The 144,179-nt window shown below is 43.9% G+C and overlaps 1 long non-coding RNA gene across 1 annotated transcript; it reads right to left on the reverse strand.

The window, feature by feature from the left end:
- Positions 1-14,098: 14,098 nt before the first annotated feature.
- Positions 14,099-83,852, reverse strand: LOC137376493 (uncharacterized). The gene is made up of 4 exons (XR_010976255.1): positions 83,794-83,852; positions 63,921-63,973; positions 30,257-30,346; positions 14,099-15,173 (listed from the first exon to the last, which is right to left on the reverse strand). It is a non-coding gene; the product is annotated as an uncharacterized lncRNA (long non-coding RNA).
- Positions 83,853-144,179: the final 60,327 nt, after the last annotated feature.

Genomic DNA, 144,179 nt, shown 5'->3' on the forward strand with positions numbered 1-144,179 from the left:
GTGCAGGGCCTGCAGCATTGCCATCTTGGCAGCCAGGCCTCTGTGGCAGCACTTGTGGCCACAATCAGACTTCATCACAACATAACAGATCTCCTTGCTTCAAGTAAACCTACGCCGCTGCCCCTTTCACTCTAACACTCTGGCCCATCATCTTCATTGAGCTCAAATCCATTTAGATCCTCCTGGTCAATGTACAATTGGACACTAAGAACTACATGACACTTAGGTGGCCAAGACAAACGGTTTCATTGCAATAAAGTTATGCATCATAGCACTGACATCAATGAAGGCACCCAAATGTATTCCGTTGTGCAACTAGAACCATTTCCACGTTCTCTTCCTCGTACTTCTACATGGTGCTACCCCACTCTGGCTGGAGCAGATGTGGAGGCAGTTTGCACATTTCTCTGCTCCGGTGAATCATATGTCCATGAGGGCACCGCCACAGTCTGCCCCACCTGCATCTTTGCAGGGCCGCCTCAGCCATGGGGCAGGCAGGACTCAGTGTTATGGCTCTGTCAGAGAATACTATGGGTTAAAAGAGACCAGGGGTTGCCTTTGAGGAAATTTCCCATTGCCATCACCCCTCCCTCCCTCTGTCCTTTCAGGGCCCTAACCATGGGCAGAAGAACTTGGCTGGGTTTAAGAACAAAAGAACAAAGAACAGTACAGCACAGGAACAGGCCATTCGGCCCTCCAAGCCTGCAACGATCTTGATGCCTGCCTAAACTAAAACCTTCTGCACTTCCGGGGACCGTAACCCTCTATTCCCATCCTATTCATGTATTTGTCAATGTGCCTCTTAAACGTCATTATCGTACCTGCTTCCACCACCTCCCCCGACAACAAGTTCCAGGCACACCACCCTCTGTGTAAAGAACTTGCCTCGCACATCCCCTCTAAACTTTGCCCCTCTCACCTTAAACCTATGTCCTCTAGTAACTGACTCTTCCACCCTGGGAAAAAGCTTCTGACTATCCACTCTGTCCATGCCGCTCATAACCTTGTAAACCTCTATCATGTCACCCCTCCACCTCCGTCATTCCAGTGAAAACAATGCCGAGTTTATCCAACCTCTCCTCATAGCTAATGCCCTCCAGACCAGGCAACATCCTGGTAAACATCTTCTGTACCCTCTCCATGTCCTTCTGGTAGTGTGGCGACCAGAATTGCACGCAATATTCTAAGTGTGGCCTAACTAAAGTTCTGTACAGCTGCAGCATGACTTGCCAATTTTTATACTCTATGCCCCGACCGATGAAGGCAAGCATGCCGTATGCCTTCTTGACTACCTTATCCACCTGCGTTGCCACTTTGAGTGACCTGTGGACCTGTATGCCCAGATCTCTCTGCCTGCCAATACTCCTAAGGGTTCTGCCATTTATTGTATACTTCCCACCTGCATTAGATCTTCCAAAATGCATTACCTCACATTTGTCCGGATTAAACTCCATCTGCCCTTTCTCCGCCCAAGTCTCCAACCGATCTATATCCTGCTGTATCCTCTGACAATCCTCATCACTATCCGCAACTCCACCAACCTTTGTGTCGTCCTCAAACTTACTAATCAGACCAGCTACATTTTCTTCCAAATCATTTATATAAACTACAAACAGCAAAGGTCCCAGCACTGATCCCCACCACTAGTCACATCCCTCCATTCAGAAAAGCCATCCACTGCTACCCTCTGTCTTCTATGACAGAGCCAGTTCTGTATCCATCTTGCCAGCTCACCTCTGATCCCGTGTGACTTCACCTTTTGTACCAGTCTGCCATGAGGGACCTTGTCAAAGGCTTTACTGAAGTCCATATAGATAACATCCACTGCCCTTCCTTCATCAATCATCTTTGTCACTTCCTCAAAAAACTCAATCAAATTAGTTTCCGTGCAGTTCTGAGCCATTACTGGTACCGACTGATCAATGCTACTTGAGGTTGCCGACATTGTGTGGAGGCCATTACTCTGATCCTGCATCCACTCATTGGCCTGCTGCATATGACTCTCCATGAGGGTGGCCAGGAGGAGGTCATGCACTCATATGCTGAGTCAGCATGCCACTAATAATGTGGATGGACACCTCCATCTTCTGCCTCAGGAAACACCGACAGATGCCCACACAGCGGCAATGGAAAGCCTGCAGCATTCACCAAGAAGACTTGAATTGGCTGATGAGGCCATCAGCAGAAGAGTGGTGAAGAGGAACTGGGTCCAGTGCAGGAAATGTTTCAATGACCTTGTTAGGTCTGACAATGTGAGTCCAAAGAAAGACCCAGATTGTATGTCTCCTGGTCAGCAGTCACCAGAGTGCAAAAGAGAGAGGCATCCTGAGGGCACAGAGAGTTCTCCTGTCCATGGGAGAGATGTGTGCTTAGCAGACTTGATGACCCATAAGCAGAGATCAGAACCCTAGTGCTGTTGGACAGGAAGCTGGAGTGCAGATTGTAATATCTTATGTGAATGAAAAGCGGTGAGGGAGAGAGGCATTATCCTAATGGCATCTTTCTTCACCTTGTAAGCCAAACGGGAGATGAACATCAGGGAGAGCGAGAGGATAGGTCTGGATGGTGGGGTGCTCCAGCTCATGTTACTGACACATTTTGAGGAGCTGGCCCTTGATTTGGCCAGACTGGCAAGCCACCAGGACATTGGCGATGGAGAAATGGGAATCCAACATAGAAAGGATGAAAAGATTTCAACATCTCCAGCTTCTGGGGGTGCATGGCAATCCCCATGCAACGAGCTGTCAATGCATTAGCTGTCATCTCATTATTTTAAGTAGCGGAAGCATCTGTTGACTGTCCCAATTTCTCACCATTTTTTATGTCTCCCACAGGGCCAGCTCAGCGGGGCAGGAATCCACACAACACCAAGAAATTCCCGTGGTGTCAGAGGAGGAAGGCACCTTGGAGGCTGCACTATCACATCTTTCTTATGCACCCTCCACCAACACAGATACTTGCATCTCGGCGGGTCATCGTGTGTTATTAGAGATGACGGCACAGGGTTAAGTGCATATCACATCAGAGCAGGAGGATACGGGGATGGCAGAGTTGTCTGTGGCCAGTCCTCCTTGGAGGATGGAGGACAGGTGCTGCTCTACGTAGCAGGGTGGGGATGAAGAGCCCAGGGAGTCATGAAACAGGCAGCTCTACATGCAGAACCAACAGAAGGTGTGTGTCCACATATTGGAGTTACCTGAGGCACTGCGGAGTCAAGGAATGCGGGCTAGGCCAGCATTTATTGTCCATCCCTAATTGCCCTTGAGAAGGTGGTGGTGAGCTGCCTTCTTGAACCACTACAGTCCTTGGGGTGTAGGTACACCAACAGTGCTGTTAAGAAGGCAGTTCCAGGATTTTGACCCAACGACAGTGAAGGAACAGTGATATAGTTCCAAGTCAGAATGGTGTGTGGCTTGGAGGGGAACTTGCAAGTGGTGGCGTCCCCATGCATCTGCTGCCCTTGTCCATCAGTTGGTAGAGGTTGCGGGTTTGGAAGGTGCTGTCAAAGGAGCCTTGGTGAGTTGCTGCAATGTATCTTGTAGATGGTACACACTGCTGCCACTGTGTGTCAGTGGTGAAGGGAGTGAATGTTGAAGGTGATGGGGTGCCAATCAAGCAGCTGCTTTGTCCTGGATGGTGTCAAGCTTCTTGAGTATTGTCGGAGCTGCACCCATTCAGGCAAGTGGAGAATATTGCATCACATTCCTGTGCCTTGTAGATGATGGACAGGCATTGGGGAGTCAGGAGGTGAGTTACTCACCGCAGAATTCTCAGTCTCTGACCTGCTCTAGTAGCCACAGTATTTATGTGACTGGTCCAGTTCAGTTTCTGGTAAATGGTAACTCCCAGCCTGTTGATAGTGGGGGATTCAGCGATGGTTATGCCATTGAACATTAAGGGGAGATGGTTAGATTCTCTCTTGTCTGAGATGGTCATTGCTTGGCACTTCTGTGGCGCGAATGTTACTTGCCACTTATCAGCTCAAGCCTGGATGTTGTCCAGATCTTTCTGCATAAGAACATGGGCTGCTTCAGTATCTGAGGAGTCGTGAATGGTGTTGAACATTGTGCAATCATCAGCGAACATTCCCACTTCTGACCTTATGATGGAGGGAAGGTCACTAATGAAGCAGCTGAAGATGGTGAGGCCTAGGACACTACGCTGAGAAACTCCTGCACTGATGGCCTGGGACTGAGATGATTGACCTCCAACAATCACAACCATCTTCCTTTCTGCTAGTTATGACTCCAACCAGCAGAGAGTTTTCCTCCTGATTCCCATTGACTCCAGTTTTGCGAGGGCTCCTTGATGCCATATTCGGTCAAATGCTGCCTTGATGTCAAGGGTGGTCACTCTCACCTCACCGCTGGAGTTCAACGCTTTTTTCCACTTTTGGACTCTGGCTGCTGAGTAGCCCTGGCAGAACCCAAACTGAGCGTCAGTTATTGCTGAGCAAGTGCCGTTTGATAGGGCTGTCGACAACCCCTTCCATCACTTTTCTGATGATCGAGACGAGACTGATAGGGCGGTAATTGTCCGAGTTCAATTTGTCCTGCATTTTTTGTACAGGACATACCTGGGCAATTTTTTGCATTGCTGGGTAAATGCCCTTGTTGTAGCTGTACTGGAACAGCTTGGCTAGGGGCGCGGCAAGTTCTGGAGCACAGGTCTACAGTACTATTGCCGGAATGTTGTCAGGGCCCATAGCCTTTGCAGTATCCTGTGCCTTCAGCCGTTTCTTGATATCACATGGAGTGAATCGGATTGGCTGAAGACTGGCATTTGTGATGCTAGAGACTGAGATAGATCATCCACTTGGCACTTCTGGCTGAAGATGGCTGCAAATGCTTCAACCTTATCTTTTGCACTGATGTACTGGGCTCTCCCATCGTTGTGGATGGGAATATTTGTGGAGCATCCTTCTCCTCTTAGTTGTTTAATTGTCCGCCATCATTCACGACTGGATGTGGCAGGACTGCAGAGCTTAAATCTGATCTGTTGGTTGTGGGATCGCTTAGCCCTGTCTCATGCTGCTTCCGCTATTTGGCATGCAAGTAGTCCTGTGTTGTAGATTCACCAGACTGACACCTCATTTTTAGGTATGCCTGGTGCTGCTCCTGGTATGCCCTCCTGCACTCTTCATTGAACTAGGGCTGGTCCCCTGGCTTGATGGTAATGGTAGATATAACCAGGCTATGAGGTTACAGATTGTGGTTGAGTACAATTCTGCTGCTGCTGATAGCCCACAGCGCCTCATGGATGCCCAGTTTTGAGTTGCTAGATCTGTTTGAAATCTATCCCATTTAGCATGGTGGTAGTGTCACACAACAGATGGTGGGTATCCTCAATGTGAAAACAGGACTTCGTCTCCACAAGGACTGTGCTCTGGTCACCCCTACCAATACTGTCATGGACAGATGCATCTGTGATAGGTAGATTGGTGAGGATGAGGTCAAGTATGTTTTTCCCTCTTGTTGCTTCCCTCACCACCTGACACAGACACAGTCTAGCAGTTATGACCTTTAGGACTCGGCCAGCAGTGGTGCTACCAGGCCACTCTTGGTGATGGACATTGAAGTGCCCCACCCAGAGTACATTCTGTGCCCTTGCTACCCTCAATGCCTCTTCCAATTGGTGTTCAACAACTGATTCATCAGCTGAGGGGGGGCAGTAAATGGTAATCAGCAGGAGGTTTCCCTGCCCATGCTTGACCTGATGCCATGAGACTTCATGGAGTCTGGAGTCAATGTTGAGGACTCCCGGGGAAACTCCCTTCTGACTGTATATGTCATCGTGGTAGGCTGCATCAGTGTAGCCATTTTGTGGGTCACTTGGGTATGTTTGTTGTAAATGATATGACACTATAATTCGATAAAGCATTGGGCATGTTTTTGCACAAAGGCAGACTTGTGTGTCCTCATTTCATGGTGAAAGGCAGGGGGAGCAATGAAGTGTGTTGGGGAAAAGTGTGTCTGGTGGAGACACTGGAGCCTTGCAATGTTTGTGCCATTGGAAAGATTGCTGACTTTTGTTCTTAATGGATGCTTGCACTCTGATGAAGGAGAATTTTATCTCCAAACGTCCTGTAGTCTGAGTATTGCTCAGGTGAAACCTGTTTGGATCAGAGCGGCCCTAGCATCCCTGCCATCCTGATGAGTGCTCCACCTCCTGAGCCTACCATGGTGACATCCCTGCAAGGCATGGGAGTGTTCTCCAGTTCTCCGTCAGCCTCCTCCTTGTCCCTGTTGTCTTCCTCCTCTTCCCCATTGTCTCATCCTCTTCCTCCTCCGAAGAGCTGTGCTGTTCCAGCGTTTCTCCCTCCTCAAGGTCCACACCTCTCTGGAGGGCCATCTTATGAAATGCACAGCAGACCACCACAATGCATGACACCCTTGAGGGTATGTACAGGAGGGCGCCACCTAACCGGTCAAAGCACCTGAACCTCATCTTCAGAAGGCCGATGGCCTGCTCAGTGATAGCCCTTGTGCTCAGGTGGCATCGGTTGCAGTGTCTATCAGCGGCGGGATAACGCACTGGAACCATCAGCCATTTCCTCACGGGATAAGCCTTAGCCGCTAACTGCCATCCACGGAATTCCGATGGCTCCATGCAGAGCTGCGGCACCTGCGATTGCTGAAGGATGAAGCTGTCATGGCAGCTTCCAGGATAGTGTGCACACTCCTGCATAAAGCACTTGCTGTGGTTGCAGACCAGCTGAACATTTAGCGAATGGAATCCCTTCCTGGTGAGGAATCTTCCTGACTGGTCAATCAGCTCTTGATGGCCACATGGGTGCAATCGATGATTCCCTGCATCTGAGGGAATCCAACGATGGAGGGAAATCCCACTGCCCTCTGAACTTGAGTGCCACTCTCCACCTTGAATTCAATGTAACCCCCTGCCCTCTCGAACAGAGCATCTATTACCTCCATGATACATTGATGTGCTGCTGCCTGCGAGATGCCACCAATGTCAGCTGCCACTACTTGGAAGACAAGGCCACTGTGAGTTTTACAGCTACGGGAAGGCCATGGTGATGGTTCCTGCGAACCCTCAGATGACCCTCAACGAGGCCACACAAATCAGCAACAATTTATCTGGAAATGCGCAGCCTTCTGCGGCACTGACACTTCAACATGCCCAGGTAGCTTCTCCTTTGGTGGTACACTCTCTGCTGAGGGTCTCACCTTCATTGCCTTCCTGCCCCTTGCTCCTTACCCCTGCCCCCCTCTTGCCGAAGGGTCTGCCTCTGCATCCGCAAATGCTGGTCCTTATCACTAGGCTATCCTATCCCAGAGTAGCTTAACCCCATTGCCTGTTATGTCCTTCCTTTATATTGGAATGTGCAGTCTTCCTGAACTCTCTCTCATGAACCTGTGAGGCCCATAAGCAGAGGGACCTGCACTCCACCCCACTAAAATGCCCTTGTCATGAGTGAGGAGATATGACAGATACTTCTCCTGACTCTGCACTACGAGTTGCCTGTGATTGAGGGCCTTTTCTGAGCCTTCCCTTTTTCATGGAGCTTCTTGCTGCTGTCCTGCCGTTCTGACTGATTTCCCACCTGTGCCTCCTCCTCCCTGTCGTGGTTCAGACCCTGCATGGATCTCGTGCCTCAGAAAGAAAATTCAAAACTGGCCCTTAATAAGATGATAATAAGCTTGTTAATTGGCTTAACTGGTCATTTAGAGGTCTCAGGTGGGTTGGCTCTTCTGACTGTCAGCAGAATCTTTTAAACTTTGAGCTTGCCAGTTTTGCCTTGGGAAACCGACATGCTGACCCCCAGGGGTACGTTTAAGTGACTGCCCATCCCCCTTCCCACCCTCGCATTGAAAGGAAAATCCTGCCCAGTAAGTAGGAAAAACTATGATAGATGGAGTTCAACTGTGGGGAAGAGTGAGGTCACACACTTTGGATCCAAGAAAGAAAACTCGGAAGATTTTGTTAACAGTGAGAAACAAAGAAGCTGTAGAGCAGCAAAATGACTCAGATTTTGATGAGCACAAAGCATTTTGTGTCCTGCTCTGCTGAATCTTTATTATTTCATGGGTTCTGCCGGATAACATTACTTGAGGTCCTGGTTTGGAGAGTTTATTGATTCCCTCAGTGAACTGACATCACTTAGCAGCATCATTGAGCTCCAGTTATAGTTGGGTGTGTGCTAAATTGGTTATCCACTCAATCTGTAAATCTCCCGAGTCATTCCTCTGACAATACATTCAGCAGTCACTTTGAAACAAAGAAATTATTAAAGGAATCAATGGGAAATGTGATAATCGATTCAAGTGCTTTCTGACTCCCTTTTTAAGCAGAAAATGTATTTAGCATACGCTGAGAGAGAACTGTACAGGAATTTGTTTGAAGACTTTAGTTGTATGCACTTGAGCCATATGTACTTCAGAGGAGGAGGGGATTGAATCGCCCTGCAGCTTCTCAAACAGGATATGCGGTGTGTGGAAAGAAAGCTTTCAAATTTTAATAGCGCATATAGCCCACTTAGCCATCTGGGATCATATGTCATGTGATTTTACCCACAATGCAATTTCTTACAATTCAATTTGTGACAGAATGCTATTGTGCAACAGTGGGCAAAAATTTCAAAATAGAGCCCTAATTTGTATAAGAAATATCAACAAATCACCTAATGGTATTAGGTATATCTTATCAAAGTACCCATTCATTCAAAGATACTCATAACTTATGAATTCATAAAGCATAGACTTAAAGAGAGAACCTCACAGACACCTCCCCCAACTCTGCTCCTGTTAGTTACAAAGAATTACAATGAACACTACCCACACCCCCCAACACAATATTTCAGTCGGTTGCTTGATCATCCATCTTTCGGACAAGATGTTAGGTAAAGGTTCGGTCTGCTCTCTCAGGTGAGGATGAAATATCTCATAGCATTATTTTGAAGAAGTACAGGAGAGTTCTCCCTGGTGTCCTGTCCAATATTTAATTCTCAATCAACATCACTGGAAAAGAGATTATCTGGTCAGTATCATGCTACAGCTTGTGGGAGCTTGCTGTACACAACATTAGCTGCTGTGTTTCTAACATTACAACATTGACTGCACTTCAAAAGAACTTCATTGGCTGTAAAGCACTTTGAGACATCCTAAGTTTGTAAAAGGTGCTATATAAATGCAAGTTTTTTTGATGTGGTATGAAGATCAGAAATTGAACACGGAAGCTATGATTCCACCATCCTGCATTTCTAGTGAGAAGTAACATTAACAGGGAGTGGGGACAGATAATTGTGACTATGGAATTGTAGCCTTCTTTCAGACCTATACACCCAGCAAGTGCATCTGCCCACTGAGAACATGTGATCACAGAATGACCTGTTTACTGGATAGTGAGTTTGCTGATTTCAACAGATATTGCAATGGAGGAAGCAATCAGCCCTGGTGTGTCTAGGCAAGAGATGGAAAAATTGAACAAGTTTCACCCCTGCTGATCATTATTTATTGACCGTGGCTGGAAGTGTATGCATCTCCATGCCTGAAAAGAATTGGATCGGGTTGGTTTTAATGGTTCCTGTATCCACATAGAGTGTAGATGCTCACTGGCCACGCTCAAATAAAACAGAAAATAGTGAAAATACTTAACAGTATACTTAACAGGTCGCTGATCTTTCGCCAGAATATGGAGAGTGTGAGTGACTAGTTGGTGATGTTCGCTCGATTTCTGATGCTCGTAATACCATACCATCTCATGATTTACCCATTTCAGGAGAGAGGAGATAATTAGAGAAGGAAACTAAAACCTCAAACCTTTTTTTTCCTGTCTGTCCCTTGATTCCTTTTTTGGAAAATGATGGATCGGAGAGTCCTTGTGTCATTATTTGGAATGGATGTTTTAGAATCATGGAAAGTTTATGGCACAGAAAGAGGCCACTTGGCCCATTATGTCTGCGTGTTTACTTATTTTAGCAGTAAAAAGGACCTGAATTAAATCATTTGGTACAGATAGCCAGGCATTTCAGTGATCCAGGGTACTTCAGCTTTAACTGGGTAAATGCTAATTCAATTGTTCCCCTTAGATTGTAACCCCTTTACGCTTGAAAGTGTCATCAGCACTTATGGCTTAAACAAAACAAATAGCAATGTGATATGTGAAAATCGATGCTGGTTCTTTCTGACTCCCTCTTTAAGCAGAACATGTATTTAGGGAGATTTGAGGGAAAACAGAGAATGTGAGACTATACAGGAATTTGTTTGAAGACTTTAATTTTATGCATTTAAGCCATATACACTTCAGAGGAGGAGATTGAATTGCCCTTCAGCTTCTCAAACAGGATATGCAGTGTGAGAAAAAAAGCTTTCAAATCTGTATCCGTGGCTTCATCACTAAAGCTGTGGTAAAGAGGATTATCAAACAAGAATGGATCTGGTTGATTCATCAATACCTGAATGGATGCACTACTTAAAGGCACTTTTATGTTGATAGAGTGTCTTCGATGGCAAGTGCAAAGTTCTCCCACTGTGACAACACTCTGTTATATAAAGTGGGAAAAGTCCAGAGAGCTAATTGCAGCAGAGACCCATCTTTTTTGTAGTTGTCATGAACTACTGTAGTGGCTGTACTTGAATCTAAATACATGAGGCTAGATTCACATCTTTCTATTCATTAACTGTGAGTGACCACCTTCCATGCAGCCTTTAATTGCCAGCTGTGGCAGGAAGAAAGACAAACAAGAACAGCACACAGAAATCATGGGTATTATAATGTAACGGTGCCTTAACGGTAAGCACAGAAAGTAATGAATGGAGATTTAGCCTTTCTTTTTCCAGCATACAGAAGTAAAGTATCTGGCACATGGTCTTATTTTCTGGGGGAAAATTTCAAAATTAAATCTTCAAGATTTTGTGCTTCCTTGTGTTAATTTGTGAGTCAATTTCTTCTGTCTGAGTATAATGCAGCAGTATGTTGTAAGTTATCTAGCCTTCTTCAGTTGTCTTTCTACATAACAAGAGGCAATTGAGGCAATCTGTGGCTTTCCTTTTCTCCAGTAGTTCTGATTTTATGCTCACATGTATTGGCTGTGGTAGTGCAATTCTTTCTTTCTTTTTTCTTTTGGGCCTCCTTATCTCGAGAGACAATGGATACGCGCCTGGAGGTGGTCAGTGCAATAGTAATGGCTTTAGACTAGCAGCCAAGAGGTGGTGAAGTTATCTCTTACCATAGCGATGTTGTGAAACGGAATGTGGCAAAACTGCTGGGTGTCTACGGACCCAACTAGTTCACTAATGTCCTTCAGGAAAGGAGATCTGCTGCATCCTATCTGGTCAACTCTCAGGCATGCTGTACCTGTGACTGCCTCTAGCACCAGCTGGCAATCCACTCTGTAGTAAAAATAATTCAAGAAGAAGGGCCCCCCTATTTTCTTATGGAAACTAGGGATATGTAATAAATACAACGTTGCTAGTTCAGATTGAGAAAACAATGATCTTCAATCATAACTGGGGCTCAGTATTTGATGTCAGTTCACAGAATCACAGAATCTCAGAGTTGTTACAGTGCAGAAGGAGGCCATTCGGCCCATCGTGTCTGAATCGGCTCTCTGAATGAGCGTTTCATCTAGTGCCACTCCCCCGCCTTCTCCCCGTAACCCTGCATAATCTTCCTTTTCATATAACAGTCGAATTCCCTTTTGAATGCTTCAATTGAACCTGTCTCCACCACACTCTCAAGTGCATTCCAGACATTAACCACTCGCTGTGTGAAAAAGTTTTTCCTCATTTCGCTTTTGCTTCTTTTACCAATTACTTTAAATCTGTGCCCTCTTGGTCTCGATCCTTTCACATGTGGGAACAGTTTCTCTCTAACTACTCTGTCCAGACCCCTCATAATTTTGAATACCTCTATCAAATCACCTCTCAGCCTTCTCTTCTCTAAGGTAAACAATCCTAACTTCTTCAATCTATCTTCATAACTGAAGTTCAAAACTCACCCATTGCAGCAAAGATGAGCCTCGTGGTATTTTAACTCCTGAGCCTCATGAAATGTCGCAGGCCGACTCCCCGTCCATTTGGGGCGTGAAGTCGATGGGAAGTGCCGCAAATTTGCACAGCCCAGAGTGCACCGCCTGTCAAGAACAAGTAAGTCTGCGGGATTGGCTGTCACGTGGGGATCCCACAATCGGGGGTGGGGCATGATTGTAGAAAGTGAGGCCTATGATTTCCTTGTGGGGCCTGCTCCTCCTGGCCCCACACAGAAATAAGTCAAAAATTAAATTAACCTCTGCTTGTCCCCATCTGGTTCCTTGCTGGTTTGGCCTAGCAGAAAGCTCACTGCCATTTCCTGCTGAGGCCTACTAGTAAAAATTGCAGCCAAGTCCCACTAATGTCATCAGGATCCAATGAGCATATGCTCAACAAAGCCCCACTGGCTTTGGATGGGTATCCTTGCTGCCTGTGATAAAATCCTGGCAGGTCAGCTCTAAGAGGCTCCACGGTGGGTAATTGACCCAGGTGGTGGGGGGAGGAGTTGTGGGTGGGGATGGCGGTGATGGTGGGCGGGGGGGGACAGGTCACTTTAACTGCCCACCAAGTTGGGTTAAAATCACCCTCAACATTTGCTCCTCTTGAATTCACCCACACATTTCTAGGAGTAATATTAAGTTATTTTATATTACTCCTCACTGTGATGCCACATTTCCTAATGTCGAACTGTTATCACTGGTTAAATGTGCCTCTGGTCATCTTTTTTTTGTAATGTCATAATAATATTCACAGTTACAAGAAATTATGAAAGTATAAGTTACCCTTTACTTCACCAGTGTGATATATCCATTTCCCATAACTGCCATCCCTATTGCCGCTGAGTGAAATTGCCTACTTAAAGGAGAATTATAGGCATTTCAGTGCTGTGAGCTCACTGTTATTATAAACTAGATTTAGCCAGTCCGAATTTTTCTTTTTAGTTTCACTTTGAACACTTAACAACCCACTGGAGAAATGACCTACAATCCCTTCATTTTGGATTTGAACTCATGACAAAATTGAAAGGATGGTGGCCTTATCCACTCGAACCCTGAGTAATAATTATATTCAGAACTAAATCTGGGGATTACTTTATTCTTTCCAGATAAGCAAATACTTTTGTCCCTGGCATCAATCTTTTTCTCACACTCCTCATGAAATGCTAATAGCATAGATTGTCAATAATGATTGAAGTAGTTTCTATTCATAAATGTTCACCTAGAGTGTAAAACCATAAGATACAGAAACTACAGAGCACACTTTAAATGGACAAGTGTTCTTCAAGATGATTTTAACTGTCTTGAGTGCTGAAAATTATTCCTGCCTGGTATTTTTATTGTTGAAAACTACAAATAAGTCTGTAATTCTGACTTGCAGTAGGCGCTACAGCAGAACAGACCTTAACAGGAAGCATTATTTATTAACAGAATAATGTTCATCCTCTGCTAAAAATTAAAAAATCTGATGTGAGCAATATAAAAGGAGAGGTAATTGGATGCTTTAAGTACTGCAGTTGTTTTCTGGTGGCTGGAGGCAAGTTGGCTTAGTTCTGAGTTGAAAATAAAAAGGCCCTTAGAGCTTTTTATGTACACAAAAGAGAATCATTTTGTTTGGCATATTCTTTGCACATTCCACGGCACTGGCAAACATAGCCATACCATCATTTAGCTGCCACAGCATAGAGCCAGTGACGAAGTTCAGGAGTGCATCACTATTCATGATTGTCAAATACTTTCTGTGTACCTTTAGACAACACCGTTTACAGTATCCTTTGTGATTTTCTCATAGTGTTTTAAATCTTTTAGCTTTTCTTTATAAAGCATCAGCAAAATTTGCAAGCTGCCTCCCGTCCTCCCTGCTGTTCAAAGTTTAGCTTTTGCTTGGAATACTGATAGACTTTGCCTCAGGGTAGATTTTCTTTTTAGCCTAAAGTAAGAAGGATATTTCCAAGATGACTTAGCATTCTAGTGGCACATTGCTTCAGGAGGTTATTCAAACTTTTAAGAAAATGAAAGCTTTTTTGATTCAAATCAGAATGTTCAAAGCCAATTATTAACACTTCCCCCGCCCCCACCCCATCACCCTTTACACTAAACGGGAATGTTGCAGGGAGAGAGGAGCATCTGTGGCACTGTTCCACATCTCCACCATTTTAACTGAATTGTTTGTGGCTGCATGTCAGGCACCAGCCCCAGGCAAGTGGGGTCCTAATTCAAAGGTCAAAGTGCCGCCCTCAAAAGCAGCTGCAGCAGTCGTCGTCAAATGAGGAATACCTGGGGGATGGAGAGGAAGCAGCAGAGAAAGGAGGGGGCACATAAGTGCTTTGCAGCGAGAGATGTCAGGGATCAGCTCACAGCTCAGCGATTCTGTGGAACTTCTCACACCTGCCCTGAAAACCTACAGAAAGCCCCTCTGCAGAACAGTCCTTGACAAATTCTTCTCCACTCTCTTCAACCTGTTTTGAAGAACAGTCAAACCATTCTGACAATGTCTTTATTAATTATGTGGAGCGACTAGAGAAGCTTGGATTCTTTTCAGAGTAGAGGTTAAACGGAGATTTACCAGAATATGTTCAAAATTATGACTGGTTTTGGAGAGTAGATAGGGAGAAACACTGGCGGAAGGACACAGATTTAAGATAATTGGCAAAAACATCAGAGGGGAAATGAGGAGAAATAGTTTTACTCAACAAATTGTTTTGACCCAGAATTCATTGCCTGAAAGGGTGGTGGAAGCTGATTTAATGGTAACATTCAAAACGGAATTGGATATATACTTGTAAAGGAGAAATTTGCAGGGCTATGGGTAAGGGCAGGGGAGTGGAACAAATTGGATAGCTCTACCCAAAGCACCAGCATAGGCACTATGGGCTGAATGGCTTTTTTCTGTGTTGTATCATTTTATGATCCTAAGTCAGCTGGGTCAGACTGCTCTGGCAGTAGCCAACTTGCTGGCACCATGCCAGGTATTGGTTGAGGGGGACGCCGATGTGTGGATATACTAAATTCCTACTGATTGCTGGGTGTTTCTCCACATGCGGACCCCTTTATCTTGCAATGTATCCCATGTAGAGTTCCAATGTCTGAGCTAGGAGTGGTGAAATGCCTAATGGAACATCCTCAAAGACATTATCCTCTTCCAATGTCTGTTATTCTGCAGGATCCTCTTTTTGTTGAGAAGGCCCTAGGAATAAAAGAAAGGAGAAGGAGTTAGAATGTGAGAGAGAAGCTGGGCACAATAAAGTAACCATTTGGAGAATGCAAGTTGAAGTTGCTAAGTTTGTTGCCTCTGTGTTGGGTTGAATGATGGAATAAAATAATATGCAGATACACTGCCTGGGTACGCCACCAGCCTCTCCTGGCCCAACCCTTGTGACACTGCCTGGGACAGGGATCTCCAGTGCTTACTGCTTTGTCTGTATGAGGGCAATGATGTTGGGGGCCCCTGCCTGTGCCCTGTTTTTCTTCTTCGTTTTATTGTCAAAGTCTTGTTATGCAGAAAAAACAGGTGAGAGTTAGTGAGTGTGAGTTGAGTAGGAGATGTAAGGGGCTTGTGAACATGGTGCCTGTATTGAGAGCTGGAAAAGAAACAAGATGGAATAGGGAGGTGATCAATGTAAATTGAAGTGTGTGTAATGTGAAGTGAGGCAAGGGTGCTGGGAGGAGTTGGTTGTAAAAGTGTTAGGATGTGAGAAGAGAATGGTGTTAGTATGTGGTGTGAAGAGAGCAAAGGAACAGGTGAGTGTGTTTGTAATGAGCAAGGGATTTGTCTTAGTGTGCCCTTTGCATGCTCAAAATGTGATAGAGGGGAGGTCAAAGTTGAGAGTGGTAGGGGCGGAGGTGAGAGGTATATTGTTAGGTGATGTTGAGAGAGATGGAGAGGTAAAGGGGTGTACTTGCAGCTCTTATGAGGCCATTGAACATCTTTCTACATTGAATCCAGGTCTTGGGGGTGATGTTGTTGGCACCAACCCTCTCACCCTGCTTTACAGTGTCCTTAAGGATGCTCTTGCTCTTCCCCCCAGCCCTCTCCTTTCTCTACTAGGGCCTCCATGGATGCACTTGGAAAGCAAGTCAGCACTCTGACTCATGTCTGCTGCCAGAAAACATTCCAGGGCTGTGGATTATAAAATGTTAAGGAAAAATATTGAGGCTTATGTGGGTAGATTGCCTGATTCTGTAGGCAAAGGGGTCAACAGCCCATCTTTCAAATATTAATGAGGCCCTAAAGTTACAATAGACCAGGCCTCAAGCCAACAACATTGTGGCAGCCTGCCACTTACCTCATATCCAGCACTCAAATACCGGTCCCAATACTTTCCTAAGCCTCTTGAAGTGATTATACCTTACTATGGTCCAAGATAGTGTATAATATATTAGGTTAACTGCTTGGCATAAGCAAAGAACATCATAGAATGGCACAGAGGGCTAGAGTGAAGGAACAAATCACTTTGGAAGTGGGAATTTGGACTTTATACAGAAAAGAGAATAAAAACAAAAATTCATCTGGCCACTGGTTCATGGTGACAGAATAAGCCAAACTCCAGCTTTAAATGTGGGATTTCAAGTACTTTAAGCAGTATTTTGGGGATTACATCTGTTTTATCATGAAAAATTAGAATCTTGTTCATCAGTATGGTTTAATGATTATTGAGTTAATAAGATTTAAGTAAAATGGTTAAACAAAAGAGCTGGTTTGGTGAATAAATGCACTACGCAATGTGATTCTGAGCCATACAAGACCAAGAAAGCCCTAGGTTTAATCCCTGGTCCATGCCCAGTTAGTCAGTCTCATGCCTGTTTATATTAAAGAGCTGCTTCTGTCCAAGAGTGGTTCTGAAATTTAGACCATGGCTGCTGATTCTGTGCACTCACTCACTCTCTTTATGTTGTAGGGTGGATATCACAGAACTGTAGCAACAGCTTCCCCATGCAGTTATTTAAAAAACACATTTTGTTTTGTGGTCATGGGACCTGCCTCAGAAGCCTGTATAGGCGAGCAACTTTTAAAATAAGCCTATATCTGGCTTCAGATCACATATAAGGTGCTGGGGAGGATACAGGGACAATTTGAGGCTTGGCGAAGGGAGAGGAGGACATAGCTTATGCCAAAAATATTAAAAGAGGTCTGCATTTCCTCGTCAGTGCTTACATGTATGATCGACCTATAAAGGCAAGCTGACTGCTCAGTGCATCCATGGACATAGAAAGATGGCAGCATCTCCTACTTATGACAATGTTTATCTTTGGTACCAAGGGCATGGCTAACTGTGTACATGCCAGCAAAATGGTAATCTCTTTTGGTGGGTCTCAGAGTTGCCTTGAACAGGGGCAATTCATTTAATATTTATTTAACTTCTTTAATATTTAAACAAAAATGTTCCAATGCTAGAGAAATACACCCAGCTGCTTTGAATGATGCAACAGATTTATGCTTTTCCAGCTTTTTTTCCCTTCCTGTCCTGAACATAGTAACAGGAATAAGCCATTCAACGCCTCAAACCTGTGAAGATACTGACTTTTGCTTGAGTAGTTTGCAGGTGTCAGAAGCCAAAGCCTAAGAGGTTTTTCTCCAAGTGTGAGCCTGGACAGAGAGCACCAACAAGCCAACTTACTGTTGAACACATCACATCTGAGGTCTGGTCCTGTTCTTACTTAACATCCAAATGTGTACTTTTAAGGAAAATGACACTGCATAACAACCAGGAGCAGAGAACTTCCAACCCTCTCGACTGCCCTGTTGTGATCAACTAGTTCAGCCCAGATTGAACATTCAACCCGGAACCATCTGGTCTGTGCCGCATAGAGCAGTCCTTTCACCAATTAGGCCAGCAGAAGCCATGCAGCAGCAAATTCCAAAGTAGCCCAAAGTATCTCCTACATAGCTTATATTTTTGTATCCATTGATACTGCTTCTCTTCGCAAATTTAAGAGTTAAGGGAGGCTTTTGGACTAGCTAAACCCTCCATGGAAACCTACAGTCCCCCTATCACAACATTCAACTGCATTTTTAATGATTCCAAAGTTTTTGCATCCACCACCCAAGCTGGAAATCCATTCCAGGCATTAATGGTTCCATGTGTCAACAAGTCTATCTGATTTTAGTCCTGAACTTGCCTTTTTGCCATTAAAGCTGTTGCGTTGATGTAGTTAAGGTACTATGCCCTCTGATAGTTATTTCCTTTCATTTATTACTATTTGTTGATTTTAAATATGCTTCTCCCAGAGTTCTCCTAGTGACTCAATAGGTAAATGCATCTCCCAGTAGGTCAATGAGTTATATATTTCCAGGAAAGGCCTCAGGTCTTTGTTGAGTTGCCTGATCTTAGCCAGGATGATGTTAGTGGGTGGGGTTGGTGGGGGTCTACAATTGGCTTTTCATGTGCTTGGTGTGGAGAGGGAAAAATAGTGTTCCTGCACCTATGTGCCAATTCTGAGGACTGCACTTTAGGAGGATGTCAAGGCCTTGGAGAGGCTGCAGAAGAGATTGACCAGAATGGTACCAGGGATGCAGGAGTTCAGTTATGTGGAGAGACTAGAGATGCGAGGATTGTTCTCTTTGGAGCAAAGCAAGCTGAGGGAAATTTAATAGATGCGTTTAAAATTAAGAGGGGTTTCGATAGAGTAAACAGGGAGAAACTGTTTCCATTGGCAAGAAGGTTGGCAACCAGAAGACACAGATTTTAAGATGATCAGCAAAAAAAAGGGCTATGGGGAAAGAGTAGGAGAGTGGGACTAATTGGATAGCTCTTTCACAATGCCAGCACAGGCACGAGGCACCAAATAGCCTCCTACACTGCTGTATGATTCTATGATATAGTCCAGTCGGTGCATTAGGTTGCTCCTCAGATCCTGCTGACGGTCATTGTTCCAGCTTATGGGAAACAAAGATGCAATAGGAACAGTAGAACTGCCAACATCTTTGAAACTGTATGCCAGCATAAGTCAGAACACCAAAAATAAGATGACGAAGGCAGTTTTTCTCAGAGGCTGCTGACAGTCTGAACCAAATTGCACACAATTGGCCCTCTCCAGCAGGAAATCTCAGTTCTGCCTGACGTTTGATTGAAACCTAATGTTAAATGATGCTGCACAATGGTAAAGTGCAAGTAAATCTAAATCAAAACATTGCCCACTGGTGCAATGAGAAGATTCAGTTAGAATGGCACTAATCTTATTGACATGTATGAAAAAAACTTAATTTCTCGTGGCTAATGAGTGCCAAAATTAGGAGGAAGCAAAACTGAAAATGACTCATTCCATGTTATTTAAGTTCCTCATTGAAACCACGAGGAACATCAGGACAAAGTACATAAATAACTCCTTTGCTCTCTTGTATTGCTTTAAGAAAGAAATGAATACTCAGCTTTTGTAGTCCTTCATCTAAAATTATTCTGTAGATTTCTGAAGATAAGAGGAAGGATTTGAAATGCAGCAAATGTATTTCAGATTTCAGTTTAAGCTAAAGCCTGATTTTAACTTTTGGTGGGTATGGGGTGAGTGGGTAGGTGATGAGGTGAGCTGGAAACTCAACCACTGCTCCAGGAATGAGGTCTGGGCTAATTTAGCACTTTTCAATCTCACCAGCTGATTTCCTGTCCATGGGTATAGTATGTATAAATAGTATGACATGCACTTTGTTGTTTAAGCTTATAAAGAAAATAGAAAGACTTTACTTGTATTAATTTGGAAGCAAAAGGCATTTATATAGTGCCTTTCACAGAGTGAGGAGGAAAGCCTTACAGGACAATATAGATGGGCTGGTAAGATGGGCAGAGCAGTGACAAATGGAATTTAATCCTGAGAAGTGTGAGGTGATGCATTTTGGGAGGACTAGCAAGTCAAAGGAATAGACAATGGATGGTAGTATCATAGGAAGTACAGAGGGTCAGAGGGACCTTGGTGTACTTGTCCATAGGTCACTGAGGGCAGCAGCATAGGTAGATAAGGTGGTTAGGAAGGCATATGGGATACTTGCCTTTACTAGCCGAGGAATAGAATGTAAGAGCAGGGAAGTTATGACGAAGCTGTACAAAACACTAGTTAAGCCACAGTTGGAGTACTGTGTACAGTTCTGGGCACCACACAATAGGAATGATGTGATTGCACTAGAAAGGGTGCAGAGGAGATTCACCAGGATCCTGGGCTGGAGCATTTCAGCTATGAAGAGAAACTGGATAGGCTAGGGTTGTTTTCCTTAGAGCAGAGAAGGCTGAAGGGGGACCTGATTGAGGAATACAAAATTATGAGGGGCATTGATAGGTTAGATAGGAAGAAACGTTTTCCCTTAACGGAGGTGTCAAAACCAGGGGGCATAGATTTAAGGTAAGGGGCAGGAGGTTTAGAGGGGATTTGAGGAAAAAAATGTTCACCCAGAGGGTGGTTGGAATCTGGAACGCACTGCCTGAAGGGGTGGTAAAGGCAGGAACCCTCACAACGTTGAAGAAGTATTTAGATGAGCACTTGAAACACCATTGCATACAAGGTTACGAGCCAGGTGCTGGGAAATGGGATTAGAATAGATAGGCTTGATGGCCGGCACGGACACGGTGGGCCGAAGGACCTGTTTCGGTGCTGTATAACTCTATGACCCAGGATGCCCCTATACAGCCAATGAAGTACGTTGTTGTCGAGTTGCTGTATTAATGTATGAAATGCAACAGCCAATTTGCACTCAACAAGATCCAATAAACAGCAATGAAATAAATGACCAGATAATCTGTTTGAGATCTTTGTTGATGGATAAATATTGGCCAGGACACTACACCACCATAGGATCTTGTATGCCCACCGAGAGTGAAGACGGGACGTTGGTTTAACATCTCACCCAAAAGATGGCACCTCTCATGGTGCACTATTCCCACAGTACTGGACCAAACCAGAACATGTGCTCAAATCTATGGAATAAGGCTTGAACCCACTATCTTCTGACTCAAAAACAAGAGTGCTACCACTGAGCTTATGGCAAGTAGGGTATCCTTTGATGGGTCTGAATAGAAATTTTTGTAAATACTTTGGACATTTGGTAAAACTTTGATTTCATTTATGAAGTTATGATGCAGAACAAAAATGTGACTGTTATATTTTCCCATTGGCATAGATGGCAGTATTTACTATTGAATGCATGGCTGCCAGTGGTGGAGCAATTAAAATCAAGGATGCACAAGAGGCCAGAATTGGAGGAGTGCAGATATCTCAGAGGGTGTGAAATGGTTTCTGAGATATTTAAATCTCCCAGGTTTATTTGCGCTGCAGGAGAATTGCAGAATAGTTATCTTGGCCCGTCAGGATTCCTGGAAGGCAATTTTAGCAAAGGGAAGAAAAATAAAAATATCCCCATCACCACAGGAGTGAGTGGAGTATCTGGCTTACACTATTGGGCACAAATGTTAACTTTTGTGGTTGCTGGTATCATAAAATTGTATGATGGTTTTCTAACATACTGAATTGTTGTAAAACTGGTAGACCACTTTAATATATTTTTTTTTATTGCACCATTATTCACCATGTGATATCACATCCTCATGTCCTCAGTACCTTGCTCTACGGCAGCGAGGCATGGACAATGTATGTCAGCCAAGAGTGACGTCTCAATTCATTCCATCTTCGCTGTCTCCAGAGAATCCTTAGCATCAGGTGGCAGGACCGTATCTCCAACACAGAAGTCCTCGAGGCGGCCAACATCCCCAGCATATACACCTACTGAGCCAGTGGCACTTGAGATGGCTTGGCCATGTGAGCCGCATGGAAGATGACAGGATCCCCAAGGACACATTGTACAGCGAGCTCGTCACTGGTATCAGACCCACCGGCCGTCCATGTCTCCCCTATAAAGACGTCTGCAAACGCGACATGAAGTCCTGTGACACTGATCACAAGTCGTGGGAGTCAGTTGCCAGTGATCGCCAGAGTTGGCGGACAGCCATAAAGGTGGGGCTAAAGTTTGGCGAGTCGAAGAGACTTAGCAGTTGGCAGGAAAAAAGACAGAAGCGCAAGGCGAGAGCCAACTGTGAAACAGCCCTGACAACCAATTTTATCTGCAGCACCTGTGGAAGAGCCTGTCACTCTAGAATTGGCCTTTATAGCCACTCCAGGCGCTGCTTCACAAACCACTGACCACCTCTAGTTGCTTACCCATTGTCTCTCGAGACAAGGAGGCCAAAGAAGAAGAAGAAGAACAAGATTCACCATGTGATGTCATATACCTTCATGGCAAATTTTTTTCACCTATGGTGCGTTGCCTCCGTTTTGTCATCACCTTCAGCAATTCCTCACCATCATAGTAAGAAAATATAAATGTACCATATACAAAGTTATGTAAAATAACATACCTGGATATGAGATAAAGGCTGCAATTCAGTTGTGGTAGATTTATGGAAGGTGTCTGTTAACATCTTAGATCAATTAAATCACAAGTTTGTAACTCACACCCATATCCTGAGTCCCTTAATGTAATTACAGCTTTATAACTGACTCTCACCAGCTATTATTCTTAATTTCATAATTGCGCCCTACTACCTAACATTTCCAACTAAACTCTAGAACTCGAGCTAAGGAGAATGTCGGAAGTCAACTGTATGCATTGGCCCTCCTTTCCAATTTATCTTAATTCTTGGGAAAATCACTCCTTCTCTGCTCGATCGTTCCTCATTGGCCTGACAGTGATCCAAAGCCATTGTGGGGTAACTTTAACCTAACTAACCGAGTGGGAAAGTCACAATATTGTGTGGATTGCTGGATTTACACCAGGCTAACATTGCTCTATAATGGATTCAGTGAAAATTTTCCCAGTGAATCAAAAGTACATTGTTTGTCTGCTCTTGGCCGGAATTTTACGTGCTGATGGTAATCCTGCCCACCAGCTGAAAAGCTGCGACGAGCCCGACTCTGCTGGGCGTGGAAGCCATGCTGCTATTTTGACTGGCTCAGGCACTTAAGTACCTGCAGTTATGGATTCCTCCCCTCTGAGGCTGGATGTCCCGTCTCCAAGAGCTGCCGGCCAATCAGGGGGCCAGCAGCTCTTCAATTCCAGAACGCCACCGAGGGAGGTGGCCACTGCTGGTTCTGCACCCAGTCCGGGGAACCACGATGGACACTGGCCTCAGAACAGGTAAGTGGGATTGGGTCTCGCCAGGGACAATCCACTGGGCCCCGGCAGGGGTGGGGGGCAGTCAAACAATAGGGTAGGGGGAGTTGTTTCAGCAAGCCAGTCCATGTTGCTGGGCAGGGGCCGCTTGGTGCGGCACAGGGTGCCCAATCAGGAGGACCGCCCCCACCTCCCAGGCCCGCAAGAATGCCGCTAGGTGTTACTGGGTAGGTGCCAAAGTGCTCATATGCTGCTGGTAAAATAGCTGTGGCGGCAGGAAGAAGCCCTTAAGTGGCGATTAATTGGCCACTTAAGGTCCTCAATTGGTCTAAGGGCTGCCTGCCATCTCCCCCGCCACTGGTAAGATAGCACTCCCAACATTCTGTACAATTTTATGCCCCCCCACTGCCTCGAAGCTTCCTCCCGGGGTGGGGGGCATTGAATTCTGGTCCTTGTGCGGAGGTTTTCTTGCACTGGACAGCATTGCTGCTGTGTTTTCTTTGCTACAGGATTCCATTGAATGCTCGTCAGCCATGGGAAGTTATGCCAGTGTTTATGCTCCACACAAGCCTCCTCTTACTATTTACATCCTCTAACCCTATCAGCATTTCTTTCATGTACTCATCTAGTTTCCGCATTAGTGAAGCTATGTTATTCGCCTCAGCCACTTCATTGGTAGCGAATTTCATATTCACAGCACTCTCTGAGTAAAGCAGTTTCTCCTGAATTCCTTACATTTATTAATGACTATTTATATGTACAGGCCCTAGTTTTGAACTCCACCATGAATGGAAACAGGGTATTTTTAACTCCCCCCCACCCCCCACCCGCACTCCCCCAGGTTGGATGGGGGTTTAAAAATAAAAAGATGGACAACCCGACCCCAACCCACCTCCAAACATCCCACTTCTGATTTTAATGGAGGTGGGTTGAAGGAGGATGGGATGACAAATCAGCTCTCAGGTCAGGGGTCGGTCAATAAAATCTTTTGTGGAGGCTATGTGCCTCCAATTTAGCTGAACTTCTAGTTTTGAAACCTACAGGTCGAGTTTCCTGGGCCTTAGGAAACCCGACAGTTGAAGGGAGATGTGAAGGGCATATCCATCAGTTAAGTGTCTTTACTGCACTGCTTGTGGGCAAGGAAAGGAAGGAGTGTTTCCCCCTGCACCCAGAAGCTAACCTGTAAAGCCCCCCATGACATGCTCAACCCTGCTGCGAACTGTCTGACTACTCAGTCTCTGACACCCCATGATCTGTCTGAAACCACCACCACCCCCCAGCCCCCGCCTACGCCCCTAACCGGGTGATTTATCTGACCACCAGAAAGACAGATCCGCAGCTGTGGCCTGGTGCCACAGGCCAAATTGCCTGACCGCCAGTCTACTTCCAATTTCCCAGCCGTTAAATCTCCCCACTGCTGCCTTTTTGCCTCCCTGTTATCAGGGCCACCTTTTCTCCATTTATCCTATCATACCCCTTCATAAGTTTAAGGACCTCTTTTCAATCGCTTTACAGTTTCCTCTTTTCTAGAAAAAAGAGCACCTACACCAATCAAAATGTTACAGCATCCTTTTCGCTTGGACTGCAAATAAACATTTACTTCATTCACCTATAACATATTGAACTAACAAAGTTCTACATAATAGAAAACATACTCTATGTATTCTCTAAAGTTTCTGAAGCAGTCTGGTAATTCAATCTTTCATTGTATGGAAATATATAGGTTCTTTTCACTCCCACTTGGGATAGAAATTGGACCTTGTTGTGTCTATGTTTATGGCTATAAAATGAGGGTCAATTTCAAGAACCAACATCCGACAGCCAAAATACACTTGAAAGATGTCTGTCCCAATATTGGTTTGGGCCATTTTTCAGGCATTCCTCACGGCTGCCTGAAAGAGGTATTAGATATATAAATGAGAGGATTAACACCTTGTCTTCAGCCCCCCCTGGGAAATTGGATAACGATAAGAGGAGCCAGAGCTGGCGTCTAGCCTGCTTCCCTCAGGAATCTTAGAAGCCTCTGAGGCCTAAACAGTCGCTGCCATCAGAGAGTAGGTTTTTATTTCAAAACTTCAAAAATCATCCCTGTGGAGCCAGGGGGAGCAGAAGTGTTCCCCTGACTTCACAGTACTCCTGACTGGCCCCCCATTCAGGACTTACCTTTGGACCACTGCCAGCAAAGGAAGAAGCTTGATATCTTCTTAAACATTATGAGGCCTGAGGCCCAATTACATGCCGGTTTTGGGTGTCTTAGTTGGGATGCATGTTCTGCCTGCTGTCCCCATTACAGGCCTGAAAACGGGCCTAAAGAAATTTCCACTCCCTTGCTTTTTCCTCTTTCCACTCCTGAAGGTGCTGATATAGTGCACCTATCACACCCCTCACAGGGATCAGTTAACTCAACACAGGTTGGGGTCTAACCTGGGATCTTCTTGGTCTATATGACTGAGTACCACACTAGCACACAGGGCAGTACACTCAACGATGAAACCCTAAGGGAAGTAAGGCCTTTCTTTTATTTGTGAGGGTACATCAAGCTGAGGGATGTACTGTACTGGCAGCAGCTTTCCCAATGAAGGTGGGCAACATATAGAATTTGCTACATCTTAATTGCTGGAGTAAGATACTGGAAGGACAGCATTTTACAACACTGCCCTTTCCCCTGCCCACACCCCTGCCATTCCCAAATCCTCATGAAACTGCTATATTTAACTTTTCTTACTGGCATTTTCTGAACAGACAAAAGGTTGTAGAATTGGTACATCTCTTGATTTGCCACAGAAATGCTGTTGCAGCCCTCACAAGTGTAAACCATTTTGGAATGTGTTAGTACTGTAGATTCCTGTTCAGTGAATAATTTGCTCACCACAAGACATTGTTCAGCAATATTTGTTTCACAGTGACCATTCATCCACACTTACTGGAACAGCTGTTTTAGCATGGTTATAATTTTGGTTGCTCTGATGGAAACAGGAAAGGTTCCAGTTAATCACAGTACAAAATGAGGCAGGAATTTGTGCAATCTGGACACAAATGGACACTTTATAATTCCTTAGGGAACTTTTTCCATTGACCGTAGCAAAAACAGTTGGGGAATGGATAGAAAAATGACTGTGGGCTTTCTGTCACTTTAGAGTGTTGTGATGTATTTCAATACAACCTGGGTGTTATGTAGCTACTTAATGAGTACAATGCAATGGTCTTAACTGAAACGTTGTCACCACCCCCATCCCCAAGGCGAACAAAACATTCTCTTTGTCCAATTGTTCACCTCAGGCAAACATTCTATTTTGTATAGGGATTAGTGCAGCCCCATGGTGTGGTACATTAGCTCCTTATCAAGGAGCAGTAGGGCACAGGTAGTTTCCTGCAGCTCCCCGCCCAGTCAATTCCTGATAGCAGCTGAACCATCTGCTAGCCCCTTCATATTGCAAAATGGCTGGTGCTGTTGAATCCTTTCCATTTACATTACACTGGAAGGAGCAAGCAGCCATCGTGAAACAGGAACTGGTCAAGTGGGAGCAGCGCTCCCTCTTCATTGCAGGTCAGAATCTGGTCATCAGGTGCGAGGCGCTCTCGGTGTTGCTGTACATGGTGTAGGTCTGGCCCATACCCCATTCCTGCGCCATGGTAGTCACGCAAGTCACCTTCCGCTTTGTCTGGAGATCGAAAAAGGACTGTGTCCACAGGGACACGATGTTCAAACCTCCAGATAAAGAGGGGTAAAACGTACTCAACATCACGCTCATCCTGATGGCCACCTTTGTCTATGGCTGTATCAAGCTGTGCGTAGACCCCCGGTATGCAAACATCAAGTGTCACTACGTACTGAGGTTTTATCTGTCCCCGGTCTTGCGAAGGATGGGTCTAGCCATGTTACCGCAGAACGTTCCATCCAGTTGGACCGAGCCATACCACCTATTCCTCCTGGAAAAGTTTGTGCAGAAAAACACCTTTGACCACAAGTACATCAGGCAGTGGTCTGCACGGAACGGCCTCAAGGCCTTGCGGGAAAAGGAGATGGTGGATCCTGTCAGATGTTTCCCCAAATACACTGTCAAACTCATTTGGCAGAATGCCTCATCACGAGAACTTTCAAACAAGCACCAAGACCTAGCTTGGCTGGCGGTGAGAAGGGCCCTCCCCATCAGATCCTTCCTGCACGCCTGCTACCCTCGAGATGGCTGCAGTGGGTAAGAGACCATCGTCCACCTCCTTCTGGAATGTGCCTTTGCAAAGCAGGCCTGGGAAGAGATGCAGTGGTTTTTGTCGAGGTTCATCCTGAGCAGCTCCATAACACAAGACTTTGTACTCCACCGGCTGTTCTCGGGGAAGCACACCAAGATAAACATCAACTGCTGCTGAAGGACCATCAGCTCAGTGAAAGACTTTGGTCTGCCAGAAACTTGGTGGTCTTCCAGTGCAAAGAGCTGTCCATGACAAAGTGTTGTAGATTGGCACATTCCAAGGTCCAGGACTACGTGCTGAGAGACGCACTAAAGCTTGGGGCAGCCGCCACAAAGGCTGAATGGGGAAAGGTGACTGTGTAAGGTCCTCCCACCATAGTGAACCGAGGGCCTGAAACCAAGTAAAACCCCTTAGGCTGTATGCACCAGAGAATGTTTTTGGTATGTAATGCAAATGTACATTGCATATAAAATGAAATGGCAAGAGCAGTGAGGCAGCTCATGTTCTATATCGAAAGAAACTGATCTTCTTTGCACTTTCTGAAATGTCCACTTTGAATTGTTTTGTAATGTACATTTTTTTTTACAAATTTTATGAATAAAGTATATTTTTGGGAAAAAAATTACATTAGACTGGCAGCAACAGACCAACAATTGTACATCTGCAATAGTTTGAAAGTCTTGAATCTAGACCAGTGCCTCCGACTTTTGCTAATGAGTTGGGGAATGCCACAGAAAACAAAAAGCGTTGATATTTGCTCCCGATGGTAACAGAAATTTCCAGATATATCATTATCATATATCTTTTCACCAGTTCTCTGTCAATTCCTTTCTATGTACAGTTCCACCGGTGTTGGTTATCTCTAGTACTTCAGCCAAGTGGTTTTTTACATGTGTGTCTTGACAGTGAGTGCTGGCAGGCTATATGACTGCAAGAGACAGCAGAATCAACACTGATCCTAGCCACTGGGAGTGGAAGTCATGATTTTTTTCCACTCTTTGATTCAGAGAGTCTGAAACAAATTGGAGTGCCCCTATTATCAGAAAATGCTGGAAATACTCAGCAGGTCAGGCAGCATCTGCAGAGACAGAAAAACAAAGTCAATGTTTCAGGTCTGTGACCTTTCATCAGAACTGAAACGTCATCCAACTGAAACATTAACGCTGTTTCTCTCTCCACAGATGCTGCCTGACCTGCTGAGTATTTCCAGCATTTTCTGTTTTTGCTTCAGATTTCCAGTATCTGCAGTATTTTGCTTTTGCCCCCTCATCACCCTGGTTAAATTGAACCAACTGCTTAGATAAGAAAACCATGTCTTGAGCTACTTTCCTGCTTTATTTAAATTACAGCCAGCAAAGTGGTGCAGGGGAAGGGGGCTTCCATTAGCAACAATATATGCATCGGCAAGGGATTCCATTGGCAGCGGTTGAAGAACAAGTCATCTGCCTGCTTTGGTGATCAGGAAATGGTGTTTGATGTGGAAACTGGAAAAATAACCTGCAAAATAAAGGAAGTAGGAAATGCCATTGATCTGGGCAGCACTCAGCCTTCTGCTGTTGGCACAATGTAAACGCTCAATGTAAAAGCACCATCGTGGGCTGCATGAGTGTTATGACCAGGTGAGAAATGTGTCTAGGGGTCTTTTGCTGTCTTTACCTGGTCTTATTGTAACAGGGTTTTATTTTTAAACACACTGTGTTTTGAGCTCCCCCCTTTTTGTGAATCCTTGTTCACAGCTTTCCAATTATAAGGCAAAGAAACCAACATACAAGGTTTTCTCGGGTTTAAAGGAGAAAAGTGAAGTTTATTAAAACTTAAACTTAAACTCTAATACAGTTCACACCTACGGATATATGATGCACCCACGCTAGCAAGCACACATAATATACACATGCAGATAGGGACAGAAAAGAGAAGAGGAAATTATAGTAGAGAGGAGTTTGAGGCAATATCAGAAGAGTTTCTTGTTTCCTGTGCTTCGAGCTCACTTGATTGCAAGTAGTCTTGCTGTTCGTCAGGGCCCAGTGTTCTTCTCAAACCTTGTTCACGTAGGAGACTTTTCTCTCTTTGAGGTTCACGTGCTTTCACAAGATTCAGTTCTGTGGGAAAGAGATGGAGTTGGGCAGGACTGGAGACATTCTGCTTCAGTCCCAGGAGCACACAGCTTTCTGCATTCAAATCCTTGTTGGAAGTTCAAATTCCAATGGCCAGCTAGTCTAAAACTAGTCTGACCACTTCTTTTGTGTTTGTGAATTCTGCTATTTTAGCAGTCAACCTGGAATGCTAGCTCCCCCCACCTTCAATGTCTGGTAATCAAAAGTCCATTGTTGGTTGAATGGGTCAGAGCAGGGTCTTTTGCCCCTTGTTCCAACACTGTCTGTTACTATGCAAATGTCTTTCCAGTCAGAGGTTTGTAATTTTAAGTTTTAATGCTCATGTGGCATAATAATTTGTGCCTCAGTCTTGGCAGGTGGGGGGTTTGCCTGACAATGAGTGATTGGTGTTGGAAATGTCACACCGCTCAGTAGTGATCATTTCATTTGATGTGTTGTAATTTAGAGGAAGCTTCATTTTGTTCTAAACTATGACTGTTTAAAATTAATATATTGCCCTTATCAATATTAAAAAGGAAACATTTATGATAAACAAATTACTTTCTTAAGTGTGTCCTATCATACTACGACACAGTAAATGCTTTCCCCATCTACAAACAATGACAGGTTTTCCATGGCCGTGCCCTTTAACTGATATGTACTATGTTCACATGGGTGAAAAACCCTGAACCTGAAACAAAAACTGTGGTGATAAAATGAGATTTTGTTCTTTTGCAGCAACCTCGGCCACCAACAATGCTCTACATTACTAGAATCGAGTCTGTAGGTAGCACGAGCAGAACTTTACAGCTGCCAAATTCTCACATTGAAATAATTGCTTGCATCACATGCGATGAGCCTCAGTTGCACTTTTAGCCACAGAAAAATATTACTCACATTTCCTTCAACCAGCTCATTCAGCTATTTGTTACAGCACCATCATAGGCTGCAGTAAAAACAGCAAACACTCAGCAGATCTGGCAGCACCTGTGGAGAGAGGAACAGAGTTAGGTTTCAGGTGATGAACTTTAAGTTCAGACAAAAGGTTTTTCTGTTTTCCTCTCGCCACAGATGCGACCAGATCTGCTATTTCCAGCATTTTCTGTTTTTATTTCAAATTTCCAGCATCTGCAATATTTTGTTGATGATCATAGTTTGCACCTTTGATGCAACAATTCTGTTGTCGGGCAACAAACAAAAATCCCTACATTTTCTCTCCTTTCGGTAACACTTATCTCAATGAGGGGAAGTTCAATTAAAACCCCTAGAATTTGCACCTTTTTGCATTAATACTACATTCAAGATAAATGTTAATTTGGTAGTGGTTGCACGCATTTGCACTCCAAGTGCTGTCAAGTCCAGTTTAATGATGAGTCTCCCTTTCTTTTATTTCAAATGTTTAAACAGAAATTCTTGCACACAAACAACAGCCATGTTTAAGAGTCTCAAAGATGGGCATTTCAATTTGGGGACAGAATGTTTTACAATAAAATGCTTCTGGATAATTTCTATGCTTGATTGCGAAGAGTTTGGAAGCCATACAGTAACATGCTTATCTTCTAGTTTCCAGGTCAGACAAACAGTCCACACACAAAAGCAATCTTTTCTCTTCACAAATGTCGATGGGCATTTTCTGTTTTTATTGCTCATATTTATTCACCTGGCTTTTTATGCTCTCCCAGTCTGACTCAATTTTAAGGATACACTGTATACCAACTTCTGTAACTGCAATGTACAATTGTATTTCTCTCCATCTCCACCGGGTCCTTTGGGCTGTGGACCTTTCTATGGTCCCTCTACCAAACTTGTTGCACAGTTGGCTTAATCTGAGTCAATCAGGTAAATGACATCTATTTTGTTTTCTCTCTCAGAATATCTTATTTCCTCAGAGTTCCATCCAACAATTTATGTGAGCCCTGACTAAAGCTCCTATAGCTGACATCTGTGGTGGGCAAGTTGCTGGAGTCTATAATCAAGGATAGGGTGACTGAACACCTAGAAAAATTTCAGTTAATCAGGGACAGCCAGCATGGATTCATGACGGGAAGGTCATGCCTGACAAGTCTCATTGAATTTTTTGAAGAGGTGGCTAAGGTAGTGGTCAGGGGAATGTCTATGGACGTTATTTATTTATATGGATTTCCAGAAGGCATTTGATAAAGTCCCACATAAGAGACTGTTAACTAAGGTAGAAGCCTATGGAGTTGAGGGCAAATTATTGACATGGTTAGGAAGTTGGTTGAGTGGTAGGCGACAGAGAGTGGGGATAATGGGTAAGTACTCCGATTGGCAGGATGTAACTAGTGGTGTCCCACAGGGATCTGTGTTGTGGCCTCAATTATTCACATTATTCATTAACAACTTGGATGATGGCATAGTAAGTCATATTTCCAAATTTGCTGATGATACAAAGTTAGGCGGCATTGTAGACAGTCTAGATGATAGCATAAAATTGCAAAGAGATATTGACAGACTAGGTGAGTGGGCTAAACTGTGGCAGATGGATTTCAATGTGGGCAGGTGTGAGATTATCCATTTTGGACCAAAAAAGGATAGAGCAGGGTACTTTCTAAATGGGAAGAGGTTAAGTACAGTGGATGTCCAAAGAGACTTGGGGGTTCAGGTGCATAGATCTTTAAAACGCCACGAGCAACTGCAGAAAATAATCAAAAAGGATAATGGAATGCTAGCCTTTATATCTAGAGGATTGGAGTATAAAGACACAGAGGTTATGCTGCAGCTGTACAAAACCCTGGTTAGACCCCACTTGGAGTACTGTGAGCAGTTCTGGGCACCACACCTTAGGAAAGATATATTGGGCTTGGAGAGAGTGCAACGTAGGTTTACAAGAATGATACCTGGACTACAGGGGTTAAGTTACAAGGAGAGATTACACAAATTAGGCCTGTTTTCACTAGAATTTATAAGGTTAAAGAGTGATCTGATTGAAGTCTTCAAGATATTAACAGGAAAAGACAGGCTAGATAAAGATAAACTATTTCCACTGGTTGGAGATTCTAAAACTAGGGGGCATAGTCTAAAAATTAGGACCAGACCGTTCAGGAGAGATGTTAGGAAGCACTTCTTCACGCAAAGGGTGGTAGAGGTTTGGAACTCTCTCCCACAAACAGCAGTTGAAGCTAGAACAGTTGTTAATTTTAAATCTGAGATAGATAGATTTTTGTTAAGCAAAGATATTAAGGGATATGGGCCAAAGGCAGATATATGGAGTTAGGCCGTGGATCAGCCATGATCTTATTGAATGGTGGGACAGGCTCGAGGGGCTGAATGGCCTACTCCTGTTCCTATGTTCCTATGTTCCTAAAGCTGGCAGGAACAAATTGTAGCAGGCAACTTTTGACTGAAAACTTGGTAGAGGCCTAAAAACAAATCGCCCAACTTGTTCAGTCTGTCAGGAGAAGGTGTTTGATGAAGAGGATATTGTGGAAATGGAATAAATTCCTATCAAATGGAGGGCGAGGAATGTGGCATCGGTTCTGGAAATACCGCTTAATTAGTTAGAAATCAAATGCTTAACACTGTTAAGCTGCTTTTATACTGAGACATGTTTTTGTCAGATTCAGGAGACTGACATCTGTTAGTTAGCTCCTGGTATTTACATTACAAAATCTGGCTTCTTTATCTCAGTGGCAGAATCAGAGACTCAATTTTACATGGATCTACAGTTGGGTTGCAGGGATATTTTGTGAGATACAAACCAACTGTGCCAAACCAAGCGTATTCAACATTTCTGACCATTGCCTCAATGCTACTTATTACAAGAAATTCTATCTGTATGAATGAACATGTGTAAGTAGTTTCTCCTGGCTTTCTGACTTGTCCGTATTATTCATGTGATATTATATGTCACATGCCTGGCAAGAACCAATCAGATACCAGAACCATGCAAAAAAAAAGTTAGCATTGCTAGCCCCTCACCACTTCTGAGCAATGCTTACATAATATTATGTTTGGAAACATTTTAAAAGACGCATTTGAGCGAAATAACTGTCAGTTGATTGACAAAAGATCGTTGACCAAAAACATTAACATTGTTTCTCTCTCCACAGAAGCTCCCTGACCTGCTGAGTATTTCCAGCATTTTCTGTTTTTATTTCAGATTTCCAACAGCTGTGGTAGTTTGGTTTTGATTTCTACTCTTTTGGATCCATTGAATTTATGATAGTGTTTTTAGCCATACCAGCTGGCAGAAACTAGGCAGATGGGCAATTAAATTCATTCAGATCACTTATTTATCCTGGAAAGACTGGGAGCTGATGTCCTGTGATTTTTCTGCTGCTCAACTGAAGCAGCAAGGACACCCACCCAAAACCTGATAGTGAAGCAGCATTGAGCTGTCAGGATATCCAGCATCAAAGAGGATCAAGGCCAGAAGAGGCCCACAAAGTTAAGTTGTTAACTCACCTGCTGAAAACTGACCCGGAGTTAAAAGCCATTATCATGTGCCTTTAACCGCATCACTGTTATAACTTGCACTGCCCAGCATAAATTACACGATTTCAGCAGGGAATAGAATATTTTATAATTTGTAGTTAAAGAGTGCAGAAGCATCATTATCATGGAACTATTTAGCACCCTTTTAATTTCTTTCTTTGCTCCTATGAAGAACTCAATCTTAGCACATGCATTATTTCTCAATTTACCATGTTTTTTCTTTCACTCTTTTTTACCTCAGTGTTTCCTACACTTCGGGCCTTGCTTCTTGAACTTGTTTCCAATGAAAACAAGGAAAAAATACAAGCCTGCCTGCATTCCACCTGACTCAGCCTTTCTGCTCTCTGTGTTAATTTGTAGAAGATTTAGAAATGCACAAGCACATTGCATGCATTATGAAGCAATAATGTATTAGCACATACTTTCCTGCTCCCTATACACATATATGCTCGCATTTGCTATATGGTTATATTTTAGTAATTCAGATTTAGTGGGTTCAGATTACAAACAGATATTCTGTTGTAGCTTAGCTAGGGCATTATTGATAAAGTCTCAGAGTCTGGATAAGGCCAACTAATAACTCTTTTATTATTTACACATCTCTATTTACACTCTCCACAAGCCTCTCGAGCTAGCATCCTTCGTGCTGCTACTCTCTTCCTCCAAAGCCCATTACCATGTGACTGTTACATCATCATCACTACAGTGGGAGGGGTTGTTCTCACTGTCTTGAACATTAACTCTTTCAGGTCCTTATACTACATCTCCCCCAAGTTTTTATCCATACATTTTCTTTAGGCTGCATTTGCTGACAACACTACCACAAGGTGGTGCTGCAGTGGCACATGCGCAAATGCAGCCTGTGCCACTAAAACGTCACAGTCTGCGATGTCAGCAGCTGCCAGGACTAAAGATGGCGCTGCTCAAATAATCACGCGAAGGCTACCTAAACACATGGCAGCACACAATGACAGGAGGGAGAGAGCGAGCGAGCGAACGAGCGAGCAGGACGGCCGGGGGGAGAGAGCGAGCGGGCGGGCCGGGGCTGGGGGAGGAGGAGAGCGCACCCGCCACCACCAAGGTCTTTGGCTGTGCTCTCTCCGCTTCCCCCACCCCCGCTCTCTGCACGCGTTACTCGATGACGTAATCTGCACATGTGCCAACCAGTCCTGGCAATGCGGAATGCAGCGCATGTGCAGAGAGTAGGAGCCAATCTGCGCATGTGCTGCGTTGTCAATAATCACTTTGTTTTCTTTAACATATATAGATTCTTGACTTTACCTACTACCCTTTCTCCAAGTCCCTGACCTCACAGATTTAGTCTGTTAGGAGGTTTCACAACTCTTACTGATCTTGTTCTAGTTTGAGTGGAATGATCAATAGTCTTCCTTGCAAGTCTTGATTGCTAACTTGGTTGATTTTTACGAAGGATTGTTTACTCTCGGTTCCTTCTTCATCATCTGGTTCTTCCAAATAACTGATTGCCTGTTGCTTCTGGGGAATAGGGATGGTGTTTCTCCTATTTTTGCATATATTCCCTTCTGTTGTGTGTACCACATACAATCTCTGAAAGCTTTCATATCTGTGAATTACAGTACCTTCCCTTTCTAGGTCTTGTATCCATACTCTTTGGCCTTCATTTAGTTTCAGTAAATCTCTGGCACAAAATCTTTTCTTGTAATTTTGAGTTTGTTGCCTTCTAAAAGCGTTTTCCCGGTCTCTTACTCTTTCATAGTCCTGAACATCCAATCCTGGAAGCAATTTTTTAGGCAACATAGGAAGTTGCGTTCTTATCTTTCTCAGGTGATAGTCCACACATCAATGGTGTAGATTGATAAATTAGAAGTGAGGTTGGAAGGTCTTAATTCTTCTTCAATAAGGACTTTGTGGTTCTTACATCACTTCCTGCTTCATTATTCAACTGTGGATAATGTAGTGAACTTGTGACATGTTGAAATCCCATTCTTGTCTCAAACTGTGTGAAATATTTATTTGCAAACTGTGGTCCGTTGTCTGACAGCACTCTGTCAGGGATACCATGTGTCGCAAAGATGTCTTGTAGAATTCTTATAACTGCTTCTGTTGTTGAATCCAACCTTCTTGCTTCTATCCACCTTGAGAAGTAATCATTGATAAGTATGTCAGACTTTCCATTGAACATGAATAAATCCATACCCAGACGTTCCCATGATCTGGTCAGAAATTGAGTCGGCATCAGAGGTCTAAGCTGTTCTGGTCTTTGTATTGCACAGATCTGAATCACATTTTCTATGTCTTTGGATATTCCTGGCCACCGCACTGATGATTGTACCCTTGCTCTTCCCTCTGTTATTTCCATGTGGCCTTGATATCTGATCTAAGTGAGGGAATGACTAGAACATTGAACATAGAACATAGAACAGTACAGCACAGTACAGGCCCTTCGGCCCACGATGTTGTGCCGAACCTTTAACCTACTCTAAGATCAAACTAACTACCTACCCTTCATTCTACTATCATCCATGTACCTATCCAAGAGTCGCTTAAATGTCCCTAATGTATCTGCTTCTACTACCACCGCTGGCAGCGCATTCCACGCACCCACCACTCTCTGTGTAAAGAACCTACCTCTGACATCTCCCCGAAACCTTCCTCCAATCACCTTAAAATTATGCCACCTGGTGATAGCCCTTTCCACCCTGGGAAAAAGTCTCTGGCTATCCACTCTATCTATGCCTCTCATTATCTTGTACCCCTCTATCAAGTCACCTCTCATCCTTCTTCGCTCCAATGAGAAAAGCCCTAGCTCCCTCAATCTTTCTTCATAAGACATGCCCTCCAGTCCAGGCAGCATCCTGGTAAATCTCCTCTGCACCCTCTCTAAAGCTTCCACATCCTTCCTATAATGAGGCGACCAGAACTGAACACAATATTCCAAGTGTGGTCGAACCAGGGCCTTATAGAGCTGCAGCATAACCTCGCGTCTCTTAAACTCAATCCCCCTGTTAATGAAATCCAACACACCATACGCCTTGTTAACAACCCTATCAACTTGGGTGGCAACTTTGAGCGATCTATGGACATGGACCCCAAGATCCCTCTGTTCCTCCACACTACCAAGAATCCTGACTTTAAGCCTGTATTCTGCATTCAAATTCGACCTTCCAAAATGAATCACTTCACACTTTTCCAGGTTGAACTCCATCTGCCACTTCTCAGCCCAGCTCTGCATCCTGTCAATGTCCCGTTGCAACCTACAACAGCCTTCCACACTATCCACAACTCCAGCAACCTTCATGTCATCGGCAAACTTGCTAACCCAGCCTTCCACTTCCTCATCCAAGTCATTTATAAAAATTACAAAGAGCAGAGGTCCCAGACAGATCCCTGCGGAACACCACCGGTCACCGAGCTCCATGCTGAATACTTTCCATCTACTACCACCCTCTGTCTTCTTTGGGCTAGCCAATTTTGTATTCAGACAACCAATTTCCCCTGTATCCCATGCCTCCTTACTTTCTGAATGAGCCTACCATGGGGAACCTTATCAAACGCCTTGCTAAAATCCATATACACCACATCCACTGCTCTTCCTTCATCAATGTGTTTTGTCACATCTTCAAAGAATTCAATAAGGCTTGTGAGGCATGACCTGCCCCTCACAAAGCCATGCTGACTGTCTCTTATCAAACCAAGCTTTTCCAAATAATCATAAATCCTGTCTCTCAGAATCCTCTACAATAATTTGCCCACTACCGACGTAAGACTGACTGGTCTATAATTCCCAGGGTTATCCCTATTCCCTTTCTTGAACAAGGAAACAACATTTGCCACCCTCCAATCATCCGGTACTACTCCAGTGGACAGTGAGGACACAAAGATCATCGCCAAAGGCGCAGCAATCTCTTCCCTCACTTCCCGTAATATCCTTGGGTATATCCCGTCTGGCCCCGGGGACTTATCTGTCCTCATATTATTCAAAATTTCCAGCACATCCTCCCTCTTAACCTCAACCTGTTCGAGCATATCAGCCTGTTCCATGCCGTCCTCACAAACGACCAGGTCCTTCTCACTAGTGAATACTGAAGTAAAGTATTCATTTAGGACCTCCCCTACCTCCTCCAACTCCAGGCACAAGTTCCCTCCACTATCCCTGATCGGCCCTACCCTCACTCTGGCCATCCTCTTGTTCCTCACATATGTGTAGAATGCCTTGAGATTTTCCTTAATCCTACCTGCCAAGACTTTTTCATGTCCCCTTCTAGCTCTCCTAAGTCCATTCTTCAGTTCCTTCCTGGCTACCTTGTAACCCTCTAGAGCCCTGTCTGATCCTTGCTTCCTCAACCTTAAGTAAGCTTCCTTCTTCCTCTTGACTAGCTGTTCCACATCTCGTCATCCAAGGTTCCTTCACCCTACCATCCCTTCCTTGCCTTATCGGGACAAACCTATCCAGCAGTCGCAGCAAGTGCTCCCTAAACAACCTCCACATTTCCGTCGTGCATTTCCCTGAGAACATCTGTTCCCAATTTATGCTTCCCAGTTCCTGCCTAATAGCATTGTAATTCCCCCTCCCCCAATTAAATATTTTCCCATCCCATCTGCTCCTGTCCCTCTCCATGACTATAGTAAAGGTCAGGGAGTTGTGATCACTATCACCGAAATGCTCTCCCACCGAGAGATCTGCCACCTGGCCTGGTTCGTTGCCAAGCACCAAGTCCAACATAGTCTCCCCTCTAGTCGGCCTATCTACATATTGAGTCAGGAAACCTTCCTGGACACACCTGACAAAAACTGCTCCATCCAAACTATTTGCACTAAGGAGGTTCCAATCAATATTAGGGAAGTTGAAGCCACCCATGACAACAACCCTGTTACTTCTGCACCTTTCCAAAATCTGCCTCCCAATCTGTTCCTCCGTGTCTCTGTTGCTGTTGGGGGGTCTATAGAAAACTCCCAACAAAGTGACTGCTCCTTTCCTGTTTCTGACTTCCACCCATAATGACTCAGTAGACAAACCCTCCTCGACGACCTCCCTTTCTGCAGCTGTGATACTATCCCTGATTAGCAATGCCACTCCCCCACCTCTTTTACCTCCCTCCCTATTCCTTTTGAAACATCGAAACCCCGGAACATCCAACATCCATTCCTGCCCCTGTGATATCCACGTCTCCGTAATGGCCACAACATTGTAGCTCCAAGTACTGATCCATGCTCTAAGTTCATCACCCTTATTTCTGACACTTCTTGCGTTTGTCATTCGGCGGTGGCGTATTGGTAATGTCACTGGACTAGTAATCCAAAGACCTAGGCTAATGCTCTGGGGATATGGATGCGAATCCCACCATGGCAGATGGTGAAATGTGAATTCAATTAATAAATCTAGAATTAAAAGCTAGTCGATTATCATATAAAACCCATCTGTTTCACTAATGCCCTTAGGGAAGGAAATCTGTTGTCCTTACCTGGTCTGGCCTACATGTGACTCCAGACCCACAGCAATGTGCTTGGCTCTCAACTGCCCTCTGAAATGGCCAAGCAACCCACTCAGTTGTCAAGGGCAATTAGGGATGTTGGTGCCTTGCCAGCGACACCCACATCCCATAAAAGAATATTAAAAAAAACAAATCATCAATGATTGTGAAGTATTTTCTATCTTCGTAGAAAGTTTTCAATGTCTTCCCAATAGGACGTTCTTATGGCCACCCTTGTGTGCAATACTGCCTTACCTAAGTACATTCTTCATTCCTTTTTTGGGTGTGACAAATTTCTTGCAGTTTTTGTATGCTTGCCAGCCATTGTTGTGCAGTATATTGCGAAGATAACTCGATCTTGTCCTCAAAATTCACATCATGCTGTGTCAGAAAGGTCTACAGTCACTTTTGATAGCGTATCAACGGACGTTTGCATCTTTCCCGGAAATATATGGCCTCGTACTTATATCTCATCAATCTTAAACAAAATCTTTGGATTTTTGGAGGCATTTTGCAATCTCCTTCTCATCTAACAAAGATACCAAAGGTTTATGGTCTGGCTTGATGGTGACTCTCAATCTAACAATGTAATCAGAAAACCTTTCACATGCCCATTTCATGGGCATGTGAAATTACTGTATACCTTGTCTCTGTCCCAGACAAAGCTCGAAATGCATAGTATATTGGTCTGCGAAAACCATCAGGTTGCTCCTGGAAAAGAACAGCCCTTAACCCTGTGGAGGAGGTGTCTGCAGCTATCGTTGTTGGTAGTGTAGGGTTATAGTGTGCTAAGATGTCCGTCAATATGAGCATCTATTTAATCTTCTGGAATGCTTGTTCTTGATGTGAACTCCAACACCCCACTTGATCATTTTTGAGAAGTTGTCTTAGCAGCTCTGATACCTGCGTTAAATGAGATAGAAATTTGGTTTACTGATTCACCATTCCAAGGAATCTTTGGAGCAGTTGAACAGAAGTAGGAATAGGGAATTCTTACTTTAAATTACAAGAGTAAAACAAATGGACATGGTCCACATTAACAAAATGTAATTATAGAACAATAGTAAAAAAAAAAACTCTTCATGGGTTGATGCAGCAAATACCTTAGAACCATTTAATAGTTAACAGAAGGTGGGGAAAGATATAGTAGTGTCATTTTCGGTGGATAAATTACAAACTGACTAGCTTTCCTCATCTTTAATTATCTGGTGATCTTCTGAAAACAAGCCACGAGAAACAAACAATTGCATGCAAAGAAAGTTATCTGTGGTCTGCCATTATACATTGACTGCTTACACGGTGTCCCAAGAAATGGATTGATGTCTTGGAGAATTCATACTTCTCATTCAGTGTTAGCCCTGCTTCTTGGAGCCTTTTTAAAACTGCTCGAATACTTTGTTCATGTTCCTCTACTGACCGCCCATGTATCAGGATGTCATTAATGTGAGAAATGAGCCCATCTAAGATGCTAGACATAGATCTTTTGAAGATCCCTGGTGCGGATGTTATCCAAAAAGGTAGCAGATTGAAACAAAACCTTCTGAATGGTGGTATGAATGTCGTTAGTAATCTTGAGGTCTCATCTAAAGGAACCGGCCAAAACCCCGATCGGCATTGAGTTTGGTAAACATTACACTCTGAGATGATTTTGCCAAGCTGTCATTCACTGTGGACATTGAATGAATTTCCTACACCACTGCTTTGTTAGGCTGAATTAAATCCACACAGATACAAAGAACACCATTTCATTTTGTGACTGGAACCATAGCCGAACATCACTCTGTCAGTGTCGTAACAGGAGAAATGGCTCTCATCCTAGAGTCATAGAGATATACAGCACTGAAACAGGCCCTTTGACCCACCAAGTCTGTGCTGACCAACAACCACCCATTTATACTAATCCTACATTAATCCCATATTCCCTACCACATCCCCACCATTCACCTACCACCACTAGGGGCAATTTACAATGGCCAATTTACCTATCAACCTGCAAGTCTTTGGCTGTGGGAGGAAACCAGAGCACCTGGCTGAAACCCACGCGGTCACAGGAAGAACTTGCAAACTTCGCACAGGCAGTACCCAGAACTGAACCTGGGTCGCTGGAGCTGTGAGGCTGCTGTGTTAACCACTGCGCCACTGTGCTGCCCAACTGGTCAGCTCTTCCAGCTGGTCTTGGACTTGGTCCATCAACAGATGAGGTATCTTTCTGGGTGCAAAGATACATATGATCTGGCATCTTGAGGTGTGATTCTATCCTCTGTCTTGAGTCTTCTGAGACCTGAGAAAAGTTTTGGATAGTCTACTTGAAAGCGACTGTTTACCTGTGGCTGTTTGACTTCATCAATCTTCTTGATCAGGTGCAGGTCTAATCACACTTTCCTGCTGAAGAGGGAAAATTCTTGGTTTTGCAAGACGTATATGGTTTCCATAATTTGTCTCCCTCTATATTGGAAAGTTGCGTGAAGCGTACCCTTCACATTCAGTGGGTCCCACCCAGACCATGCAACTGTGTGTCTGCCGGTTGTAGGCAGTGTCTGATAAAACAAGGCTTTTTGTCTGACTGAACTGTGGCACTAGCACCTGTGTCCAATTTGAAAATCATTAGCTGTCCATTTACATAAATGTTCACCAACTAAAATCCTTGATTTAGGTCATTAATTTCTCCTGGGAAATCTCCTGGTACCTTTTTTGATGGAAGTTAATGCACTTAATTCTTCGTGTGAAGGTCCTTTGCTTTGTGATTTTGCATGAAGAGATCTTTCCATCATAGGCTATCTTTTTACAATTGAAACATTCTGCTTTACTAGCAGGACACTGCTCCTGTCTGTGGGTCTTCCTGGCTCCACAGCGCTGGCATGTTTTCCCAGTGCCATGTACCTTCTCACCTGTGTGTGTCTTCTTCTGTATAGATGGGAGTCATTTCTCCTGTTACGAAACCAACGGAGTGATGTTCGGCTATGGTTCCAGTTCCAAAACAAAATGGTAATATTCTTATCTGTGTGGATTTAACGCAGCTTAACAAAGCAGTAGCACGGGAAATTCATTCAATGTTCACAGTGGATGACAGCTTCACAAAATTGTCTCAGAGCATCATCTTTACCAAACTTGATGCCAATAGTGGGTTTTGACAGGTTCCCTTAGATGAGTCTTCGAGATTACTAAACACATTTATAACACCATTCGGAAAGTTTTGCTTTAATCAGCTACCGTTTGGGATAACTTCTGCACCAGAGATCTTCTCTCCATCTTTGACTTCAAGAACTGTCCAGTCATTGGATTTCTTTTAATCCAAGGCTTCTCTTCAGCCCACAGATGGGCTCTGTTTTGTCGTTGGACTTCTGCCTGTCGTACGATCTGGATTGCCTTCTTAAGTGTAAGGTCATCTTTCGACTGTAAGAGATCTGATAAAGAGTCATCAGCTATTCCAACAGCTATTCGGTCCCTTATCAGTTCTGCCTTTAATTCTCCAGTCACATCCCTCAGCCAATCTGTACAGATCATTTCTAAAAGAATCTACAGATTCGCTTATCTTCTGGGCTCGCTTGTTACATTTTGCTCTTCCCAGAGGGGTTGCTCTCACTGTCTCCAACATTAACCCTTTCAGGTCCTTATACTACATATTCCAAAAACATTTTGATTATAGCACAGCCAAGAGTCAGACGATTTCAGACAAGTGGTAGGCAGGTATCATAGAAAGCATGTTGCTCGGTTGTGGCAGTCAGTTCTTCCTCATTGCAAATGACAGTGTTAAGAAAGCAAAGTGGGCCTCGCTTCTGTCCAGCTGTCCAATGACATCATTGATAAGTGCATCATGTGATGTAATAGTAAGGCATATACCGATCAGGTTTTATCATTGTACTGAATTCAGTGATCTGTCAGAACATCTACAATTGGTCTCAGCATTCCAGGGGTTGCAAGGTTAAAAGCAAGCCAGAAATACTATCCAGGGAGTTGATGGAAAGTGCACATTTGTAGCTAACAAGTGAGCACGAGACTGGGCTCAGCTGTCATACCTTCCACATTCACACATGAAGAAGGACCATTTCGCTGAGCGACTGAAGAGCTGCCGGAACAGTGGAACTTTACCCTCCGAGCCAGCACCTTCAGAAGAGTTGGGAGAATGATTGGAGAAAAATATATTTTCATCTTTGACTGCAGGCTCCCGGAAACTCACCAAAAAAGTGAGTTTCAGTTCAGCCAGCGTCTCAAATAACGTAATTTACAGTGAATCAGAAATGAATCATGAATTGATTTGCCTGCCATTTACTGTTATAAGTAATGTGTAAGAGAACTAAAGTCATTTCTGGTTTCACTACCAGGCCCTGGTGTTCGAGCTTAATTCGATTATTTGCATTAGCATTTAATTCTGGGCATGAAGACACCAAAAAAAACTAATTTTACTTGGCAGCAAATAGGGTTGATTACTCAATACAATTTAGTAGTGTTGCAACACCAAAAAAATGTAGCCTCTGTATCAGCTGGCACTGAATAAAAAGTTTACTAGCTCAGCATATATCAATGTATCTTTTTATACTGTCCTATCCAAACCAGAAGGGTGTATGGAATAGTAGGAAGGAAATTTCAACTGTGCACTGTAACCGCTTTTAGCATGGATTAAAGGCCATGCTAGTGCTGTCAATAGGTGGATCTTACGAAGCCAGCTGCAACCACAAAGTATTCTTGTTAAATTTGCCATGAAGATGCAGTAAAAGAAAATGCAGCCTAAAATCATTAGTGTCCAAATCCAAGTGCGATTATGCAGCAGGCAGCCAGATTGGAGAGGCCCGAGTACCAAGCTAAATTTATCCATGGGCCACGTCGTCATAATTTAGTGTCCCGATTAAGCTCTATTTATCCCAATTTCAGGAATGGGTCTGGAACTGGTTGCAGGAACCTCACCACAATATTGAAATGAGGCTTGCGTTGACTTCAGGGGGGGCCCTCCGTGGCCGCCTGAAAAGAAGGACCTGTCGCAATTCGCAATGACCCAGGTGCAAGTGCAAATTGGGCACAGGCAGTCCCACCAGTAAATTTGTGATCGGGCACAGCCATGTTGAATTTAGACCTCTGTGGATCTTCCTGGCTGCCAGCCTTTGTACCGAAATTTGCTTCGGGGTGACACTGGTTTAGGTTGCTAGCCTTCCAGGATTGTCCTGGAGTCTCCAGGAATTACTAATCTCCAGGGCAGTGCTGCAAGCAATCCAGGAAAAAAACTCAGCCACATTAAAAGAAGAGTGTGTTTAACTCATTTTTAATACTTTAATTCACATCTTTCTCTAGTTTCTCTCCTATCTCCCCTCATGCCCTCTCTGAGCTCATCTGGTCCATAAAACCCACCTCCTGCTCCCTCGACCCTATTCCCACTAAACTGCTGATCACCCAACAGCCTCTCCTGCTCCCCATGTTAACTCCGATATTGTTAACAGTTCTTTCTCTTCAGGTGTTGTGCCTCTCTCCTTTAAATCTGCGTCATCACCTCTCAAACCCAACCCTTGACCACACCATCCTTGCAAACTACCATCCCAACCTCCCTTTCCTCTCCAAAGTCCTTGAAAGTGTTTTTGCCTCCCAAATCCGTGCCCATCTTTCCTCAAACTCCATGTTTGAATCCCTCCTATCATGATTCCACCCCTGCCATTGAATCAAAATGGTTGTTATCAAAGTCACAAGTGACATTCTATTTGACTGTGACAAGGGTAAACAATTCCTTCTTGTTCTTTTCAACCTGTCTGCAGCCTTTGACGCGGTTGACCACACCATCCTTCTTCAGTGCCTCTCCACTATCATCCAGCTGGGTGGGACTGCTCTTGCCTGGTTTCATTCTTATCTATTTAATTGTAGCCAGAGTATCACTTACAATGGCTTCTCTTCCTGCTCCCACACTGTTGCCTTCAGTGTCCCCCAAGGATCATGTTAAAAGTGATTCTGTGTTGCCCCTCAGCAACATCATCAGAAAACACAGCATTACTTTTAACATGCATGCTGACAACCCACAGCTCTACTTTACCACCACCTCTCTCAACTCCTCCACTGTTGCTAAATTGTCAGACTGCTTATCCGATACCCAGTGCTGCATGAGCAGAAATTTCCTCCAATTAAATTTTGGGAACACTGAAGCCATTGTTTTCGGCCCCTGCTCCAAGCTCCTTTCCCTATCTACCTACAGACTCCATTCCTCTCCCTGGGGACATCTGAAATTAAACTGTTCGCAATCTTGGTGTTGTATTTGACCCCGAGATGGGTTTCCAACCACATAGTCATGTCATTACTAAGACGGCATTTTTCTATCTCTATAACATTGCCTGATTTTGTCCCTGCCTCATCTTCTGCTGAAACCCCAATCCATGCCTTTGTTAAGTCTAGACTCGGCTATTCCAATGCACTCCTGACCGGTCTCCCACATTCTACCCTCCATAAACTTGAGGTCATCCAAAACTCTGCTGCCTGTGTCCTAACTCGCACCAAGTCCTGTTCATCCTTGTGCCCGCTGACCTAAATTGGCTCCCAGTCAAGCAACGTCCTGATTTTAAAATTCCCTTCCCTATTTTCAAGTCCCTCCATCACCAAGCAATTCCCTATCTCTGTAATCTCCTCCAGCCTCACAACCATCCAAGATAACCGCTCACCTAATTCTGGCCTCTTGTGCATCCCTGGTATTAATCGTTCCATCGTTGGTGGCCACTCCTTCAGTTGTCTAGGCCCTAAGCTCAGGAATCCCTCCCTACACCTCTCCGCCTCTCCACCTCACTTTCCTCCTTTCAGACACTCCTTAAAACCTACGTCTTGGACCAAAGTTTTGGTCTTCTCACTTAATATCTACTTATGTGGCTGGGTGGCATATTTTGTTTTGTAACATTCCTGTGAAGCACCTTGGGACGTTTTATTACGTTATGGGCACTATATAAATATAAGTTGTTGTTACTAGTTATAAATATATAGCAGTTGGGGGAAAAGGTTGTTTGACTGGGTGAGGTGGTTGGAGGCGGAAGGTCACGTGAAGTCCGTTCCAATCAGAGTTGGCCACCCTACACTGGGTACACACACAAGGGACCAACAGCACTAGCACATGTCATGGTACAATAAATAAAAAGCAGCTTATGCCATAGGCTTCCTATGGATTTGAAACAAATTTATCTGCAGGTGAAGAAATATTTAAATACATCAGGATCTGAAGGAGCTCAGTGCTGAAAACCAAAGTGCTTAATGGCACTGTGCATCGCTGACAGTTATTAGTGTAGTGTGGATAAAAATAGGTAGCTTGGACCAAATCAATGATAATGGATTACGCATTTCACAGAAATGCATGGCGCGTATCCTTTTTTGTGTATTGTTATCACTCTTTCACTCCCAGAGACATATAAGATAATCAGAGGGTTAGATAGGGTGGATAGTGAGAGTCTTTTTCCTCGGATGGTGATGGCAAACACGAGGGGACATAGCTTTAAGTTGAGGGGTGATAGATATAGGACAGATGTTAGAGGTAGTTTCTTTACTCAGAGAGTAGTAGGGGCGTGGAACGCCCTGCCTGCAACAGTAGCAGACTCGCCAACTTTAAGGGCATTTAAGTGGTCATTGGATAGACATATGGATGAAAATGGAATAGTGTAGGTCAGATGGTTTCACAGGTCGGCGCAACATCGAGGGCCGAAGGGCCTGTACTGCGCTGTAATGTTCTAAAAATGTCTGGTTATAAACAGGATGTAGAACTGCAATCATTTGCTCCCTGCTGAAATGCAATTCTGCACCCCTGTCTTTATTTCAATTTGCAATGTGCTTCCTCTTCTGAACAGCTGCTTCACATAAATGTTACACTACTTCAGCCAGAGGCCTAGGCTTTGGAGTCAGAAAGCAGAAGACCCTTAAAGGAACTGAAAGAGAGAAAAAAAAAAGTTGGAAGATTCAAACTCCAAACAAAGCAAGATTGCTTCATTTTGAGCTTTATCTTGCATTTTAATTTTATATTTAATATTTGTTTCCAATGCTTGTGTTGAACATGGCAATGGTGTATTTGGAATATTCTTTTGGTTAAGTAGTGAACTTAACTGATGCCATGTATGTGCTGTCACTGCTGACACATTGCACTCTGAGTAAAGCGATGATAGATATATGTTGGAAGTCTGCTTGCTGTTTATTTCAATTCAGTAAAGGAATGTTTTATTTGGTCTGAAAGGTGTTGTTGGAAGTTTAGATGGTGTGAATTCTTTGTCGGCTTGGCATAAGTAAGGTTTACTTAAATTTGGTTAATGTGTGCAGCTGGAATCCATAAGCCGTGTCAGGAATAGTTGCATAATATGTTTACAGATACTGGAGGAAAGGTTAGAAATGTTACATTTGTATTTTAATCTACATTTAAAGTAAGTCAAACTATACTGGGGGAAAGGTTAGAAATGCTACATTTGTATTTTAATCTACATTTAAAGTAAGTTAAACTATCAGCCATGATATAACAGGAAAAGCATGACCTTGAATGTTTTTTATACTTACTGTCTCCTCTGTGACAAGAAATACAAACTATCGAAAAGCACAAGGGCAGATTTTCTGGCTGGCGGGATCAGTCCCATAAGCTGGAACGTGGGCACAAGGGTCACGAAATTGTGTGGGCATTGATGCACATTATTTTTTGGCTGGTCTTTTGTTTAAAGACCTAATGGGTTCTAATACAGAACTTACCATAATCAGTGCTATGGAAACTGTACTTAAATCAGTCTTTGCATGATTTCCAGGATTGTGCTGCAGATTCAGCTTTCATATATGATTTAACAGGAAGCTCCATGTGCAGAGGAGCAGAATCTGTTTGAGATTTTGTTTTTTTTTAACGTATGCTTTGTGCTTTCCTCTCTGTTTTATTTTGGGTCTTGTTCCTTTTTTGGCATCAAACGATGTCGGAAATATTTTTGTTCAAACAAAAGGAGCAGCAATAATCACCAAAATACTGGCTGTATGTAAACCATTTGGAAGAGTACACAGAATAGAAAGATCATTAGAAAAGAAGGGATATGAAAAAGGGCTCTTCCAATGCAAGTTTTCACTGGTTAGCACCGCAGCCTCACAGCTCCAGCGACCCGGGTTCAATTCTGGGTACTGCCTGTGTGGAGTTTGCAAGTTCTCCCTGTGTCTGCGTGGGTTTCTTCCGGGTGCTCCGGTTTCCTCCCACATTCCAAAGACTTGCAGGTTGATAGGTAAATTGGCCATTATAAATTGCCCCTAGTATAGGTAGGTGGTAGGGAAATATAGGGACAGGTAGGGATGCGGTAGGAATATGGAATTAGTGTAGGATTAGTATAAATGGGTGATTGATGGTCGGCACAGACTCGGTGGGCCGAAGGGCCTGTTTCAGTGCTGTATCTCTAAACTAAACTAAACTGAAGCTCAGGTTCAACAAGATTACAGAGTCTTGTGCCAGTTAGCAAAAATTTAATATTAGAATTGGGTGTTACTTTAAATTATGGGTGTAAATGGTACAAGATGTGTGAAGGCATGCCAAGGAGATCAGCTGCAACCAGAGACAGAAGTCCCGGGTTTAATTCAGGGAGAAAATTTGGCAATGCAAGCAACAGACCCCCATGATGTGTCCAGCATGAGCCTCAGATAATTTTATTTCCCACAGCTCATTTTACTGTGATTGACGAGGTGCTGACCTGATCGAGTGGAGAAATGGGTAGCCCGCCCATTCTCTCTGCACAATTTCCAGTGGGCCTTCCACGGTCTACTTAAGGCAGGAATCCACCTCTGAAAGCAAGGTTACATTTCCTGCTTTCCTGCTGCATTGGATATGGAATTCTCACTGTGGTGAAGCGTCACAGAGCTGCACCCAACAGGTTTCCAAGTGTTTCCCTGGAGGACCTGGTGGAGGAAGTCAAGGCAAAAAAGGAGGCAATACTTCCTAGCACCTGCAGGAGCAACTATCCAGCAGGCCTAGCCGGAGTCAGTGCCACTGACATCATACCCAGAACCTGGGTTTAATGTACAAAAAGGTGCAAAGACCTCACAAGGGCAGCAAGTGTGACTACAGCGCTTCATCTCTCAATGTTTCTCAACAGCACTGGAAAACAAGCCTTTCACCCTCTCCCCTGTCACTCTTCCCACATGACATTGGGACATTTTTCTGTTAAGGATGCTATAAAAATGCACTTTGTTGATGATGTTATTGTGGGGGCTGAGGGAAGAAGTGTTTAGTCATAATGGTCATAAGTTGTAAGGTGCTACAACTGTGTGGAACAGGCTGGATGGACCAGAGTGTCTTTTTCTGTCCGTCATTGTCCATTACTAAACTAACATTACTCAACTCACTGGAGGAGGTGGCTCCACAAATATCCGCATCCTCAATGATGGGGGAGACCAGCACCTCAGTCCAAAATATAAGGCTGAAGCATTTGCAACAATCTTCAGCCAGAAGTGCTGAGTTGATGATCCATCTCAGCCTCCTCCTGAAGTCTCCAGCATCACAGATGCCAGTCTTCAGCCAATTCGATTCACTCCATGTGATATCAAGAAACGACTGAAGGCACTAGATTCTGCAAAGGCTATGGGTCCTGACAACATTCCGGCAATAGTACTGAAGACCTGTGCTCTGGAACTCGTTGCACCCCTAGCCAAGCTGTTCCAGTACAGCTACAACACTGGCATCTACCTGGCATTGTGAAAAATTGCCCAGGTCTGTCCTGCACACAAAAAGTAGCACAAATTCAACCTGGCCAATTTACCGCCCCATCAGTCTACTCTCAATCTTCAATAAAGTGATAGAAAGTGTCGTCGACAGTGCTATCAAGTGGCACTTGCTTAGCAATAACCTGCTCAGAGACTCTCAGTTTGGGTTCCGCCAGGGCCACTCAGCTCCTGACCTCATTACAACCTTGGTTCAAACGTGGACAAAAGAGCTGAACTCAAGAGGTGAGGTGAGAGTGACTGCCCTTGACATCAAGACAGCATTTGACCGAGTATGGCATCAAGGAGCCCTAGCAAAACTGGAGCTAATGGGAATCGGGGAAAACCCTCCGCTAGTTGGAGTCGTACCTAGCGCAAAGGAAGATAGTTGTGGTTGTTGGAGGTCAATCATCTGAGCTCCAGGACATCACTGCAGGAGTTCCTCAGGGTAGTATCCTAGGCCTAACCATCTTCAGCTGCTTCATCAATGACCTTCCTTCAATCATAAGTTCAGAAGTGGAGACGTTCGCTGATGATTTGCACAATGTTCAGCACCATTCACGACTCCTCAGACACTGAAGCAGTCCGTGTAGAAATGCAGCACGACCTGGACAATATCCAAGCTTGGGCTGATAAGTAGCAAGTAACATTCGTGCCACAGAAGTGCCAGGCAATGACCATCTCCAGCAAGATAGACTCTAACCATCTCACCTTGATGTTCAATGGCATTATGATCGCTGAATCCCCCACTATTAACATCCTAGGCGTTACCATTGACCAGAAACTGAACTGCAGTAGCCATATAAATACCGTGGCTACAAGAGCAGGTCAGAGGCCAGGAATCCTGCGGTGTGTAACTCACCTCCTGACTCCCCAAAGCCTGTCCACCATCTACAAGGCACAAGTCAGGAGTGTGATGGAATACTCTCCACTTGCCTATATGGGTGCAGCTCCAACAACACTCAAGAAGCTCAATACCATTCAGGACAAAGCAGCCCGCTTGATTGGCACCCCCATCCACAAACATTCACTCCCTCCACCACCGACACACAGTGGCAGCAGTATGTACCATCTACAAGATGCACTGCAGCAACGCACCAAGGCTCCTTCAACAGCACCTTCCAAACCCACGACCTCTACCACCCAGATCGACAAGGGCAGCAGATGTATGGGAACACCACCACCTGCAAGTTTCAGTCCAAGTCACGCACCATCCTGACTTGGAACTATATCACCATTCCTTCACTGTCGCTGGGTCAAAATCCTGGAACTACCTTCCTAACAGCACTGTGGGTGTACCTGCCCCACATGGACTGCAGGAGTTCCAAAAGGCTGCTCACCACCAGCTTCTCAAGGGCAATTAGGGATGGGTAAAAGCGTGTTGAGATCAAGGAAAAAGAACTCGACCCGAACCTGACCGAACCACAGCGGACCCGAGCCCGACCCAGCCCGAGTCCCTCCAATTTTGCCCACGCCCGACCCAATCTGACCCGAGTCTGACCCCGACCTGACCCGAGCCTGACCCAACCATTCTTTTACTTACCTTCCGACTTGGAACCTCCAGGAAGCTGCAGCGTGTGCGCAATGACATCATAGAGATGTCTCTCGCTCACTGCGCAGACTCAGTTTCCCTGCTTGACGTCCTGGACTTCCAGCTCAGGTAAGTTTTTAAATTTTAATACTTACCAGCAGAGCACTTGCCGTGTGTGTCTGGCCCAACCCGGACCCGGCCCAACCCGACCCGAGCCCAAAGGCCAGACCCAGAAGAGGGGCCTGACCCGACCCGAACCCAACGCGTGTTGTCGGGTCCTGTCGGTTTCGGAACAGGTAGCAGGCCTTTAGGGATGGGCAATAAATGCTGGCCTAGCCAGCGACGCCCACATCCCATGACTGAATAAAAAAACAAATTTGTTATTGCACCAAAGGCAATCAGGTAAAAAAAAAATTGTCTTTTCAGAATTGCTTATGGCTCCTCTTCCAATGACACTTGAACCTTCTGGGATCAATTGGTTTCTGTACTGTAGGCTTCAATGTAGGCCCACAATGGAAGGAATCGCTGGATATATCAGTGTTTATGCATCATACAGCTAGGTTTATTTGGAATGATGTGTGAAGCCCTGTTAAGATATCGGTAGGCTAAGGGTTTCACTTGTAAATTGTAGCTTGAATGTGTAGCCTCATGGAGAATGGGTAGGAGCAGTAAACAATGAAAGAGCAGTAAGGCCATCTGAGGGCTTTGTATGGGCCGACTTGAAATTTTTGCAGGGTGGCAGGCAATATTTTGTGGCACATATACTTAGACTATCTAGCTTGGATATATGAATGGTCAATTCTACCATGACAGCATTCTTAAAGTCAGCATCTTCTCCTGCATCTGTAGCCAAATCCTGCGGGTACTGTGCACAGCACTAACCCACATTGCCAGATGCTCTACTCTAAACTGGTGTAGACACCTTGAAAGTGCTAAACAGGACAATCTGCCTCTCACTCACCTCAAACAACTGCACCTCCACTTCAGCAGTGCTCAAACAGGGTGCTCAAGTCCAGTGCTGCTTGATCACTTGCTAATGGATTCTGTTTCCTGCCTCCATGTATATTTATTTCTCTTTCTAGTTTCTGACAGGCACTTCCATTTCAGCTTTATGCACCTTTCACTGGCACGAGTCTTTTGGAAGCCTGAAACTATTTTTTTGCTCCCACATATGGCCAGCTACTTTTGAGCGGTCAGATTTAATTAAGTGGCCGCTGCAGTCCCTTCCAAGGATTCCATTAGCACCATGCACTACAACCCCTCCAGCCACCATTGTGCACACTCCCTGTGAGAGGGTCAGTGTTCTAAATGCTTAATTCAGGCTGATTTTAAAGATCTGGCAGAGGGTGGGGGTCTTGGGGGGGTGCTTTGTTTAGTATGCTGGATGCAAAGCCAGTTACTACCACAGGGTTCCACATACAGCCTATTCCCATGACACAGCTCCTTGATGTCTCAGTAGGTAAATGCACTGCCTGATGTGATACCAGGAAGGTCCAGATTCAATCCTCGTCTGTGCTGATTCAGTTAATCTCAGCTCAGGCAACAATTTAGGGTGCTACTATTGGTGGCACTGACCCAAGGTAGTGAAGGTAAATGGGCCAGGAATCCTCTTCAGCAGCTCCTATTGAAAAATATACATGTGTGAACATCAGGTATAGACCGGATTACACTCATTTATCATGACCCCACAGTTGTATAGCTTGTCAGCATTCACTGTCAGGTTTCACATAAGAAAGACATCTATTTGGGAGCCATTTTTTCCTTTACAAAAAATCTTTTATTCCTTGCCAATTTTTTCCTCTCCTGATGTTGCTTCTACAATGGGACCCAGCTCTATGGTATGAGATTACCCGCTAGGAACCTTCTCCAAGCTACTTGCTGCCTAAGTCATTTGGAGATCCCATTATTTGCTCTTCAACTCAATATAATATAAAAATTGTGGTTCTCTCTTAATATCCCATAGTCAATTTGTTTTTACGGAGGAACTTTCCTCAACAATAATAATGTTTTCCCCCTTCCTCGCCAAAAATGTTTACAGCACAGCACCAGTCATCTCCCAATGCAGTACCTAAGTGGCCATTACTCATGTGTGAGCTTTGATAGTGAGTATGAGCTGGCTAAACTCAACATAAGAGGCATCAGAGATGAGCTCAATCCTGTTCTTACTCAATGTCCCACAGATCCACATTGTCAGCAGGGATTGGTGAATAATGATAAGCAGCAGAACCCTGACCAATTGCTTCCCTCCTAAACCTGGGTGTTACTGCTCTGTCTGGTCTGCTATCACCTAATTTAATGCAGACTGGGACTTAAACCTTGGATCTTTCTGGCTTGTATGGTTTAGTCACTCATTGCGAAAACACACTGAGCCGTCAGGACATTTAGGTGCTTTTTCTTGTTATTCTCTTCATGTATGGCAATCCCCGGGCTATCCATTTCAGATCCTCACATCCTGTTCGCTCTCTCCTGAATTTTAGTGAAAGGCTAACACTCACTGGTAAATCATTTAACCAGACCTGTCAATCTCTGTCATTGTTGTCAGACAAAGAATTGCTATTTAACCCCATCCACTGCAGATTCACTCCACAGGAGAAGAAAGGGACAATAAAGACACGGGTAGTATAACAATCTGAGGGTAATTTCATGCAGTGTTGCACTGTTTTGCTCCATCTTTTATTTGAATCAACAGGGTGTAATGTGTAGGAATCAGATGGGGGAGGGAGGGTGATGCTTGTTTGTCAACAGGACTGCTCTGCTTGAGTGACCCCATAGGCCATTTACTGCACCAATCAGCCAACAGTTTAACTGCAGAAAACAGCACCAGCTTTGGATGGTAAATGTGGCGATTTTGTTGCCTCAGAATTATCAGAAGCAAATGTCCGAGGTGAGCATCTGAGTCTCAAACCCAACTCCTGCCTCAGGCCCACTTTAAACAGAGAGCACTAAAGGTGAAAAAAGAGACAACAGAAAGACATTGTCAGTGTAATAGTTGAAGCCCTCACATTTTTGCAAGTACTGATTTAAGCATTGACCACAAGTCGTGGGAGTCAGTTGCCAGTGATCGCCAGAGCTAGCGGACAGCCATAAAGGCGGGGCTAAAGAGTGGCGAGTTGAAGATACTTAGCATTTGGCAGAAAAAAAGACATAAGTGCAAGGGGAGAGCCAACTGTGTAACAGCCCCGACAACCAATTTTATCTGCAGCGCCTGTGGAAGAGTCTGTCACTGTAGAATTGGCCTTTATAGCCACTCCAGGTGCTGCTCCACAAACCACTAACCACCTCCAGACACATACCCACTGTCTCTCGAGACAAGGAGGCCAAAGAAGAAGAAGAAGAATTAAACAAAGATTCTCAGGGCAAATTGTTGGAGCACAAGGAAAAGTTTTTGTCTTATGCAACTGTAAAGTGCTGCTGCTTGTCAATGTATAGTTGTTTTAAATTCTTTTCAAATGATTTTGAGGGTGAGAGACTTCAGTTATGGGAAGAGACGAGAGAAGCTGGGATTGTTCTCCTCAAGGCCAAGAAAGTTAAAGAAAGATTTCGAGGTGCTCAAAATTTTGAAGGGTTTTGATGGAGTAAATACGGAGAAACTGGTTCCACTGGCAGAAGGGTAAGTAACCAGAAGACACAGGTTTAAGTTAGTTGACAAAAGAACCTGAAGGAAAATCATGAGCATTTTTTTAAGCAGCAAGTTGCTTTGATCTGGCATGCAGTGACTGAAAGGCTAGTGGAAGCGGATTCAATTGTAACTTTCAAAAGGGAATTGGATATATACTTGAAAAGGAAAGTTTTGTAGGGTTATGGACATAGAGCTTGGGAGTGGGATTAATTAGATAGCCCTTTCAAGGAGCCAACACAGGCATGATGGGCCAAAAATGGTCTCCTGTGCTATAAGATGCTATGATTCTATTTATTTTCCTTCTTCTCACTAATTTTCTCTTCTTTTCCAAAGGCTTTAGCTCCATTTTGCAGTTTAGAGATGTAGGCACCATCCACAGTCCAGCAAATATCTCAGTGGGAATTTCTTCAAGTGCCAGCCTTGACAGTGGCTGTGCCCATGGTAGGCACATCGCAGTTGAGCCGAAGACTGTCATCGCCTGGCACCTATCCATGTATATTTTCCACAGGAGTTACAGGATAGTGTGCAATTCAGGGAATTGCAGTCAGTTTTTCCCTTCTTAATTTGGTAGGAGGGGTGAGACTGAGAACAGGGCCGGGATCTTCCGTGGGGATGTGAGATTTGTGTGGGCACACTTTGAAAATTGTGCTCCCAGATGGCGGGTCAGTGTCCCGACGCCTCTGGGATACGTTGCTATTTTCAAAGCGAGAGCGGGTTGCGGAGGAACCGGGAACCCACTTGCCTCCAATAAACTGCCCATTAAGCTCCTTGTGGAGCTTGTTAATGGGCTGTGGAGGGCCAGAAGACAGTTTTGAAATCGCAGATCACATTGTTGAGGGCTTTGGTGAGACGGCAGCTGGAATACCGTGTGCAGTTTTGGTCTGCACATTTAAGAAAGGATATACTTGCACTGGAAGCGGTGCAGCGAAGGTTTACTAAATTGGTCCCTGGGATGAGAGGGTTGTCCTATGATGAGAGGCTGAGTAAATTGGACCTATATTCTCTGGAGTTTAGAAGAATGAGAGGTGATCTAATTGAGACGTACAAGATTCTGAAAGGGCTTGATAGGGTAGAAGCTGAGAGATTGTTTCCACTGGTCGGGGAATCTAGAACGTGGGGGCTCAGTCTCAGGATAAGGAGCCAATCATTCAGGACTGAGATGAGGAAAAATTACTTCACTGAAAGGGTTGTGAATCTTTGGAATTCTCTACCCCAGCGGGTTGTGGATGGTCCATCATTGAATACATTTAAGGCTGGGATAGACAGATTTTTGGTCTCGCAGAGAATCAAGGGATATGGGGAATGGGCAGGAAAGTGGAATTGAAGCCCAAGATCAACCATGATTGTATTGAATGGGGGAGCATGCTTGATGGGCCATATGGTCTACTTCTACTCCTATTTCTTGTGTTCTTAGTGCAGAATGCGGGAGCCATCAAGTCATGGTAATGGTGAAGAAAATGTTTTGGCAAATAGGGTTATTGTGTCAGAACAGGTTCATTGGCCATTTGACCTCTTCTCTGTGCTGTGAGGCTGTTGGCCCTCTGATTTCCTGCCTCCTATATTTTGCAAGGCAATGGCAATGGGTACCGTCTGCCTTTGAGAATTGTATTCAGCAGTCAGTTCCTGCCTCCTGGCAGCATTCAGCACCACTACTTGGGCACCAAGCTCACCCCCAGCCCAATTATGGGATCTGCACCCCTGTCAGGAATGGCACTACTGGGACCCCTGTTTACAGAGTCAGTGGGATTTCAAAGCAGCCCATTGCTGCTTCATTAGCATGCTATATGCTGGTCTGGCCTAGGTGGTGAACTGAATTTTTTTTTGCCTCAGTTGTGCCATTCCCCAAACACCATTTATTTTTTTTATAGGGTCATAGAGTCGTACAGCATAGAAACAGGCCCTTTGGCCCATCGCGTCCATGCCGACCATAATGCCTATCTATACTAATCCCACCTGCCTGCATTAATTCAATATCCCTCTATGCCTTGCTCATTCAAGTACCTGTCCAGATGCCTCTTAAATGTTGCTACTATTCCTGCCTCCACCACCTCCTCAGGCAGCTCATTCCAGACACCCACTATTCTTTGTGTGAAAAAATTACTCCTTTGATCCCCTTTAAACCTCCTCCCTCTCACCTTAAATCTATGCCCTCTAGTTTTAGTCACTCCTACCATGGGAAACAGACTCTGGCTATTTACCCTATCTATGCCTCTCATAATTATATATACCTCTATCATGTCCCCTCTCAGCCTCCTTCGCTCCAGGGAAAACAGACCCAGCCTATCCAATCTCTCTTTACTCAAGCCCTCCAAACCAGGCAACATCCTTGTGAATCTTTTCTGCACCGTCTCTAGCTTAATCACATCTTTCCTGTAGTGCGGCGACCAGAACTGCAAACAGTACTCCAAATGCGGCCTAACCAACGTTATGTACAACTGTAACATGACGCCCCAACTCTTGTACTCAATGCCTCGGCCGATGAAGGCAAGCATGCCATACGCCTTCTTCACCACCCTGTCTACCTGTGATGCCGCTTTCAGGGAACTATGTACCTGCACCCCAAGGTCTCTCTGCTCAACAACACTCCCGGGGCCCTGCCATTCACTGTATATGTCCTGCCCTGGTTTAACTTCCCAAAATGCATCACTTCACACTTGTCTGCATTAAATTCCATTTGCCACTCCCTTGCCCACTTTCCCAGTTGATCTATATCCTGTTGTAACCTTAGACAACCTTCTTCACTGTCCACTATACCACCAATTTTGGTGTCACCTGCAAACTTACTAATCATGCCCCTTACATTCACATCCAAATCATTAATATATATGACAAACAACAGAGGGCCCAGCACCGATCCCTGCGGCACACCACTGGTCACCAGCCTCCAATCTGATAAACAACCCTCCACTACCACCCTCTGCCACATATCACCAAGCCAATTTTGTATCCAATTTGCTAGCTCACCCTGGATCCCATGTGTTCGAACCTTCTGGACCAGCCTACCATGCGGGACCTTGTCAAAGGCCTTGCTAAAGTCCATGTAAACAACGTCCATCGCCCTGCCCTTGTCAATCCTCTTGGTCAACTCCTCGAAAAACTCAATCAAATTCGTGAGACATGATTTCCCACGCACAAAGCCATGCTGACTATCCCTAATCAGACCATGCCTTTCCAGATAAATCCTGTCTCTCAGAATCCCTTCCAATAACTTTCCCATTTGTTCTATCAAGTACCATTTGGGATCCACTTACAGCCCTAATAAAGATAAAGCACTTGCTTCAAGCAGACTTACTTGCCGCTTCTGTGTAACAAGTGCAACTGGTAAAATCTTTGGTTGAGTTCTGCATACCACCAGTCCCACTCCCAAAAGTGCTGTCACGATGGGGGGAGAGGCAAAACAAGATTTACTTTCCATCTGTCCTGTACTGTTTCTAAAGTGCTTCCTAAAGTGTGTAATGCTAATACTGGATGCTAAATGTGACCAAGTGTTCCATTTGTTCGGCCTAATGGGGTAGGTTATTTTACTTACTGGCCAGGCCTAAATCTGGTGATGCAGTCGGTGTCCTTTATGGAAACCACCTAAATTATCAGTTCTATGGGAATCGATGGAAATGAAAATCGGACAGTCGCTACAAGGGATGGCCAATCTGCAACCAGTTTTAAGGCAGGATGGCAAATTAAAAATCAACACTGATATCTTTCACTTTGAGTGGCACAGCTGCACAAACTGACGCTCCCTTAACTTAGTCCAGCTGCACACGCTTTAATAAATCTGAATTATTTCTCAGAATAAGCCATGCCAGTGTGGAGAATTGGTAAACTAGATTATCTTACCAGTATGTCTTCAGGGTAACATGTGACCTCGACACAAAGGCTAGAATTTTACCAGTCCTCTGGATATGAGCTGGGAGGTGGGAGGGCTTGTAAAATAGCAGTGGAAGGCATCGGGAGAGAAGCCCAATGTCTTTCCGGCAACACGGGATATCGCTAGAAGTGGGAATGGCAGCTGCGCAGCCAGCCACCGACTGGAGGCAGGCAGGCAACTAATTCAATTGTGGCCAATCACTTCTTTTTTGGCCTCCTTGGCTCGAGAGACAATGGGTAAGCGCCTGGAGGTGGTCAGTGGTTTGTGGAGCAGCGCCTGAAGTGGCTATAAAGGCCAATTCTGGAGTGACAAGACTCTTCCACAGGTGCTGCAGATAAAATTGGTTGTCGGGACTGTTACACAGTTGGCTCTCTCCTTACACTTCTGTCTCTTTTCTGACGTCCTGTCCCATGACGTTTGTTTTCTTGAGGCTGATGGTTAGGCCAAATTCGTTGCAGGCAGCTGCAATCCTGTCGATGACTCTCTGCAGACATTCTTCCGTGTGGGATGTTAATGCAGCATCGTCAGTAAAGAGGAGTTCCCTGATGAGGACTTTCCGTACTTTGGTCTTCGCTCTAAGGCGGGCAAGGTTAAACAACCTGCCACCTGATCTTGTGTGGAGGAAAATTCCTTCTTCTGAAGACTTAAACACATGTGAGAGCAGCAGTGAGAAGAAAATCCCAAACAGTGTAGGTGTGAGAACACAGCCCTGTTTCACGCCACTCAGGATAGGAAATGGGTCTGATGAGGAGCCACCATGTTGAATTGTGCCTTTCATATTGTCATGGAATGAGGTGATGATACTTAGTAGCTTTGGTGGGCATCCAATCTTTGCTAGTAGTGTGAAGAGACCACATCTGCTGACGAGGTCAAAGGCTTTGGTGAGATCAATGAAGGCAACGTAGAGGGGCATCTGTTGTTCGTGGCATTTCTCCTGTAGCAGGTGAAGGGAGAACAGCATGTCAATGGTGGCTCTCTCTGCTCGAAAGCCACACTATGGCTCAGGGGAGACATGCTCAGCCAGCTTCTGGAGTCTGTTTAAAATGAGCAGGGAGATTCCATGGTAGCTGTTGCAGTCACCGCGGTCACCCTTGTTCTTATAGAGGGTGATGATATTGGCATCGCGCATGTCCTGTTGTACTGCTCCCTCATCCCAGCACAGGCAAAGCAGTTCATGGAGTGCTGAGAGTATAGCAGGCTTGGCACTCTTGATTATTTCAGGGGTAATCCTGTCCTTTCCAGGGGCTTTTCCACTGGCTAGAGAATCTAGCAACAACCATGATATACACCCGCCGACATTTTACTAGCATTGGGGAGGTCTCCCAGGGGCATCCTGGTGGGGGTGGGTGGAGTGGGGCCTTCCTTCTTTCTGGATGCTCCATGGCGCACAGAGGGCCCCCCCACCAGCGGCAATGGCCACTCCCGCAGCTCCGATGCTACTGCTGGAAGGTTCACCTCTCCAATCACTGGGTCCTGCCTGCTTGGCCCTGGCACATTAAAAAATTCTTACGGACCCTTCAAGGGTGCCTCAACATGAAGGCGCCCTCTCCTTCATCCTGCAGCCTCAGCAGCAGCCGCCTCTATTGGTGGCACCGCTGAGGCTACCGAGCTGCTGGATCTCTGATTGGGCCAGCAGCTCTGAGATGCAGGCCGCCATCCTTAATTGGACAGTAGCCCCAGCAGCGGCCTTTTAATTGGCCGCCACTAGTAAAATCACCCTTGGGGTCGGGCCATCCACCCGCGCAGGCTCAGAACCTGCTTTCGGTCCCAGCGGCGGAAGTTCTTTGACTCAGGTCAAATTCTGGCCAAAGGACCTGATTTTAACTCAGTGTAAGTGGATGGGTTTTCAGTGAGTTAAAATCTCACCCAATCTTACCTGAACATTCTCTCGTAATCTTCTATTCCTGGGTTTAACTCAGCATAGCAAATCTCCCTTTTGGTAAATAAACCAATTGAGGAGGTTAACTATTTCCCTAGGTATTCCCCCTACAATTTTTGGCTAACTGTAAACAGGATGTGGTAACGCCCACATTACCTTGATAGTATATATAAACCTAATTTACACAACAAAGCTTGCAGTAAAACCTTCTGCATCTTCTTCAGAAAATTTTGCAAGCTTTCTATAAAGGTGATTTCCCATTCTTGTCACATTGTTACTACTTTTGTCGATTAAGAAAGAGGAAAGAACTTTCATTTCATATGTGACCTTACAATGTCCTCAAGATCTCCCAAAGCACACTGCGCCAATGGACAACTTCTGAAGTGTAGCAGGAGGATGATCAGTTAAAATAGCTGCAATAACATAGTCCCCCACCACCCTACCACCTGCATCCAAAACCCCCCCATCCAATCCTGCTGCCTTCCGATAATAATTTTAACCTGCTCTTTTGAGCAGGCATGCTGGACAGCCACTGGAAATCAGTGGGGTCCTTCTTTATATATGAAGATTGGGCTCCAATGACATCAGTGGGATCTTACCGCCATCAAACTTCCCTACCTGGTTAACCCGGTGGTCAGAAGAGGCCGAGAAATGCCTGGACTTCCCTCCCCATCCCATTGGCGATAAGGCCATCCCGACAGTCTGCCGAACTGCCCAGGACCGTTCCTTTGGGACCCCGGTAGCTGTATTCTGTGTCTCAAAATCCCGCTAATGCCCACTGGGTGGGAAGCTGATAGGGGCCCATGCAGGTGAGGCACAACAGTTAAAATTTCTCAGGCCTCATGCTGCAAAAAGCAGGCGGTTTCTAGTCCGAGTCAGCCCCTGTCTGCATGACACCTGTAGGGAGTCAAAATCAGGGCTTTGAATTCTTATCCAATAATCCCGGTTGGAAAATGTACGTTTGCAAACATTGAGCAAAAACAAATTTGAAACCGTAGAGGTTTTGGGTGGACAGAGGAAGGAGCAAACAGACAGGGTTGTCAACTCTGGCTGGATATATTCCTGGGGGTATGGTCACATGACCCTCCTACTTCCAACTGCCCCATGCCCATGCTCCTGCCATTGTTTGCCCGACATGATTAATCTTGCAGTACTCCTCCTTCCCATGTTCAATGGAAAGTGAATAGACACCTCATTAACTGATTGGATGGTTCTTGATTGTAAATCAGTCTTATCCCCCATCAACCGACATTTTAGTAACAAATAAATGAAAGTGTTCAAAGAAAATGAAGAAGAAAACATTTTTTTAATACCCCAATAATTCTTCTCTATAGAAAATAGGAGCAGGAGTAGGCCGTTTGGCCCTTCAGGCCTGCTCCACCATTCAACAAAGATCATGGCTGATCGTCTAATTCAGTACCCTGTTCCCACTTTTTCCCCATATCTTTTGATCCAGGGTTGCTGGAAGTAGTGTCCAGGAGATTAATCCTTAATTTCTGGAAAATCCAGGATAATCTGGGATGGTTGGCAACCCCAGGCCCTGGGTATTGTAATTCTGGGCCTTATTTAAGTGCTGGACGACCATTTTCCTCCCATTTTGAGCAGGAACAGGGTACAGAGCGGATGTGAGTGGGGAAAGATTGGATGACCCTTGGTCTCCCACTACCTTGCAGTTACATGGCGGGGAGGGAAAGATGAAACCAGGACAGGGGAGGCTCACCCGGAGGGCCTCTTCATCCTTCCCCTGGATGGCTGACTTGCTTATTCCTGCCAGCTTTAAAATCTGAGATTGGAGATTGTGGGAACAGAAATGGTATAGGGAGCTACTCTTCTACCACTCAGCACCCTCACCTCAAGGAGGGAGAGATCAAGGACTATTTCCTGCTTGAGGTCTGATGATAACCACAAGCTACGAATTGAAACAAACTGAAGCAAATTCTAGCCAATCAGATTGTGGCACTGGCTGCCATGAGCACATTAAGGCAATTATGTGGAATATACAGCACAGTAATAGGCCTTTTGGCCCATCTCTTCTGTGCTGGTGTTTATACTCCACATGAATCTGGTGCATTGGAAACTTTTGACCTATGTTGTCTGTTACCTTCTGTGTCTCACTACTTTTCTATTCATTTATTGATGCAATTTATCTAATACACACTACTTGTGGTGAAGCAGTGCATTGAGTCTCCAATGTGTGGTGCCATGGAGCGGTGGAACACAGGCTCATCAGTCTGATGAATCTCTCAATTCAACTATGTTGCCATGGGGAGAAAGGATATCGGGCTACTAAAAGAACAATGTAGTAGGTAAACAGTGTGGTCCTAATCCATTCAGGCCAGAAATGTCTCAGCTTCAATCTGATTTGCACTGAGTAATCAATCGGTTTGGTCAACAGTTGTGGGGCTTCCATTGACCCAGCACCTCTGAGATAGGGAAGGGAAGACTGGTCATGGGTTCCCAACACTGATGTCTGTCCAGTAACTTATGTACAGATATGGATGTTGAGTGAGGCCCTCCACAGTTAAATCATCTGCCAATACTCACTAGGTTGCCAAAATAAAAATGATTCAATTGGACAAGGTACCAAGAGGACGGCTGGTATTTATTGAACGGTATTTCCTCACTGTCAAGAGAGAAAAAGGAAGAGAACTGGAGAAAAATAGGGAGCATTGCCATCAGCAAAATGACGTCTGTGTCCTTTACTGGGTTTGTGAACAGTGATGCTGAATGCTGAGACAGGTAATGCAGTGGGATCATTACATTATTGATCTTGTCAGGGATTAAATAAACCCTTTCATAAATCTCTTTCTTTTCAAAAACACAAAAGATCTCCATGAAAAACCACATCACAATCATTTTTGGCAACCAGTGTGGCAACTGTGAAATTAAGCTCTCTGTGAAATGACTGCTCCATGAACTGAGCCCAACCAAAATCTCCCCCAAAGCAGACTGGTGCCCCCTTCACAGCAAGATGTTTCACTTGGAAAGAGCATTTATTTTTCTTTCTTGAGTTACAGGCTTCAACGTTTGAAGTGATCTGAAACCTTTTGCGCTGCAAGAGATGTTTGTAACTATTAAATGTCTAATAAAGTTTCATTTGATTTTTGATACTTACTGTACTGTGCTCCACGGGTTGTTAAAGTCAAGTGTCTTGGCACTGGCTTACTCCTGTGTACAAAGATTTGGACCAATATTAATCATAGCATGGGAATTCACTGACAAGAGCAAGTTTATTTTGTCAGAAAATCTTATAAGAGGAATAGGCTGTGTAATTCAAGGGACTAATACTACCACAATAATACCTTTGTTTATATTCTTTCAGTTTGATCCATCTCAAAGTATCTTACACAATTAGTTATTTCAGAAGTGCAGTGAAATTGAATAGCAGGAGGAGGAGTCGCGTTGGGGAATCAATATGTAAAGGCTTTGTGTCCTGCAGTGGAGGTAAGAGAAGTGTGTGATTATGGTAACATCTCAGAACAGTCCAAGTTGTTACCATGGGGATAGCATCTCTGCATGATAGTCATCCTGAATACCAAATTGGGAACGTTCAGTAAAATACAGGAGAGCAGTAGACAATGCAGCCACTTGTTACATCCAATCTTTGAATAATTTAACTCAGCTTCATTAAATCTTTTCAAAAAATCATGCTTCTACAACTTCTCAAAAGTAATATAAAATACAAATTGAGTAATTTATTCTGCCATTTTTTGAGGTGATTATCTGGCTGCTGCTTTCTAAAGCATGTGTCTTTAGTTTCACATATAAATGCAAGCTCTTTCTTTCTTCATTCTTGTATGAGTTTCTAGATTGAAATCCAGAAATTTATATTGACCTCTCTATAATCATAGGCTGCTACAGCACAGAAGGAAGCCATTTCGTCCATCGCACTAGTGTCAGTTCTCTGAAAGAGCTGCCTATTTAGTCCCATTCCTCTGCCTTTTACATCTTCTGCTTTGTTTTTCAAAACTATATCTATTTCCCTTTAAAAAGTATTACAGATTCTGCTTCCCGCTTTGTTTCCATGTCCTAACAAGCCTCTGCTTAAAAAAAATCTCCTATTCTCCCCCTTCATTCTCCTTATGATGATCTTAAATTTGTGTCCTCTTGTTCTTTCTTTGGCCTCCTTATCTCGAGAGACAATGGGTAAGCGCCTGGAGGTGGTCAGTGTGTGTGAAGCAGTGCCTTGAGGGGCTATAAAGGCCAATTCTAGAGTGACAGGCTCTTCCACAGGTGCTGCAGAAAAATTTGTTTGTCTGGGCTGTTACACAGTTGACTCTCCCCTTGTGCTTTTGTCTTTTTTCCTGCCAACTGCTAAGTCTCTTCGACTCGCCACACTTTAGCCCCGCCTTTATGGCTGCCCGCCAACTCTGGCGAATGCTGGCAACTGACTCCCACGACTTGTGTGTTGGAGATGCGGTCCTGCCACCTGATGCCAAGTATTCTCCGGAGGCAGCGAAGATGGAATGAATTGAGACATCGCTCTTGGCTGACATACGTTGTCCAGGCCTCGCTGCCATAGAGCAAGGTACTGAGGTTTGATACACTCGGACTTTTGTGTTCCGTGTCAGTGCGCCATTTTCCCACACTCTCTTGGCTAGTCTGGACATAGCAGTGGAAGCCTTTCCCATGCGCTTGTTGATTTCTGCATCTAAAGACAGGTTACTGGTGATAGTTGAGCCTAGGTAGGTGAACTCTTGAACCACTTCCAGAGCGTGGTTGCTGATATTGATGGATGGATCATTTCTGACGTCCTGTCCCATGATGTTCATTTTCTTGAGGCTGATGGTTAGGCCAAAGTCGTTGCAGGCAGCCGCAAACCTGTCGATGAGACTCTGCAGGCACTCTTCAGTGTGAGATGTTAAAGCAGCACCGTCAGCAAAGAGGAGTTCCCTGATGAGGACTTTCCGTACTTTGGACTTCACTCTTATACGGGCAAGATTGAACAACCTGCCCCCTGATCTTGTGTGGAGGAAAATTCCTTCTTCTGAAGACTTGAACGCATGTGAGAGCAGCAGGGAGAAGAAAATCCCAAAAAGTGTGGGTGCGAGAACACAGCCCCGTTTCACGCCACTCAGGATAGGAAAGGGGTCTGATGAGGCATTGCTATGCAGAATTGTGCCTTTCATATTGTCATGGAATGAGGTGATGATACTTAGTAGCACAGAAGGAAGCCATTTTGTCCATCGTACTTGTGTCAGTTTTCTGAAAAAGCTGCCTATTTAGTCCTATTCCTCTGCCTTTTACCTCTTCTGTTTTGTTTTTCAAAACTATATCTACTTCCCTTTAAAAAGTATTACAGATTCTGCTTCCCGCTTTGTTTCCATGTCCTAACAAGCCTCTGCTTAAAAAAAAATCTCCTATTCTCCCCCTTCATTCTCCTTATGATGACCTTAAATTTGTTACTGATGCACTAACTAGTTGAAATGGTTCTTCCTATATTCCTTTACTAAAGCCCCCCTAAATTTTTAATCTCTCTAATAGATCTCTTCTTGACCTACCTTATTCTAATAAAAAGAGTCCCAGTTCCTCTTGTCACCTTGCTTTTCTATGTGATGCCATATTTCTAATACTTAAGATAACATATGCTTTTGTTATAGCTCAGTTAACTTCTCCTCTGGCTTTTAAAGATCTGAAATCCTAAGTCTCTTTACTCCTCTACTCCTTTTAAACTTTTACCATTTTGTATATGTTTCCTCTCATTCCCCCTTCCAAAGTCCACTACCCCTGTTCACTAACCTGCCTATATCTTTTTAAGTCACATACATGTTTTTTTCATAATTACTCACACATTTTTCAAAATTTGACAGGATTCTGAAACTGTCTTTCTGGATTCTGGAGAGCTAACAGTAAGTGCTAAGACAATAATCCAATCTGGGTTTCAGATGCCGTTTGAACCTTGAATAGTTTATTTTCTTCAACCAAATTCTTTGCATGGTATATGTCAAAGGCCCAGCAGCTCAGAAGTCATGTCCTATGCAATAGTTGATCACTTTTTCCTGTAATTACCCTCACAATTTTCAAATCCTGATTGCACTCACAATTGATGATACTATATGGAGGAGCGCAAGTATTTACATTTTTCCTCAGTTTTCTTATTCCTCTCCTGAAGATGGTGCCTCAGGGTGGTGCACAAACCCACAGCAGCTATTGCCCCTCTAATACCCAACCCAGTTAACCATTCCTAATGGGTCTGGGCAGTGACAGTTGCAGCCAAGCTCCAATTTTGTCCCCAATAAACATCCACAAGTCTGTGGTTTCCACTGGATAGTTATCAGGACGGGGAATCCTGGCTGAATTTTTGACTCTCTAGCCCAGGATTGCTGACCTCAGTTGTCTTGTATCTACTTTTGCTCAGCCGGAAACCACTAACTCAGCATTAGTTAGCTGATTTCAGCCAGGACAGAAATGACAGTTTATTGCATTTTTAATAAATAGCTTTCCCAGTGCATTTCGCAACATGGCTGTTTTACTAAAATAGCAGTGCATGACTAAGATCTTACATGAACAATAACGACAACAGCAGCAGCTTGCATTTATATAGCACCTTTAACATTGTAAAATGTCCCAAGGTGCTTCTAGGGAGTGTAATCAGGCAAATATTGACAAAAAAAAACAAAGCTTCCATGTTGTAGGACCTCATTGTTATAGGATTATTTTCCATTACAAACAGCGGGAACATAAGAACATAAGAAATAGGTGCTGGAATAGGCCACTCAGCCCTTCAAGCCCACTCCGCCATTCAATGAGATCATGGCTGATCTTCTACTTCAACACCATTTTCCTGCACTATCCCCATATCCCTTGATGTTTTTAATATGTAGAAATCCTTCAATCTCAGTCTTGAACATACTCAATGTCTGAGCCTCCACAGCCCCCTGGGGCAGAGAATTCCAAAGATTCAGCACCCTCTGAGTGAAGAAATTCTTCCTCATCTCAGTCCTAAAAGGCCTGCCCCTTATTCTCCACTGATAATAGTATACATTTCCTTTACTGTGTTGTTCAAAACATTCACCAGATATGGCACCAGCATAAGTAAGATTTAGTATAGCTTAAACGTTTTATCAAAGCAGTTAAGTGCAAGTCTGTATTGTTGTTTATGAGCAGCTCACAGGCTACATCAGGTAAAGCTTCTTTAGATTGTAAATCCCCTTCCTCTCATTACACTAAGCTTGTGCTGCCAGGATTACTGATGGCACAGGCACTCAGGGGAAGTAAAAGTGCTTTTCGTGGTGTGTGGGGTTTGTGATGCTGCAGGGGGCCACCCTGCTTCACTGAACTGTAGCAGCCTGTGGCTGCATTAGACTCACTATTCCACAGCTGTGCAGGCCAGAACAGAGTTGCGAGGACCTTAAAAAGCCATCCGCTACCCCATACAGAGAACACCGCATTTGCACACTCAAATACATGGTTGTACACATTCATCCAACTACACCCAGAAAAATATACCAATACAAGCAACTGCACATTAACACATACAGACACCCTCCCACACATAACACAGTAACACTCTGTGCATACACACTGTAGGTAGACATGTACAAATGAACAAACTTACATTCATGTCACATATTTCAAGTCCTCAGGATAATTCAAAGGACTTTATATAGGCAGTAAACTATTTCTAATGTGTAATTACTGTTGTTCAGTAGCAAACATTTACAAAATTCCATTCATATCTTGTTTATTTTTAAGGAAGTGTTCTTTCCCGACTCTTTTCTCCCACCTCCTCCTCTTATAAAGGTGTGTTGATACCTTCCTGGGGTACAGTTCCACACATGCTGGTCCCTTCACCCAACAGGCCATTATTCATGTTTTAACCTCAATATTGAGTGCTGGCAGCTATTCAGTTGCTTGGGGCTTCACCCAATTTATATGCATCCCCCACCACCGCCCCACCCTTAATCCCTACACACACACTTTCCAGCATAGATCACAGAACAGTGATCAGGAGTAGGAACCCTATTTGATTTTCTCAAAAGCCCAGTGACAATGGTGTGAATTATAGTCCCCATCTCAGACAGAACAAGTGGGGATTGAACTTGGGATCTTTCTGCAACATATGGCTCAGCCGCTATTGACTAAGCAACAGTGTCAAAATGACACAGTCCTGGTCAGATCTTGTGGCGGGAAGAAAATCTTGCTATTTTCTCCATTGCAACAGTGACTTTACATCAAAAAAAAATTCATTTAGTTGTAAAGCACTTTGGGACATCTTATGGTTGTGACAGGCACTAGATAAATTGCAAATCTTTCTTCTTTAAATATTCTGTGTCATATTTGCTATTGAAGGAGGTCAGTCTTTGTCAAAAAGTACTGGCAAGGCAGTTTTTGCATGGGGTGGATGCAAAGGTGCAGTGTCAATTCCATAATGGTGCCACTTACAAGCGACAAGATGATCCATTTCCATGTGACTTAAATAAATAATGATCAATTTATTTCACTACATCGTGCTCTTGCAAAGATAGAACATTGCCAAGCCTTTATTCATGAACATCCCCTTTTAAGACCCACACTTTTACATTTCAGGAGATAAAGTAAACTGTAAAACAGAGTAAGCAAAATACCGCTACATAAAGGCTGAAAAAATAAGTTTCCAGTGAACGCTAGAAAGAGGTAAAGATTACAGACTTACTGATGGGGCACTCAGACACAGCTCGCAATCTTAGGTCAAAATCAACTATTTTATAATCTGCACGAGCAATAAATAATGGTACATTTTTTTCAAGTGTGTCATCAAAGTTTGTTATCATGAATCTATCCTAGTCAGGATCCATCTGTGTCCTTTACCTATGTATTTTACATCTAAAGGGAGAAAAATAATTTACAGATTTGAAAACACAATCTTCAGCTTTCACAGTTCTGGGGTTCTGATGGTTTTTACTCTTCATGAATCAATCTCCTTCAAGTTCCCACTTTTTTTCAAAAAGTGCAGCTTCAATTCAAAGCCTTCCTGTATTCCTTTGTGTGTTCGCTTTTGTTGGTATTCAACGAACTAACAGATTGAGAAGACAATAAAATCTTAAAGGAGACAAAGCTTTACAATGCCTCTCCGTTTCCCCTCCCCCTTGCACTTTGTGCCTCATCCAGAAAGTTGCTCCTGAATATAGTCACATCACAACATTGTGTTGGGCAGCAACATAATGCTTTGTTTTTATATTGTGTTTCCCTCCAGACTAGTTCTCAGGCTGAAATAGGATAGGAACTTGTTTGAACAAAAAACAGAATTTTTAAAAATTGCTTACTTTATGCTCATTTTTGACCAGAAAAAATTGTGTGAAACCAATTTGCAGGTTTAAGTTTTGAAAGGGACTATATAAGGAATGCTAAGTGACCCTCAATCCCAGGGTCAAACCTTCGTTTCACTGTTAAACCCCTTTGACTCTCATTATAACGGAAAAAAAACCCTGTCATTTGAGAGAATTCAGTGGAGTTTCAGTAAACAACAACTCTGGTCGTCCCACAATGCCTTGCAAGCTAACATATGAAAAAGAAGAATAATGCACTTTTAAGAAGAGTTTTAGGCTTTCAAACCACTTGTTGAGTTGCTTTCCATTTCAGTTTAAGACCAGACATTCTGCTTTTTGAATGGGCTGTACCAAAATTTCTAAAATATAAAGCATATAGTAAAAGTACATGTTCTGATAGTCTGATTTTTCATTTGTTTCTGTTTCTCATAATGTGAAGGCATTAGTTGTTAATATTTTTAAAGCAAACATCCAAACTCAAGTCATGGTCTCAGCCTCTATCCCAATTCTGTGCCTGGCTTTAGACTTGGCATACGGTGGAAAGTTTCAAGTGATGTAAGATACACTCACTGGATATACAAGGAAATGAGCCTTTATCAGGAAGGCAGCATCTATGCTGTGCCCAGTTTCCTATTATAAAGGAAGCAGATCTAAGAAAAGCTGTGTAGTTTCAGATGGATCCAAACTAATTTAAAAATAATGTTTCCCACATTCCTGCTCTTTTTGGGTTTCCCTGTTTTATGCACGCCATGTCTGTTTCCTCTGGTACTCTATAAGGGGGCAGAAGGTGATGGCTCTCTGATTGATTTTCCTTCCCCATTTATGGTCGCAGCTTGCTACCTTTCCTTGACAATCTGATGAAGAGTGAGAACACATCATTTAGGGACTATAGGGTAAGAACCAACATCTACCACTGTGTGGCACAGTTCTTTGGTAGATCAATCGACTATAGAAGCAGATTGTGTTAAAAGCATCCTTTTAAAAATAGCTTTTCAATGCTTAACTACATCACGGAACAGTTCCACTGTAAACTATCCTTCGATTAAGTCAGATATTTCTGTTGGAGATTTGGACGGATTGTGAAGTAACTGTCTGTCATAGATGATAGATAAATAAATAAATGGATGATAGTTCTCTTTATTCTTCTTTTCTTTAATCATCTCTCTGACCTATTCTAAAGCATTGATATGGTTTCTGCTTCAAATGCTACCTTCAATCGTGCATTCCATAGTTGTACAAATATTTATATAAAAAGTTTCTCCTTCTCTCTGTTTTCCTTAAAATAACATTTCCATAGTTTTAGTGGCTAAGGCGATATCACATTTGATACACTATTCACTTATTTCTATTTGGATGTAATCTCCTAATGCTTAACCTATTCCAAACTTGCTATTTTTTTAAGATTCTGCTAACTCAATGGTGTATGGTGAGTTTCCCTCATGTTTTGTTGGTCTTCTGATGCTAAGTGGGTCTCCCTAATGTGCGATGAGCCTGACTGATGTTTCTTCAGTCTGTTTGATGAGATTTCCTGATGTTTGGTAAGGCTCCCAAATGTTTAGCGAGTCTCATTGGTATTTGGTGAGTCTGCCTTTTTCTGGTGAGTCCACCGATGTAAAGGCTCAGAACTTCTCTGTGACCTCTCTCTGCCCAGATCTAGCAGATTGAAACATTGTAAATTACAGATTACTTTTCCTAAAATGCTGGTCTGTCTGTTCCAATTTAGCATTTGCATCTCAATGAGACATAAAAAAGGTATAAAATCCATTCGCTTCTTTCGAGAAATCATTTCTAAGACACTGAAGCAAAGTATTTCGCAGTTAAGATGTGAAGAGGTGGAAGGGGGGGGGGGGGTGGGGTGTTATTCACCTGTCACGGCCAATAATCTCACTGCAATTCATTTTTGAAGCTTGTCTTTGCCGAGACTGCCATGGAAATCGTTACTTTCATTGTGAAAAACACTTGTAGAGTCACTTGAAAATAGGCAGCATGGGAATTTTTATGCCTTTTTGTCCATGTGTATGTGTCTGTGTGTGTATGAGGAGGCCAATGAATAGGGAAATTTCTTCAGTAACCGCCATAACCTTTGTTGCAGTGATGAAGCAGCAGTGAAAGTTTTTTAATTAGTGGTTTGTGAATGGATTTTCCCTCTGCGAAGCAGTCTGAACTTATGCAACTGTAGCTAATTTGGTCGCAAGTAAAAGTGCAGGTTCACATCAATGCTGCCAAAAGCAACCCCCCCAAACACCCTACTATCCCCGCCCACCCCATCTCTGCAGGGTCTTCTCACATGGAGCGCTCCTGCTAACCAATGCGCATTTTAACACCCGCTTAACTTCAGAACAATACTTTATCTTTTGTCCTGGAAGGGGGAGGCAGATCTTTGGTGGTGGGAATTGATTCTGTCGCACAGCATGCTTTCATAAAAGCTAAACTTTCACTGCTCGTATTATAATCAATCTGCAAACGTGTCGGTCACTTGATGAAAAAAAAGCAGGATGAAAGCAAGAGGATGAAGAGGATTGCTGTTTTGTTGAGTTTTTTTATTTTGCACAATATCAAACAAGTTTGAGTGGCGCTTCCAATTTTAAGTATTGGCTTAGACCGTCCCGTCTTAACTTTGTCAAATTCAAAATAAGGTCCAAGCTTCAAAAAGCAATGCTAAATCTTATCTGATGTGGTCATTTTAATCCAGAGCAGGTTACAGGCAGGTGAGGGACAAAACGCTCTAACTGGCCAAAATTTCAGCCTTGGGGTACTTTAACTACCAGAGCTCATTTCAATTTGACAGGCAGGTTTACTGCCCGATCACATCAGGAATGGGAAAGCAGCCCATTTCAGAGCATAATTTCCGGCGAGGCTCCAGGTTTAACATGGGAATGTATCTCCTAAAGGGAAATTGCATTCATTGCTCCTAAGCTGATCAGTGATACTGCAGTAAGAAGATTTCATGCAACAACGAACATAGCCATTCAGCCCTTCGGGCCTGTTCTGCCATTCAATTAGATCATGGCTGACCTGAATGTGGGAAAATGGCGCACTGACACAGAACATAAAAGTCCGAGTGTATCAAGCCTGTGTCCTCAGTACCTTGCTCTCCTGCAGCGAGACCTGGACAACGTATGTCAGCCAAGAGCGACGTCTCAATTCATTCCATCTTCGCTGCCTCCGGAGAATCCTTGGCATCAGGTGGCAGGACAGTATCTCCAACACAGAAGTCCTCGAGGCGGCCAACATCCCCAGCATATACACCCTACTGAGCCAGCGGCACTTGAGATGGCTTGGCCATGTGAGCCGCATGGAAGATGGCAGGATCCCCAAGGACGCATTGTACAGCGAGCTCGTCGCTGGGATCAGACCCACCGGCCGTCCATGTCTCCGCTTTAAAGACGTCTGCAAACGTGACATGAAGTCCTGTGAAATTGATCACAAGTCGTGGGCGTCATTTGCCAGTGATCGCCAGAGTTGGCGGGCAGCCATAAAAGCGGGGCTAAAGTGTGGCGAGTCGAAGAGACTTAGCAGTTGGCAGGAAAAAAGACAGAAGCGCAAGGGGAAAGCCAACTGTGTAACAGCCCCGACGACCAATTTTAACTGCAGCACCTGTGGATGAGTCTGTCACTCTAGAATTGGCCTTTATAGCCACTCCAGGCGCTGCTTCACAAACCACTGACCACCTCCAGGCGCTTACCCATTGTCTCCTGAGACAAGGAGGCCAAAGAAGAAGAAGAAGAAGACCTGCACCCCAACTCACCTGCCATCATTCCATACCACCTAGCCAACAAAAATCTATCAATCTCTGTCTTAAACTTTTCAATTGATCCAGCATTCACAGCCTTTTTGGGAGCAAATTTGAGATTTCCACTGCACAATTTCACTCAAATGGCCTAGCTCTGATTTTTAATTATGCCTTCTTGTTCTGGATTTCCCTCAACAGAGGAAATAGTTTCCCTGTATCTACCCTATTGAATTCCGCTATCATTTTATTTGATTGGATTGCTCCTCAACCTTGTAAAGTCAAGGGAATATAAACCAAGTTTATGCAATGTGTCCTCATAATTTAACCCTTTAAGCTCTGGCATAATTCTAGTGGTTCTGCACTGTGCCCCTTCCAAGACCAATACATCTTTCCTCAGGCACAATGAACAAAACTAAATGCAGTACACTAGTTGATGCCTGACTAAGGCTCTGTATAACTGAGACACCACTTCCTCACTTTTGAATTCCAGTTCCCATGAATTAAATGAGTCAAATACTGCAAACAGAGAACATTCTTTTTATCCCTACTATCTATCTCCTACCAATTATCAACCCATGCCATAAGGTTACCTCCAATGAAACAAGTGCCAGGTTTCTGAAACCTCCCTGGAGATCCTAGTCAAAGAGGTGAGGATGAGAAGAGAAGTTCTCTTCCCTACCATTGGCAGGAAGATGCCAAAAATGGACCAGGTTTATTGAGAGGTGGCTGAGATTGTCAATTCCAGGAGCATCACCTGGATTCAATGCTGGGAATATTGCAATGAGCTGGAAAGAGTAACAGGGGTGAATATAGCTCTTCATTTTTTCATCTCTCTCGGTAACATTTAGCAACAGTCATTCCTTCCCTCCCCCACTCTGAATAATTCCTTCCCCTACATCATATCCTTCATCACCCATTGCACTATACCACATCTCATTCACAGTCCAAACACACACTCACCTCTCACTTGTTACCTTCATAGCAGCCAATGGCTGCATTCTCTTCTCACATGGAGGCTATTGCAGCACAAGGAATTCGTCTGGTGACTCCTTCCTCACTTCACACTCCAACCACTTGCTTTCCATTCAACGCCACCCCATGTTGTTAGCAACTTACATCTTTTGTCTCTTAGCACATGCACATCAAGCAGAAGCCCCACAAGTGCTCTCTCCTTTTCATTAGCCACTCACTAACTCTTGCCCTCTTTTTCTGCACTAGAAAATGGCATACAACACTAGGGAGGGTTGTAACACCCAGCAATATGCTCCTGTCTGAGCTGAAGCAGCAGATTCTTCAGACAAGTGACCACCCGAGAGCTGACTGCACTGGAAATTTCGAGGCTGTGGGCCTATCTGAACAGGATCTTTGACTATTACTCACATCCCTTCATTTACCTCAGAAGAGCACACATTCAGTCAGCTTGACAACTTCAAGCTGCATTGTGAAGCCTGTCATCTGCTACTGTGCATCCAATGTACAGGCTAACCCTTATCCCTTTTCTTTCTCCTCCAGGTCCTTTTCCAGCAGCTTGGAAGACACAGTGGAGGAGAACAATCCTTCTAACAAGACATCATCATCCTTCCCAAGAAATAGCACAGAAACTGGCACTCTGAGTGAATTACAGGAATCTGCACATGGTGATGCACCCAGCACTGGTTAGCAGGAGCAGGTATCACACCAGCAGTTATACAAGGCATTAGAAGGCCTGTCAAGGAGTTTCAGCAGAATGGCTGAAATTATGGAGAAGTCCACCTCCAGCTTGTGTGGTATCATCTCATATGGCATCACCCCTCCTCGTTCAACCTGGAGCATGTGGCCAGCTCCAGAGATGCCACAACCGAGGCCTTGCAATAGCAAGTGATGTTACCAGCCTTTTGCAGCCGTGGTGAAAACTTAGATGGCTATCTTCCAGACTCTGGGCTATAGCTTGGAGAGACTGGTACATCGAATAGATAGGGGCTTTCAAGACACCACTCATCTGCTGCAGTCTGCTCGCCCACTTTGATCTGCAGGGTCTTTCCAGAGCAGCTTCTGAGTCTGCATTGCCAGTCCATTATTCATATAAAAATTGATTATATGGTTTCAATGTTCTTTAATTCAAGATTAATGGGGAAACAAAGACTGTTAATGCAGAGGGGTTTTGTGTAACTATTCAGGAGATGGGAATGAACAGGTCACTGGAAGCGCTGTTCTATCAGCTGGTCCCTAGCCTGTTTGGCTGCCATGCATTGTGATCCTTTTGCTTCTCTCTCACCTTCATCCAAGGTTTTGTCACCAGATGATGACTTTTCATCTTGCTCTGCCTCCTCCAACTGCAATCCTCTCTGAATTGCCTTGTTGTGCTACATGCAGTACACCACAACATACATTACGTGGGGCATATTGTAGGGAGCTCCCAGACCTATCCAGGTATCTAGACCTTTGCTTCCTCCTAGATCTTCTTATGTTCCTAGAAGGAAGGGCTGGTTCAGTTTCACAGAATGAAAGGGTTGTGACAGCTGCCTGTGAAACACGCACAATCTTGCATTATCATTCTCAGCGGTCAATCACTGGCTGCTGGCTTGGCTTCTAATACTATTCTATAATGCCCTGGATACAAGGGAAGCCAGTCATCTTCGAGCTCTTTTCAAGTTACATGTTGGTGTGCATATGAAAGTAATGAATTGGTTTCCCCTACAAATAGGGCACTAGTGGCTTGTTTGATGGAGGTGTACACTGCAGACTGGATGGCGTGGGTGGTGCCCCTGTAACACACTGGTAGGAGCTGGAGGCAAAAACGTTAAGAGCAGCGGTGACTTTGACAGCCACTGGCACAGAATAGCCACCTGGGCCAGCAGGTAGCAGGTCCTGTAGCAGAAGGCTGCTTAGATCAGTGACAGTCTGCCTGTGAAGTGCAACCTCCTAATGAAGTTCTCCTCAGTAATATCAGGGAAAGTGACTCTCGTCCAAAAGCCCTGTGGGCTGGATAACCTCATCTATGGGCAGCCCCCTCACCTGCTATCTTCTAACAGGTCCAGCTGCTGCTTGTCCTGCTTGTTGAGGCTGCTGCTGCTCCTCTTCCTCCAATGGATCCTCCATCCAAAGTAACAAGCAATAATGTTACCCATACTAAAAACTGTGAGGGCTTACTCATGATGAATAGGGCAAAAAAAAAGCAATCAATCCCTAAGCTCAAAAATCCCTTGGAATTTCACTAAGTACAATACCACCCTCTAATGCATCCCTCACTTTTCATCCCACCATTCCTTCAGCCACATTGGCCTCAAGTTCTCCAGTACCATCCCTAAACCCTTCTGTCTTTTGACGTCCCTGTCTTTCTTTAAGACCCTCCTTTGACCAAGACTTTGGTCACCGTTCTTCATAACATCGTCTTTAGCTCAACATCCAATTTTTGACCCGTCTGTTAAAAGAAGCTATATAAATGCATGTTGTTGTTGTTGCATCAGAAATCCAGACATAATTTGACCTTCAGATCACAAAATACATATGGATAAGGAAGGCCATTTGCCCGATTCTAGCATCCATACACAAAGAACCTACTCTCCCATCAAGGCACCCAGCTGTTTCTTAAATTATTTCAGGCTTTTTCTCCCTGTCACTTCCAGGAGATGTGGGTCATGGCATTTTCTGGGAATAATTTTGCTAATGACTGAATTCTCAAGCCTCCCAATAGAAGCACTTTATACAACATTTACGGGCATGCCTATATAACAGACAGTTCTTATCTCTTGTACAAAGAATGGAATTATCCACATACTTTTCCATGAAGTACTGGCAATTGAAACAAAAATTCAAATACTTCTTCAGCACTAAAGAGCACAAGCAACTTATGCTTAATGACTGTCCTACTTCAAAAAAACTGGGTTGCTAAAGCAGGCCAAGACTCCACTACTAATAAGTAATTTTATTTTAAATGACTAACAAGATTTATTGAAAGTGGAATATAATGTATTACATAAGTAAATAATCTGCACAGGACATTTTATGAATGTGTTTTCCACTTGCAAATTCCACAAACCCAATTATTTGAATCATATTACCTTTCGCTGTGGAATAAACCCTGCATTCAAGAAGCTACCGTAACATCATTTCATAATTTATGGCAAATCTTTATACTCTGCCTTAAATCATTGATAAACCAGGGACAAAGTTTAGAAAAGTTATAGAAAGAAAATTCAGTCACGTACATCTCAGCTCATGTCAAAGGTCATGATGTGGTTTGCTGTCCCAGAACACATTCTAAATGAGAACCAGCTTTGGGAACACTATTGCAGAAGAATCCAATCAGGTATATCTCAGCTCGCATCAAAGGCCATTATGTAATTTCCTGTGCCGGAACACTTTCTAAATGAGAACCAGGTTGGGAACACTACAGCAAAAAAAAAATAATTAGGTACAGCTGAGCTTACTTTAAAAGGCCTACTTTTGGATGAGTGGCATAGAGTCCACCAAAGAAGACCTGCTTCCATGGCATCACCACAATTGGAGTCATGGCCTGCTGCAGGCAAGACTTTAGCCATTTGCAGGGCTATCAATGTCCATGCACATGCCTGGGACAGTGATTAGGAGAACAAATTCTGGCTCATTTCTGAAGTTATGACAGCACGGCAACTGCAGGTGAGGACATTTCCAGACTTTTTTTTTGTCAGCTTTACAATCCTTTCTTCCCTTCATCGTCTTTTGAAAAGAATGACTCCTGCTGAGGTACAGTCCCATGGGCATGAGACACCCTGAAGTTCCTCACCAAAGAGCCACCTGGTATTTCTGCGGGGTGCCTCCCAATGCCGTGCCATAACTTTGCCAGATGATCAGCGAAGACTCCAGAGAAACAGCCTAAATGTCCACTTACACCATTTCTCTGGCATTTTCGCCAATCATGCACCAAAATTACAGCCTATGATTGGGATTGGCCAAGCAGAAATTTACCCAAGTGACTGTCAGATTGCTATTTTTCATGGCAGGTATCAATCCCTAGCTCAATCCTGTCTTCATTTGATATTCACAGAAATGCACTTTCCAGAAGGGTTTACTAAACACTGATCCATAAGCTCGAGGTCATCCAAACCTCTGCTGTCAATGTCCTTGTGCCCACTAAGTCCCATTCACCCATCACCCTGTGCTGGCTGACCTACATTGGCTCCTAGTAAAGCAATGCCTTTAAATTTCATCCTTGTTTTCAAATCCCTCTATGGCCTCGCCTCTCCCTTTCTCTGTAATCTCCTCCAGCCCCACAATTATCCGAGATATCTGCACGCATCTAATTCTGGCCTTTGTAGCATCCCTGATTTTAATCGCTCCACCAATGGAGGCCATACTTTCAGCTGCCAAGGCCCAAAGCTCTGGAATACCCTCCCTAAACCTCTCCGACTCTCCACCTCTCTTACTTCCTTTTAGATGCTCCTTAAAACCTACCTCTTTCACCAAGCTTTTGGCCTTCTGCCCTAATATCGCCTTATGTGGCTTGGTGTCTTTGCTTTGTAGTGCTCCTGTGAAGTGTCTTGGATGTTTCTTTAAGTTAAAGGTGCTATATGAATATAAGCTGTAGTCATTGTTGTTGAGTGGAGACCATGGGTGATTTTCCATTCCCGAGTGTAGAATGCCAAGTAGGAAGAGAATAGTTACATGAGATGTAGCACTGCTCCAGTCATTCAGGGTCATTTTTAATACTGACTTCTCTTCAAATATTAAAGAGAGAAAATGTTGTAATTGTAGCCTAAGGCCTTTGTAAACTGAAAGGCTCAGTAAAATCTTTATCCTTAGAATTCCCCAACTTCTCAGCACCTTTGAATAAGAGAATGTTTAGGACAAGACTATATTTTGGTTTTAAACCAAATGAGAAAAATCTAGTTGTTTTGAATCTTGATGCCAAAAATGGCAGTCCTGAAGTTTGACTAATTTTAAGTATGACACATTGCTCCTTTGTGCAACATTTACTGAGCTGTGGCTCAGTTGGTCACATGCTTGTATATGAGTAAGAAAGTTGTGGGCTCAAGACACACTCCAGCAACTCACAAAAATCTAGTGATACTCCAGTGCAGCACTAAGGGAGTGCTGCATAGTTTGAAGTGCTGTCTATTTTTGATGAGACATCAAACTGAGGCCATATCTGCCATCTGAGGTGGACGTAAAAGATCCCATGGCACTATTTCAAAGAAGAGCAGGGGAGTTATCCAAGTGCCCAAGCCAATATTTATCCTTCTACCAAACATCACTAAAACAAATTATCTTGTCATTATCACATTGATGTTCGTGGGAGCTTGATGTGCACAAATTGGCTGCCACATTTCCTACATTACACTGACTACACTTCAAAATGAATTCAAAGCACTTTTGGGATGTCATGAGGGACATGAAAGGTGCTATATAAATGCAAGTCTTTCTTGCTTTACTATATGGCAATATATGCCTTATATACTAATTCCATGCAGGTGGCAATTATAGTTCCCAGTTCTCTCTTCCTATTGCATAACCCTATGTTTAACAGTACATTATCACAAAGCTGGAGAATGCATCACGCTAGCTTGTTGTCTTGTGGAAAATGCAAGCTCAGCTGAGTAGTGGACTCAACTCTTTCAAGCAACAATTATAACATTGCCAAGCATGGCATGGAAATGCAGTGGTCATACAAGTTTATTTTTCTTGTTAACCAACATTTTTTGTAGTTTACCCATTCTGTTCTGAAGGCACTGATTCATGTTGGCAGACAATTCTATGGATGCTGCCAACCCTCGAGTGCTTCACCCAAGTGACTATTCTTCATGTTTGAGCTGGTTGGTGAGTGCTGGCTCTTCAACCACACTGGGAAATCACAGAAAAACCCAATCCTATTCTCTTCCACAGTCAGGCCATTTTCCAGCAGGGGTCACCGTTATGTTTACGCTGGTCACAGGATATTAATCAGAAGCAGGAACCTTGTCTAGTTTTTCCTTTCCTAAGCCTGGGAACATTGATAAGCATTGTAACAGTCTTCCACCTAACATGGTGCAGATAAGGAATCAAGCTTTGAACCTCAATGATATGTCACACAGTGAAATGCATTTACACATAGAGCCAGGGGAATACTCTAAAAGGTCCCCTGCTGGAACTTGTCCTTGTGTGTACTGGGACACAACCATACAGAATGCAATGCACTCTGTAGGGCATGATTGAGAGAAGGGATTCTGATATGACTATAAATTATGAAAGCTCTCATGTCGCATTTTATGATGCATCAGTTCCTGTTGCACATGTTCCACCATCATAACACACTTCCTCTTAGATTTTATGCTGTATTTAAACAGTATATTGAAAATGGAAGTTTTAATTTGCTGAATTATATATTTTTATTATGACTATGTAAATAGAAGTATGAACTTATATAGAATAGGAAAATATACCATTTAAATATTGACATGTAAATATGAATAGACAGGGCAATTCTAACTATTATCGCTGGGCGAAAAAAGGTTGATTGCAAAATAGCAGGCCATTTTACACCTCGCCTGATTTTCTTTTCCTCAGGTGTAAGTGTAAGAAAGGCTGCGGATTTGCAATTACCTGTTGTTTATTCTGATAAATGTTAAAATGACCCTCAGTGAGTGCAATCATGCGCTGGTTATTCAACATATCCCTTCTGTCAGCTTTTTTCCAAAAATATATTTTATTCATAAAATTTGTAAATGTACATTGTTCAAATATAACGTTACATAAAGAACAATACAGATCAGTTTCTTTCAATATAGTACATGAGGTGCCTCAGTACACATGTCATTACAGGTTATAATGTACATTTACATTTCATGTCAAACATTCTCTGGTGCATACAGCCCGAAGGGTTTTACAAGTTTCCAGCCCTTTGATATACTATGGCAGAAGGGCCTTAGACAGTTGCCTTTCCCCATTGAATCTTTGCGATGGCTGCCCATGCTTTAGTGCATCTCTCAGCATGTAGTCCTGGACCGTGGAATGTGCCTGCATTCACTGTGGCTGCAACACTCAGTCGTCGACAGCTCTGTACACTGGAAGACCAGCAAGTTTCAGGCAGACCAAACAAAGAGTGTCTTTCACCATGGTGATGGTCCTCCAGCAGCAGTTAATGTTTGTCTTGGTGTGCATCCCAAAAATCAAGGCTGACACCCCAGTGCAGTACTGAGGGAGGACTGTGCTGCCAGAGGTGCTGTCTTTCGGTTAAGGCATTAAACCGAGGCCCCATCTGCTTGCCAGGGTGAATGTAAAAGTTCCTATGGCACAATTTTGAAGAAGAGTAGGGAATTATCCCCAGTGGCCTGGCCAATATTTATCCCTCAATCAACATGACAAAAACAGATTATCTGGTCATTATCACATTGTTGTTTGTGGGAGTTTGGTGTGTTCATACTGGCTGCTGCATTTCCTACATTACAACAATGACTACACTTCAAAAAGTACTACATTGGCTGTAAAGTGCTTTAAGACATCTGGTGGTCATGACAGATGCTATATGAATGCAAGTCGTTCTTTCTGCTAACAGCCCATAGAGCACTGAGTCCTGAGTTACGAAGGTGCCTGGGATGAACCATGACAAAAACCATTGCATCTCTTTCCAGACCTGCTCTGTAAAGGCACATTCTGGAAGGAGGTGGGCAAAGGTCTGTTCCCCACCTCAGCCACCTCGAGGGCAATGAGTGCTCGCGGTGAGACTCCGGGCGTGCAGGAAGGATCCGATGGGGAGGGCCGTTCTCACCACCAGCCAAGCTACATCTTGGTGCTTGTTTGAAAGTTCTGGTGATGAGACATTTTGCCAAATAAGTCTGACAGTCTGCTCGGGGAACCATCCGACAGGATCCACCATCTCTTGTTCCTGCAGGACCTCCGAGATGTTACGTGTGAATGACTGCTTGATGGACTTGTGGTCAAAGGTGTTTTTCTTTACAAACCTTTCCACGAGGGAGAGGTGGTATGGCATGGTCCAGCTGAATGGAGCGTTCCACGGTAACGTGGCCAGCCCCATCCTTTGCAACACCAGAGACCAATTTGACATTCCCTATTCTGTACTCTGTAGGCGCTTCGCTTACACATATCAATTACACATGTGGAAAATTGCGCAACTATGTCCTGCCCACATCCTTTCTTTGGCCTCCTTATCTCGAGAGACAATGGGTAAGCGCCTGGAGGTGGTCAGTGTGTGTGGAGCAGCGCCTGGAGTGGCTATAAAGGCCAATTCTAGAGTAACAGGCTCTTCCACAGGTGCTGCAGAGAAATTTGTTTGTCGGGGCTGTTACACAGTTGGCTCTCCCCTTGCGCCTCTGTCTTTTTTCCTGCCAACTACTAAGTCTCTTCGACTCGCCACACTTTAGCCCCGTCTTTATGGCTGCCCGCATAAAGCAGCACAAATCCATTCTGGCCAATCTGCCATCTTATAAACATTCACTCCCTCCACTATAGACATACAGTGGGGCAACAGTGTGTACCATATACAAGATGCACTGCAGCAACTTGCCAAAGCTCCTTTGACAGGACCTTCCAAACCCACCACCTCTACCACCTAGAAGAACAAGGGCAGCAGATGCATGGGAACACCATCACCTGGAAGTTCCTCTCCAAACCACACACCATGCTGACTTGGAACTATATCACTGTTCCTTTATTGTCTCTGGGTCAAAAGCTGCAACTTCCTCCCTAACATCACTGTGGGTGCACCTAAACCACATGGACAGCAGTGGTTCAAGAAGGCGGCTCACCACCACCTTCTCAAGGACAATTAGGGATGGGCAACATATGCTGGTCTTGCCATTAATGCTCACAACCCATAAATAAATACAACAAATGACAGAAGGGCTGATAAATCACACATGGGGCTTTTGTGTACAAGTATACAAGTTAACAACTGTATTGAGAGGGTGACTGGACTCTCATTTCAAAATAACTTCAGCAACATTTAGAAGCTTCCTAGTGACTTTAACACCTCTAAATCTCATCATTTATATTTTATTCAGTCTTATCACAGGATTGAAACACTTCTATTTAATATTTTAAAATGTACAACTTACCTATTGCTCAGAACAAGTTTAGAAATTTCAAAACAACCTCATTGACTCATAAACATCCATCACCGTCTGTGGTTTAACATCACTTCCTGCTGCAGGAAATCATACGGTGGAGGAAATTCTATCAATAAGCAAACCTAACTGCAGACAATAGCCGCGGAGCTAAATTACTGCCATGTTTCTGCTGTGGGTGAGGCCTGCAGCCTTCCTGCCTGTTAGATCAGACTGATGAAAACTCTTGTTTCTCCTAAAATGTTATTTATTGTTTCTTTCGCTTGCCAATTTACACCCCTTCTCTCCTGACAATGTTGACTCTTTGCTGGGGAATGTTTTAAGGGAACCAGCTACCCTTTAATAGGTTACATAGGGGAGCATCATTCATGTGAGTCTGAACAGTGAACACGTCAGACAGGTGACAGAGGGTACGACAGTCGACCGTTCCTGCCTTCATACAGCATCCATCCATGCACACGTCTAGCAAGGATTGTTGGATAGCATTCGGTAGGAGGAAACACTGGGGGGGTGAATTCTCGGGGCCCCCCGAAGGCAGGAACGTAGGCTGGGTGGGCCTGAAAGTACCGGTGTCGGCCACCATGTCAATTTCAGGGTGCCAATCCCGACAGGGCTGGGGGACAGCGGGACAAGGATCCCACTCTCCTCCCAATTGAGAAAGAAAGACTTGCATTTATATAGCACCTTTCACAACCACCAGCTGTCTCAAAGCACTTTACAGCCAATGAAGTATTTTTTGAAGTGTAGTCACTGTTGTAATGCAGGAAACGCAGCAGCCAGTATGCGCACAGCAAGCTCCCACAAACAGCAATATGATAATGACTCGGTAATCTGTTTTTGTGACGTTGATTGAGGGATAAATATATTATGCAGGACACCAGGGATAACTCCCCTACTCTTCTTCAAAACAGCACCATAGGATCTTTACATCCACCCAAGCAAGCAGATGGGGACTCAGTTTAAGACCTGATCAGAAAGACAGTACCTCCTCCACTGCAGCACACCCTTGGTACTGCACTGGAGTGTCAGCCTTGATTTTTATGCCTAGGCCCAGGAGTGGGATTTAAACCCAGCACCTTGCAATGCAGTCATAAGAGAGCTACCAACTGAGCCACAGCTGACACTTTGCAGCGAATTAAATCAGTTAAAAAGCTTGTTAAAAGCTTGTCAAGGGATGGCCTTTAAATTTTTAAAGGGGCAGACAGGTAACCTGCGCCTTCAGAAACTGACCAGCTGAAGTCAGTCGGATACAGAGTGGGGAGCCGGTCATGGCAGCCCCAGGGCATCACCCCAGCCCCATAAGAGGGTCAGTGGGGCAAATGGGGACTGAGCACTTGGTAAGGGTGTGCCCTTTGCACTGCACAGGTGACAGGAAGAATGGACACTCAGCGACTAGACTTTGAACATGGTCGCCCCCCCCCCACCCCCAACCCCCGGAATCGCAGAAAAGCAGGGGGCAAGGCTGTCAGGGACAATTGGGCAGCCACCTGGCCAGAAGGAAGGCTCCAGCTGGCAATTGGGCACAGTGGCGATGAGGGGCACCCCTCGCAGAAAGGACAGAGCCCCAGGCATCAGGCGGGCATTCGCGAGGAAAGACATACAGGGAGGCAACGGAGCCAAAATGCTCAACACAGGATTGACCACAGAAGACAGAGCTACCTCGAGATGACTGAGAACCAGTGCCGCAGGAGACTGGAACTCTCCAGGCAGATGGTCACAGACATCTGTGCCCACGTAGCCAAAGACCTCACCCTTGCAGCAATGGTTGCCATGCCCTGCCTGTGGCCGTCAAAGTCACTGTGACTTTGAATTTCTTTGCCTCTGGCTCTTTCCAAGCTGTGGTCCTTAGTGACATTTCAAAAATGGCTGCACACCACTGCATCTCACTGGTCACTGATGCCCTCTTTGCTAGAGATGGACAGCACATTCATTTAATGACAGATGCTTCCTCACAGGAACAGGGGGGTACTGGGTTTTGCCTCCATCACTGGATGCCCCCAGGTACAGGGCATCATCGATTGCACCCATGTGGACATCAAGGCACCCAACGATCGGCCAGTGACAGCCATCAAAATGAAGGGCTTCCATCCCTCAACATCCAACTGGTCTGTGACCACAACAAGAGCTTCCTCCAGGTGTGTGCTCACTTTCCTGGCAGCTGCCATGACTCCTTCATTCTGTGCCAGTGCAGGCTGCCTCAGATCTTCACTCTGCCCCTCAAGTGTGTGGATTGTTTTTTGGTAGCAAAAAGCCAATTGTATTGCCCCTACTGTTGCCTTGGCTGAGTTCAGTTAAATCAATGCAGGTAGAAGATCAAGCCTACAGCTATCATCATCCATATGGATCTAGCTATTCACTGGATAAAGCTGTTGAGCCATTGGAGGAGGGTTAGCTTTTGGATTTTTAATTACAAATACTGAGTGTGTAACTGTTGCGATGATTGGGGGTAAGGTCTGCATCATAGCCACACAGATCAAGGGATCCAGTTCAATCCAGTGCTCCGTTAGCTGGTCTCAGCTTGGCTGTTACAACTAGCTATAGTACATATGGCTTAGGGAAAGGAAAACTAGGCAGGGTTCCAATACAGCGACTCTTACTGAAAGTGTACACATGAAAATGCAAGGTGAGGATAGGAGTAAGAACGTATATGATGTCCTCCACAGTTGGCTAGCTTGCCAACATTCACTATTCAAGCTCCCACATGAATAGTCGCCACTTGGGTGAGCAGCTACCAGAAGGAGATTGCTGTTTGTGACATAATATTTGCTGAGGTCAAGGCCTTCAGGAGAGGAGAAAAATAATTTAACAAAAAGAATCACTGAATACCACCACTTGAGTCATTCATTATGCAAAATTAAAACTGTTACAGTAAAAGAAAAACTTGCATTTATATAGCACTTTTCACGACCATAGGATATCCCAAAACACTTTACAGCCAGTGAAGTACTTTTGAAGTGTAGTCACTGTTGTAATATATGAAACACAGCAGCCAATTTGCACACAGCAAGCTCCCACAAACAGCAATGCGATAGTGACCAGATAATCTGTTTTTGTGAAATTGATGGAGGAATAAATATTGACCACAATATCAGGTAACTCCCCTGCTCTTCTGCGAGATAGTGCCATAGGATCACTCACGCCCACCTGAGAGGGCAGATGGAGCCTCAGTTTAACATCTCATCCAGAAGACAGCAACTCCAACAGTGCAGCACTCCCTTAGAATTGTACTGGAGTATCAGCTTTCATTTGTTTTTGTATGTTCAAATCCTGAAGTGGGACTTGAATCCACAACCTTCTCATTCAGAGTGCTACCAACCAAGCTACAGCTGACACTGCAATTAACCCACACAAGCAAAAGAACGTACAAAAAATGACAGGCAGGAAACCATCTACTGGTACATCCAGCCTGTCCCACTCAACTGCGATACTTTGTACGTCACAATGCATACACACCCCACCCAGCACCCATGTAATCAGCTAAGTGAGGCAAAAAAAACAAATATAAGTCAGGCCACTTAGGTTAAAAAATCTGGAGAATTCCTGTTCAACACCCTTAGTCTATTGAGACTAGTCCAGGCGACCACTTGGACTTGATTAATGTTAAAACAGTACTGACCTCTTGTATGAGGTGTGATCCAACCCAGCCACAAATAGGTCCAACACACACTTGAAGGAATTGAATGAATTGACATTCACCACATGAACAGACTGCCTGTTCCACAGGTTCACTATTCTGTATGTTATGTCATAGAGCCATTTATGGCACAGAAGGCCATTCAGCCCATTGAGTCCATGCTGCTGTTTACATAACCAAAGAGAAACAACTGAAAGTTCAGAGGTAAAAACAGAAAGTGCTGGAAATATTCAGCATCTGTGGAGAGAGAAGCAGAGTTAACGTTTTAGGTCTGTGATCTTTCATCAGAAGTTTGCCAATGATTCAAATGTAAAGTTTTGGTGCAGAAAGGTATGAGGTGAGACCCCTGAATCATAGAATGATGCAGCACAAAAGGAGGCCATTCAACCATTCATGCCTGTACTGGCTCTTTGAAAGAGCAGTCCAATTAGTTCTACTCATAGTGTTTCCTCATAGCTCAGCAAATCTCCCCCTTCCAGTATATATCCATTTACCTTTTGAAAGTTATTATTGATTCTGTTTCCACCACCCTTTCAGAAGGTGCATTCCAGATCATAACAATTCACTGCATAAAAAATATTTTCCTCATGTTACCTCTGGTTCTTTTGCCAATTACCTTAAATCTTCACCCTCTGGTTGCCAACTCTTCTGTCACTGGAAAATGTTTCTCCTTATTTACTCTATCACAACCCTTCATGATTTAGAACACCTCTATCAAATCTCCCCTTAGTCTTCTCTGCTCTAAGGAGAACAACCCCAGTTTCTCTAGTTTCTCCACATAACTGAAGTCTTTCATCCCTTGTACCATTCCAGTAAACTTCCTCTGCACCCTCTGTAAGGTCTTGATATTCTCCCTAAAGTATGGTGTCCAGAAGTGGCCACAATACTCGAAAAGCCAAGGATCCCAAATGCTTTTTAAACTGCCCTCTCAACTTGACCATTCAAATTCTTATGTACGTACACCCACAGGTCTATTTGTTCCTGCACCCCTTTTTAAAATGGTACAATTTATATTGTCTCTCCTCATTCTTCCAACCGAAATGAATCAATTAATTTTTCTTTGCATTAAATTTCATCTGCTATATGTCCACCTATTTCAACAGAGTATCTATGCCCTCCTTGAATGTGATAATATCCTCCTCACTGTTTACTACATTTCTGAGTTTCACGTCATCTGGAAACTTTGAAATTATGCATTGTATAATATTAATCTATATCAAAAAGAGGAGTGGGCCCAACACAGACCCCTGGGAGACACCACTGCACACACTTTTCCTTCAGTCTGAAAAACGTCCACTCACCATTACTCTCTGCTTTCTATCCCTTATCCAATTATGTATCCATGCAGCCACTGTGCTTTTAATCCCATGGGCTTCAATTTTGTTAACACGTCTTTAATGTAGTACTTTTTTATTAAATGCCTGTTGAAAGTCCATATATATATCCACCTCACTGCTGTCAGGAAAACCTCCCACCTACCAAGACTGAGGCACATTTATTTTGCCACTGGAACATTAAAACCTAAAAATTGCAAGCCCTGACTGGAAGGACATTTGCATAGTATTAGCAATGTTGGAACAATGGGGACCCAGTCATTGCTTCCCCAATACACAGAAGAAGTGGTCAGACCAGTTTTAGTCACATGACTAACTGGCTGTTACAGAGAATTTGAACTTCCGACAAAAGATTTTGAACAGAGACAAAGCCGTGTGCTCATGGAGTAAAGATCTCTCCTGGAACTGAAGCAAGAATTACCTCCTCTCCTGTCTGCCTGCCTCCATCTCCTTCCCATGGAACTGAATCTTGTGAAAACACGTGAAACTCAAAGAGAGAAAAGTTTCCTACATGAACAAGGTTTTTAGAAAACTACTGGGCCCCAATGAAAAACAAGACTACTTACAAAAGGACTACAGTGAGCTCAAAGCACCATAACAAGATATTGCCTCAAACACCTCTCTACTATATTTTCCTCTCTTTTCTGTCCTTATCTGCATGTTTACATCGCATGTGCATGCTAGCGTGGGTGCATCGTATATCCGTAGGTATGAACCATATTAGAGTTTAAGTTTAAGGTTTAATAAATTTCATCTTTCTTCTTTAAACCAAAGAAAGCCTGTTTGTGCTCATTTCTTTGCCTTATAATTAGAAAGTTGTGAACAAGGATTCACAAATGGGGAGCTCAAAACACAGTGTGTTTAAAATTAAACCCTTTTACAATAAGACCAGGTGAAGGTAGTAACAGACCTCTAGACACCTTCTCACCTGGTCATAACACTACCTTTATCAATCCTTTCATTAATACATCAAAGAATTCAGATAAAGTTAGTCAAGCTCAATTTGCTTTTAACAAATCTGTTCTAGCTTTCATTTATTAACACATAATTTCCCAAGGGCCAATAATTTTGATCTGAATTATTGTCTTGAAAAGTTTCCCCACTGACTGGCTTGTGGATGCTGGGTTTATTCCTCTCCTGTTTCTTAAACAGGGGCATAACATCTGCTATCCTCCAGTCCTCTAATCCCATATCTTAGTTGGATTGGAAGATTGTGGCCAAAGTCTCTGCAATTTCCACCCTTACTTTTCTCAGCAACCTAGGATGTTTCCTATACAGACTGTACAATGTTTCTATTTTGAGCGCTGCCAAGTTGTTAACTACCTCATCTTTATTTTTATTCTATCCAATGTCTTTACTACCTCCTCCTTTACTGTGGTCAGTTGATCTCAGCCAGACCACCAGCGGGGGCACAACAACTAGTCCCAGTATGCCTGACCTGGGAAGGTAAAATTGGTCAGGAATCCCCACTTCTCACTGTTACCTGGTGACTTCTGCTGAAAGTATGATTATATAGCTTTCAAGGGAGGACAGAATCAGGCCCAGATGTTAGTTGACCTGCCAGCTCACTCTTGAGGATCATATGTGAACAATAACCATTTTGGCGAGGTACTAGAATATCTCTATTCTCCCAATTACACTGGACTTCATGCAAACCTTTCATTCCTCCTCAATCACTATACAGTTGGTTCTTAATCAATACTACTTTGCCAAGAAATGTTATATTTGAATCAAGATTTTGCTTGCATCAGAAGTTCGACAAACTGCAAATAAAAATTTAAAAATTGTAAAAAAACATTTTAGCACATCCCTTTTAGTCACTCATTCAGCAGAAATGATCTCTCAGCTTTCTTCCTCATCTCCTTAAGGTGGTGACTCATTCTGAAAAAAGGGTCCACAGGCACCAACATCTGTCCAGTTCCTCCACCGGGGAAATGTTCCTCACGTCCAATACCTAGATTGTGTTAGCTGGCTACCTCTCCTCGAGGACCATTACAGCTGGCCCACGCACACATACATGTACATTCACCTAGGGTAAGTTGATGTGTTGTTTCAGCTCAGGTCAGCATACGTGATTATGGGAATCACAGATTGGACCTTTCTACTGCTTGTATTTCAGTATAACATGTGAACTTAGCCCATGAACCAATAGGGGAATTTGCCTCATTCAGCGATATTAAAATAAAATAGAAACCACTGAAAGTACTGAATATATATATTTCATACAGAAATTAGTAGTTTCTAAACATTTGTCAGCAGATTGGTTGTACTTAGTGCACTTAGTATTCAGCCAAATAATTGAGGAACACTTAACATGTGGGTCTGAATTTTCTAAGTGCTGGACTTCTTTACAATGGGGTCAGGAGTTCCTTACAATGGGAATAGATGGGCTGTGAATGGATACACTGGTATTCTATGTTTCTTGGATCAGTAATAAGCTTGGCACAGCGATGTGGTTAACTGGAGGCCACTATTCCACTGAAGCCTCTTCATAAGCATCCTGTATTCATTTGGAATGCACAGGTAGCTGCTCTGAATCATAGAATCATTGAAAGTTTAAGGCACAGAAAGAGGCCACTTGGCCCATCGTGTCTGTACTGGCCAAAAAACGATCCACCTATTCTCACCCTCCAGCATTTGGTCCATAGCCTTGCAGATTACGGCACTTGAGGTGCATATCCAGACTCCTTTTGAATGAGTTGAGGGTTTCTGCCTCAACTGCCCTTTCAGGCAGTGATTTCCAGACTCCCACCACCCCCTGGGTGAAAACGTTTTTCCTCATCTCCCCTCTAATTTTTCTACCAATCACTTTAATTCTATGTCCCCTCACCACTGACCTCTCTGCTAAGGTGAATAGACCCTTCACCTCCACTCTATCCAGGCACCTCAAAATTTTGTACATTTCAACCAGATTTTCCCTCAGCTTTCTCTGTTCCAAGGAGAACAATCCCAGACTATCCAATCTTTCCTCATAGCTGCATTTTTCCAGTCCTGGCAACACCCTCTTAAATCTCCTCTGTACCCTCTCTAGTGTAATTACATCCTTTCTGTAATGAGGTGACCAGAACTGCACACAGTACTCAAGTTGTGGCCTAACCAATGATTTATACAGTTCCAGCATATCCTCCCTGCTCTTATATTCTAAACGTCAGCTAATAAAGGAAAGGATGCCATATGTCTTCTTAACCACCTTAGTGACCTGTCCTCTTACCTTCAGGGAATTGTGGACATTCACTCCAAGGTCCCTCACTTCCTCTACACTTCTCAGTATTTTCCCATTAATCGTGTATTCCTTTGCCTTGTTGACCTCCCCAAATGCATCACCTCACACTTCTCCAGGTGAAATTCCATTTGCCACTTTTCTGCCCATCTGACCAGACCATCAATATCTTCCTGCAGCTTACAGCTATCCTCCTCGCTACCTACTACACGGCCAATCTTTGTGTCGTCTGCTAACTTCTTGATCATACCCCCTACATTTACGTCCAAATCGTTAACATATACCACAAAAAGCAGGGGACCCAGTACTGAGCCCTGCGGAACACCACTGGAAAAAGCCATCCAGTTGCTAAAACACCCATCAACAATTACCATTTGTTTCCTGCCACTGAGCCAATTTTGTATCCATCTTGCTGCATTTCCCTGGATCCCATGGCATTTTACTTTTCTAACCAGTCTGCCATGTGGGACCTTGTCAAAAGCCTTGCTAAAATCCATGTAGACCACATCAACTGCATGACCCTCATCTATCTTCCTTGTTATTTCTTCAAAAAATTTGATCAAGTTGGCCAAACAAGATCTTCCCTTAACAAATCCATGCTGACTATCTTTGATTAACCTGTGCCCTTCTAAGTGACAGTTTATCCTGTCTCTCAGAATAGATTCCAATAATTTGCCCACTACAGAGGTTAGACTGACTGGCCTATAATTATTCGGTCTATCCCTTGATCCCTTTTTAAACAGAGGTACAACGTTAGCAGTTCTCCAATCCTCCGGCACCAGACCCATATCCAGTGAGGACTGGAAAATGATGGTCAGACCTTCTGCTATTTCCTCTCTTTCTTCTTTTAACAACCTAGGGTACATTTCATCTGGCCCTGGTGATTTATCAACTTTCAAGGATGCTAATTCCATTAATACTTCCTCTCTCCCTATGTTTATCACATCCAATGCTTCACACTCCTCCTCCTTAACTACAATATCTGCATTGTCCCCATCTTTTCTGAAGACAGACGCAAAGTATTCATTAAGAACCATACCAACATCTTCCGCCCCAACACATAGGTTACCTTTTTGGTCTTTTATGGGCCCTACTCTCTCCTTAATTATCCTCTTACTCTTAATGTGTTGATAAAACATCTTTGGGTTCACCTTGATTTTGCTTGCCAATATTCTTTCATGCCCACTCTTTGCTTTCTAATTTCCTTTTTGATTTCACCCCTCCACTTTCTATACTCCTCTCGGCTTTCTGTAGTATTGAGTTCTCGGTGTCGGACATAAGCTTTCCTTTTCTGCCTTATCTTACCCTGTAAGCTCTTTGACATCCATGGGGCTCTAGATTTGGCCGTCAAACCCTTTTTCTTTGTGGGAACATGTTTATTCTGAACCCCTTGAATCTCACCTCTGAATGCCTCCCGACGTTCTGACACTGATTTACCTTCAAGTGGCGGTTTCCAGTCCACTTTTGTTAAATCACTGCTCAGTTTAGTAAAATTGGCCTTGCCCCAATTGAGAACTCTAACTCCTTTTCTATCTCTGACTTTTTCCATAATTATGTTAAAACTGACTGAATTATGATCACTACGACCAAACTGCTCTCCCACTGCCACTCCTTCTACCTGCCCATCTTCATTTCCTAAAACTAAGTCTAAAACTGCTTTTTGGACTTGCTACATACTGGGCAAAAAAGTTCTCCTGAATGCACCTCAAGAATTCTGCTCCCTCAATTCCTTTCACACTAAAACTACCCTAGTTAATATTGGGGTAGTTAAAATCCCCTACTATAACTGCCCTATTGTTCTTGTACTTCTCAGCACTTTGCCTACATATCTGCTCTTCTATCTCCCTCTGACTGTTTGGGGGTCTATAGTACACTCCCAGCAGTGTGATTGCCCCTTTTTTGTTCCTTAGCTCAATCCATATGGCCTATTTTGAGGAACCTTCCAATACATCATCTCTCCTCACAGCTGTAATAGTTTCCTTGACCAGAATTGTCACTCCCCCTCCTTTCTTATCACTCTCCGTATCGCGTCTGAAAACCCTGTAACCAGGAATGTTGATCTGCTATTCCTGTCCTTAAGCCATGTTTCTGTAATAGCTATGATATCATACTGCCACGTGTCTACCTGTGCCCTCAACTCATCTGCTTTATTTGCTATACTCCTTGCATTGAAATAGATATCCTTGAGCACTGCCAAGCTTTTTTAAAAAATGTCTAAACTTTGTTTCCTCTGTCTTCCAGACTCATCCATTAATTTTTTGCCTTCCATTTTCATTTCTGATTTTGCCCCTGCCAAACTAGTTTAAACCTTCCCCAACAGCACTAGCAAAACATCCCACAAAGAACTCAGTCCCGGCTCTGTTCAGGTGCAACCCGTCCGGTCTGTACAAGTCCCATTTTCCCCAGAGCCAGTCCCAATGTCCCAGAAATCTGAAGCCCTCCCTCCTGCACTATCTTTCGAGCCACGCATTCATCTGTCTTATTCTTCTATTTCTATACTCACTTGCGCGTGGCACTAGGAGTAATCCAGAGATTACTACTTTTGAGGTTCTGCTTGCTAATTTCTTACCTAGCTCCCTAAATTCTGACTGCAGGACCACATACCTCTTTCTACCTATGTCATTGGTTCCGATGTGGACCACGACTGCTGGCTGTTCACCCTCCCCCTTCAGGATGCTGTGCAGCCGCTCAGACATCCTTGACCCTGGCACCAGGGAGGCAACATCATCCTGGTTTCACTTCTGTGGCCAAAGAGACGCCTGTCTGTTCCCTTACTATTGAATCACCTATCACTATGGCTCTTCCAGTCTTCTCTGTACCCCACTATGCAGCTGAGCCATCCATGGTGCCATGGGCTTGGCTCTGGCTGCACTCCTCAGGTGAAGCATCACTGTCCTCAGTATTCAGAACTGAATACCTGTTGGAGAGTGAGATGCACTCAGGAGTCTCCTGCACTACCTGTCTGATTCTTTTTGACTGCCTGGTGGTTACCCATTCCCTCTCTCCCAGCATACGCTTAAGCTTTGGGGTAACCACATCTATAAATGTGCTAACGTGCTATCCAGGTAGCTCTCATCCTCATGAATGTACCGCGGTGTCGCCAGCTGCCACTCAAGTTCCAAATCCCGGAGCTCAAGCTGCCGCAATTGACAACGCTTCCTGCACAAATGATTCTCCAGGATACAGGAAGCATCCTGGAGCTCCCACATAGCACAGGAGGTGCACTCTCTGGGCCACATGTTTCAATTTTGTGACACATAGTTCATGTATGCTATCATTTTCCACTGCCTCTAATTAGCACCACATTGGATGTCATTAGAGAACATTTGACTCTGCCGTGACCAAATGCAGGATTACCTATCTTCTTTTCGTATTAACATTTCTGTGTGCCTCTCTAACTGCAACGAAATCATTATAGTAATAAGCAAAAATACATATATTGCAGTTGCGTTTCTTGTGGAAATGAAATAAATTGGCTTCAGGTGTCACTAATTTTATTTAGACAAAAGGCTAAGTTTAATTCATGGGTTTTCTCAGGCTATTCAGTGCATTTGTAGCTCATGGAATAAAAGGGACGGTAGCAACATGGATATGGAATTGGCTGAGTGACAGGAAACAAAGAGTAGTGGTTAATGGATGTTTTTCAGGCTGGAGGAAGGTTTGTAGTGGAGTTCCCCAGGGATCAGTGTTGGGACCCTTGCTTTTCCTGATATATATTCATGACCTAGACCTTGGTGTACAGGGTACAATTTAAAAGTTTGCAGATGATACAAGACTTGGAAGCATTCTGAACTGTGAGGAGGATAGTGTAGAACTTCAAAATGACATAGACAAGTTGGTGGAATGGCAGGTGGCAGATGAAGTTCAATGCAGAGATATGTGAGGTGATTCATTTTGGTAGGAAGAACATGGAGAGACAATCTGGAATAAAGGGCACAATTCTATTTGGGGTGCAGGAGCAGAGAGACCGAGGTGTATATGTGCATAAGTCATTAAAGATGGTTGATAGAGCAGTTAATGAAGCCTACAGTATCCTGAGCTTTATTAATAGAGGCATAGAGTACAAGAGCAAGGAAGTTATGTTGAACTTGTATAAGACAATAGTTCAGCCTCAGCTGGAGTATTGCATCCAATTCTGGGCACCACACTTAAGGAAAGAAGTGAGGGCATTGGAGAGAGTACAGAATAGATTCATGAGAATGGTTCCAGGGATGAGGAATTTCAGTTATGAAGAAAGATTGGAGAAGTTAGGACTGTTTTCCTTGGAGGAGAGAAGGCTAAGAGGTGATTTGATAGAGGTATTCAAAATCATGAGGGGTCTGGACAGAGTAGATAGAGAGAAACTGTTCCCACTCATGAAAGGATCAAGAACAAGATTTAAAGTATTTGGTAAGAGAAGCAAAAGTGACATGAGGAAAAACATTTTCACGCAGTGAGTGGTTAAGGTCTGGAATGCACTGCCTGAGAGTGTGGTGGAGGCGGGTTCAATTGAAGCATTCAAAAGGGAATTAGACAGTTATATGAAAAGGAAGAATGTGCAGGGTTATGGAGAGAAGGCAGGGGAATGAGATTGAGGAATTTGCTCTTTCAGAGACCCAGTGCAGACACAATGGGCCGAATGGCCTCCTTCTGCACTGTAACAATTCTGTGATTCTGTGATTAATAGCAAATATCATGCTGGTTAGAGTTTTACACGCTAGTCTAATGTGATCTACAGTCAGGCATATATTCTCTTGCCATTTCCTTGGAGTAGTCATTATCCAAAGCATGCAGTGAACCTTATCAGTAGCATGATGGGACCTTCCTGGTCAGTTCAGCTTCTGGTCAGGTTAAGGGTAATGGGATGATAATATCGATTTGTAAATATTCTGTACTTCCTTGGAACCCTGGAACTGGTACCACATCAACTTCGGCTTCAGTGCCTGTGAAAGCCTGAATTTTAGACACTTTTACATCTTCCTAAATGGAAACATGATAAAAATAACTTATAAAGCACTCTACTGATGGTTCGGTTACCAAAATATGTGCTCTGATGTGGTACTGAGCCATAGAGATCAGGAAGGTCTGGCTTTAGATTTAAACCATGGCTTGGGATTAATTAGCTGATCTTAACTGGGGCAACAGTAGGGTGCTACAAATGGTCTCAGTGTTTTGAGCTGAGCAGTCTAAAATCAAGCAGGATTATCCCTCCTGAGCCAGGGAAAATGGCTGTTTGGGCAAGATACCAGACGGCAGCCAGGTCTCTTATAGCAAACCCCTACCAAGAGGCAGAGCATCCAAGAGCAGCGGGAAATTGAGACAATTTCAAAAAATATTTTTTTTTGGGATGTGGGATTTGAGGGCAAGGCTGCATTTACTGCCCATCCCTTTCTTTTGTTGTTGGTGGTGGACCTTTTCCTTGAGTCACTGCAGTCCTTGTAGTGATAATCCTTCCACAATGGTGTTAGGTCAGGATTCCAGGCTTTTGGTTCAACTACAATGAAGGACTAGCAGTATGTCCAAGTCAGGATTGTGTGTGACTTGGAAAGAAGCTTAAAACTAATGGTATTCTGATGAGATTGCTGTAATAAACATAAGAATAGCATGAAGCCAGAAATACCATTTGCCCTGTCAAGCTGTTCCTTCTACAGTCAATCTACAATCCAGGTCTGACGAAGGGTATACACCCAAAGTCTTAACCTGCTTTTTCTCTTTGCAAATACTGGCTGATCCTGTTGCTTATTTCCAGTATTTTGTATTTTTACTTAAGATTTCCAGCATTTGCGTTTAAAAAAAAATTTAAACCTAGAACTTATGCTGCGATCGACTCATCCATCCCTGTAATTGAGGCGCAGAACCCAGTGCAAGAAAATAAGGTGCCTATTCTGATTCGTTGCTTCGGTCAAATATGTTGAGATAAACAAATGTAAAAAGATAAATATGTCCAGATTTTAGATTTTTGTATCTAATAATAACAATAGCGTTTGTGAAATCGAGAAGAAATTGTAAAGGTTTTGCGTGCCCCAGATTTAAGTGGATTTGACAGCAACTACCCCATGAAAGAGTTTGTGTAATCATTTTGGTTAAAATGCTGAGACTGCAGTATTTCAATACATATGGTTGAACTATGCACTGGACTACATCTGACAACCATCATCCTATGAAATATGCACCACTTCCCTTTGCCCTTCTTTTTCCAAGTGGTGTTCAATTACTTTTCTTTTACAAGTGACATACTGAAGGGCTGGAAGAAGAAGTTTATACAGTGAAAGTTAAGCTTTGTTGGGGGTGGGGGGTGGTGGGGGGGTGAGGTGGGGTGGTGTGGAAGGGGAAGCAATGCTGTAGTTGCACAAGTTTCTGAATCGTCCTGTGAATGACTGGAGCACTTGCGTGCAAATCACAGCTCTCAGTCGCATCCTGGAGTTGAGGTTTTATTTGCAAAGGAGCCCTGCACAGAGGAACATGGCATTTCTGGAGAAACCACATGAGGATTGCACAGCCTGATTGGCTGTAAGCACTGTGGAATGGCCTTTGACCTGCTGTTTGATTTATGGCCTGGGGTGCACTCCTAAAACAAAATTAACGTACATTAAAAGAAAATAAATAAAATGTAGCAGCTGAACTATAACCACATCACTGCGTTTTTTCAAAATAAAACCCTCCTTAAGGACATTTGCTATATTAGATGTCAAAACCATCAAAGTTGGCTGAATATGTATTCATGTCAAAGATTGTTTCTTTGTTGAGTTTCTATAAAATATGTTGCGCTTTAATTCTAATTTGTAAAAAATATTCCTGGAGCCTGAACTGAGAAAGCAGGAGAGAGTCCACAATGAAAGCTGATAGCACGAGTTACTAAAGCACCAGTAGAAAGCAGGTTGGTTTCAGAGGACCTTCAGATTGAGGCCAGATTTTGCCATCTCAGCAGTGGTTTAATAGTTAACTACTTTCAGATGGTTTGACTTCTCTTGAAAAACAAACCAGATAACAAAACAAAAGGAGCTTCCCCCATGCCTCAGTTGTTAAGTGCATCATCTAGTATAGAACTGAGACACTCCTGTCAGGTATATCCCGACTGAGTTGGCTGCAATTGCCAGCTTGGATCCTTTAGAAGTACTTTCACCTCTGAGTTAGAAAGTATGGCTTCAGGTTACACTAGAGGACATATGTGAATAAAGGTTGAATTTCTGGGGATGGGGTGGGTGGGAGTGTTGGGGGAGGTGTTCCCCGTTTGTCTGCTGTAACTTTGGTGAAGGATCTGCAAAAATCCATCCACTATGCCACTTCTCCGGGATTTCTGTGGATTTTCCACAGAGGTTATGACAGATGATTGGAAGAGCCCACATGGACATAACTAGCTAAATCCAAGTTGACACTCTAGTGCAGAACTGAGTGATTGCAGCATTGTGAGAGATGCTAGTCTCGGATACGCTGTTCTGGAAACCTTGCTCTGCCCCGTTGGCTGCTGTGTTTGCCAATGAAGCAGCAAAGGTTACACTTCAAAAGTTGTTATTTGGCGATGAAGCGCTGTAGGATATCCTGAAGATGTGAAACAACAACTTGTACTTATAAAGTGCCTTTAATGTAGAAACACATTCCAAGGCACTTCGCAGGCACATAATCAGAACAAAATGGATGCCAAGCCAGGGAAGGGAATATTGGAAAGGGTGAATAAAAGCTCGGTCATGAGGTTTAAGAATGGTTTTTAAAAAGGAGCATGATGCGGAGAGGCAAAAGATTTCAGTGAATAAATTCCAGTGACTGGGGCCTAGACAACTCAAGGCAGAGCCAGCTATGTGACGCAAAGGGAAAAGGGAATGCAAGAGGCCAGAGTGGAATGGAAACTTCTAATGGAGTTGTAAGGCTGGGAAAGGTTAGAGATGGGGACGAGCAAGGCCACAAAGGGATTTGAACACAAGGATAAGACTTTTGGATTCAAGGTATTCGGGGTGGGGGAGGTGGGGTGGATTTTAATCCCACTGCAATGGACAGGAGAGGGTTGGACAGAGGCGTTAAATTGTTAAAAATATGAAGCTTGACTCCAACCTGCTGTGAACACGCCTACTTCTGGTTTAATGGCGATGAGTTCGGGGGTGTCTGAGTAATGCACTCTGGAGAATCAGGTCTGTCATAATATGTTAATGACGCTTCGCTCCTCAGATTTTGGCAGCCATTTGAGCTTAATGGCTGTGGGCCAAGTTTTCCAGAGTTCAGGAAACCCGGCAGCTAAAGGGAGGCAAGAACTGCTGGATCCAGCAGCCAAGTGCTTTTCCAGCACGGCTTGTGGGTCAGAAGGAGCAGGACTGCTTCCCTTGACCCCTCAAGCAAATCTACTGTCCTAATCGTTCACTCCCCACGATTTCTATCTCCATCCCCGTGATCTCTACCTCTCTCCTCTCGGCGATCTCTCTCTTCCTCTTTGCTGCTGCACTCCGACCACTCCCCCACCCCTTGCCAATCCTCGATCTTTTAGATTGGCAGAGTCTGTTCGCAGCATACCCTGACTGCTGCCTTCTGCACAGACCTTCCTGCCCAGCAGCCAGCCATCCTCTCTACCTGGGAAGCTGCTGGGCACGTAACAGAGTGCAAAATTCTAATGAGGTCCTGCCATTAAATCCTATAGAATCTCGGCCTTCCTTCTATTTTCAGGGTTTCACATCCAATGACATGTTCCGCTGCTCCTCCCTGCCTCCATGTAAATACTGGGGCTATGTCTCACATGTCCTGTAGTGAAACCTGCCACACCGATCTGGTCTGGCCTATATGTGACTACAGTCCCACACCAATATGGTTGACTCTTAACTGCCCTCTGAAGTGGCCTAGTAAGCCACTCAGTTGCTTGAAGCCACTAGAAGAAAGCCCGCCATCACATTCTCAAAGGCAACCAGGGATGGAAAATCCATGTGATCCTTGTCAGCGATTCCAACACCCTGAGAATTTTTTAAAAATTCTTTCATGGGATTTGGGCGTCGCTGGCCAGGCCAGCATTTTTTACCCATCCCTAATTGCCCTTGAGAAGGTGGTGGTGAGCTGCCTTCTTGAACCACTGCTGTCCATGTGGGGTAGGTACACCCACAATGCTGTTAGGAAGGGAGTTCCAGGATTTTGACCCAGCGATAGTGAAGGAACAGTGATATAGTTCCAAGTCAGGATGGTGTGTGACTTGGAGGGGAACTTGCAGGTGGTGGTGTTCCCACGCATTTGCTGCCCTTGTCCTTCTAGTTGGTAGAGGTCGCGGGTTTGGAAGATGCTGTCTAAGGAGCCTTTATTTTATTTTTATTTTTTTAAATTTAGAGATACAGCACTGAAACAGGCCCTTCGGCCCACCGAGTCTGTGCCGACCAACAACCACCCATTTATACTAATCCTACATTAATCCCATATTCTTTACCACATCCCCACCTTCCCTCAATTCTCCTACCACTTACCTACACTAGAGGCAATTTACAATGGCCAATTTACCTATCAACCTGCAAGTCTTTTGGAGGTGGGAGGAAACCGGAGCACCCGGCGGAAACCCACGCAGACACAGGGAGAACTTGCAAACTCCGCACAGGCAGTACCCAGAACTGAACCCGGGTCGCTGGAGCTGTGAGGCTGCGGTGCTAACCACTGCGCCACTGTGCCGCCTTGGTGCGTTGCTGCAGTGCATCATGTAGATGGTACACACTGCTGCCACTGTGCGTCGGTGGTGGAGGAAGTGAATGTTTAAAAAGAAGTCTGACAGCATAGAAACAGTGTAGGGTCAAAAGAGGTGCTGGAGAGGTAGACCTGGGTTTCATCAGCATATATGTGGAAGCTGATCCTGTGGCTTCATCTGATGTTGCCAAGGGGCAGCATATATTTGAGGAAGAGGGGCCAAGAATGAGTCTTGGGGGACTCCAGCGATAATGGTGTGGAGGTGGGAAGAGAAGCCATTACTGGAGATACTTTGGGTACAGTTGGATGTGTAAGAATGGAGCCAAGCAAGGGTAGTCTCACTTAGTTGGACAATGGAGGAGTGGCATTGGAGGAAAATGATCTGGTTGACCGTGTCAAAAACAGCAGATGAGGAGGGAAAATACACCATGGGTCACAGCCACAGAGGATGTCATTTGTGGTTTTAGTTAGAGACATTTCAGTGTTGTGACAAGGCAGAGATCAGATTGGAGAGATTTAAACATGGATTGCAGGAAAGATGGCCATGGATTTGGGAGGCAATAATGTGTTCAAACATTTTAGACAGCAAAGATGGGCCAATAATTTGCAAGGGTTCTAGGTTTGATTGTTTGAAGAGGAGGCTGATAATGGCAGTTTTGAAAAGGAGAGGACAGTACCAAGGAAAGTGAGCCAGTTACAATATCAAGTAGAAATGGAAGGTGGGTCATTTGCAGTTTAGTGGGAATGTAGTCAAAAGAACATGAGATAGGTCTCATCAACAAGATGTGCTGAGGAAGGGTGGAAAAGGAGCAAAATAGGAGAGAAACTAGAAAAAGATGCAAGATCAGAGTTAGGGAGCCTGCAGGGAGATTTGGCGAGGAAAGGTGCGAAGGAAAGGCCGTATATAAATGCAAATTAATTTTTCCTGAGGTGGAAGTAGGGACACAACAATTTCCTCAGTGCCTATGGATTGCAAACCTGGGGAAATCAGTGTTCCCATTCATGAGCACTGCCCATTGACAGGAAAGTGCATGTGTGTGGACTGCGGGCAAATAAAGGATCAAAGTCAGCAGTATTACTTTCACCTTTGCAAAGCTTTCCTCCATTGCAAGGGAAGGCTAATATGTGATGAATGGTTACTGGGGTGAGGCATTGGAAAGTAGTTCTGATGAAAGGTCATCAACCTGAAACGTTAACTCTGTTTCTTTTGCCACATATGCTGCCAGACCTGCTCAGCAGTTCCAACATTTTCTGTTTTTATTGGAAGTAGTTGGTGCTTATGGAATCATACTGCAGAAGGGAGTGCTGGAGAGACAATTGGAGCAATAGGGAAATATATCAAAGAAAAAAATTAGAAACTCTCATCCTTGCACATATACATTCAAGTAAGCATTTCCTTTGCCGACTGCAGTTAATTCTTGGCCAAGGGCGACTTAACAGACAAATTATAGAAGATGGACCTCTCCATGGCGCATGCCTGGGCAAATTTATGGAGGTTGAGAGTTGCCCAGTCGTCAAAACCCCCCTCTCGGCCTTTCTGGTGGGGTCCAAAGGAGTGCAGGACACGACGTTTGGCACCAGTATGGCTGCAGGAACTGCCGGAAACATGCCAAAGGTGACACATGACCGCCTACGGGGTTCCGCTCCGGATTTTCTGTTAGGGTTTACTCCCTTAGCCTTGGTCTCTCCCGAGACGCCCACAAGGCAGTGGGGTTGTTGGGGCCCCTACACAGGTGTAGGATGGTGCCGGTGGGAGGAGGGGATGCAAGGGGGAGGGGTAGAGGGAGGGGGTGGGGGGGGGGTTCAGGGAAGGGGGTGCGGGGTGAAGATGGTGCGGGGGGGGAGCGGGCTGGGACGGGGTTGTGAGGGGGTGAGCTGAGAGGGTGGAGCAGGGAAGGGGACGGGGGTGGGGGGGGGGTGGAAGGGGGGTAAAGGGGGGGGGGAGGGGGGGGGAAGCTGGTGCAGGTAATAAGCCATTTCCTCAGTGCCCACCATCGACGTCCGGAAAGCTCATCCACGTCCTTCGGGAGGTGAAGCATCATTTGGCAGACTTAGAGGTGATTACATTTGCTAATGGAATATACATAAAAAGAGCTACTCCCTTCACTGTGGCTTCTGTCTGTTGACTTCAGAGTTGCTGTCATTTTCATAATAAACCTAATCTCTAGTTTAAAAGGGTTTGAAGTAGGTTGTAGTAGGGTGTTGACTGTTAACCTATTTGCAGTTACGCATTTCAATATATACAGATCTGATAAGGCAGCTGTCATTGTTCTGTGCATACAGATAATTTTGCAAAACTGATGTAAGTGTTATTTCTGACGTGATAAGGAAGAATTGCATTTGACACCTCGAACTATTTCCCTAATGGGTTCCAACTCTAAAGTCGCTTAATAAAAGACGAGCAGTGTTTTTCAAAAGAAAGCACTTGTCAGTAAATATATTTACCAGCATTTATCTTTCAATCAAAGCTGTTGTATTGTGCCCTCCAATCCTCCTCTTGATTTTCTCATCTGAGCCCTTCACTTGTGACGGTGGCGATTCCCTTTATGGTGGTAGTTGTCCAGTCCTCATTCAGTTGATATGCTGTTCAACTTTGGCAACACAATAGCCAATGATGCTGTCCTTAGAAAGGACAACACTTGCTTTTATATAGCATCTTTAACATAGTAAAATGTTCCCTGGTGTTTCACAGGAGCATTATCAGATAAATGTTGGCACTCAACCACATAAGAAGATACTAGGACAAAGAGGTAGGTTTTGAGGAGCATCTTAAAGAAGGAGAGAGAGATAGAGAAGTGGAGAGGTTTAGGAAAAGAAGTACAGAGCTTAGGGCTGAGACAGATGAAGGCATGACTTCCAATGGATGGCTGAAGGAAATCAGGGATGAACAAGATGCCAGAGGATTGTAGGGCAGGAGGATGCTATGGAGAGAGGGAGGAGCAAAGTCATGGAGGGATTTGAACATAAGGATATCTTATGCATCATTCCACCTCTCGGCCTACCATCAGTGGCCATACATGCTGCTCTCTAGGCCCTTTTCTGTGGAATTCCGTCTATTAATCCTTCTGTCTATCTACATTCCTCTCTTCCTTTAAAACATTCCTCGAAATCCATCACTTTGAGCAAGCTTTTAGTCACCCTTCCTAATACTTATTTCTATAGCTCAGTGTCAATTTTTGTCCAATTATTCTTCTGTGAAGTGCATTGTAATGTTTTTCTAAGAAAGACTTGCATTTATATAGCGTCTTTCACAACCTCAGGACTTCCCAAATCTCTTTACAGTTAATGAAGCACTTTTGAAGCGTAGTCACTGTTGTAATGTAGGAAATGCAGCAGCCACAGCAAGGTCTCACAGACAGCAACATGATAATGACCAGGTCATCTGCGATATTGGCTGAAGTATAAATATTGACTAGGGTGCTAAATAATTGTAAGCTGTTGTTGCTGTATTTATGATCATCACACATCCTTAGTCAATGAATTAACTTTGATGAGTTGTTATGCAGGCAAATGCAGCAGACAATTTGCACACTGCAAGGCTTGCAAACAGCAAATGAGATTAGTGACCAGTTTTTAGTGGTGCTGATTGAGAGAGGAATGTTGGCTGGCAGCAGTGGGATTCCTTGCTTTTCTTCAACCAGTACCATGCCATCTTTTACATACACCCAAAAATGGAGATGTAATCTTGGTGTAGCATTTCGCCTGGCAATGCAAGACTCTCTCAACTCCCTTCTGATTCAGACTGAGAACTCTACCTATTGACCAAATTGACCCTTAAGCACTGCAGTGCATACACACACGTAAACAATTCACACACACAGACTCATACACACAAATAACACATACACACACATTCTCAGCAATAGTCTTGATAACAATTACTTTCTGCTTCCTCAATATTGAGTCCAGTCTTTGAGTGAGGTCGAGTTTGCATTGATTGGTCAGTGGATAAATACACTGCGCAGTGTATTACTGAGCCATTAAAACCCAGAAAGATCCCAGACTCAAGACGTGGTCTACACTGGATTCGTGGCCACAACCTGGACAATGGTAGCTGTACAATTGGCTTCAGCACCCTGAGCCAGGAAATAGAAAGATCAGCCACTCCTCTGGAGATGATCCCCTCTAGTCGCCATATGTAGAGACAGCATAAATAACTGCAGGGCTATTTATTCTGGGTGGTATCTCTAGTGAAATTGTACACCTAAGGATTGGAGGAAATTACCTCCAGTGATCATTATTTAATGATTACCATTTAATGATTACCTTAGAGTCTGATGACTGAGACCATGAGAAATATTAATCCTAACTTTCCGGCTCAGACGCAGATGGACATGCAGTTGTTTGCAACATCTTCTGCTTTTATTTAGGATTCCCAGTATTTCCAGTTCTGCTATCCCCTTTTGAATCCATTTAATTGGACTCCCTGGTTTACAATGCACTATACCTTTGAGTGCAATATTTCAAGCATGAAACCTTTTTCTCGGCATTAAAGAGGAACTGAATTTTATTTTTAAGCAATTGATGCATTTCAGTCGTTTGCACATGGCAGGATTCAGTCTCCAACCTTTGTGACCTCTGTTCAGCTGTGTGGAGAAAGCCAGTCTTTAATGCTGTAGTCCCCCCACTCCTCAGTCCACCACATGAACAGTGACATGTTACCTTCTTTTTGCTTTTCTTCTGATTGTTGCATCAGCCGTGGCTCGGATGTAGAACTTTTGCTTGAGTTAAATGGTTCAATGCTCACCCCAGAGGCGAGAGCACAAAATCTAGGCCATTATCTCAGTGCAGTATTATGAGAGTGCTGCACTGTCAGAAATGCTGTCTTTCAGAGGCCTCAGCTGCCCTCTCAGGTGCATGTAAAAGATTCCATAGCACTATCTCAAAGAAGAGCAGGGGAGTTCTCTCTGGTATCCTGACTAATACTTATTCCTCAATCTTCTTCTTCTTCTTCTTTGGCCTACTTATCTCGAGAGACAATGGATAAGCGCCTGGAGGTGGTCAGTGGTTTGTGAAGCAGCGCCTGGAGTGGCTATAAAGGCCAATTCTAGAGTGACAGGCTCTTCCACAGGTGCTGCAGAGAAATTTGTTTGTCGGGGCTGTTACACAGTTGGCTCTCCCCTTGCGCCTCTGTCTTTTTTCCTGCCAACTACTAAGTCTCTTCGACTCGCCACACTTTAGCCCCGCCTTTATGGCTGCCCGCCAGCTCTGGCGGATGCTGGCAATTGACTCCCACGACTTGTGATCAATGTCACAGGATTTCATGTCGCGTCTGCAGACGTCTTTAAAGCGGAGACATGGATGGCCGGTGGGTCTGATACCAGTGGCGAGCTCGCTGTACAATGTGTCTTTGGGGATCCTGCCATCTTCCATGCGGCTCACATGGCCAAGCCATCTCAAGCGCCGCTGGCTCAGTAGTGTGTTTAAGCTGGGGATGTTAGCCGCCTCGAGGACTTCTGTGTTGGAGATACGGTCCTGCCACCTGATGCCAAGTATTCTCCGGAGGCAGCGAAGATGGAATAAATTGAGACGTCGCTCTTGGCTGACATACGTTGTCCAGGCCTCGCTGCCATAGAGCAAGGTACTGAGGACACAGGCCTGATACACTCGGACTTTTGTGTTCCGTGTCAGTGCGGCATTTTCCCACACTCTCTTGGCCAGTCTGGACATAGCAGTGGAAGCTTTTCCCATGCGCTTGTTGATTTCTGCATGGAGAGATAGGTTACTGGTGATAGTTGAGCCCAGGTAGGTGAACTCTTGAACCACTTCCAGAGCATGGTCGCCAATATTGATGGATGGAGCATTTCTGACGTCCTGCCCCATGACGTTTGTTTTCTTGAGGCTGATGGTTAGGCCAAATTCATTGCAGGCAGCCGCAAACCTGTCGATGAGACTCTGCAGGCACTCTTCAGTGTGAGATGTTAAAGCAGCATCGTCAGCAAAGAGAAGTTCCCTGATGAGGACTTTCCGTACTTTGGACTTCGCTCTTAGACGGGCAAGGTTGAACAACCTGCCCCCTGATCTTGTGTTGAGGAAAATTCCTTCTTTAGAGGACTTGAATGCATGTGAAAGCAGCAGGGAGAAGAAAATCCCAAAAAGTGTGGGTGCGAGAACACAGCCCTGTTTCACGCCACTCAGGATAGGAAAGGGCTCTGATGAGGAGCCACCATGTTGAATTGTGCCTTTCATATTGTCATGGAATGAGGTGATGATACTTAGTAGCTTTGGTGGGCATCCAATCTTTTCTAGTAGTCTGAAGAGACCACGTCTGCTGACAAGGTCAAAGGCTTTGGTGAGATCAATGAAAGCAATGTAGAGGGGCATCTGTTGTTCACGACATTTCTCCTGTATCTGACGAAGGGAGAACAGCATGTCAACGGTCGATCTCTCTGCACGAAAGCCACATTGTGCCTCAGGGTAGACGCGCTCGGCCAGCTTCTGGAGCCTGTTTAAAGCGACTCGAGCAAAGACTTTCCCCACTATGCTGAGCAAGGAGATTCCACGGTAGTTGTTGCAGTCACCGCGGTCACCTTTGTTTTTATAGAGGGTGATGATATTGGCATCGCGCATGTCCTGGGGTACTGCTCCCTCGTCCCAGCACAGGCATAGCAGTTCATGTAGTGCTGACAGTATAGCAGGCTTGGCACTCTTGATTATTTCAGGGGTAATGCTGTCCCTCCCAGGGGCTTTTCCGCTGGCTAGAGAATCAATGGCATCACTGAGTTCCGATTTGGTTGGCTGTATGTCCAGCTCATCCATGACTGGTAGAGGCTGGGCTGCATTGAGGGCAGTCTCACTGACATCATTCTCCCTGGAGTACAGTTCCAGGTAGTGCTCAACCCAGCGGTCCATTTGTTTGCGTTGGTCAGTGATTATGTCCCCTGATTTAGATTTGAGGGGGGCGATCTTCTTGATGGTTGGCCCAAGAGCTCGCTTAATGCCATCATACATTCCTCTGATGTTTCCGGTGTCTGAGGCCAGCTGAATATGACTGCATAAGTGTTGCCAGTAGTCGTTTGCGCAGTGCCTGGCTGTTCTTTGTGCAGTGCTTCTGGCTGCTTTAAGTTTCTCAATCATAAACACATTATCTGGTCATTATCCCATAGCACTGGAATTCTCTCTCTACACCTCTCCACCTCTCTAGGTCGCTTTCCTCCTTTAAGACATTCCTTAAAACCTACATCTTTGGCCAAGCTTTTGATCATCTGATCTAATATCTCAGTGTTATATTTTGCTTTATAATTCTCCTGTGAATCACTTTGGGACGTTTTATGACATTAAAGGTGCTATATAAATATAAGGTACTGAGGACCTTGTACCTCAGTACCTTGCTCTATGGCAGCGAGGCCTGGATAACGTATGTCAGCCAAGAGCGACGTCTCAATTCATTCAATCTTCGATGCCTCCAGAGAATCCTTGGCATCAGATGGCAGGACCGTATCTCCAAAGCAGAAGTCCTCGAGGCGGCCAACATCCCCAGCATATACACCCTACCGAGCCAGCGGCACTTGAGATGGCTTGGCCATGTGAGCCGCATGGAAGATGGCAGGATCCCCAAGGACACATTGTACAGCGAGCTCATCACTGGTATCAGACCCACCGGCCATCCACGTCTCCGCTTTAAAGACATCTGCAAACACAACATGAAGTCCTGTGACATTGACCACAAGTCGTGGGAGTCAGTTGCCAGTGATCGCCTTGGCTAGCGGACAGCCATAAAGGCGGGGCTAAAGAGTGGTGAGTCAAAGAGACTTAGCAGTTGGCAGGAAAAAGACAGAAGTGCAAGGAGAGAGCCAACTGTGTAACAGCCCCGACAACCAATTTTATCTGCAGCGCCTGTGGAAGAGTCTGTCACTCTAGAATTGGCCTTTATAGCCACTCCAGGTGCTGCTCCACAAACCACTGACCACCTCTAGGCGCTTACCCATTGTCTCTCGAGACAAGGAGGCCAAGGAAGAAGACAAAGAAGATAAATATAAGTTGTTGTTGTTTCTGTTTGTGGGATTTTACTGTCTGAAAATTGGCTGCCACATTAAAACAGTGACTACAGTTCAAAAGTACTTCATTGTCTGTAAAGCATTTTGGAATGGCTTGAGGATATGAAAGGCACTATATAAATGCGAGTCTTTCTCTCCTTGAATGTGGCAGTCCTTTTATTTTAAAAGTACAGTCACTGGAGGTAAAGTCATTCCAAGTAACTGCAATTTAATAGACTGTAAATGCACACCCATACCTTATTTCAGCAAAACGTTCCGCTGAATATAGGAAATAGAGTCCCTGATTATGTTTTAGGGAAGGTCATTAATGAATGGAATTGCAAAAGACACTGATAAGAATTATGAAATACTCTAATAAGTATATGTGGGGCTGGATTTTCAGTCACGATTTGGGAACTGGAAATGGGGGCTGGTTCCAGGTCCTGACCCCTTATGGCATGCTGTAAGCACGCCCACTGGGATTTTCAAATCCTGAGCCAATCAAAGGCCAGGAAGCAGTCTTGCCATCCAATCAGGGATGGTGGGTGGGCTTTCATTGCTGGAGGGCCAATGGGAGGCTCTCCAGCACTCAGGCTGAGGTGGGAGCTGACAATCTGAAGATGCAGAGATAGCGAGAGAGAGGGAGAATGTTTTAAAAAGCCACAGCTGCCTGGCCATGATCCTGAAGGCGCAACCCCTCCAGGAGATGGCCAGTGGCTGAAGCTGTGGCCAGTGGTCGTTATGGGTCTTTGGGGGGCAGGGGGGTTGTTCTTTGCATGATCCAACATCCCCACCACCACCTGCTGCCCTGAGCCCATCACATTGGCTTGGACATGGTCCAGGCTGACGTGGGCTGCCCGCATTGTTGATTGGAAATTCCAACCGGCATGGGAACGGAGCCTTAATAGGCCCATAATTACCAATAATTGGCCTCAATTGGCTGCCTGTCAGGAAATAGCAAGTTGCCCTCATTCAAAATGGCTTGGCATCGGGAATGTAGTGGTGATCTGGCATGGAGTTGGCAGAGCCAAATTATGCGCCTGCCCACCTCTGATCCGGACCCTGATCAGATTTAAAAATCCAGCCTGTGGTCTGGTCTCCAAAAAAGGCTAAAGAAAGTTTGTTGGTAATATTGGTACAATATTTTTACCAACAATTTCCCTGACCTTTGCAACAGCACTGTAATATAAGAGATCAGCTGGGCCTACCGGGTGGTGTACTGGGTGAAATTCCCAGGGTAGCCCAAGAATGCCACCAGAGCACTCTCCTAAGTTGCCTACAGATTCCCGCCCAATCCAAATTTGGGATACAGTATTCCTGGGATGAAAACCCAGCAGATCCGGGTTCTGCAGCAAATTCCATCCCGCACCACCCAGGCACAACATAACATTTCTGCCCTTTCGCCAAACCAGGAATTGTGGTACCCAGATGTAGTGAAGAAGATCCAGATCTAAAGACAGAAATGGTACCAAACCACAATTTAAACATCACACACATTTTATTGTGCCGTCTGTGAATGACATCTATTAAAAAAAGAAAAAAAGAGTTTTGATGATAACACCAGCTAAGCTTCGTAGAGTTTGAATTCTAGCAGTATTAGCAGGGGAGTTCACTCTGTGGCCTGGCCAATATTTATCCCTCAGCCAACATCACTAAAACAGTTTGTTGATCATCGCTGTTTGTGGGATCTTGCTGTGTGCAAATTGGCTGCCAGGTTTCCTACATTTACACTTCAAAAAGTACTTAATTTTCTGTAAAGCGCTTTGGGCCATCATGAGGTCGTGAATGGCTCTATATCAATGCAAGTTCTTTCCTTATCAATTCGACAGAGAAAGCACTGCCAGCAGTCTGAATCAGAAACAGCATGTTGCCAACCTATAAAGCTCATACCAACTCTGATCGAGCACCCACAATCCAATAGATGAAATATATTTCCCATTGAAAGTTGCACTGTGGCCGACTTCAAGGTTTCTCTGATCTCCACTCTACAGTCTGATTCCACCATAAAATAGCCAAACAGAAAAATGTTTTGCTCGGCGCTTTGCTGTGCGACTAAAAAGTCCCACACTTGTAATTTTGCTGGTGTTCCAGAGGAAATAAGGAGATTGGTATCTTCAAGTCACCAAGACAGCCAGATGACAGAAAAATGTACAATTAATGCCTAACCCCATGGACTCACCGTAGAACAGTCAATATTGTTTCAATTCATCTATGAAATGTTAAAAAAAATGTATAGGATTTTCTGGAAGATAATATCAATAGGTCTGCCAGAATAGTTTAAAACAATGAGGGCTTTTTATTTTTCTAAATTGGTTTTCAGCCATTATTAGTTTTCCCATTTTCATCTAAGAGATCACTATCCCTATTTAACATGTTTTTCTGGAGCAATTTAAATCTAAAAATACTAAAGGAAATTTGGCAGACTGAACTGAGTTGCTTTACAGTTGGTGCCAATCTACGCACAAGTCCACTCACACTCTCTAATGCCTCATTTAATTTCAGTCTCTGGGCTCTGTTAAAATTCTTCCCCAAATCCCATACAAATGTCCTCATTGTTCCAGATTCCTTTCCTCTGACAGAGCAGACCTCAAATATCCTCACTTCTTTCCTGCTCTGTAACTAAGTCAACCCACTCACTCATTCATATGTTAAACATGCATAATGGGCCTTCACATTAATTAACTAATTTCAGGCCTTTATGGCGATGTGGAGAGTTTTCAATCTCCCCTGTGTCTTTCAGACCAATTGAACTGCTGGGTGAATAGTCCGAATAATAGAAGGAAGAAAAAGTAAGCAGCCTCAGTGTTCCGCTCAGCTCTTGCTTTTATGCGGTTTGAGGGGGATGGGCCAAAATATCATCAGCAATTCTAATGCTTTGCAGCAGCGGATGGGAACCAACTCTGAGGGCCGGCAGATTAATTTGTGTCAGATGTTGTGCCTGACAAAAAGGGGGGAGAAAAGAGTTCACATATAGACATACCAATGCAGACGGATGGTCAAGAACTTTCTTTCACTAAACAATATCTCTTAAACGCTATCTGAAGTCTATCTTTTGAATAGAAAACTGTTGCATTAAAATAGAGTTTAAAGCCTTTTAACGCTGGTTTCTGGTTTGTTATCCCCGCCCTCGTAGGAAATTTTAAAGCAAAAGCATTTGCAAATTAAGTCGAGTATAACAACTCCCTTGATAACCAATAATTTCACATTTGCTTCCATAAAACTGAGAACTTTGGCCATTGATCAGTAATTTGATTTACAATATATACTTTGTTATTTTGTTTTATAATACCAGTGGGTGTATGTGTCCTAGCTTCAAAAATTGCATGACAATAACTCCATTCAGCTTCAGACCATATTTGCACAGCTTTTGAGGAAAGCAGAAAGTTAATAATCCAAGGGTCAACTACCACTAATGAAAAACACCTGCATCAGGCCAAAAACCTGTTAAAATAAAAAATAATAAAAAGAGGCATCTGGATAAATGCCTGCGCAATTCAAGCATAAGCCTTGTCCAAGCATAGAATTCCAATGCATCCCTTTCACTCATTCCCATTATATGGAAATCCAGGCCCAAGCATAAAATTACTTGGCAAACTCTGTATGTATTTCACTGTAATTTATAAAAGTTTACTTCTTTCAATGTCATTATGTACTTTTACAGCAGTTACTGCTCTGTAAAGTATATTCCAGATATTCAGTTTTATCACAGAGTTTTTGTTTTAAAGCTATATACTGTGAATCATCAAGCAGTTTTCATTCTGGATTGAAGGATAAAGAAGGAATTAAATGGTGGAAGCATATTGAAAACTGCATATATTGCAGCTTTTGGAATATTTCAGCTCCCTGTCAACAGTCTGAGATTAAGCCAGTCTGTTCGCAACTTTGGTGTCACATTTGACCCTGAGATGAGCTTCCAAACTCATATTCATGCCACCACGAAGACTGCTTATTTCCGCCTCTGTAACATTGCCTGGCTTCGCCCATGTCTTGGCTCATCTGCTACTGAAGCCCTCATTCATACCTTCGTTACCTCTAGACTTGACAATTCCAACTCACTACTGGCTGGTGTTCCACATTCTACTCTCTGTAAACTTGAGGTCATCCAAAGCTTTGCTGACCATGTCTTAACCTGCACAAAGTCCCGTTCCCCCATCACCCCTGTGCTCGCTGACCTACAATGGCTCCCAGTCAAGCAACATGTTGATTTTAAAATTTTTATCCTTGTTTTCAAATCCTTCCGTGACCTCCCCCTCCCTATCTCTGTAATCTCCTCCAGCCCCACAACCCCCCAAGATATCTGTGCTCCTCTAATTCTGGCCTCTTGAGCATCCCTGATTTTAATTGCTCCACCATTGGTGGCTGCACTATCAGTTGCCTAGGCCCCAAGCTCTGGAATACCCTCCCTACACCTCTCCACCTCTCCACTTCACTTTCCTCCTTTAAGACACTCCTTAGAACGTAACCCTTTGACCAAGCTTTTGGTCATCTGACCTAATATCTCCTTTTGTTGCTTGGTGTCATACTTTGTTTGATAATGCCCCAGTAAAATGCCTTGGGACGTTTTATTATGTGAAAGGCACTACATAAATGTAAGTTGTTGTTTTTGTTGTTGATGTGTTTCTCTTACTGTCAGAGTGCAGCTGTAGTTATGTCAGTTATGCTATCTCTTATTTATTCACATATGGCAAAATCAGTCAATGATTCTGAAGGTTGAGATGCAAGCTCACATGAAATCTTTGTGTGTCATATGATATTATTTCCTGCCTCACACTAACATGTGCATGAGTTCTGATATCACATTTAAATGCTTGTGGTTTTTATGTATGCTAATCTGCATGGGTGAAACCACTCTTTAATCACCATAGAATAGTTCCATTGAGTTAGATTTACAGAAATTTCCCCATGGAGAAGCGAATCAAATACTACAGAGGAGTCTTCAGTGTCCATGCCTGACCTTGAGGTTGGAAGATGGCGGTACGGAATTGGCTGATGCTTTTTTATTCTCCCTTCCTCTTTCGATCGTATCACATTGCCATGCAACATAGGAACCTGGAAACAGAAGTAGGCCATTCAGCCCCTCAAATCTGTTCTGCCATTCTATTAGATTATGGCTGATCTGGACCTCAATTACATTTGCATACCTGTGACACATAGCCCTTCATATCCTTACCTAATAAAAATCAGTCAGTCTCTGGCTTGAAAATTTCAATTGACCCAGCATCTGCAGCCTTTTGAGGGAGAGAATTCCAGATTTCCACTAGCCCTTGTGTGTAAAAGTGCCTCCTTATTTCACTACTAAATTGCATATCTCTAATTTTAAGATTATGCCCTCTTGTTCTGGATTCCTCCACCAGAGCAAATAGTTTCTGCGTAATTATCCTATTGAATCCCATTATTATTTTAAACACCTTGATTAGATCATCTCAAACCTATTAAACTCAAGGGACTGCAACTCAAGTTTAATAGGGGTATAGCAACATCCCTGTGAAGGCAGGCAAACCCATCCCTGACCACCACCAATGCTACCCTATGACAATGCCAGTGGGAGGTGTCCAAGAATGATTAATATGATGTCCCCCCCAGTTTTCCTTTACTCCTTCCACCGAATGAGGTGGGCTTTTGTGCAAGATTTAAATCAGGCAAAATCCAAGGTGACTATAATTCTACGATGACTTTTCTGCTTCATCCATTTTTTTGTGGTCATGGAAACTATGAAGCTTTCCAGTGTCTAATATAATTTGATGCAATGACTGGTTATGGCACAGAAGTATGCAATAAAATTACATTTTTGTTTGCACAACCATCAACATGTTGACTTCTTGGTAAGCAAGGTGAAAGAAATTATGACAATTCCCCTTGCTGATTGGGAGGCTTTGAGCTCGTAAAATTTGGATTTGTGCAGTAAATTGGTACAGTAGCATGCAACTGGCTAATGCAGATTTTAATTTTGAACCCTACTACAGGAGATCTTCTGTACCTTCTTCTATACAGGACCCTGGAGGTTTTCCATGTAGTGTTTCCTGCAGCTGTGCCTTCGGTTTGTTCCAATTACATGAATATGCTGTATTATTGAAGAGCTCCTCTTATACAGTAGCTATAATGTTAAATTTACCCATTCTAAAGTAACATACATGGTAGCAATCTGTCCATATGGTTCCACTTTATAAAGAATTCGAGTAATAAAACTGGTCAGCAATATTCAACAGCTTCTTCTGTAAATAATATTCAGTCCCTGGAAACATTTTAGAGCTTAAATAAAATAACACGTTCCTAAGCCTCAGACGCAGATAACATGGACCACAAATATTTTCAACACCAAAATGATGGAAAATAGCTGTTTTTAAAAAAAAGATCTTTCACTGTTCATAAAATGCAGACTTCCATTTCTCTCAAAAAATTGAAATGAAAACTATGTTTTCTAAGCAAATGTGATATGCTCAGTTTGTTGTAAGTACATTAATCCATCAGAATTTCAGGCCTCCGGAGTCTGAATGTAAATAGGATGAATTACATTCTCTGTTCCTTGCATTTTAATGGTGGCCCTTGTTTGAGGCTGTTTTGAAACTTTTCTCTGAGACCCTTTATTCAGTGATTGTGGGAAAATGGTGGGCGAGGACAGTAGTCTGTGTTGCAGACTTTTTTTTTAATGGGTGGACTAATCTGGGAGTTAAACCTGTCCGATGGCAATATGCATTCCGAAAGCCACAATAACAATAAAAAACATGCAAAGAGAAGTAAAAAAAAGACCGAATAGTAAAATAAACAGGAGGAGACAGAGACTACAGGTTTTTGGGGATTAAGTGGTGGTCCCTATGCTGCTTGCCCCTCTTTTCCTACCATTCCGCTCACCCGAGGAGTTGTTTTTGGTCTCCCGGAGCCGAGACAATGGTTGCTTTGGATAAAGAGGGAAGCCTTAGAACAGCGTGTAGATTTAAGGCTGGATAGAAGGCATTGTGTGTAGGCCATGCTCATTACTCATCCGCTGGCATGGGGCTCTCTTCCTTTTGTCTCGTAAGATGATAAACTTTCGAGGCCTTTCGTGGAACAGAAGGCCTTTCAACAGCATCCAAAAACTGTGCCATGACGATCATGTGAAAGTATCGTAAACACCCTCCCCCAGCCACTGTCAGCTGTCAGGAAAGCAGGCGCTGGGATTTAAGATGAAAGTGAAATAGAGGATTTTTTCCCCCTTCTATTACTCTATTGTCTTTTTCTTAGCAGTGTGTTTGTTGGATTTCTGAAGCTTTAAGTACCTAAAAGATCATTGTCTGATAATATTCTTCATAGATAATCTCCACTAAAATTTCATACAATGTACTATTAACCCTTTAACCGCTTAGCACCACAGGGCCTCCATCCAGGGTTGAATGGGTGAAACCCAGTGGAATCTTAAGGAACCTTTCACAAGTGCTCCATAGGAGGATAGATAAGGAAACTGTTTAATGTGGCTTGCTGCATGACAATTGTAAGAAGTCTAATAAAAGTTCTTTTCAAACTTGAAGAAGTGTTTGTGCATTTACTTACTTGGTTTATGCAAATAATTGCTAGGGGTTGGCTGGACTGTGTGGAGGAAAACCTGAATCACACATTTGCATTTAAAGTTGCAAACTCAATTTTTGGTATCCTCAGATGAGGACTGCGTTTAGATTCTTTGAACGAATAGAGTGCAAATTTGAGTTTTAAATAGTCAAACAGAAGCAAAAGGCTGACTTGCTGGGAATAAAATCCAAAGTTAGTGAAGCCCCTGGTTTGACTGTTTTGAGTTATTTGCTCAGTAACCAAGTTGTGCCAAAGTTAAAGGGCAACTGCAAAACTCTTATCTCAATGCTGAGCCTCATCAGACGGGTGATTGTTTTCAGAATCAGAGCCCAGTTGAGTTACCTGTTTTCTATTTCTTTACTTGTACTCCATGATTTTAATTAACCCAATGTATCCATGTCATAATGCTGTGTTTACAGTGAGTGAAATGACTACTGGCAACACCTATGCAGTCATATTCAGCTGGCCTCAGACACCGGAAACATCAGAGGAATGTATGATGGCATTAAGAGAGCTTTTGGGCCAACCATCAAGAAGATTGCCCCCCTCAAATCTAAATCAGGGGACATAATCACTGACCAACGCAAGCAAATGGACTGCTGGGTTGAGCACTACCTAGAACTGTACTCCAGGGAGAATGATGTCACTGAGGCTGCCCTCAATGCAGCCCAGCCTCTACCAGTCATGGATGAGCTGGACGTACAGCCAACCAAATCGGAACTCAGTGGTGCCATTGATTCTCGAGCCAGCGGAAAAGCCCCTGGGAAGGACAGCATTACCCCTGAAATAATCAAGAGTGCCAAGCCTGCTATACTCTTAGCACTACATGATCTGCTTTGCCTGTGCTGTGACGAGGGAGCAGTATCAGAGGATATGCGCGATGCCAATATCATCACCCTCTATAAAAACAATGATGACCGCGGTGACTGCAACAACTACCGTGGAATCTCCCTGCTCAGCATAGTGGGGAAAGTCTTTGCTCGAGTCGCTTTAAACAGGCTCCAGAAGCTGGCCGAGTGCGTGTACCCTGAGGCACAGTGTGGCTTTCGAGCAGAGAGATCGACCATTGACATGCTGTTCTCCCTTCGTCAGATACAGGAGAAATGCCGCCAACAACAGATGACCCTCTACATTGCTTTCATTGATCTCACCAAAGCCTTTGACCTCGTCAGCAGACATGGTCTCTTCAGACTACTAGAAAAGATCGGATGTCCACCAAAGCTACTAAGTATCATCACCTCATTCCATGACAATATGAAAGGTACAATTCAACATAGCGGTGCCTCATCAGAGCCCTTTCCTATCCTGAGTGGTGTGAAACAGGGCTGTGTTCTTGCACCCACACTTTTTGGAATTTTTTTCTCCCTGCTGCTCTCACATGCGTTCAAGTCTTCAGAAGAAGGGATTTTCCTCCACACAAGATCAGGGGGCAGGTTGTTCAACCTTGCCCGTCTAAGAGTGAAGTCCAAAGTACGGAAAGTCCTCATCGGGGAACTCCTCTTTGCTGACGATGCTGCTTTAACAGCTCACACTGAAGAGTGTCTGCAGAGTCTCATCGACAGGTTTGCGGCTGCCTGCAATGAATTTGGCCTAACCATCAGCCTCAAGAAAACAAACATCATGGGACAGGACGTCACAAATGCTCCATCCATCAATATTGGCGACCACACTCTGGAAGTGGTTCAAGAGTTCACCTACGTAGGCTCAACTATCACCAGTAACCTGTCTCTAGATGCAGAAATCAACAAGCGCATGGGAAAGGCTTCCACTGCTATTTCCAGACTGGCCAAGAGAGTGTGGGAAAGTGGCACACTGACACGGAACACAAAAGTCCGAGTGTATCAAGCCTGTGTCCTCAGTACCTTGCTCGATGGCAGCGAGGCCTGGACAACATATGTCAGCCAACAGCGACGTCTCAATTCATTCCATCTTCGCTGCCTCCGGAGAATATTTGGCATCAGGTGGCAGGACCGTATCTCCAACACAGAAGTCCTCGAGGCGGCCAACATCCCCAGCTTATACACACTACTGAGTCAGCGGCGCTCGAGATGGCTTGGCCATGTGAGCCGCATGGAAGATGGCAGGATCCCCAAAGACACATTGTACAGCGAGCTCGCCATTGATATCAGACCCACTGCCCATCCATGTCTCCGCTTTAAAGACATCTGCAAGCGCGACATGAAGTCCTGTGACATTGATCACAAGTCGTGGGAGTCAGTTGCCAGCGTTCGCCAGTGCTGGCGGGCAGCCATAAAGGCGGGGCTAAAGTGTGGCGAGTCGAAGAGACTTAGCAGTTGGCAGGAAAAAAGACAAAAGCGCAAGGGGAGAGCCAACTGTGTGACAGCCCCGACAAACAAATTTTTCTGCAGCACCTGTGGAAGAGCCTGTCACTCTAGAATTGGCCTTTATAGCCCAATGACCAATGGTCCAGCTACCTTATGGTCCTTTAGTTTCTCCAATCCCTGGACCTTTTGGATTCCTCAGCCAGTCACGGGGTCTGGAACTCTCTGCATCATCATTTCTGAAGACTAAGTGTGATTCCCCTTCATCCTCATGGGGAATGTGTTGTGCTCTTGGTTTATTCAATTGAGGTGGGTAATGTTGTTCAGGCTGATTCAGGGCACAAAGAATGTGTGGTATAAAGATGTACCAACTATATTTGTCTCATGATCACTTCTCAGGTACCCTCCAGTACATAACCAATACAACTGTTTTTCATCTGTGTGAGCCCTCAATGTTTCATTTTTAAAATTCTCAACTTTGCTTGCAAATCCCTCCAGGGCCTCTCCCGTCCCAATCTCTGTAAGATCATTGAGCACTGCAAACCTCCGCAATCTCTGTGCTCCTCCAATTCAGGTCCCTTGCAATCCCCGATTTTCATTGCTCCACCAGTTGGGACGTCATATTACAGTTGTACATAACGTTGGTTAGGCCGCATTTGGAGTACTGTGTGCAGTTCTGGTCGCCGCACTACAGGAAAGATGTGATTCAGCTAGGGAGGGTGCAGAAAAGATTCACAAGGGTGTTGCCTGGTTTGGAGGGCTTGAGTTATAAAGAGAGATTGGACTGGCTGGGTCTGTTTTCCCTGGAGCGAAGGAGGCTGAGAGGGACTTGATAGAGGTATATAAAATTATGAGAGGCATAGATAGGGTAGATAGCCAGAGTCTGTTTCCCATGGTAGGGGTGACTAAAACTAGAGGGCATAGATTTGAGGTGAGAGGGAGGAGGCTTAAAGGGGATCAAAGGGGTAAATTTTTCACACAAAGAATAGTGGGTATCTGGAATGAGCTGCCTGAGGAGGTGGTGGAGGCAGGAACACTTAGGAGGCATCTGGACAGGTACTTGAATGAGCAAGGCATAGCGGGATATGGAATTAATGCAGGCAGGTGGGATTAGTATAGATAGGCATTATGGTCAGTATGGACATGGTGGGCCGAAGGGCCTGTTTCTATGCTGTGCGACTCTATGACTCTATGACTATGACCAATGGTGGCTGGGCCACCACCAATAGCCACTAAACTTGGAAATTCCCTCCTTTAACTTCTCCGCTGCCCTACCTCACTCTCCTTCTTTACAACGTCCCCTAAATTCTTAAGCCAAGCTTTTGATCCACCTTTTGTGGCTCAGTGTCAATTCTTTTTTCAAACTCTTTAGGGCGTTAAAGGCACTATGCTGTAGTTGTTGTAGGAAGTGAAAGTCAGCAAGTTAATAAATTATGCAGTGCATCATAGCTAGGCCTGATCTTGTCCTCATTTGATAGCTATACACATGCATTTCTTAGCAGGCACCAGTCGATAATGATCAGGACTAGGAAAATTGTTTGGTTTCCTCCCAATTAGTCCAAGAGCACTGAAGACAATTGTAGCACCCATACTACCTCCTAGAAACTAAAGTATGCCTCATTGGTGGTATTTTCTCTACAAAATTTATAAGCTATTCCTTGTCACATTAAATTCTGGTAAATAGAACTAATCCATAAAAGATACTTTATCATATGAGTCCAACATGTGTGCTGTTTAATATGTCACTCTTAACAAAAAACAGATAATAAAGATTCATTTTTATTGGACACTGAATTAAACCTGCTGGTAGATTCAAAACAGAGGTTAGAAAAGTAAAACGTCCTAGATTAGAGGTCAAAGGTCACATGCAAGAGCTTCAGTAAAATTCCCTGTTTTTCTTCTCTGGGGTATTTTCTGTTTAGATATTGAGAAACTCTACAATATGTATGAATAGTGAGGCATGTGCACTGGAGGAAGAACATTGCAATCACTTGTTGCTAGATAATTAGTCTATGGAAAATTCCTTCCAATATTGTAGAAAGATTAGAATGTCATTAGTGTTATATAACAAGACACACACATGTCAAAATTAAACTGCTAAATAACAGTGAGTATTAGACATATGACAGCACATTAATTCAACTGGAATATCACAACACACAGGCAACTAATCAGCTCCCACGCTAAAATACTCTGGTTATTTCCTCTGTTCAGTTCTCACACGCAATTACTCTTTCAGCCAGGTTGTCCCAACAATTTGGTGGTTAAATACTCTGCATGGTCTCAGGACCGGATTACCATATGGATTTATGGAGCCGGTGCCCAGGGACTCCAGTCGAATATGGGGCCCATGATAAAACTCACCATAACAGAGAAAAACTGCATACAACTGTTGGATCAAAGTATTTTAAAATACTGTCAGAAGGGAGCAAGTCAGAGGTGGAAATATGTTACAATATAAACACTGACACTTCCCGTTGCTGTTCACATTTTTGTTTCAAGGGAGCGTGTTAAGCAGGTGTGAGTGGGTCCCAGAACCCCAAGAATCCTTAGTCTGGCTCCACGTGGTGTGATTGTGAGCTGTACATGCCAGAGAGTGCTGACCTTAGCTGAAGCAGCTGGAAGAGTGCTGCAATTGAACTTGGCACCCCTGAGGCTAGCAAGAGTGGAAAAAAAAATCAGCCAGAGTTTCTGTTTCTCATCACTGCTGGATGTCAAATGCAGACATTAACAGGCAAAGCCATGATTACCCTCCAAGGTAGAAGAGTTTGGCAAAGTTCAACATGTGAAGAACACCCAGTTGGGCAAGTTGCTGGAAAATGGTGCCTGCGGAGCATGAGTCAGTGCCTTCAAAAAAAAAGAGGGAAGGGGGAGAACTTTTCAAAATAAAACGTTTTCAATCAGACACCCCTTCACTATAATCTTAAACAAAAATAGAGATAGTCTAGAAGGTATCATATGAAGGGATTTTGCTTTTAGGTTGCAATGTTTATTTTAAAATAAGGCTTGTAAAGTATTTTATATAATTCCTTGATGTACATAACTGTTTGAAAACAAACCTACACGTGTGGAAAAATAAATCCCCAAATCTTCAGATGCTTAGATAGCAGCGTTGTTTAACCACACTGGAGTGTATCCACGAATGTTTGTTTTACATTGTAGCCCATAGTGCATCATTTAAAAATCATTTAAGAGCTTTGAAAATCACTGCAGTTCCTACAAACCACTTGAAAAATAAATTATGCTGATATTGTCAGCTCAATGCTTGTGCATATTTGCCAAACATGTTTAAAATTTCTGTCATACTGTAAAGTACATGTGACCCACATACAATCAAATACTTCATTATTTACACTGGGACCGAGATTTTCCAGTGAAAATCCATCTGTTTTCAGGACTCATTGAGGGGTAAAATGAAGTAAATAGGACAATGTGGCATAGTCTGATGAAATGGCCACCGAAATCTGCCTCCAATACAATTATTGCCACTCAGGTGGGCATGTTTCTGTGACATTTCCCCCAACTTTATCCTCCAGCCTAACTTCTCAGAGAACAGCTACTGTATAAGTAGGAGTATCTCTAAGGCGGGTGCTACATGGAAAAGGCCATTTTGCATTTCCTAACTGAAGCTTGCAGGAAATTTGCCTACAATGTCAATTTTGTTTGGTTGTTGCTCTAGAACATCTATGAAGACTTCTCCTGACAATTTGTTGTGAGTATAATATTTGAGAAGATGAACTTCTACACTGAGGCACTAGATTTCCCAATGATTCCTTATATTCCTGTGCTATGAAAAGAAGAAAGATGACAATATAGAAGAGACAAGATTTTCACTGCATGGTGAGCACTCAACTTCCCCTCCAAACCCCCATGCTAGCAGATATTGTAAATTGTTCCCCCTATGAAGGCATTGTTGCCCTCCCTTTCAAAACTGCCACTTTGCTACCGGTAGCAGTGTTTCGGGTCTGACTCTAGCAACTAATTTTTAAACAAAATGTATTTATCTTTATTAATGTTTTAATTTTTTAAAGTCTTCTCCCTTGGTCTCCTGGAATAAGTGACTTCTGTTAGGGCACAGCTCATGACTGTTCCTTACAGCTCACACTCCTCTAGTTGTTTACTGTGTGCTGATTATTCATGTGTGAGTTCACGCATTGAGGGCTTTTATTTTCCATTCACTAATATTATTGAAAAAGTCAATGGAAGTTCTCATCCCATCTGTTTCGTTAATACTAGTAAATTGGAGAAAAATGCAATTAAGTCTTGATAGGCTATTCCACCCTGGAAAATATCACAGCTTATACCAACCCTGTGCTCACCTGCCATCCGCATGCATGCAGTTTTAACAACAAAAACTTGCATCAAATACAGCATCTTCAACATAGTAAAACATCCCAAGGCACTTCACAAGGGCGTAATCAAACAAAATTTGACACTGACCCACATAAGGGAATATTAGATTTTTTAGATTAGATTAGAGATACAGCACTGAAACAGGCCCTTCGGCCCACCGAGTCTGTGCCGACCATCAACCACCCATTTATACTAATCGTACACTAATCCCATATTCCTACCAAACATCCCCACCTGTCCCTATATTTCCCTACCACCTACCTATACTAGTGACAATTTATAATGGCCAATTTACCTACCAACCTGCAAGTCTTTTGGCTTGTGGGAGGAAACCGGAGCACCCGGAGGAAACCCACGCAGACACAGGGAGAACTTGCAAACTCCACACAGGCAGTACCCAGAATCGAACCCGGGTCCCTGGAGCTGTGAGGCTGCAGTGCTAACCACTGCGCCACTGTGCCGCGGGTAATCAAAAGCTTGAGAAAAGAGGTAGATTTTAAGGAGTGTCTTAAAGGAGGAAAGTGAGGTAAGGAGGTAAAGAGCTTCTGGGAGAGAATTCCAGATCCTTGACAACAGAAGGCTCATCCGCCAATGATGGAGCAATTAAAATCGGGGAAGAGCAAGGGGCCAGAATTAGACGAGCACAGATATCTTGGAGGGTTGGAGGGCTAGTGGAGGTTATTAGAGATAGAGAGAGGCAAGGCCATGGAAGGATTTGAAAACGAGCGTGAGAATTTGAAAATTGAGGCTTTGCTCACCCAGGAGCCAGTGTACATCAGCAAGTACAAGGGTGATGGGTAAAAGGGGCTTGGAGCGAGTTAGAATACAGGTAGCAGAGTGCTGGATAAGCACAAGTTTATATAGGGTGGAAGATGGGAGTCTGACCAGGAGGGCATTGGACTAGTCAAGTCTAGAGGTAACAAAGGTGTGAATGAGAGTTTCAGTAATAGATGTGTTTCCAACAAGGGTGACAGAATAGCAATCTGGAGCATGAACTCCAGCTGATTTATCCCCTTCCTGGTCTAAAAACAGGAAGGCCAGTTGTAGTACCCCCCACTCTAAAGTCAGCTAATTCAGCACAGGCCAAGATTCAAGCCTTGCACCACTGAAACATTAATTCTGTATCTCTCTCTACAGATGCTCCCTGATCAGCTGAGTATTTCCAGCCTTTTCTGTTTTAATTTCAGATTTCCAGCATTTGCAGTATTTTGCTTTTGTATTAGAGTTTAATTCACTGCCACTTCTCTTCCAGGAATGCCTACCTTGAAGAAGTTCTGTTCTTCTCTCTGACGGGTTTCCATTTTTCTCTTCTACCGTTTACCTTCATTGCTTTCTATTTGCCTTCTCATGTTTGATCACTTATCGACCAAAACTCACTTGCACAGCCACACCTCCTTCCTCATCAACTGTCTCCATCTCTGACTTATTCCTTGTGGATTCCAACTGAAATTTCACCCTCAGTGTTTTAGATCCATCCACGATTACATGTATTTCATAGAAGCTCTGATGAAAGGTTATTGACCCGAAACATTAACTGATGCACAGATGCACAGGCGGCACAGCATGTGATGTATTTACTCACTGAGTTTAATCAAGTATCATTTTAATAAAGATTGAGATGAACTACAATTGCAAACATTTTCATTGCAACAGGTATAGCACAGAGCGGACATTGGTGCCTTGAAAAAAAGTGTTTTCTTAAGATGGTACCATGATTAGAAACAGTAAACGAGGGCTGTATTCTTTAGAGCAAAGAAGGTTAACAGAGGATTTAAGAGAGATGTTCAAAATTTTAAAAGGATAAATAATAAGAGATTGTTTCCGTTGGTTCATGAATCAATAACAAGACTCAAGGATAGCAGTAAGAGCACAAAGGATGAACTTGGAAAACAATCTTTTCACAGTAGGCGTTATTAGTATATGGAATGCATTACTGCAAGATGCTACTGAAGCTAAGTCAATCACAATATTTAAAAGCAATTATATAAATACTTGTAGAAGTAAAACACCAAAGAGTATCGGGAAAGAGCAGAGAAATGGGATGAAAATAGATAGCTTCTGTGTGGAACTAATTGCCTTCTTCTTCGTTGAAATTTAAATGATTCCATAATCTCTACTCTAAACTTTCACTGATACTTCAATGTTTGCCGTTGAGTGAATGTTACCATGGGTATTGTTGTAAGAAATATCAGCGTGACTACTCTCACTGTCTAGAGGTTGGTAACTAGGACATGGTACCAGCCATCCCCCAACTACCCCCAACACCAAACCCAGGGACCAGAGGCACGAGACATCGCCATCCAGAAACTGCAAAGAGAGGAAAAACAATGGCAAAAAGAAGTAGCCTTTTCAGAGCAGACTGTACTCAGTTTCTCCTAACATGGCCAAGGCTGCCTTTTAAAATAAGTTTTGTTCTTACATTCCACACAAATTTTAATCTCCATTTGGTCTCCTTCAGTAGCCTGATAGGATAAATTCTTACTTGATAAAATAAAACGCATGTCCTTGGCAGATTTGGTAATTGCATGATCTGGTCTGTACCCACATCAACATTATTTCCTTTGGAAGTAAGGACAGTATCACGTGTTAGATCACCAATGCAAGGACTTTCTGTAGTTTGCTGCTAACAAGGTTTTAATCTTTCCCCTGACATTTAGATTTTCTTCGTAAGATCAAACACTGACGACACGGCTGCACATGCAAATAGCTGTAAAGGTCAGAATGTAACCATTCAAGTCTGGTAAACTGGATTAGGTATACTGACTGCAATATGTTTCATCACAATCTAGGATATCTAGATTATCATCTGCAATTATATTTAATAGTTTAAAACAAATTGGGGAATTTTACTATTATTTGAGGTGAGTGATGTTGGAAAATGTTGTACATCCCATTTCAGCACACATTGGCAAAATCAAGCACAAGATCAGGTATTTTATGAGTTACCTGCTTCACTTACCTGATTGGAGTTCTGCCCCCATCTCTATGGGAATGAAGTCTGAGGCCCAATATCGGAGGCTCCTCGGACTTCACTATTTGTGTGCAGGATAAGTACCCTATGCAGGGGAGGGCCACCCAAAACTGTCTTCTCCCAAATTTCTAGCTGCAGGTATTATTATATGGGTTACATGCAGAGTGAAGTGTCCTATGCTGTAACTGAACAAAATGCCTTAATTCCAACCTCTAAGACCAGCCCCTTCTCTTCTTGTGTGACCTTTCTACTTCCCATACCACCTAACTGTCCAATTGGATAAAATTTGGCTTACGAACAGAAAAGAGTGAGCCGTAGTAAATGGTTGTTTTTCAGACTGGAGGATGCTAAGTAGTGGTGTTCCCCAAGGATCAGTGCTAGAACCACTGTTTTTTTTTGCTATAGATAAATGAATTGGATATTGGAATACAAGTAGAATTTCAAAATTTGCCAATGATACCAAACTTGGAGGAGTGGCAAATAGTGAGGATGATACAAATTGCCTACAACAGGACATAGATAGGCCAGCAGAATGGGCAGACAAGTGGCAGATGGAATTTAATACAGAGAAGTGTGAGGTGATGCATTTTGGTAGAACGGATAGGATGAGGCAATATAGACTTAATGGTACAGTTCTAAAGAGTGTGCAGGGACAGAAGGACCTGGGGGTGCATGCACATCGATCTTTGAAGGTGGCAGGACATACCGTGAGAGTGGTTAGCAAAGCATATGAATCTTCATAAATAGAGGCTTTGAGTACAAAAACACTGAAGTTATGCTGAACATTTACAAAGCTCTGTTTAGGCCACAACTAGAACATTGCATCCAGTTCTGGTCATCACACTTTAGGAAGGATGTGAGGGTTCTTGAGAGGGTACCGAGGAGGTTTACCAGAAGGATTCCAGGGATGTGGGATTTTAGTTATAAGGTTAGGTTGGAAAAGCTGGGGCTGTTCTCCTTGGAGCAAAGGAGATTGAGGGGAGATTTGATTGAGGTGTACAAGATTATGACAGGCTTAGATAAGTTAGGCAAGGAAAAACTGCTCCCATTAACTAATGGTATAAGGACTAGGGGACACAGATTGAAGGTTTTGGACAAGCGATGCAGGGGGAATGTGAGGAAGAACTTTTCTACACAGTGATTGGTAATGACCTGGAACTCACTGCCAACGAGTTTGGTGGAAGCGGAAATGATCATTGATTTCAAAAGGAAATTGGATGGGCACTTGGAAGGAAATAAACTTGCAGGACTATGGGGATTGAGTGGGGGAGTGGGACTGATTGGATTGCTCTGCAGAGAACCGGCATGGACTCGATGGGTTGAATAGCCTCCTTCTGTGCCGTAAATGATGCTATGACTTTATGACCTCATAGCCTCACTGAGTCAAATTGCCGGTTTAGGGTAGTTTTCAGCAGTGCACCCAAGCCCAGCAGGAACTATGTTCAGACTACCTAAAATCGTTTCACTTAGGTTACTTCAGTGGTTCAGCAAGCTTTTATTTATCATGTTGTTAAGCCATACAGAGCAGGAAGGCTCTAGGTTTGATCATCAGTCTGCCTCAGTTAGTTGATCTCAGTATCGACTGAAAGGGCTGCCTTGGGCTTAGGGAGAGGATCTTTGTCTAGTAATCTCTAATGAAGCTGTCCCTCTCTGAATCTCAGGCTAGGACAGAATTGGGCATTTTTTTAATGCACCCACAGTCGACTTCTCACTCTACACCATTTTCCCCCTACTCTCCGAAAAGCTTTGCCTTATGCTGGGATATCAGGTGTCCCCCAATTGGAAGGGTTTTGATAGAGTAAATAAGAAGAAATTGTTTCCACTGGGAGAAGGGTCAAAAGCCAGAAGACAGTTTTAAGATACATGCCAAAAGAACTACATGTCTAAGTTTAGATAAGTGTGCTTAGATATTGGACCATGAAGGAAATCAAAACCAAGTCCTTTTCTCTTCTCACCTGACCTTCAAGGCACTCCTTAAAACTTACTTCTTTGACCAAGCTTTTTACCATCTGTTCTAATATCTCATTATGTGACTGGGTGTCGAACTTTGTCTGATAATGCTCCCATGAAGTGGCTGGGGATGTTTTACTTTACCACGTTTAATATGCTATATAAATGCAAGTTGTTGTTGGTCTGGGTGGCTCAGCACAAGAAGATGCTTTCTTTCCCAACTAATCTACCAGGGGAGCTGTTTATTCACTGGAGATAATTTTAATCTGAACCTGCCTGGCAGTAATCTGACGGGATTGGATTGGCCACCCGTTTTACACCTCATCCAATTGTACTTTTGCTGTCACATTTCACTTGCTGTTGAAGTCAATTGATAAAATCAGGCAAGGTGTAACACAGGCAGTCGATCCAATCGAGTCAGCTTCCTGCCAAATGGGTTACATTAAAATTACCCTTACTGTTTTAGTCAGCAAATGGAGCATTCTCCACAGAGACACATGTCCAGTTGTACGTATTTGACATTCACAGCACTCACTCCCAGTTATTACCGACTTTAAAATATTAGGATATTAAAATGTCTGAGAGTTATTTATCACTTCAAGCCTAGGCCACAGTACCATCAGTTGGACAGCACACATGTCAGAAACAAGTTAGAAAAGTAGTCAAAAGTTAGAAGATTCTGGGTAAGTTGCCTTAAATGAAGCAATTGAAATGTTGAGGCCATTTCCTCCTAGAAAGCACTTGAAGTTTCTTCTATGATCAAAAATATATTTGTTTTGTTCATTTTCATTTTTGGCAAGGCCAGCAGTTATTGCCCATCCCTATGATGTAACTGAGTGGTTTGCTAGACCAGTTCAGAGAGTAGTTAAGAGTCAACTACATTGGTGTGGTACTGGAGTCACATATCGGCTAGACCAGGTAAGGATACTCTTTATTAAAGGACCTCAGTGGGCCAGTTACATTTTCACAAGAATCGGACAGCTTCATGTTTACTTTTACTGGTGCCAGCTATTTATTCCCAGATTTTAAAAAAACTGAATTCAAATTCCCAAACTGCCATCGTGGATTTAGAATTTACACTCTTTGGATTATTAGTCCAACAGCATAACCACTACACTACCATAATACATGAACATCCGCTCATCAAAAACCCTGCTGCCCACACCCTATTATGTGCCATCCCCTCACCCATCATTCCTGTCCTCACTGACTTAAATTGGTTCTCAGGGCCCAACACCTCAAATTTAACATTCTCATCCTCGAGGACTTCTGCGTTGGAGATACGGTCCTGCCACCTGATGCCAAGGATTCTTCGGAGGCAGCGAAAATAGAATGAGTTGAGACGTCGCTCTTGGCTGAGATACATTGTCCAGGCCTCGCTGCTGTAGAGCAAGGTACTGCGGACACAGGCTTGAAACACTCGGACTTTTGTGTTCCGTGTCAGTGTGCCATTTTCCCACACCCTCTTGGTCAGTCTGGACATGGCAGCAGATGCCTTTCCCATGCACTTGATTTCTACATCGAGAGACAAGTTACAGGTGATAGTTGAGCCTAGGTAGGTGAACTCCTGAACCACTTCCAGAGTGTGGTCGCCGATAATGATGGATGGAGCATTTCTGACGTCCTGTCCCATGATGTTCATTTTCTTGAGGCTGATGGTTCGGCCAAATTCGTTGCAGGCAAACGCAATCCTGTCGATGAGTGTCTGCAGACACTCTTCTGTGTGGGATGTTAATGCAGCATCGTCAGCAAAGAGGAGTTTCCTGATGAGGACTTTCCGTACTTTGGTCTTTGCTCTAAGGCGGGCAAGGTTAAACAACCTGCCATCTGATCTTGTGTGGAGGAAAATTCCTTCTTCTGAAGACTTGAACGCATGTGAGAGCAGCAGCAAGAAGAAGATCCCAAACAGTGTAGGTGTGAGAACATAGCCCTGTTTCACGCCACTCAGGATAGGAAAGGGGTCTGATGAAGCACCGCTATGTTGAATTGTGCCTTTCATATTGTCATGGAATGAGGTGATGATATTTAGTATCTTTGGTGGACATCCGATCTTTGCTAGTAGTCTGAAGAGACCACGTCTGCTGACGAGATCAAAGGCTTTGGTGAGATCTATGAAAGCAACGTAGAGGGGCATCTGTTGTTCGCGGCATTTCTCCTGCAGCTGGTGAAGGGAAAACAGCATGTCAATGGTGGATCTCTCTGCTCGAAAACCACACTGTGCCTCAGGGTAGACACGCTCAGTCAGTTTCTGGAGTCTGTTTAAAACGACTTGAGCGAAGACTTTCCCCACTATGCTGAGCAGGGAGATTCCACAGTAGTTGTTGCAGTCACCACATTCACCCTTGTTCTTATAGAGGGTGATGATATTGGCATCGCGCATGTTCTGTGGTACTGCTCCCTCGTCCGAGCACAGGCAAAGCAGTTCATGGAGTGAACAATAATATATCAGCCCTATAATACCCTGCAAACGCCATTCTTGTGACCTCTTGTGCATCCATCACACTTTAATCCCATCGCTGGTACCTATTCTGGTCTATATTTGACTCCAGTTCTATGCTACAGGGTTGACTAGGAGTGGGAAGTCAATACTGCTTTAGCAATGTTGTCCAAATTCCAAGAGCCAAAAAAAATTGTATAGATCAGCTAAAGCTGCAGTTCATGACATTGTGCAATGGGAATGCCACATGTAGTTAATCAGATCAGAGGAAGAGAAAGCACTGTAAAAGTACTGTATGTGGCAATAATCTAATAATAATAACCAGAGTCAGTAGTCAAACAGCATTTCTTTTAAATCTGGGTTAACCTGTGAAAGACAAGAAGAGCGCAACTGTCACAAATATTGAAACATTGCTTTGAATTCACACAGAATAAGCTCCTGGACATTGGCCAAAGGGAGGGGTCCTCGTGCTTCTCGAAACGTAAGGGGACTAAATTGGATAGGTCCGAAAACAGGCACGGGGATTGTGATGCATGATTAACCTGCGCCCATTGTTTGAAATGCAGGCAGCAGCCAACTTAGTGCTGCCTGCTTATTATAATGATTTCTGCATGAAGCCAGAACTGCTCTGTTCATTGGCTGCACACATCAGCGGGGACCCAGAATTGCTACTTGCTAGTACCACTGACAGTGAACTGCATAAAGCTAGTCTGCATCTCTTAAAGGGAAGTTGCATTATGGCTGGAGGAGGTGCTGGACAAGTAGTCAAAAGGCAGTGGGAGCAGATGGCTGCTGTAAGAAGATTAATGATCTCACATGCGTGGTCAGGCCAGTCAATGCATCTTCAAATGGCATATCCTACCATTCGCTTCAATTCTCTGCCCAACACACCCTGCCCCGATCACTCACCTACCAATAATCTCTATCAATCAGGACTCATATATAACATTCATATGCTTCACCTCACTCTCACACATTTAATACTGCCAAGAGCCTTACACCCATACTCACAGCTTGCATTCACTGCCAGCTATTCAATCATGGCAACCACATACCCAAACAGATTACATGACACACTTCCCTCTTTCTTGCAGGATAGGTTGGCAAGTGGAGGCAGCAGGAACTAATCAGAGGGCTGTAGCCTTTGACATGGCTGACCACATCATCCTCCTGCAATATCTCTCCACCATCGTCCAGCTGGGTGGGACTGGTTCCATCCTTACCTATTCAATCGTAGCCAGATGGTCACCTACCATGGCTTCTCTTTTCAGTATTGCACCATTATTTCTGGTGTCCCCAAAGGATCTATTCTTGGCCCGTCCTATTTCTCATCTACATGCTGCCCCTTGGAGACCTTATCTGAACACACACCAGTTTCCACATGTGCGCTGACGACACCCGGCTCTACCTTATCATCACCTCTCTTGACCCTTCCACTGTCTCCAAATTGTCAGATTGTTTGTCTGATGTACTGTATGAGCAGAAATTTCCTCCAATTGAACGTTGGGAAGACTGAAGGCATCATCTGCTCTCCCCACCACAAACTCCATTCCCTAACCATAGGCTTTGTCCCTCTTTCTGGATACTGTCTGAGGATGAACCAGACTGTTCACAACCTTGGTGTCATATTTGACCTGGAAACGAGTTTCCGACCACATATCCACGGCATCACTAAGACCGCCTATTTCTACCTCCGTAACATCGCATGTCTCAGCTCATCTGCTGCCGAAATCCTCAACCATGCCTATGTTACGTCAAGACATGACTATTTGAATATACTCCTGGCCAGCCTCCCACATTCTACCCTCTGTAAACTCTGCTGTCCATGTCCGAACTTGCACCAAGTCCTGTTCACCCATCACCCCTGCACTCACTGGTTAAACAACACCTTGATTGTAAAGTTTTCAAATCCCTCCACGGCCTCTCCACTCTCTTTCTCTGTGTTCTCCTCCAGTTCCACAAATGACCAAGATAGCTGGGCTCCTCTAATTCTGGCTGCTTGATAACTCAGACTTTGAACATTGCACCATTTCCAACCGTGCCTTCAGCTGCCAAGGCCCCAAGCTCTGGAATTCCCTCCCTAAGCCTCTCCACCTCTCTACTTCATGTTCCTCCTTTAAAATGCTCCTTAAAATCTACCCCTTTGACCGAATTTTTGTCATCTGAGTTAATATCGCCTTAAGTAACTCAGTGTCAAATTTTCTTTTATAAGGCTCCTGTAAAACACTTTGAGATGTTTTACTATGTTGAAAGCACTATATAAATCCAAGTTGTTGTTGTTGGGGAATAGGCTCGTCTGCATTATGGGAACAATCATTGCTGAGGTGGGGCTGAAACCATCGAAGAGGCTGATATCCTCATCCCTAATCCTCCTTCTCACAACCCATTTCCCACTCATACCACATTCTCTTCACATTTACAAGCTGCAGATGGTGTAAGCATGCACCTCTTAATTCCCACCCCTTCCCTCACCGCAATGTTGCACTTGTGCCTTTTTCCTTTCAGGTACACAAGAAGTGTGACCAGGCCAGATAGCGGAGGAACCCCAAGAAGAGAGTAATGATGAAGACACAACACTGTCACATGGTTTCACACTCACCACCACCAGCTCTGATACTGTGCATATCCTAGAGAATAATTAGAGGTGGGATTTGCACATGGTGAGACACTAGGCATGAGTGGCCTATAGCCAGGGCGGGGGACAATGGTAATGCAAGTTCCCCCCATCTTGCCGGAGGATGAGGTCATACACAGCCTCTGCTGCAGATGACTCAGATGAGCCCTTTGATGGGGCCGCGTACAGCAGAATGCTGAAGGGTATACATAACAAATTGCTTAGTGCGTTGAGAAAGCTGCCAGAAAGACTGCGGTCAATGTCAAGGAGCATGGAGGAGTCCAGCACTAACTTGATACAAGGCTTTGCGCAGAGCTTGGCGCTCATCCTTTCCAGTATGGAAGTGCTGGCCAGCTCTATTTGCATATTTGTTGACCCAACCATGATGCAATATCTGATAGCTGATATTGCACTTTCCAGTGCAGCACAAACAGCAGCCATCCAACATCTGAGTGCTGCAATGGAAGCTCAGACTGCTGCCATCATACCTGTGGAATACAATATTTAAAGGTGTTTGTAGGGTGTCACAACAGTCCATCAATCCAACAGATTACTAGGACTGTTGAGGTGATGCCCCAGGGAAATGGCAGTGGATCCACGGTGTACAAACCTGCTGTCCTCTCTCAGGATGACAGCATTTGTTCTCCCACCACTGCCGCTCTGCCAGTGCCCTTGCTCTTGCCTGTCAGCCAGCCTGCCCAAACTATTGCATTCAGCAGCCAGGCCTTCTAGGTATGGAGCTACTCAAAGTAGTCCTTCAAGGCCATCTGAAAGTCAGCAGCCTTCCACCACCTAGGCTGCAGTCACTGGGATAGCACTACATAGTAGCAATAGGACAGGCAAAGACTCATGGACGACGGGCTCTAAGGGAATGCACAAGGGTGATTAGTTTACCTTTTATTGCAAGAGGATTGGAGTACAGGAATAAAGAAGTTTTACTACAATTGTACAGGGTTTTGTTGAGACCACATCTGGAATACTGTGTGCAGTTTTGGTCTCCACATTTAAGAATGGATATACTTGCAGTGGAAGCGGTGCAGCAAAGGTTCACTGAATTGGTCCCTGGAATGATGGGGTTGTCCTATGCTGAGAGGCTGAGTAAATTGGGCCTATGTTCTCTGGAGTTTAGAAGAATGAGAGGCAATCTTGTTGAAACATACAAGATTCAGAAGGGGTTGGATACGGTAGACACCGAGAGATTGCTTCCACTGGTCGGGGAATCTAAACACTGGGCACAGTCTCAGGATAAGGGGCTGATCATTTAGGACTGAGATGAGGAGAAATTATTTCACTTAGAGGGTTGTGAATCTTTGAAATTCTCTTTCCCAGAGGGTTGGGGATGCTCCAGTGTTGAATACATTTAAGTGTGGGATAGACATATTTTTAGTCTCTCAGGGAATCAAGGGATATGGCGAGTGGGCAGGAAAGTGCAGTTGAATCCTAAGATCATCCATGATTGTATTGAATGGCGGAGCAGGCTCGATGGGCCATATGGTTTACTCCTGCTCTTATTTCTTGTGTTCTTGTGTCTGTATGCAACATGGCATGATTTCATTTATAAATTTGGTTTGGAATGTTTATTTTGTGGTTGCTTTTATTTTTGCATTGTGTCCAAGCAGTGCTGTGATGGTCAGGGGAAGAGGGAAGGAAAGGTATGGGACTGTTAGTGAATGGGGTATTGGAGGTTGCAGTTACTGATATCTCACTTGGATGAGTTCTTCATAGAGAACCCAGGCAGCAAGGGGGGTATCTAGGTTCCCTCCTCCTTTCCTCTTCCTCTTCCACTGAACACGTGTTCATCTGTGCGAGGTTAAGAGGGGTCATGGCTGCAGCATCACGATCTTCCTGCTCTGCTTACTTACCAGACGTTAGCTGCACATGTGTTAATGGCCTCATCAAGATTGCGTCTGGCGCAATTCATGGCAGAAGTGTGCGTGCATACCTCGGATGCCATTTAGTCCCTGAACGGCACCCTTAGTGGCCGAACAACAGGGCTACAAAGCCCAATTTTGCACGTTGGGTGTTTAATCTTCCTTGTACCCTTTTGGCAAAAAGAAACTTTTCTACAGCTTTTCTACTTTTAGTTGACGCTCTTAACTCATACAAAGGATGGGCTACTGAAGGTGAACAACTGCACTGAATTTCAGCTAGATAGAGCAAGTATTTTATGAGAAATTCACTTTTTGTCATGCTTGGGAAGTATGGACAGGTTTCTGGAAAATAATGTTTTCTTGTTGTTGAAAATATAGTAAACACCGCACAGAGGAAGAAAGGTTTGATAGACTGTTGAGGCTCTCTTCTACTTAACTAAACCATTGGAACAATTAAAATGTGCCAAATGTTATTTTCCAGACAACTGAGGTGAGTTTCTGTTGGCTGTATCCCAGCCTTGCAACTGGCTGCTACAGTAGGTCTGCATATTGTCCTTTAGCTATTAGCATCTGGGTTTAAATTCAGACCGGCATGGGATGAAAGTTTCTTACAGTAAGGGTCTCAACTGAGTTCCTTGTTAGTGTAGGTCCAAAGTAAAATTTAAAGCAAATTGACTCTAAGCTGTAAGTTCAAAGAGGTCATGATAATTGCTGGTGTGAGAAATGAAAAACTTCATATGGTTACAGTCTGGGTCCTTTTCTGAGATTGAGACGAAATCTATGTCATTTATGGTGCAGGTTTATGTGGGAGGTGCAGGTGAGTTTGACACTTTGGCTTTTTAATACAACTTCAAATTTTGTAATCATTCTTCCTTCCTCTACAGCCTCTTTCTCTTTCTCTCTTTACTTTCACTGAGGCACTGGAGTCAGTCAAATACAGGTTAAATCAACTTTTTTTTGCTACTGAACTAATTTCATTGAATTGATCACGAAACAAAAATCAAAAGTTTCCTGCAAAATAGACATTCCTCAGAAAAGCAAAAGGCCTCATTAAATAACTTGTCTTAAAATGGTTTCCACGCCTCTTGTATGCTGAACAAAATTATAGAAAGACTTGCATTTATATGACACGTTTCATGACCACCGGACATCTCAAAGTGCTTTACAGCCAATGAAGTGTAGTCAGTGTTGCAATGCAGGTAAGACAGCAACTAATTATGTGTACAGCAACTCCCACAACCAGCAATGTGATAATGACCAGATAATCCTTTTTTGTGAACTCCCCTCTCTTCTTCAAAATTGTACCATGGGATCATTTGTAGCGACAAGACCAGGCAGATGGGGTCCAGTTTAACATCTCATCCAAACAACAGTATCTCCGCCAGCGCAGCGTAACCTTGAGACTGCACTGGAGCATCACTTTTGATCTTTATGCTCAAGTCCTGGAGTGGGACTTGAACCAAGAACCTTATGAGTCAGAGGTAAAAGTGCTACTAATGGAGCCGTAGCTGACACTATGACAAACCCTGCAAGAGAAGGGGAGTTCTGGACTCAGTTCTCAATTAATCAAAATTGCAACTCATTACTGATGGAATGAATTCCATGGGCATCACCTATTACAAAAACAAACAAGTAGAATGATCCATTGGACTAGAGGTCATTTTGTATATAAAAAAATTAATGACCCAAATTTCAAGAAAATATTAAACTGGCAGCTTCTTCTTGACCTATATTTCTGCAACAGAAATTATTGGCTCTAAAGAGCTCGACCCCGAATTTCCTTGCAGTTTCCATTGGACTCAGTATAATTCCAGTGGAAATCTGACAGGGCCCAGTGGAAAACAGCAAGAACCCTGTTGCAAAAACAGAGAATGCTGGAAACATTCAGCAGGTATGGCAGTATCTGTGAAGCGAGAATCAGAGTAAATGTTTCAGGTTAATAACCTATCAGAACGCCGTTGCTCTGGGTACCCTCAGAGCCTGGGGAGAGGGAAATTCACCAGACTTCCTGCTTTCTTGGTTTAACTGGGATCCAGTGTCGGACTGAAGGGCAGGAGTCGAGAAAAATGCAGCATACCAGATGGGTGGAAGCAGGCTTCACCAGGGAAGGCCAAGCCAGAGAAGTAGCCGAGACCCATAGAGAGAGGGCAATTAAAAAAATAAAAATCTCTTTTCAACCCTTTACACATAGGCCAAGATGGGAAGTTGGGGGGAGGGGTCTTTGGTTGGGGTGATGTTCCAAGGGGTCTCAATTGGCCTGGGGAACCTCCCAAAAGGTGGCCAGGCAACCGATTTGCTGGCTGCCTCTGGCAGGCAGACATAGGAAGTGGTTTTCTAGTGATGTGTACATCTACTGGCCCTGTGAAAATTAGACTGGGTGTGTGTCAGAGAGCAATGGTTAGGGGTAGTACCAGTATAACTGCTGGGACCGTGGTCCACAAATTTGCAGGACCCCACCCCCACTTATTTATCATGTCTAAATGCGGGTCTTTCTGTACAGATCCCCTTTCCTACTTGAACAATAGTACAGTCCTTCCAAGATCCCAAACCTTTTCCTCTGTTGTTCTTGTATTCTCTCTGCTACATATCAATGCACTGCAATGAAAGTGATTCAGCTACTCCAGTCACTTGAACAAATAATCAAATAAATAAGCAATATAATATTTCAAATACAAAGTTTAATTTGTTACAGTCACACATGAGGGGGGAAACATAAATTTTTTAAAATCTCGAGGCAGGCTCTGAAATCTTTTTGAATTGACAGAAGTTTGCATGTACAGCGTCAGCTTCACTTCCTGTGGGACAATCTATCTACGTTCAGGATGACTGTAATTTTGCACCAGCTTTACTCCTGTGTCCAAAGTGAAAATGGCTCCCAACCAGTTGAGCTTACAATAAAACCTTTACAAGGGCTAGAATAGAAAATCTGAGTCCTGAGACTCAAGTAGGAACCAAGTATAAAAAAGAAATCAGACACCTTTGAGATGGATATTTTGCAAATTATTTTGTGACTAATGATAGTTATGCAATATTTAGATATTCTTTACAATATAGGAGCAGAAAATTGAACAGACTGAATACATCTAAAAAAGCTGACATCAAATTGTTATTTTCAACGTGTATAGTCAACTAATCCTGGCACATTTTGAAGCGGAAATATGAGAACCTTGCTTTAAGACATTCTCCATTCCTCCTGTGCCATAGCGGAGGGGCTGCTTTGCCAAAGAGCTGAGGCAGAAGTCTTGCTCTTCATCTCCGGTTTGACACTCCAGATGAAGTTTTACTGAGTTACTTCCAAGAAGGAAGTGAATAATTTCCAGGCCAGGATTACGTAAAGTGAAAGTATTTTTATAAGAACAGATGGGGAAAGAGAAATTAGGAATCCAAGTCGTAGCTTGCAGGAAATCCATAATGTGCTGGATGATTCGTTGTGCAAACTTCCATGGAACTATTCAGTTAATCTTTCATATCACTTACACCTCACATGGATTCATTTTTGGCTTGCATGCACTTAACATCACTTGATGCTATATTTCACAAAAGCAGCTTCTGGGCCTGAACTTACCTAACGACGACTGATATCACTTTCAGCAAATACATGGCCACTCGAGACTTTGTATGCACGCGGTTGATGTAACCTGACTGCCTTTGCTTCCATCATATTGGATTGCAACATAATTAATGTTTGGTAGTACAGAACATGTGTATTGCTGAAAATAGACACATTTTGTTGAAGCTTTGCGTCTTGCACTCATCAGGACAATTCGCAAGACTACCAATGTAAGGGAAACAACAAATTTATACTGTATGAGGCGAGAGAATTCTTAGTGTGCTAAGAATTTTGCTGACAACCAATTTAAGATTGTCAGTTGGGCTTGCAAAGTGGCACATTTGCGCATACTGGTAGCTACATATATTAATAAACAGGGCCCTGTTCTTTGCAGACAGAAAGTACATATACACGCATTGCACCTATTTTAGCTAAACAAAATAAGTGACTGACAGCCATTCATAGAGAGATACAGCACTGAAACAGGCCCTTTGAACCACCAAGTCTGTGCTGACCATCAACCACCCATTTATACTAATCCTACATTAATCCCATATACCCTCTCACATCTTCACCTTCCCTCAATTCTCCTACCACCTACCCACACTAGGGGAAATTTACAATGGTCAATTTACCTATCAACCTGCAAGTCTTTGGTTGTGGGAGGAAACCAGGGCACCCAGTGGAAACCCACACAGTCACAGGGAGAACTTGCAAACTCCACACAGGCAGTACCCAGAACCGAACGCAGGTCGCTGGAGCTGTGGTGCTAACCACTGCACCACTGTGCTGCCCACTGGTTCATTCACTGGTTCATTCCTCCAAACAATGCCTTGACCAATCAGAACCAAACTGCCTGGTTTAAATTTCAAACAAAGCTTGGCAATTACCATAAATTGGTGCATTCTGCATGGCAATGCCACTACCAATCAGAGTCCACTTGCCAACCAAGCAGCACTCTCTTCTCATACAGTATAAATTTGTTGTTTCCCTTACATTGGCATTCTTGTGAATTGTCCTGATGATTGTAAGACGAAAAGCTTCAACAAAATGTCTCTATTTGCAGCAATAATTAACTTTATTTAGTTTGCTACTGCATCTAATTGTCCTGCTGCAGGGAGGTTGGTATAATCCTAAATTTAACAATCATAGAAAGAACGTTTGACAGGAAGTTGTTTACAAAGTGTTCTATTCCACAGATTAAACAATGAAGATGGTTTAAAGAAACTCTTTCGCCAATGTCCTATGGTGAAGGAAATCTGCCAACATTAGTTCTGTCTATCCTATATGTGACTCCAGTGTCACATCAATATGTTTAACTGTTAAATGTCCTTTGAGGTAGCCCAGCAAGAATCAAACTGGACAATCCACGTTGTTGCGACCGAGGCATTAAATCAGACAGTGACAAAGGCACACCCAGCCCAGATGACCCTGCAAAGTCCTCTTCACTAACATCTGAAAATGAGCGCCAAAGTTGGGAGAGCTGTCCCATAGACTACTCAAGCAACAACTTGACATATTACTACCCAATTTCTAGGCCTTAGTTTTCTGCTGTTAAGTTGCATCTATATCCCTTTATTGTCACAAAATCTGATTGGTGTTAAATGAATTTGTGCAGAAGCCTATCAGGATTCAATTGTGGTTCTGTCAGGGAATTTTGCAGATTGGAAAGTGCTTGTAAGCTTTGGGCTCCAGGTCATACACTGGCTTTCTTTATTTCTAAAGATTCTTTTTGCATTTGTAAAAATATGATGCCTGGTATGTGTTATCTGAAGAGTTACAGACCCGTGCTACACAATGCTGTTAAAATTTCTATATATATTATATATACACACTAATCAATAACCCTGGGGCATTGCATATGGGGAATCAAGACCAAGTATAATCTTCAATTGAAGCAGGCTTTGAGTTGCAGGTGATAATTGGACGACGACACAGACATAATTCAGTCCCAATTTCAAATTACTTTTACTTTTATATAACACTTTGGCCTGATATTAGGTGTTTCTCAGTGCTACAGACTGAGGAATCAGGAGACATAAAACTGGGTGCTATACTGTTGGTGATGGAAAAATAAGAAGAAAAGTTCACTGAGCATGAAGTATGGATAGACATTTAAATTCAGATCCGTAGCACCGCTGGAGACAGAACTCTGAAAACAGGAGGCCCTCTGAGTGGGGCAGTCTGCACCACAAGCCACTTCCATCATTGCTTGCGCAGTGCCCCATGATAAGAACAGCACTCACACGGGCGTTCACTGCATGTGGTGGAAGCCTCTGAGCTGCTGCTGTCATGATGTCACTCAGCCCTCCCAGCTGTTTTGATGCTCTTTTTGTGAACTGGGAGCACGCAGGCCCACTCAACATAATCGCTTGTCACTCTCCAAAAGCAAGAAGGGTCCAATGCTAGCATTATTTAAAGGTTCAGACAACAACTTGCAGGTGAGGTGCTTTTGACTTGCTTATGCTGAGGCTGCATTTGTGAAAGTACTGTGCTGTGTTTTTGGAGGTACTTTTTGAGAATTGGTGCTTAAAATCATGGAGACACTGGAAATCCTGACTGAGGTATGGCACCTGTAGTTGAAGTGCCTCATGGTCTGAACACGACCATGAAATGGAGTGGAGGCTGCAGAGAGGGGAAGCTCTGTGAGGATGGAGAAGGAGGAGGGCTCTATATAGAAAGCCCTACCCATCAAGAGTTTTCAGGAGCACTTCTACCTACACCCAACCCAGAAGCAGCGCCTGAGGTGACTCAGGTTCAACAAGGAAATGTGCCACCTCCTATTAACTGACCTGGAGTCTCACATCAGTGCTCTGAGGCCTGCAGCACCCCATGACAGTGAGGAAAGATACAGGAAATGCAAAGTGTTCCATTCCATAAATGCTGTCAGCCTGCGAGAAGACAGCAAGTTCATGCTCCAAGGAGCCACTGCCATTTCCAAGAGACCGCACCTGAACAGTCCAAATAATTTGTCAGGGACAGATTGCCAGAATGTGGTGACAGCCTGCATATTCTTTTGAGCGCTGGTATCCACAGCCACGATTGCAGCAGTCTGAGGCTGCATGGCAGGAAGCATGCATCTCATGACCTTTGTCTGAGCTTCCACTGCAGCAGAGATGTTGGATTCTTTCTGCTTGTTCTGCAATGAAAGTTGAGTGGGTGACCATGCAAATACCATAATGTCAGTCAATGCCACTATCCTGGCACCAGCCATGATGCATTCATCTTATGCCAGTCAGCCCTATCCGCCATCTTCGGGCCTCCTAGAGAAACCAGAGGCTGGCTGGTCGGGAACAAAGGCTACGTCCTCTACACGTGGTTGATGACTCCACTCTGCCACTCGACCATGCAAGGAGTGTCCACTACAATGAAAGCCATGGAGCTACACAAAACATCAGTGAGCAGGCAATTGAGTTGCTGAAATAACGGTTCCACTGCCATGAGCACTCGGGAGACAGCCCTATAGTACATGCCAGAGAGGGTTTCAACGATTGTTGTGGTCTGCTCCATCCTCCACAACATCGTTATCATGAGGGTGCAGCCATTGCCTTCAGGAAACAGGAGGCCACCTAAAGAGGACGAGGAAGAGGAGGAACAAGAGGAGGAGGAACTGGAAGAAGCAGGGAGGAAATACCCTGGATCTCTTCTAACCAAATGGACTGTCAGAGAACACATTATCAAACTTCATTTTCAAGGAAGCCACCTGACCACCATGGATCCACCATTCCCCACCCTCACATCCATCTGAGACAACCCCATCACTGTTTCCCTTGGCCACCATCCTTCTTCTTCTCTTCTTAGGCAGTCCCTCGGGAACAAGGATAACTTTCTTCCATTTCAGGGTTGTGGATCCTTGGGTGACTGAATAGTCCAATTCTGGATCGCAGACTCTGCCACAGGTAGGGCAGAGGTGGTGTTTGTTGAGGCGAGTGAATGGGATGCTCAAAATTCCAGACGCTCCTTCCTCTGTTTGCACTCGGTCGCTGTCTGGGCATGGCGACGTTGTTCGAACTGGCTATCACCGTCGCAGAGGCTTCTTCTCCCACAAATCAGTGGCGATGTCACATTTTTTCAGGGAGGCTTTAAGGACATCCTTGTAGCTTTTCCTCCGCCCTCCTGGTAGCGTCTTGCCGTGACAGGACTCGGAGTAGAAAGCTTGTTTTGGGAATCTTGTTTCATGCATGCGGACGATGTGGCCCGCCCAGTGTAACTGACTAGCTGTGACCAGTGTCACGATATTGGGGGTGTTGGCCTGAGAGAGGGCACTGATATTGGAGCACCTGTCCTGCCACTGAATTCGCTGGATCTTGCAGAGGCCACCATCCTACAATCAAGGCCACCCACAAAAACCTTCTCATTAACATCTTTATCCAACAGCACATCCAATTATACAAACAGAAATTTACTTATTCACCCTTGTGCATTCCCTTAGTGCCTGTCTTGCGGGTGTTGTTGCCTGTCCTACTGCTCCTATGTAGTGCTACCCAATGGCTGCAGTATGGCTGCTGGAAGGCTGCTGACTTTCATTGGGGGAGACTGCAGATGGTCTTGCAGGACACCCTTGAGCAGCTCTGAGCCTTGAAGGCCTGGTTTCAGACTTCACCACCTTAGCATGGGCAGCAGCAGCCTTGGCTGGCTGGCTGTGAGACGACGGTGAGGACTCTGGTGAGTGGCAGTGGTGGGAGCACGAATGCTGTCATCCTGAGAGAGGGCAGCAGGTTCGTGCTGCATGGTATCACTGCCACTCACACGGGGCAGCACCTCAACACTCCTAGTAATCATTTGGAGGACGGATTGCTGGACTGCTGTGAGAGCCTGCATGCCCCTTTGAGCACTGAGATCCACAGCCATGATGGCAGCAGTCTGAGCCTGCATGGCAACAGGCAGAGATCACATGACCTGCGTTTGAGCATCCACTGCAGCAGTGAGACATTGGGTGCTTCTGCCTGTTGCTAACAATGGAAGCAGAAACAGTGGTTCCATTGGTCAGGTCTGCTGGTGCTGTCCTGCAGTTGGCCACCACTTGCA

This window comes from Heterodontus francisci, chromosome 13, assembly GCF_036365525.1.
Source record: "Heterodontus francisci isolate sHetFra1 chromosome 13, sHetFra1.hap1, whole genome shotgun sequence".
Classification (NCBI taxonomy): domain Eukaryota; kingdom Metazoa; phylum Chordata; class Chondrichthyes; order Heterodontiformes; family Heterodontidae; genus Heterodontus; species Heterodontus francisci.